A 116,163-nucleotide genomic window follows, 5' to 3' on the forward strand; every position below is an offset into this window, starting at 1 on the left:
GGAAATTACTAGAAGGCAAGTCCACAAAACAGGAAAAATGCATGCACACTGTCTCAACTCAGAAAGATGCAAGCCTCTGTGAAGGGATTTTGCAGAGAGAACACCCAGGACATTACACAAATCAAGGCACACTCTCTCAGCTTCAGATAACCCCCCCTCCCCCAATGAACCAACCTCTCGCCCTGTGGCTGTGGCTCTGGGTACTGCTCGCGCTCTACTTCTGCCTCCTCTTCCTTTCCCTGCTCTTCCGTTTATAGGGTGGAGGAGGAGGAGGACGGAGGAGGAGGAGGCGGAGCACAATGCAGGCCCGCTGTAGCCCCTGGAGCCCTCGAACAGGGCTCCGGCAGCCACAGCGGGCCTCCTCTAGGCCGCCGCCATTTTGTTCCTCAAAATGGCGCCCGGAGCGGAAAAAGAGGGGTGGCAGGGGTGACCAGGGGCTGACCGAAAGGCCGTTGCTGACCCCTGACCTAGATATTCTGAATCACTGAAGTTCAGTTCAATAAATTATTTTATTTTCCCCGTTTTAAAATTAATAATATAACCTACATAAAATAATATTGAAAAATATCTTTTACATAGTATTCCACATACAATATGTAATAAATCACATTAATTATCCATTCTTAATTACCTTATCTGAATCTTATTTATATTAAACCATTTAACATTAACTAAACTAATAATTTAAAAAACACATGAAATTATTACGGATATCTTCATTCTTATTACTTTCTTCTTTTCAACATATAATAATAACAACATATACTATCCATTAAAGTATAATACTATTATTAATTTATCATAAATGAACTTTTTTCCTGCAAGTGTTCCCCATCACCAGAGGCTAATATCTTCATAGTATTCTACCCTCCAAAACTTTAACTGCCTGTGAAGGTAAACCAACTTCTTTTACTAAAACATTTTGCACAAGTATTTTTGATATTGCTTCAAAATCATTCCTCTTCATTATTCCTTTTTTAACATTGATTTCATATGTGCCATATTTCTTTATACCAATCTTGTATTTGCGGATCTCCCTGAACTTTCCATTTATTTTTACTATAATTAGTCTTGCTGCTGTTAATAGATTTGCAATTAAGTCCTTCATAGCCTGGGTGCAGTTGATCTTATCATATATAGTCAATAATGCTATCTTTGGGCTTTTTTCTAACTCAATTTCTGTTATCTCTTCTATCTCTTTAAATACTTTTCTTTATAGTTCTACAACCTCACCACATATGAATATAAGTAACAATTTCTTGACAACACCTCCAACATATCCTGGATTATTTTTTATTTATATAGCTTAACCTTACTGGTGTTAAGTACCATCTCCAAATTAATTTATAATAATTCTCCTTTATCTGTAGAGATCATTTTTTTAAATGATGTTGATTCCAAAATTTCCCCCATTCTTGAATATTTATCATTTGTGCTAAGTCATCGTCCCATATTGTCCTAAGATATTCTTCTTTCTCATTATGTTTTGATAACAATTTATATACAGTGGTACCCCGGGATACGAATGCGCCGCCTTACGAAATTTCCGGGTTACGAAAAAAATCCATTCAAAAAAACTGTTCCGGCTTACGAACGTTTTTTCGGGTTACGAAAATTTTTTTGGTGCTTTTCGGCGCTATTTCACACGAAATCGCGGCTTTTCCCCATTAGCGCCTATGGGTTTTCGGCTTGCGAAGGCTTTTCGGGTTACGAAAGCGGCGGCGGAACGAATTAATTTCGTAACCCGAGGTACCACTGTATTTCACTTGTACAGTGGACCCATATCCGCTGGGGTTTGGTTCCAGGAACCGCCATGAATATCAAAATTTGTGTATGCTCAAGTCCCATTAAATACAGTGGCATAGCAAAATGGTGTCCCTTATATAAAATGGGAAAATCAAGGTTTGATATTGGAAATTTATCCTTTTTTTGAATATTTTCAAGCCATGGATGCTTGAATCCGTGTATAAAAAAATCAGTGGATAAGGAGGGCCAACTGTAATACTTTTCAAAATTTCACTTACCTCCATACTACCTGTTTGCCTAATTATTTGTTCAAATTTAGTATATTCTCTACATTCTATAATTTTCCTATTCCAGTTTTTTCCCATTGTTCCAAATGAATACAATTAAACCAAGTTATTTTTAAAGTTTGCAATTTCTCCTTCATTTTTCCTTCATCCTTCATTATTTTCATGAACTATTTTATCCTGTATATTTTTTGTTTCCTTATTTCTTTCCCTAGTTCTTCCTTTAAATTTACTGGAAACTTTTTCAACATTACTACTGGAGTTAATGGTGAGATAGCAGGCATTAATTTTTCTTTATGTTTTTTTTCCAAATCTCTCATACATTCTTTAGAAAGAGGTTTTCTATTTCTTTCATTTCTTTCATGGTAAAATCCATAACAATCTATTTTCCAATTTTTCTCTGTATTTATTGTATCCGTCTCTAACCAATCTAGTTTCCCCTTCTCTGTAATTCCATCTATATTATATCTCAACTGTTTTGCATTATAATACAATTTTAACTTTGGGGGACCAAGTCCTCTATCTTTTTGTGGTTTGTACTAGTATATTTTATTGATCCTCCCTTTTTTACTCCCATTACAAAAATTATTCACTAATACTTGCCGGATTTTTATTTTAGCTTCTGATATTTGTATTGGTATCATCCTGAATAAAAAAATTATCTTAGTTAAAATTTTCATTTTTACTAATGCAATTCTATCAAACCGCAATAATTTATTTTTTTACTTCTAGTTTCTTTTTAATTTCTATTCTTAATTTATTATAATTTTGTTCTTCCAATTTTTGTAAATTTTTTGATATTTATTCCTAAATATCTAATTGTATCTTTTAATTTAATATCTATCATTTTATCCTTTAGGAAATCCTGTTCTGTTTTGGTATAATTAAACAGCATTAACTCCAATTTATTCCCATTTATCTGTAAGCCTGACATTTCCCCAAATTCCTTTAAATGTCTTTTTACTCTATCCATTTTTAGTGGATTTTAATTGTCAATAGGATATCGTCAGTAAATGAACTTTTCTTATTTAATTTTCTAATCCCAATTCCTTCCCAATTTTGATCCTTCCTAATAACATATGCTAACATTTCAATGACCATTGCAAATAAGATTGGGAAGAACTAAAACAATAGATTTAGAAAGAATGCGAATGGAAAGTTTCTGCTATCATAATTTTCTATGACACTGAATCATTAATCTTTATTTTGCTCTGGGCACACTAAGGAGGTAGGGGGAGGAAACTAGTATTTCATTTTTACAAGCGTAGTATTGGCTTGACTTCTATGACTGAGTCCCCTGGAGCTGTTTTCCTGTGTCTTATAGAAAGCAATATATCTTTCTCCTGATCAAATACTCATTTCCAAAACAATATGCTTTTTTGGAAAATTTCTGAAAACATATCTGAGGCATAGGTGTTGTATGTATGTTTACAGGAACCAAGCCAATGTTCAAGAGTTCAAGACTAGCAGGAGCCAGGGATTCAGTTGAAAGCATAACCCAGGGGCAAAATGGGCGTATAAACCAAGACTTGAATCATCAGAGAATCAAGCCAAGCACCTAATCTTCTGTCACCATTATAGCACTTCAGGGCAGTGATAAGAACTAACAAAATCAGTAGATATCAGCTAAATTGGAAATGTTCCACTTTAAAGGGGCTTTAAACTTAATTTGTTTTAACTTAACTAAAAGAACAGACTTCAGTTAGATTTCAGCCTCAACTTAATTATGGAATTAAGCTATTATCAATTAGTTAAACAACAGGACAGTGAATTGGGGTTTTAAAAAACTGCTTATGCCTTTTGCTGTTTCTCCATGGTTGGGAAATTACACTTACTCAAGAATACTTCCAGTGGAAGATGCAAAAATGGTCACAGTTAAAGTTCTCATTTTCAGGAAGAATAAAGGTAAAGGTAGTCCCTTGACATGAATGTCTGATCGTAACCAACTGTAGGGGGTGGTGCTCATCTCCGTTTCTAAGCCAAAGAGCCAGTGTTGTCCAAGGAACAGCTGGAAATGAAAGACATAAGGAATGGCCAAATATATATATATATATATATATATATGTTAAGTAACAAACATCAAGATCTCAGGGTAATTTAAGGTAGCAGAAAATACTTAAGGAATACAATATATACAATCTTAAGTAGAGAAGTCGATAAGCATTTGAAACTGTCTTACTTTACAGGGAAACTCAAGGAAGTTATGTAAGATGAAAATAATTAAAAAGAAGGAATATAATTAAGTCAGCAATTAATATTTTGTTAAAATAACGAATGGTTTAGATTAGCTGAAGAAAGCAAAATTTGTGTAATATATGTAACTCACTTATTATACATAAAATATGTAATAAGGAATCTTTCAATCATAAAAAAGAACAGTTCCAGTAGAATGAGTTCATGCAAGAAACCAGAAAAATAATAAATAAGGCCTGAACATTCTAATCTGACACATTGGCGTGTTACAGAACGCCTGCTTGGGGCGACCTGTAACTGGCCCTTTCCCCATCAGATCGGGGCCTCAGCTGCCACAGCGGCAGCCTCTGAGGCCCTGGTCCGCCGCTTTCCAGACCTGCAAAATGCTGCTTGCCCGCGGCCTGGAAAGGGGTGTCCTTGGGGCTTCATGCCCCAAGGACACCCGACGGTGGCGGGGATGTGGAGAAAGGGGCCACTCGGTTCCTTTCTCATTTGCGTCGCTGGTGCAGCTATGTAGAGGCTGCGCCAGCGACGCAAATTGTAGAAGGAGCTCCGAAATGGAGCTCCTTCTGGGGCTGCGGAAAGGGCGCCCCAGGCGCCCTCGCACAGCCCCACTACTTCACTTCCTCACCGCCCCGTTTGGAGGTGGCATGGTCGTGACGTCATGGCAGCACCCATGTGTATAGGGCACCGCCATTTTCTACGCGCTCCATGCGTATTAGGTTTAGGGGCGTCAGGAAGTGATGCCCCTTCCTAACCCTAATACAAGCTCTGCACATACTTTGTGCGCATATATAACGCGCCATTCTCACCTAAATGATAGATTGATGTAATATGCCGGCCTTGATGGATTTGAAATATACTGACAGGCCTTATCTTAGCATAGACTATCTGCCTGAATTATACCTTCTTGCTATAGTCAGAACACTACAGTTTTCCTAAGCTGTAAGACTAACTCGAGGGAGAGATTCCCACCTCGAATTCCCACTGTAGAAAGCACTAACTGATCAAGGCCTGTTACAGACTGCCAAAATAAAGCTGCTTCGGGTCTCTTTGGAGGTATGCTGTTTAAATGATGCATGCATCCTGAGAATCCAGAAGCTGCACCAAAGCTGCACTCCAGTGCTTAGGAATGGAGTGTGGCTTTGGCGCGATCTCTAGACTCTTAGGACCCATGCATCATTTAAATCGCATACCTCCAAAGAGACCCGAAGCAGCTTTATTTTGGCAGTCTGTAACAGGCCCAAGACTCTCTCTGCCTTTCTCTCCAACTGTCCCTGGTCTCCGAGGCATTTTCTCTTAGAAGCTTCTGGAAGAAAACTCGCTCCTGCTCACTGATTGGTCAAGTGAGCCTTCCGTTATCTGTGATGCCATTACTTATTTGCATGTGCCTCCCTCCCAGCTTACTCTTATTACCTGGCAGAATTCTTCCAATGACTGGAGGCCCAGTCATTACACCATCCCACAGAGCAGATCCAGTAAGATGGACCAAAAGCCTCTGAGAGATCCAGGAAGATCAACAACCATCCTTTCTTTCTCCTTGAGTCAATCAGGATAGCTAGGGCTGTTTCAGTGTCCTACCCTAGCCTGAAACCAGACTGAAGTAGGTCCAAATAATCTATTTATTCCAAGAATGTCTAATGTTGTCTAGCCACCACATGCCCAAACATCTTACCAAAAAAGGGGATATTAGCAATAGGGTGGTAGTTCTCATATGTCTTGGAGTTCAGGGAAGTCCTCTTCAGGAGTGGATCCACCAGTGCCTCCTTCAAGGCAGCATACACCTCCTCCTACATAGTGAGGCATTTACTACCCCCCTGGTCAAACCTAGTCAATCCACTCCTAGGTGTGCAAGGGTCGTGCTTACATGTAGTTGGCTGAACTGCTTCATGCATATTGTCCTCATTGTCACATCTCAACAGCTGAAACTGATCCCATGGAAATTGACCAGACACCTCCCTAGGCTCTTTAATAATTGTGATGTCAAGTTCTGAGCAAATGTGAGCAACTTTCTCTTTGAAATAGCTAGCAAATTTTTAACAGCAGGTAGCCATGTTTTGCAAACCTGATCACTCTGGGCCCGTACCTAAAATGCTTCACCACTTGGAATAATCCTGCTATGTGGGAAGCTGAGGATGCAATCCTAGTCATGTAATATTTTGTACCCTACCTCACTGCAAAATAGGTTTTTGCTGATTTCTGATTGCATTCACTCTGAGATTTGCATCACCTGCAGAATTACCACACTCAGCCTGTTGGCACCCTGTTGTAAATGTCCCCCCCCCTTTTTTTTTTTTTTGAAAACTAAATGCAATTGTGGAAATTAGGAAGAGTTGTCTTAACTAAAGCTTCTTTTATGTCGTAGGTGGAGTAAAGATAAAAAAGCATATCCTGCAACATAAACCTTACAGTGTAAATAGCTACTTCGAAGGAGAAAGTTTTGCTATGATTCTGACATGGCAAGAAAGAATAAACTTCTCCTCCCTGCTTTCCACAATTCCAAGATCACTCAAGTTTCCACTGAGTTCCTATTTACAGAACATAAATGTGTGTGTTAGTGGCATTCTTGCAGTTAAAAGTCCCACCTTGTTTGCTCCTCAGGCTCCACAACTTGAAACAATTTCTGGTTCTGCACTTCCTCTCTGTTGGCCATACTTAGCATGGCAGACTTCTCTCCTCTCGCTTTTCCAGACTAATCTACTCCAAATTTAACTAATGAAGTTAAAGTCCAAAAGCAAAGTAATAGTTACTTTACTTGTGTAGCAAATAGCAGGTTCTATTTACTTCCAAAATTATACTTTATGGGTACTTAAAAAAAAATTGGAGAGGAATTTTTCAAGCCCTAAGCCACTCTGTAATAAATCCCAAGAATACTTCCCCTCCATGAAAGTAACAATCTAAAAGAAAAGCAATGAGCCGTGCAACAAGTACATAGCAAGTTACTTTTTAATCATTGTATCTAGTATCAGCAGTCGGGTACAGTGCTCCCTCGGGTTACGAAAATAATTCGTTCCGCGGCCGCTTTCGTAACCCGAAAAGCCTTCGTAAGCCGAAATGCCATAGGCGCTAATGGGGAAAAGCCGCGTTTCGTGCGAAAAAGCGCCAAAAAATTTTTTCGTAACCCGAAAAAACATTCGTAACCCGGAACAATTATTTCCTATGGGATTTTTTCGTATCCCGGAAATTTCGTAACCTGGGTATTTCGTATCCCGGGGTACCACTGTACTTAAACACTGTAACATGAAACAGGCACGAATTATTTTCGAAATGTAGCTTTCCAAGTTCTAGCCAGCTGAATCAGAACCAGGAAATGTTACTTTGAGGTTCTGAGAGTTGAAGTCTCCAAAATTAACATTCCTAAATTCTCTTACTGATACCTTGATATCTTATGATTTTATTTCAGCATTTCATTATGATATTTTCAGTCAGTATCGCAACATTCTTGCATAGACCATAAGGCAATCGTATTCAGTCTCTAGAGATGGTGGTAGGGGAATTATGGCTTTCAGGACGCACTGTACCAGCCCTTCCCCCCAGCACCTCCTTCTCCAACAACAAAAACTGGGTGTGATTAAATTAATTTATGGGTGAAATTAAATGAGTTGGTGACATAGCCATTTTATTGATGGATATTTTTTCAGTGTCCACAGGCTGCAGGGTCCCACTCCCCTGCTGTAAAGGGCTTATTCTTGGGCCAAAGTAGGACTTGTATACTGAGGTTTGACTCCAGGACCTCCCATAGATACCAAAATTCATGGATGCTAAGTTACATTATATATACTGGTGTAGTAAAATGGTGTGTCCCTTATATAAAATTGCAAAATCAAGCTTTGCTTCTGAGATTATTTTCTGGGGGTTGGGAGTATTTTCAAACTGAGGATGGTTGAATCCGTGGTACCAAATCTGCAGATACAGAGGGCTGACTGTACTTGTTAAAATCTCTAGATTTCAATTTGGTGGAGGAATATGTGAATGGGAAAAGGATTCTTCCAGATGTGCCCCAATATTCTGATTATAGAAAATCTGTTGAGGTCGAACATGTTACGGAATAGGTGCCCAGTCCTGTTTGACTGGTGTCACAAGGCTCCATCGGTCTGAAAAAAACCCAAGAGATATAGTAGATATTTTCGTAAAAGAAAATGTTTTTCTTTGAAAAGTTGATTAATACAATAATATGTTTGTATTTTTTCTAGCGTAATTCACTTGACATGTTCATTTTACTATGTTTACTGTATTTACTATGTAAAAGGTTTACATTTTACTATAGTACAACTAGCACCAAATTTTCAGTTACTGAGATGACTAGTGGTGACAGTAGAAGTGCTAGAAGAATACAGGTGCATTCTTATTACCTCTTTCCAATAGGAAGACAGTGATTACTGTTAGTAGTGAAGTGTGTACTTTGAAATAAGGGCTGTGTGTTGAAATCCATATTTTAAGATTTGGTTTGGGACTAGAGGTATTAGAAGTTAAAGGAGCTTCAGAAAGGCTGACAGGCCCTTGTCTTGCCCACTTCCTAATTCCCATGATCCTGCTGTCCCTAAGTCCTTCAGATGCCATCACATGCTGCCCCATTTCTCTTTGCTTGAGTGCATCATGTAGTGTATAAAACACATGTAGGAAGCATTCCTCTAGATACACATGGAGGTAAAAATGGGTAGAGCCAGACCCAGATAATAATAATAATAATAATAGGTTTTATTTTTCTGCCTGTGGCCAAGGACAGGATAATGGCTACCAGTTCCATCAACATAAATCCTCTTGAGGAACAAATGACTCTTCCCTCAATATTGATGGTGTAACAATATCCACCCCTGCCTTTAAGGGCAGAGGGCTAGTTTAAGGGGCATAGGGAAGGCCATTCATATGATACACTGAGCCCTGATTTCCAACCCTACATTGCCACTCCCTTCACCCCAGGATTTCCTGCAATTTCCTTGCTCTGCCTAAAGTATAGCAGGCCTTGTTTCAGAGAGTCATGCCACAAACAATTCTAAGGAAACAAAAATGAAGTAATTTTAAAATGTGATTCATAAAATGTGATAAGACTGCACAGCAGTGTACAAAATCACGTTGCTTCTTTAATCAGATCTGAAGGGTAGTGTTATCCTGACATCTTTTGGGTTTTCCCTATAGAAGGGGTTCTTAATCCCGTATTGCTGATTGAAAGGGAATGGAGTTACTTAATGTGTGAGAGAGACAGAGCAGATTGCCCGAGGTCATTGCTTGAACTCATCATGGAAAGGGTGAGATTGGAAAAGCATAATCATGCTGAGGGGGAAATCTCTGCTTAGTGAAACTATGAAATATTTTGCTTCAGTTTATTGTACAAAGTTATCAAGATGTAGCTGAGAAGTAGCCACAAGGAGGAGATGATGGTGATGGAGATGTAGCACAGAAGTAACCACAGGAGAGAATGGAGCTGCTTAGGTGTGTGTGTGTGCTTTGATAGTTTTGCATTTTCTAGAGATAAAGTTTTCTACCTCGCAAGAAGAAATCTCAAGCTGCAGCACTTTGTTGCAGAAATAAAAGAAAAACAGGTAAACAAAACTATTAGATCCTCTGGAGTGTATAGCGTTTTGATTTATTTAGTGATACTGCTTATATTTATCTTGTTGAAATTAGTGGAAATTAAAGTGTTTAATTTTGACTGAGTTGTGGCCCAGATCAACAGCAGGAGCAACAGTGAATATAAAAGCACCATTATTACAATTTCTCTGAAATTCATACATTTTTCTTTCTTTTTTTCTTCATAGCTAGGTATGAAGTTACTAATAGCCTACTCTCACAGAATATGACAAATTCTGTAGTGTTATCCTATACCACTCTGTATGTCAGTCTTTCTCAGCCTTGTGCCTAGATGATAATATTAAATTTTCCATTATGCCCAGACAGCATAGTCCATTAGTCTTGTGGATGATAGGCTACTTCCCATACCATGTTCATTGCTCCTCCTTTGCACAAGGACATTTCAGTTTTGCCTGTGCCATTTAAAAAGGATCCCTGATGTTGAGCAAAACATCTCGATCTATTTGTACATTGGAGGCCTTCAAGAAGGCATTAAAAACTTATCTCTTCCAGTTAGCATACCCTCCCGATTCTTTGTAGAAAGTATTGCCTGACCAGATTGGAAGACTACCCATAATTGATATCCCAATTATCCTAGTTATATTGTTTTAAAAATTGAATGTTTATGAATGTTTATAACTGTTTTAAAACTGTTTTTAATTATTGTATTTGATATGTATCATAGAGTTTTACCGTATGTACACTGCTTTGATCTGGAGGGAAAGTGGTATATAAATAAAAGCTTTATTATTTATTATTATCTGTGTGCACGAAAAGAAGCCCAGTTAAAGTTTAAAGGCTCCATCGAAAGTGGCTGTCAGAGAAAAACCACTCAGAATATTTTCACATTTGCTGCATCACTAAGAAGCAGCACACACAATTATTGGTTTAAAGCAGAGATGGATGACATGTGGCATTCCAGAGTTTGTTAGGCTTAAACTTCCACTGCTTTTGTGTATATATATGTGTGTGTGTGTATTCCAAGTTTCAACATTTTCTTTTCAGAAAGGTGTTGTGATGTAGCGTTCATCATTTTGTTGCAGGCTTTTACCTGTTTTGGTCCAGATGGAGTTCTGTGGCTGAGACAGAGCTAAAAGCCTTAATTTTGGCATTCACTTTTGACTGTAAAATTGCAAGGTAATTTTGTAATGTCATTTTACATAATGTGTTTATGTGTGTGTTTAAATGCCCTCATGTTGTAGCACATTTGATACAATCCACTGCAACAGAGTGCCTGGTGCCTCATAGAATTTTCTTGTTCTCAACATGTTGAATGGAAAAAATATTCACTGTATGAAATTCATCCATTTTACATACATCTTTATTGAATAAGTCTCCAGACCATTTCAAAGAATACAAGATAAAAGGGGAAAAAACATACATAGTTAAAACTTATATAAAAAGAAATCTCTATTTTTTTTTTAAAAAAAAACCATACAAAGTTAAAACTTACATAAAAAGATGTCTCTATAAAATTAAAAATATATGGCTCTGATTACACTGTTCTTGTAATTTGCACTACAATCTGTCTGTGGTCCTTTTCTTCTTCTTGCTTCCGTAGAATAGCAGCTTTCACTGCAGACAAGGCAATCCTAAGTGTAATAAAAGGCTCAACTCCTCGCAATAGCAGAGCCAGCTTGCTTTCATCATTCATCCAATAAAATCACCTTGTGAAATCACCTTGAGATGAGTTCATGCTCTATCGCTCAGTTTTGAAACATTTCAGGAAACCAAATAGCAAAGGATATGGCTTCTGAAGAATTTAGGTATTTGCACATCACTACAGTGATGTGGTAAACTCCCTGAATTAATGTTTCCCTCTTTTGTAGGTTTCTGAAGTATGGCTGCATGTTCTTCCCATGGAAGAGGAAGAGGAGAGCTTTGTAATCAGGGTTCATTTATATGGGGGGTGGGGATGTAAAGAAAAGCATAATACTCTCAAGGGTAGCCTTCTTTCCTACAGTTCAACATTTCCCTTCCCTTCCCATCCCCTACCCCCACACTTTATAGTCTAGAATGCTAGACTGAAAGCCAATAATTCACAAAACTGGAAGAGTAGCAGAAGAAGAGGGAACCAGCCTATTGAGATTGCTGACATTTTTTTTAAAAAAATCTACCGGGATTTTTGAGGAGGAGGAAAATTAAAAAGGAAAAAGACATCTCTTCATTCTCCAGCGCTACTCTCCTATTGTATAATTATAATGTGTTCGTGTACGAGGTGAGAGTAGCAGCCTCACCTAACCCATGTAGGAGCACAGGGACATACAGAGGCTTATATTAGTGCATTGCATATAGGAAAGAGTATTGTATATTGTAAGCTGACATTCCCTATCAGGTCATTTTTTTCCTAGTCTGGTATTATTTTCACATCTTGGCCCTTTCACTACAGCAACTGATGGTCATACTCCAGAAGGACAGTTAGGAAAGAGAAAACCTTTTCAAAGCAAAATACATATTATTTCTAAATGCAGGCATATTTGTTCTTTTGAATTTTTCAGCTGAATAATAAATTAGAGTTGAAAAAAGATTATGTAGCTTTATTCTTTTGTGAATAAATTTGTCGTTTTTACCAAAAAATACATATGACATAAGATATATAGCTTTATATGATAAATATAATAAATAATATTAATTTAGCATTGATTTATTGACTTGTTTGTTGCCAGTGATTGAAGATAATTTTTGGCTTCAGTTAAAAATTCTCCGATGTTCCCAGTAGTAGTATTCTCACATGTTGCATTACTGACGATGTACTGTAGAAGAATGAAACACCATTTGTAAACAAATTAATATGTAGAGTCTAAATCCTACAGACGATACCTGTGTACAGAATCGCTTCCATCAGCACAATCAGGAATAGAGGAAAATGCCCCCTTTGAGCTATAACTGCCATGGGGTTGGAAAATGCTCTAAATCTGGTTTTCTTGGGGGGGGGGGGGGGGGATCAGTTCAGAGACTCAAGCAAGCAAGATCTGTCTCTGAATTTGCAAGGCCTGAGCAGGGCTGTTGATAACAGGTTGATTAGACTCTCATTCATAGGGTCACCATAAATCAAAGTTGATATGACAGTTAACAGTGACAACAGTTCTAAGGGGACTGGATGAAAATTTCATTGTATTTAAGCTGTACACCAGTGTGAAGAAGGAGTTTATCAGAATAGTTTAATTTACTGATCCTGCTGTATTGCAGGAACATTTGGGACAAAGGCAGTTATAAGGCAGGCTGCAAATAACCATAGAGAAGACCTTTTATTGATATAACCTGCAGATTCTAAAGGAGAACAGGAGACAACAAGCTGGCATGGAGCAATACCCATACCAATAACTCGCATAAGAGTATTTATAGGCATTGGCATTTACATCCAAGATACTTTAGAATATGACAGTGTGCCAGTGGTTAGATACGGGCAAACAAGAATTAATGAAGATTGTCTGGCATACCTTGAGGTACCCACTCATGTACCGTGATCAGTCTTTTTTTTTTTCCTTTTTCTTTTTGGCTGGAGCATTTAAACCAGGGGTGGTCAACTTTGGCTGGCCCAGGGACTAATTTTCTGCCCCTGACATGCTCTAGAAACTGCACAGGATGCTAAAAATCCCAAAATAGAACAGCAACAAACAGAAGTGGCTGTTATTCAGACCATGATTTGTAGGTAGGGAAATGGGTTGGGGGGTGCAAACTATTAAAAAGCTGAATTGCCAATCTTTATAAGAATTGGAGTTATAGAAGGGGCATTCCTGCACAATGTTTTCTAAATTTTCAATTGCTGGCTGACAGCACAAACTCCACATCAGTCAATAATATGACAACCAAGTTTGTAAAAGCTCCAGATTCATGATCAGGTTGGTGGATTATGTTTTTTTTTAATCAAGCACAGGGGAAGAGGCTCGATGGAAAGTGGGCTGTTTTACTTCTGTAGTGAACGCAGCTAGAATAATGTTTAGGAGGCTTTTGTCTCTTCTGAGGAAGGATTTGGGCCTTTTCATGTATTCAACTGAACCTTAAAAGAAACTGTTCAGAAATATTTGCATTTTGAAGTATTTATAGCAGATATGAAATGTGTTCTATGAAATACTATGAAATATTACGTGGTCATAGTATTAGCTTTTTTAAGCATTCACTATTGTGATAATCTGTGATTCAAAACATTGTTTGTATACATTTAAATGTTTATTATTAAAAACTTACTTGGCAATCATCTTTCAGTTTTATTTGTTCAATCCTGTAGTAGATGGTGTTGATTTTCTCAGTGCAAGTGCTGTCTAATATATTTTTAGTATTATTCAGATCTTCAAATCCTTTCTGCAGACATGGCCATTTACAACGAGGCTGATAAATGTAAATGCTTTATTAATATTGAATCCAATTGTAGATGTGATTTCAATTCTCATATAATAATAACAGTTGTAAAGCACACAGATTGCAACCATCTTAATAGAAGATTTTTTTTAAAAAAGATGTGTAGCATTTTTAAAAAGAATTAGAAATTGGTTTGGACCTATCGCCAACACATTAAAAACATTTTTATTTTTACACTATTTGAAATTAATCATGTTAGTTTTATTGCACATTGCCCTGAAATCTTTAAATCAAAGGCAGGATATAAATATCTTAGGAAATGAAATAAAATAAATAAACCTTGGATTACATATTTATTTGTTTTGAAAACTTTTGTATTTAGGATTAAAACTACTCCATTGTTTTGAATGCTATATAATATATGAACTCATGCCTTTTCTGTGTAGGTCTGTACAATGTCAAGATGAACATAGCATACTTTGACCTTAGATTGTTTTTGTAATCTACACATTTTAAAGAGTAATCGTAGGCCAGATCGTTGAAAAAATAGAATTAAGTGCTGATTTGCATTTTAGGCATAGACGATCCCTAAATATATTTCTTTGGACATCCAGTATCCTAGGCATAGAAATTCTGTTGTGTACATTTTCAATTTATGGCAACCCTAAGGTGAATCTATCATGGTTTCTTTTTTTGGAAAGTGCAAAGGCAGGCCTGTTGCTGAAAACAAACAAATAAAATAAAATAATGACAACGGAGAATCTTGACAAATTCAAGCTAGACAATGAAGAAATAGAAGTGGTAAAAGAGTTCTCATACCTGGGATCAAACAATGATAGAAATGGGGACTGCAGCCAGGAAATTAGAAGAAAATTAAGAATGGGAAGAGTGGCTATGGAAGAACTAGAAAAGATTCTAAAATGCAAAGATATACAACTAAACACAAAAGTGACAATTGTACAAGCCATTGTAGCCCCTATTACCATGTATGGATGTGAGAGCTGGACAGTGAAGAAAGCAGATAGGAAGAAAATCAGTGCATTTGAAATGTGGTGCTAGAGAAGGGTGCTGAGAATCCCATGGACAGCCAAAAAGACAAATGAATGGGTCCTGGAACAGATCAAGCCAGAGATCTCCCTGGAAGCCGTGATGACAAAACTGTAGCTGTTGTACTTTGGGCACATCACGAGAAGAGAGAACTCACTGGAAAAAACAATGATGCTAGGAAAGGTGAAGAGAAGTAGAAAGAGAGCATGGCCCCATGCTAGATGGATGGGCTCTATTAAGGAGAACATGGGTATGAGTTTACAGGACCTAAGCAGAGCAGTGGAGGACAAGGAGTTTTGGAGATGTCTCATCCACAGGGTCGCCATGGGTTGAGATCAACTCGAGGGCAGTTAAGAATAAAGGTTTCAAAGGGCTGGAGCACACAGCCTGAAAGGAGTGACTGGAAGCTGCTCTGGCTGCGGTCAGGCTGGGACCACAGCAAATGTGGGCTGCAGCCACACTCCAAAGTGGCTGTCACCAGGAGCAGATTATATCCACTCCTTTTTTGGACTTTGACTTTTCTACACTTGGCACAGCCTCTGCCAAGAACCCAGGATTATGACAGTGGACTTTAGCTTGGAAAATGGAATAAGCAGCTTCTGACCACTTTGGGGGCATGGTGTTTACATAACGCATGCCCCCAAAGCAACCAGAAGCTGCTGATTTGGCCATGTGTTTTGGGCCATATAATAGAAAATAGGATATAGAAAAGTTGTGCATGCATGCAATTCTACAATTAATTTTAAATGAAATTGTTTTAAAAATACTTTTTTTTCTAGACCATGCCTACACATTACACTGCTTCTAGTATATTCATTTTTATGCATGCTCCACATTTTAGTACTGTTGAGATTTTTTGAGTGAGTTCTGCAGATACTGTGAACTGCTGAAACAAACAAACAAATTAGATTTAGAGCAAATCAAGCTAAGGTGACTAAACTGAGACTGTCATATTTTGGCTATATCATGAGAAGACATGTCTCACTAGAAAAGACAATGATGCTTGGTAAGGTAGAAGGCAGTAGAAAAAGAGGAAGATGGCATTTAGGTTGGACAGACTCCATCAAGAAAGCCATGGTGCTAATTCTACAAGACCAGAGCAGGGAAGTTGATGACAAGGTTACTTGGAGGTTCCTCATTCATAGGGTCGCTATAAGTCAAAGTCAGCTTGATGACAGTTTATAACAATGAGCTAAAAAAGCTATTAGGCCACATGTGCTTCCAAGTAATTTTATACCATCTTTGAGTTTATGCTACAATCCAGATAAATAATTGTTTATGATATTTTTCAGTTTTATGGCTTTTACCACATCTTGCCATTTCAATTTAGATTGGAGTCCACAGTTTGTTTTGTTGTTGCATAACAATTGCCTCGAAGACATGGCTAGAGAATTCACTTTCCAATACTTTGGTGCAATTTGCTTTCACAGAAAGTGCATGCAATCTTTTTTAATCATGTGCAAGGGAAATGGGTGGTTTAATCTATGTCCCTCTTATCTAATTATATTATGCCTTCCTGTAGAGGTCTAAATTCAATTTCTAGGTCAAATTAACCCACTGAATTAATTGCTGAGTGGCAAATCAACACTTGGGTAGATGCCATTGATTCAGTTTGCCTAGCTAATAGATTTAAACCATGATGTTATTGTTGATGTTTAAAAAGGCGATACAGGAATAAATTAATCTGAGGACTAAATCTTTTCCTATTGGTAAACTTTTTTTTCCCTTTAGCAAAGAGCACACATTCATTTAGGCATACATTTAAGTATTACATTATAAAGTGTTAAGGAGAAAATGGACATAAATATTTCAGTTCCCTATGCCTAAATGCATTTGGTGAATCCAGTGTAATGACAGTGGACTCAACAAGCATCTGAAGCAGATACTGGGGACACTGGGGGAAGGCTTCGGGGGAGAAGAAAAATAACTCAATCTGCAATGGTATTCATTCTGGTGGCTGAAGAGCACCACAACCCATCTCTCATCTGCCCCTAACCCCCCCCCCCAAGTGGCTGAAATATTTGCTTACCCATTTAGTAGGAAGACATCTCAAATTTTCCTGAAAATAAACAAAAATAAAATAAAATGAGTATGCAAAGTCAGTATGGCTATTTAAATGGTTTGTACTTATAAATAAATGTTAGAAGAAACTAGGTCACTTACGATTTCTCCATGAGTACATCTGTTGTTTTTACTCTAAAATGATAATATTGGAAGAATTCTGTAACAATGGCCAATTAATACAGTGAAAATAGTTTTCACAATAAAAACAAATTCTAAGTTTCTCTATATATGGTTTTATACTTACAAGGCCATATACTTTTCCTGAGAGTTCATTGGTACGGCATTGTCCTTTGACCTGTGCTAAGAAGAAACAGCAGAAGACAATGTAACCCAGCATTGTGGAGTTCAAGTGCTACTATGTTTGGTACTGACAAAATTGCTAGGCAGACCTCTTTAAATTGAGGATTTTACAAAATTCCCTTTGTCATGGAAGGTGGGGAAAAAGCTGGTCACCGTACTGAGTGCCCACTGCTTTCCTTTCTTCCAGGGTTGGAGTTTGTTTTAGTGCTAGAAAATACAGAGCTGCATCATCTCTTTTGTGGTTTTCCTTCAGATAAAATGCATAGATCTTTTACCAAAGTGATTAATTTAACCATTACTGAATAGAGTCACAACAGGAAACAATCAGTGTGTAATTTTCTATGAAGGCACAACTATTTTCATAGTCTTGATAGATTCTTCCAGTTGAAACTTTCCCTATATACTGAGAAACCCAAATATTTGTATAGTTGCATCCTGAATATATAGCCTTCTCCTTGATTCCAACATGTATACCAAACATGGGATTTTCTTTGGAACCGAAGTGGGAAAATGTGTGTGCGCTGATTGTTCCACTTGGCAGAACTGCACCTTTCAGGATTAATATCTCTGACAGTTGCAAGTGCTGTCTTGAAGAAGGTGGATAAGATTTTTAGTTCCTGTTATTTCTTGGATTTATACCAATGTGACTATCAAGTGAGATCAATTATCTGACTTGACAAGTTAAAGTTTTATCGAGACAGTCCACCTGCTTGAGGAATAAAGGAAGTTACTGTATATACTCATCTACTGGTCTAGAAATTTTAGTCAAAAAATTGACCCCAAAACCCTGAGTTGACTTAGCCATGGGTAAATACAAGTATTGTACTTTAACTCTTTTTTCTTTCTTAAATAAACCACCCTCTGATGAAAAGCAAGAGTGTAATCTGTCTTGGAATCATCAATCTGCTCTCTAGTCTCTCATCAATCCAGCCTTTAGTATGAGCACAGTTATCCCTGCTGGAATTTGTAAGTTCTTTGGTACTGTTTTATTTTGCTTCATATTTTACATAATTAGTTACATGCCCCTAAGTTTTACCCTCAATCATATTTTGATATGACCCTTACCCATGGGTCATATCAAAATCCATTATTTTGGGTCCAAAACCTGCCCTCAATTTATACATGAGGTCAATTTATAGTTGAGTATACACGGTCATTTAAAATGACCCAGTGTTAAGTCCAGAATAATTTAGTGGTTCTCTTTGCCATGTAAGGAGGGGGTCACCATGAATATTACAACACACAATTGGAATGAAAAGGCCACAATAACAATTGTGAAGTAGGGTTGGTCTACCAAAGCATGAGATCTGGATCTGTCATCAACCAATTCCCGATTGAGCAATGAACCTAAGAGTCAAAAGATAACGGCGCCAGCCTCCCCCACCACGTGGCCTTAAATAGACCAGCCCGCCAATCAGAGGCCAGGAGGGGTAGGAGCACCCGCTTCTCCCAGCCTCTCATTTAATGACAGGCCCACTTGCCTGTGATGCCTTCCAATGGGGAGGCACTTCCGGCCCCGATGCCCTTTGGGACTTGTAGTCCCAGCGCCAGGGGAGGAAGTGCCACCCTCCTTCTTCCTACTGACCAATCTGCATCTGACTGACCCAGTGCCAAGTCTCCTGGGCCTCTCCGGGCCTCACTTTCTCCCTACTTGTGGCTCTCCTGCCAACGTGGCTGGCCTGGTAAGTCAGGCAGCCTCTTTACTACAAACATGATTTACCTATCAACCTACTTGACTAGGCTATGCAGCACAGCTCTTTTCAATTACAAAGATGTTCCTTGCATGTACAGTTTTTAAAAATCCCAAAATTCTGAACCTATCTTGTTAGGCTTGCGCACATACTGAGTGGAAAATGTCTGAAAAATAACAAATTAATCAAAGTTGAGTTCCTTTCTCCATCAATGTGACATTATTTGTCATTTATCTCCTTTGAACACTGATTTTTCACAACCATTAGTTATAAGATTGCTAAAAGGAGAATCCTTCCTCCTGTTCATACTTCCCAAGCTGGGCACAACTGGAGATATACTTATCCAAAGATAGAGGACAGATAGATAAATTAAATCTTCAGTATTTAATAGAGAGAAAACTCCCCACTCAGCCATGAAACCCCCTGGGTGATCTTGGGCAAGTCACATGATCTCAGACTCAGAGGAAGGCAATGGCAAATCTCCTTTGAACAAATTTTGCCTAGAAAATCTTTTAGAATAGTAACCTGGGCAAGTGTTAGAGACATAATAAATCTGAGACTTATTATGTATGTATGGTGGCATTGTCCAGAAACAGCCAGAGATAGATCATGTACTCTACCATGTTGATGATTAAGAGTTAGAGATGGAAATAATATTTTAAAAATATTCAAAATAAATGGTAAAAAACTTGTTTCTTAAGTTTTGGGAAACCCCAGCAAGAGTAATGCTGGACTAATAAAAACCTACGCACTTCAGGGCTTATTCTATACAGACTGTGCAAGTGGTATATTCGTGCAGAAAACAGCAAACAGGAAAGAGCAAGCTGTTTTCTGTACAAGAACACATGTGCAAATTTTGCTCAGAATCAGCCCCACACTGAAAATTGGTCAGATTACTAATTGCTTCTTCAAGAAGAACATTAGTGAGCATTTACAGCCCTATTAAGAGTTTACTCCCAACCTGGCAGATGTGGAGCCAACCAAGTTGACAACAGGCCAATTCATGGTCTGCTGAATCCAAACTCCTCTCATGCACGGGTTGTGGCAAATGACTTCAGGACTGTTCATAGAATCTAACCCTGTTAACATACCAGGGCACCAAACTTTCATACAGATAAAACTGTTCTTTACATTTGTTACAGTCCCCAAGTCAAACAGCCTCACCAAATTCTTTCAAATATTTTCCAACTTACACCACTTGTAGTTGTTGTTGTTGTGTGCCTTCAAGTCATTTCTGACTTATGGCGACCTAAGGTAAAACTGTCATGGGGTTTTCTTGGTAAGTTTCTTCAGAAAGGGTTTGTCCCTGTCACTGGCTACAGTACTCTTAGAGCAGATTAATATTTTGTAATCTACTCTTCACAGAAGAAACAGGCCTGATATTTCTATAGTTTTCAAATGAGCTCACCTCTTCTACTCATTAACTTGCTTTGATTGTATGCATAATACTTCCATGCCTCTTCCCAGCTATTTTCTGATATTTTTTTATAATTTGATTATTCCTTTATTAAAATATTTATATCCTGCCCTATACCAACTTACAGATAACATTAAAACAAGTTAAATAGTTCAAAACAATGAAAATAATTGAAATAAGCCAAAAACATATTAAACATCATAAGGAGTTAAATTTTGTTAGTTAACTGCCTTTGAGTTCATTTTGAGTCATGATGACCCCATGGATAAGACATCTTCAAGAGGTCCTAACCTCCAATGCTCTGCTTAGTTCCTGTGTTTAGTTCCTCTTTCTTTTTTGGCTACTGAAAGTGTCTGTCTGCATTTTTCTTTTATTGTGCCCCTTTTTTCTTTTATTGTGTCCCTGGCTACTGTCCATAATTCTTGTAGTTCTTGGATGATCATCCTTGGTATGCAAATCTGTTCCTTATATTGTTAATAAATTCTGTTGAGATATTGTTTAGATCATATTTTGGTACAATGACTGGTTTTGTTCTCGTCTTTAGTTTTACTCTTATTTTTTATATAAGTAATTCATGATCTGTGCCTGGTCTTGTCTTGGCCACTAGGATGAAACTTCTCCATCTTTTACTTCGATTATATATTTGATTTTTGTGTTGGCCATCTGATGATGTCCATGTGTATAGCCTTTTTTCTGCTTATATAAAAAGAGTGTTTGCAATGAATAGCTTATTGGCTTCGCAACAATCTATCAGATACTTACCTGCTTCATTTATTTCGCCTAATCTAAATCTGCCTCCTTCTTTGCCTCCAACTTTAGTGTTTCAGTCGTCTATGATCAACTTGAGTTCATGTATTGGTGTGTTGTCAATTTCTTCCTGGCTAAATGAGTTAAATACAGATTTGAAAGTGTTTGTTTAAAACTATGTACAGTGCGCCTGCATCATACGCTGGTGCACTTTATGCAGCTTTCAGTATGTGCTGAAAGCTGCACGGGGAGAGAGCAGTGCGTCCCATAGGGACGAATGGGGTGCTCAAGCATACGCGTTACAGTCGGCCCTTCTTATACACGGATTTTTTATACATGGATTCAAGCATACATGGTTTGAAAACCACACCTTGATTTTCCATTTTTTATAATGGACATCATTTTGCTAGGTCATTATATTTAATGGGACTTGAGCATACACAGATTTTGTTATACATGGGGGATCTTGGAACCAAACCCCAGCATATAACAAGGGTCCACTGTATTTGTTTCATTCATTTAAATGGGGCTCGAGCATATGCGTTATTTGTTTTATGCGGGGGAGTCCGGAACGGATCCCCCATGTAAACAAAGGGTGCACTGTATAGCAGTATTTGGGATAAATTAATGAGGACAAACAGCATTGATGCTGTGCCTATATGAAATGAGTGTGGATACAAATTGGGTCTCCAAGGGGAGAGCATTCCAGAATTGTGGGTCAAAGCAAAAAAGGCCCTCCCATGTCCCAGCACAGTGTACTGCCCTCACTGTTGGGACACAGAGAAGTGCCCCTCTCTAGCAGACATCAATCATCAGGCAGGCACATATGGAGAGAGGCGCTTCTTCAAGTACCAAGTGGTCTAGCCATTTAGGACTTTAAATATCAGCAGTATATTTAAGTAATTTAAATGTAAACCAGAAATGTACTGGCAGACAACCAGTGCAAATCTGGCATTATATGATATATCTATGTGGTATTCCAGACAGAGGTCAAGCTGCTGCATTTTGCACAAGCTGCAGCTTCCAAGCCTTCTTCACTGGTCAGCCCCATGTAGTGTCCATTACTGTAGTCTGATCAGGAGGTTAACAGTGCATGGTCAACTGTGGCTAGGTTATCACTAGGAAAGGCTGTAGCTGGTGCACTGGTTGAAGCTAATGCCAAGTGTTCTGAGCCACTGTCCACATGGACCTCCAGTGACAGGGATGGATCAAAGAGTACCCCCTAAACCCACTGTGCCTTGGCAGTGATTTTAGAAAGAGCTGTCAGCAGGGAGCGTGTGTGTGTGTGTGTGTGTGTGAAAAAGTGATTCCCTTCCCTATCCGACGTTAAATCGGAGCCCTGGTGGCGCAGTGGTTAAATGCCTGTACTGCAGCCATTCACTCAAAACCACAAGGTTGCGAGTTCAAGACCAGCAAAAGGGCCCAAGCTCGACTCAGGCTTGCATCCTTCCGAGGTCGCTAAAATGAGTACCCAGACTGTTGGGGGCAAATTAGCTTACTTGTTAATTAGCTTACTTGCTGTTCACCGCTATGATCTTTGGAATAGCAGTATATAAATAAAACATATTATTATTATTATTATTATTAAATCCTTCTCTCTCCACCAAACTCCCATTTAAATTCACTTCCTTTCCAATCCTATGCTAAAACTTTCTCTCCCTACCAACCCCCTCCCCATTTAAATCCACTTCTTTCCCTTCCCCATCTGAAGTTAAAATCTTCTCCTGCATAAGATGGGATGTGGTGTTAGGTAGTGGGGAGTGGTCAGGAGAAAGAGGAAGGGAAGTGGTGTTTTCTCCTTCAAAACAAAAACAAACAACTTCATATATATATTGCTTCATACTGAACTAACAGTGTCTAAGTGGTTTATAACTGTAAGCTAAGTGCCCCCAAAAATCTGGGTACTTCAAGTCCTTTGTTATAGTCCCCTAAGTTTTACCCTCAACTTATTCATGGGTCATACCAAAATCAATGATTTTGGCCCTAAAACCTTCCCTCAACTTATATGTGAGGTTGACTTGTACACGAGTATATGTGAATAGCCATGGGGCTGAACAGGAATCCCACCCCTACCCCCCATGGTACTGTCTGAGACTGGCCCTCTAGATAGTTGTAGAACAGTGTCTTCTACTTCCATCTCACAGAGCCAGAAAAGAAAAGAAAAACCATGCTGATGGGGAAATATCTGCAGAGTGAAACTGAAATATCTTGCATGAGATTATTGTACATAGTTATCAAGATGTAACACAGAAGTAACCACAAGGAGGGCATCATGGTGCTGGAGATGTAGCACAGAAGTAACCACAAAAGGGAGAGAATGGAACTGCTTTGTGAATGTGTGTATGTGACTTGATAGTTCTGCATTTTCCAGAGATAAAGCTTTTTTTATTTGAGAAAAAAAACTTATAAGAATACTCAAGTCACAATACTTTGTTGCAAGAATAAAAGAAAGACATCTATGCAAAACTATTTGATCCTCAGATAGTCTAGATCAGTCTGGAAAAGAATGAGAAAGGCTTGTCTACAAAAGTCTATACTACCAACTTCTTTCTTTTTTTCTCCTGGTAAAAGGTGCTACAAAATCCCTTTACATACCCAGGAGTCAAAAATGCTTTTTAAAACAAGATTTCAAGTTATAAATTCTATCTTTTCTTCTTCTACAATGCCCTTAAATGCACCATGAGGTGTATGGAGTTTATTTTTGCCATGTTTGGAGGCTCCCCTGCCTCCCCCAGAGATCAGAAACAATTTTTGCAATTTTTAAAAATGTTTTTGCCCCAAAATGTCTCAAATTGCCCACTAAGAAGATACTGAAGGCATAATTGGGTGCATTTCTCCCACATTCTGTGTGGCCTGGGCTAATTTAGACCTACAAGAGGCCTTTCCTGAAATACAAATTGTTGCAAAAATGCTCCCATACCTACAAGAGGTGTTTGGGGGCAAAATTCTTTATTTTTTGATGGAAACAGGTGTGGTCCTCCAAAGTCACCTAGAAGGCTAATGAATTCCCCGAGCCTTCCACAGTGGCCACTCATGTGCTAATCCCTGGACACATAACTGCAGGTCCTTCCTCTGCTTCCCTGTGCTTCTGACAGTACATTGCTATAGATGGTTGTCTGACATCGTCTTGTTGTGTTCATTTAGGTTATATATCAGGGATGTTTGCACCTGTGAAGACACCCAGGACTTAACTCCTGGAAGCCAGGTGGAGAGCATCTGGATAAAAATTAAAAGGGTGGGAAATAGCAGGGGGTCTGCTACAGATCCCCAAGCCAGATGGAAGAATTGGATGATGCCTTTCTAGAACAGATGACCACACGCTCAGAAAGGAGCGATGTAGTAGTGATGGGTGACTTCAACTATCCTGATATTTGCTGGAATTCAAACTCAGCAAAATCCTCAAGATCTAGCAAATTCCTCACTTGCTTCGAAGACAATTTCATTGTCCAAAAGGTGGAAGAGGCAACAAGGGGGTCAGCTAATTTGGATCTGATCCTAACCAACAGGGACGACTTGGTTAATGGGGCGCAAGTGGTGGTGGGATCATTAGGTGGAAGTGACCATGTTCTCCTGTAGTTTGTTATTCAGTGGAAAGGAGAAGCCAGGCATAGTCAGACACACATTCTAGACTTTAAGAAAGCGGATTTCATTAAACTTAGGGAAATACTTGGGGTGATCCCATGGTCAGGAATACTAAAAGAGAAGGAAGTTCAGGATGGATTGAAGTTTCTCAAAAGGGAGATACTGAAGGCACAATTTCAAACAGTTCCAATAAGGAGGAAAAATGGGAGGTGTCTCAAGAAACCAGGATGGATGATTAAAGAACTTTCAACAGAGTTAAATTTTAAATGGGGCTTGTACAGGAAATGGAAAAGAGGAGAAATCACCAAAGAGGAATTCAAACAACTAGCAAGCACATGTAGGGATAAAGTCAGAAAAGCAAAAGTGCAGAATGAGCTCAGGCATGCTAGAGAGGTTAAGAACAATACATTTGAGATTTTGAGGTTATGTCCATAGCAAAGGGAAGAAGAGGGAAATGGTAGTGCCACTACACAGAGAAGATGGCAAAATGATAACAGGGGACAGAGAAAAGACAGAACTATTCAACACCTTCTTTGCCTCAATCTTCTCCCAAAAGGAAAAGGGTGCTCAACCTGAGGATAATGGAGCAGGGGACACAATAGGGGAAATGCAGCACAGAATAAGTAAGGAGATAGTATAGGAATACCTGGTTAATCTAAATGAATTTATGGAGTTTATCACATAGGGAAAATCCCATGAAAAAATGAGAGTTTAAATTGGAAAAACCCTGCAAAAGTGGGTTGATTTTGACACGACGTCATTGTTAAACTAATGTTAACCTGGAGAGAAAGTGGAGCGGCTTTTGTTTACTTTTCATTCGGGTTAACACAAGTTTAACAACGACATGTGTGAAAACCAACCCAGTTTTGCACCTATGTTTCTACATTTTAAATCCCATTTTTGTACGGGATTTCCCCTGTGTAATAAACTCCTAAGTCTGCAAGATCAGATGAACTACATCCAAGGGTATTAAAAGAACTGGTAAATGTAATCTCAGAGCCATTGACAATAATATTTGAGAACTGGAGAACAGGAGAAATCCCAACAGACTGGAGGAGGGCAAATGTTGTTGCTATGGAGGGAAGACGCCAAATAAAACCAAGACCCAGATATGGAGGAAAGGCCACAACTTTATTAAGCAAACAACAACAAAGGTAGGGTTTTCCCAAAGCATGAAGTCTGGATCTGGAACATCGATCAACTCTCTGGTTGGTAGATGAACCGAAATGCTTGGACACAGCCAAGCCTCGGGATGACCAAGGGGCAACGGAAACATCCTCTCTCAGACATGTAACCAGCCGATCACACGTTCTCAATTAAGCTTCTAGTCACCAGGAGGTGCTGTTACAATTGCCACACTTTGTGCCAGGGGTCGGCAACCCCCGGCCCACGGGCCGGATGCGGCCCGCGGAGGCCTTTCCACCCGCCCCTGCCTCCCCCAGCCACCGCCGATTGCAGCTTTTCCTGGCTCCCGGGGCCGCCATTTTGGAAAACAAAATGGCGGCAGCCTAGAGGGGAAGTCTCGCGCGACCGCAAGAAAGGTTGCGTGAGACTTCGCCGAGGCCCACTGCGGCCGCCGGAGCATGTCACGGGCCCTCCAGGAGGGGTCCGGCGGCGGCAGCGGGCCTCTGGAAGGCCTGATGCCTTCGCTGGGGCCCTCCAGGAGGGGTCCGGCGGCAGCAGTGGGCCTCTGGGAGGCCCGTTGCCTTCGCTGGGACCCTCCAAGAGGCCCGTTGCCGTCGCTGGGGCTCTCCAAGAGGGCTCCAGTGATGGCAAAAGGGCTGGCCAAGAGGAGGAGGCCTCCAGCGCTGGCGCCCCCAGCTGCCTTTTTTGGCGGCCTTTGACGGGGCCTGGGGCCCCATCAGGGGCTGGCAAATAGGGTGAGGCCTCCTGTGCTGGCCGCCCCCGCCAGCTCTTTCCCGGCCTCTGACAGGGCCTGGGGCACCGTCAGGGGCCGGCAAAGAGGAGGAGGTCTGGACCCCGGAAGGTGGAAGCTCCACCCCCCGGCTTCAGCCCCCCAGTTGTCTGAGGGAGAGCAACCCGGCCCCCGGCTCAAAAAGGTTGCCTACCCCTGCTTTGTGCTGTCAATGCTCCTGGGTCCCGAAGCATGCCCGATCCAGTGCTATGCAGTGCTGGAAACCATGCCCAGCAGATCTAGGACCTATGCTACCACCTAAAGTTGTGACAAAAACACCCTGACCCAAGGGAGGGAGGGTGGGAGAGCCAAGAAGAAATAGCACTGAACGGTAGCACCATGTGGCCATTTATAGGCCAGGAAATCAGCCGGCGTCAGGAGAGAGAGGGAAAATCCGCTTCCTTGGCCCGCACACCAATCGGCTGCCTTGGAAGACCAGGGCAGCCAATGGAGGAAGACTTCCACCGCCCAGTGCAGGCTGGGAACTGTAGTTCCCAGCAAGTGGCGGAAGTCCAGCTTCTTCCTCCTTGGCTGGCCAATGATGGGCCCACCCGCCCCCACAAGGCATGCTGAGGCGTGGTCGGGCCCGTGGAGGCAGAAGCCGTGGCGCCCTCACCCCAGCAGCAACAAGGCCATCCCAGTAAGTTGGGCGGCCTCACTTCTCATTTTCAAAAAGGGGAAAAAAAGAGGATCCTAACAATTATTGTCCAGTTAGTCTGGCATAAATGCCAGGAAAGATTCTAGATCAGATCATTAAACAGAGTGTCTGTGAACATTTAGAAGGCAACACTATAATCACAAAACGTCCACAAGGGTTTCAGAGAAACAAGACTAGCCAGACTAATCTGATCTTTTTATATATATATAAAATTACCAGCTTGGGGAATGCTATGGATATAGCATATCTTGATTTTAGTAAGGCCTTTGACAAAGTTTCCCATGACAGTCTTGCGAACAAGCTAGTAAAATGTGAACTAGACAATGCAACTGTTAAGTGGATTTGTAACTGGTTGACTGGCTGAACCTAAAGGGTGCTCAGCGATGGTTCCTCTTCATCCTGGAAAGAAGTGACCAGTGGGGTGCCACAAGGTTCTGTCCTGGGCCCAGTGCTATTCAACATCTCTATCAATGACTTGGATGGCAGAAGTAGAGGGCATGCTCATCAAATTTGCAGATGACACCAAATTAGGAGGAACAGCTAATAGCCCAGAGGGCAGGATGAAAATTAAAAATGACCTAAATAGAATAGAAAACTGGCCAAGTTAACAAAATGAATTTCAAAACAGAGAAATGTAAGACATTGCACTTAGGGTGGAAAAATGAAATGCATAGAAATAGCATGGGGGACACCTGGCTTAATAAGACTGCATGTAAAAGGGACCTAGCAGTCCTAGTATAAGACAAGTTTGTGTGATGCAGCAGCTAAAAAGGCCAATGCAATTCTAGGCTGCATCGATAGAAGTATAGTGTCTAGATAAGTGAAGTAGTAGTGCCACTCTATTCTGCTTCGGTCAACCCTCACCTGAAATACTGTGTCCAATTCTGGGCACTAAAATTCGAAAAGGATGTTGACAAGCTGCAGTGTGTCCAAAGGAGGACGACGAAAATGGTGAAGGGTCTGGAAACCATGCCCTACGAGGAGAGACTTACAGAGCTGTGTATGTTTAGCCTGGAGAAGAGAAGGTTAAGAAGTTATATGATAGTCCTCTTTAAATATTTGAAGGAGAGTCATATTGAAGAGGGAGCAAGCTTGTTTTCTGCATCTCCAGAGAACAGGACCTGGAACAATGGATGCAAGCTCCAGGAAAAAAGATTCCACCTAATCATTAGGAGAAACTTTCTGACAGTAAGGGCTGTTTGACAGTGGAACACATTCCCTTGGAGAGTGGTGGAGTCTCCTTCTTTTGAGGTCTTTAAAGGGAGGCTGGATGGCCATCTGTTGGGGAGTCTTTGATTGAGAGTTCCTGCATGGTAGGGCTTGGCTGGATGGCCCTTGTGGTCTCTTCCAACTCTATGATTCCTCCTCAGTAAATGTACAAAGAGTAACAGATTGACTGGGATTTTTAGATTGGTAGCCTTTTCCTAATACATGTCATCTCAAACCACAGATCTGACAAGTTGAAACACAGTACTTTTCATAAGCCATCCATGAGATTGTTATCATCTCTCTAAGAAATGATTTTTCTCTCTAGTGTTTGTATGATTTTGCATATGCCCACATAACCTACCCACATATTTCCCCCTTAGCCTTGAAAGTTCAGTAATGTTAAAAGGAATTGTAAGGTGGCTGTATGGCAATCACCCACTTTTAAAAAGATGAACTCAGTTAACCCACAAAATGGAAAGAACATCAAAATTATCAGGGGAAAATGTGTACTTGTTTTACAACAAGATCCATCAGACTGCAGGCAGAGTTTGCACAGGCATCACTTAGAAAGTATGATGCCTTTGGAATAGTAATAGACCAACATCTTGGAAAAACCCCTGAAAGCATTATTTTCATCAAACATTGGAGAGGGTTGCTTCCAATGGTGTCTGTCTCCTAATGGATCAGCATGAGTTCCTTTCAAGGAACTGTCTGAAGCAATGAAACCAACCATAGACTCATACAGCTGGAAGAAACCGCAAGCCATCCAGTCCAACTCCCTGCCATGCAGAAACACACCATCAAAGCACTTGATGTTCCACCATGGACTAATGAGACCAGACACACAGATTGAGTTGATAATGGGCCACTTTTATTGACCTAATTAAATATTTACAAATCCTGGAAGACCACAAAGGGGGGAGCAACCTGGTTGGGGATCAGCTGGGGCCAGGTGTCATTATCTGACAACCTCCCCAGCCTTCCCTCGGGCGAAAACACCTGCCCCCTGTAGAGGAGTCCATTTGATTGGACTAATCTCCAGGGCGGACCTCTGGTGGAAGGCAGACCCAGGCACCCCCACCCAAGCCGTGTACTAAAGTGGGGGTGCCTGGGTGGGCCAAAATCCCAAGTCTACCTCAAGGATTGAGTCCTTCCCCATCTCCGGGCCATGGTAACCCTAGAAAGGTGGTTCCAGAGCTCTACCTACACCACAAGGGGGTGCCACGGTGTACGCCAAACACTCACATTCTCCCCACTACCTGCCACAGAAAGGGACAGGTGTCTGCCTAGTCCCTTTCCCCCACCAGGCCGGCCAAGATGGCACCCAGACCCTTTTGGAAGTCCTCCAAGAATAAAACATTTCCTTCCTCTGAAAGGTGTACGCCTTCCGCCCTGTAGAGTTCTTTCTGGCGAAACAAGATTCCCCGATGTGTAATAAGGTAGCCCAATCCCTCGTCCATGGCCTTGTGCATTGCCCGGTTCACTTTTCTCTGTGCCAGGTCAATGGCGTGTGGATCACCTTCACCCCTCCGGCACTGGCGGGGCAGTATTGCGGACCACACTAGTGTTACGTTAGGCCAGACAGCTTGTATGACTAAAATCCTGCAGGGCCTGTATCGAGAGGGCCTTGCCTTTCATCAGGCCAAGGTCATTGCCCCCCAAGTGGATGACAAGCACATCAGGCGGTGGCCCTGTGCGTTCCTCGAACAGCAGAGGCAGCAGACCATTCCACTTCAGTTCCCTTCTACCAAGCCATTCCACTGTGGCCATTCCACTCAGGCCCAGTTGGGCCCTTATTCGGCTGTTTCTGGCTTGCCGCGCCGCCCAATACACCATGCTGTTCCCGCAGATCAGGACTCTCAATCTTCCTGCTCTGCACCTGAAACCTATATAAGACTGGTTAGTGATTTAGAGGCTTCCCTGACTCCTTGAGTGATTCTGATCCAGTTGTGAGGCGTGTGGACACCTGCTATTGTGCTACATAGTCGCCTTAAGAAGGCCCTCCCAGGGGCAACCACCTTGCATGCGAAATTTAAATGCCCAATGATTTCCTGGAATTCCTTGAGAGTGGCTTTTCTGCGAGTGATGAAGGAGGAGGCCCTGCAATTAAGTTCAACTAGTTTTGACAATGGGAGCTTGCAATGCTGATGTATGGTGTCTATCTCGATGCCCAGGAAGACTAAGGCAGTGGAGGGGCCCTCTGTTTTCTCGTGAGCTATCGGGACACCCAGCTCCTCAGATAGGGATAAGAATTCAGACATCAAGCAGACACAGTTCCCTGTTCCCAGTCCACCCACAAACAAAAAATCATCCAGGTAGTCGATGACTCCCTTGTGCGCAGCCCTAATCTTAAGGGCCCATTCGAGGAAGGTGCTAAACCTTTCAAAGGCTGCACAAGAAACCGAGCATCCCATGGGGAGAGCCCAGTCCATATAAAAATTGCCATCAAAGGAAAAGCCAAGCAGACAAAAGTCATCTGGGTGGACTGGGAGCAGGCGGAACGCAGACTTGATGTCACATTTGCCCAGTTCTGCTCCCATTTCCATCCTACAAACCAGCTGCACCGCTGAATCGAATGATATGTAGTGCACTGTACACAGTTCCTCTGGGATATAATCATTGACCAATTCGGCCCTTGGGTAGGATAGATGGTGAATTAGTCTATATTCTCCCGGTGTCTTCTTAGGGACAACACCAAGTGGGGATATCCTAATATTAGGGAGGGGGGAAGTAAACGGGCCTACAACTCTACCTTCCCTCACCTCCTTGGCAATCTTTTCCCTGACAACCGAGTCAAGGCCTATGACTGACCTAAGGTTTTTGGCAAAGTAGGAGTTGCGTGGTCCAGTATAAGGGATCCTAAAACCATACCTGAAACCCTCAATGAGATAGCACTGCGCTTCGCTGTCATAGTAGGGGCGGATGAGGGCCTCTAGACTTTCCAGTCTAATTGGACTGGGGCCCTTTTGGAGCCATGGTGGGGGTTGCTGCACCCCACCTAGCTCCCTGTTGCTCCTTGTGACCACCCTAGTTCTTTCCCTATAACCCCCACATAGATGAAAAAGCCCTGAAGCCAGTTCCTCCAGGTCCTTCCTGCCTTACGCTGCCTAACTGTCTCCTTCTCTTTATCATCGAGGCGTTCCCAGTCCTTTTTCTCAACTTCCCGATATAGGAGGGAGGAGATGTCCACAAATTCCCCTCTCAGGATTTTGTCCACTGTGGCCGGGGACAAGTGGTCCCCCAAGGGCATGGCCAGGTACCCAAATGGGATTGCACTGTAGTGAATCCCCCCATATGCACTAGCACCCTGCAGTGAAGTGCCATTGTGGGCACCATAACTCGATGGCAGTGAGTATGGGAAGGTCGGGCCTGGGGGGCCGGGCCTGGTGGGGCAGTAGTCATATGACTGAACATCCCCCTACCAACCCATTTGGCCCAGTTATTGATAGCTCCCACTGGCTGGTTGTCAGGGGAATCCCATACTTCCCATGGCCACCCCCTGGCACCCTCCATCCCAGGGTGGGCCCCTGACTGTGGCACCCCAGTGAGGAGAGACTCACCATGCCTGGTCTGTGGTGCTTCTCCCCCTGTTGTGTCTTCTTCTTGGCCCTCCAAGTCCTTGTCTGAATCCCCAACTATCAGTGTTGCTGGCAGCTGTGTTGAAGCCAAGTATCGTTTGAGACTGTCCAGACGAGCTGACACCTCATGCCCATGTGCTCCTTGATGTTGTTTCTTTGTGCCACTCCGCTTTGTCTTTTTTGTGTCCTGCCCAGCAATGGCGCATAGCGCCTCTAGCCTCTCAAGCCTTGCATGGACATCCCCTCCATCACTCTGGTCCCTGCCACTTCCTGTCTGGCTGGGAGGCTGAGTGCACACTCTTTTAGCAGGCGACTTCTTGGCTGGTTCTTTGCCTTTAGCTGTACCAGTCAGCTTTTTAGGTGGCATCTTAAATGAGGTGAAAGCAGCAATGAAGGGAGCAACACTGGTGTTGTGGAGCCTTTGTGCAGTTTAGCAGCCCAGTGCGAGGCCTGTCCTGGAGTAGGAAGGGTGGCTGGGTGTTCTGGGTCTCTGATGCTGTCTAAGAGGCCTGCAGTAGCTTACAGGCACCGGCGTTGGCTGGCTGTAGACCAAGGGGACTAACGCTGAGGAACCTAAAAGGCCTGTAGTAAGATAGGCTCTGCCGCAGCCTAAAAGGCCTGCACTGAAGTGCAGGCACTGGCGTGGGTGGCTATACACCAAGGGGGCCTAGTGCCGAAGGAGAGAAGCCCTGCTGGGGCCTAAAAGGCCTGCTCTGTGGCTTCCTCCCCAGGGATGGGTTTGGGGCCTGAGGGAGATAGTCTGAAGGACCCTAAGCAACCCAATCCCAGGAAAAGGTAAGGTACTTATCTCTCTCTTTGTCCAGGTAGTCCCAGGTAGCATGCTGCTTGAGCTACAGAGAGGGAGCATGGAGGTTCAGGGCTCTCCTTAAGTTGGTTATAGCCCCGCCCCCATACAGCATCACAGTGCGAAGCACCGCCCACAGGGAACCCTGGCCTCATTCCATTGGTCCATCAAATTGGGGTCCCTCCTTGCCATTGCTGTGCAGGGCTGGCGTTCGGGACCCTCTTCTGACACATAGCAATCTACCTTCTGTTTCAAAACATCCAAAGAAGGAGACTTCACTATTCTCTGAGGCAGTGTGTGCCACTGGAGAGCTCTTACTGTCAGGAAGTTCTTCCTAACATTTAGGTGGAACATCTTTTCTTGTAGCTTGAATCCACTGCTCCATGTCCTAGTCTCTGGAGCAGCAGAAAACTAGCTTGCTCCTTCTTCCATATGCCATCCTTTCAAATATTTAAACATGTCAATCATCTCACCTCTTAACCTTCTCTTCTTCAGGCTAAACATACCCAGGCCCCTAAGCTGCCTCTGCCCTCCTCTGGACATTCTCAAGCTTGTTAATATCCTTCTTAAATTGTAGTGCCCAGAGCTGGACACACTATTTCAGGTGAGGTCATAGAATCATAGAGTTGGAAGAGACCACAAGGGCCATCCAGTCCAACCCCCTGCCATGCAGGAAATCCAAATCAAAGCATCCCCAACAGATAGCTATCTAGCCTCTGCTTAAAGACCTCCAAGGAAGGAGACTCCACTACACTCCGGGGGAGTTTGTTCCACTGTCGAACAGCCCTTACTGTCAGGAAGTTCTTCCTAATGTTGAGGTGGAATCTCTTTTCCTGTAGCTTGCATCCATTGTTCCGGTTCCTGTTCTCTGGAGCAGCAGAAAACAAGCTTGCTCCCTCCTCAATGTGACATCCTTTCAAATATTTAAACAGGGCTATCATATCACCTCTTAACCTTCTCTTCTCCAGGCTAAACATCCCCAGCTCCCTGAGTCGTTCCTCATAGGGCATGGTTTCCAGACCTTTCACCATTTTAGTCGCCCTCCTCTGGACACGCTCCAGTTTCTCAATGTCCTTTTTGAATTGTGGTGCCCAGAACTGGACACAATATTCCAGGTGGGGCCTGATCAGAGCAGAATACAATGGCACTATTACTTCTCTTGATCTAGACACTATACTTTTATTGATGCAGCCTAGAATTGCATTGGCCTTTTTAGCTGCCGCATCACACTGTTGACTCATGTTCAACTTATGGTCTACTTGGACTCCTAGATCTCTTTCACATGTACTTTCATTCAGCAATATGTCTCCCATCCTATATCTGTGCAGGTCTGACCAAAGCAGAACGGAGCGTGGGACTTAGCTGAGAGACGTTCCAGCAGAGAAGGTCCGAGCATCCTGACTTCGGGGTGGCTCCGCCCACGAGGCTCCTGATAGGCAGGTAGAAAACAAAAGATACAATCAGGGCCTAGCCCCGCCCGTGTGGGCGGAGCCACCCCAGAGAGCCCCAGTCGGTTACCAGCTGAGGAGAAACTGGTCAAACTGTAAAGCGAAGAAGAAAGGGGTCGCCCATCTGCGCCAGTAGGCAAGTTAGGGTGGGGAGGATGCTCGGACCTCTCAGGTAAGTCCAACGCTCCGTTTCCCAGCAGAGAAGGAGCGAGCATCCTGACTTCGGGATGTACAAAAGCAGGCCCAAGAATTAGGGTGGGCCGACTGGCGCGGAAGGCGACTCAGGCACCACTTGCTGTAACACCCTGCGGCCGAAGGCCGCCTCGGCTAACTGGAACAGGTCCAGCTTGTAGTGCCTGGCGAAGGTGGAAGGGGACTTCCAGGTGGCCGCTCTGCAAATCTCGGCCAATGGGGCATTGGTGGCCAGCGCCACCGAAGTAGCCGCACTCCTGGTTGAGTGAGCTGTGATACCCCCTGGTGGTTGAAGGTTTAATGATTTGTAGCAGAGGACGGTGCACTCTCTAATCCACCTGGCCAGGGTCGAGACGGACACCTTTTTATTAGGCCTAAAGGATACAAACAGGGCCTCCGATTTTCTGAAGGCTGTCGTCCTCTTGAGATAGATCTTTATGGCCCTGCGGACGTCGAGAGTATGCCAGCTCTTCTCCAAGTCTCTGGAGGGTCGCGGGCAGAAGGAAGGCAGAAGCACAATGTCCTGGGACGTGTGGAAGACAGAGTTGACCTTAGGGACGAAGTTTGGGTCGGGTCTCAGGAGGACTGAGTCTGGCCTGATGATGCACAACTCTTTGCGGACTGAAAGGGCGCCTATCTCGGAGACTCGCCTTGCCGAGGTGAGCGCCGTCAGCATTAATGTCTTGAGGGTGAGGAACTTGAGGGGCACTTCCCTCAAAGGCTCAAAGCGGTGAACAGTCAAAGCCTTAAGGATCTTGTGGAGCTGCCAGGACGGGAACCGATGTCTGGTTGGGGGTGCCCTATTGGCGACCTCTTTGAGCAATCTGCGGATATGGGGATGCAGGGCTATCCTTGCCGCGTCCTCAGGGGAAGGATGGAGGTGATGGCTGCCACCTGCCGCCTTATGGTATTAGGCCGAAGCCCCTGGAGAAATCCGTCCTGGAGAAACTGAAGGACCGTAGGGACTGAGACGTTGATGAAATCCTTGTTCTTGCGTTTACACCATCTCTTAAATGCTCTGAAGGTGTATTCGTAAATCCTGAGAGTGGACTGATGCCTAGATGCCAGGATGGAATCTATCACCTCTGGAGAGTAGCCGTAGCCGCTCAGCATGTGGCGTTCAATTTCCAGGCGTGAAGCCGTAGCCAGGTTGGGTCTGGGTGGTGGACCTGTCCCTGGGCTAGGAGGTCTGACCTGGCTGGTAGAGGAAGACTCTGAGTTGCCATGCTGAGGATTTCGGAGAACCAAGGTCGCCGGGGCCAAGCTGGGGCCACTAGTAGGACTTGAGCTCGGGTCCTGCGAATTCTGGCCAGCAGTTTGGCGAGTAGAGGAGTAGGTGGGAACGCGTAGAGCAGACCTTCCGGCCAGGGACAGTTGAGAGCATCTACGTCTTCAGCCCCCTCCATCCGGAACCTGGAGAAGAACCTGGGTGTCTTGGCATTGGCTGGGGAGGCGAAAAGGTCCAGAACTGGCTTGCCGAACTTGTCTGATATGGTCTGAAAGATCTCTGGATGTAGGCTCCACTCTCCCTGGTCTGGTCCGTCCAGCTTAGCCAGTCGGCTTTGGAGTTTAGGGATCCTTGAAGGTGTTCGGCCTCCAGGGCCGTGAGGTTGGCCTCGGCCCAGCTCAGAAGGGACTGAGCTTCGAGCATCAGGGACCGGGACCTGGTTCCTCCCTGACGATTGACGTGAGCCTTCGCAGTGATGTTGTCCATTCTTATGAGGACGGGTCTGTGTTGAACCCTCTGGTGGAAGACGCGGAGGGCTAGGCGAATCGCTCGCAGTTCCAGCCAGTTGATGCTGTGGGACTGTTCTGATGGGCTCCAGCGGCCTTGGGCTAACTGCGTCCCGCAGACAGCCCCCCATCCGCGGAGACTGACGTCTGTAGTTATCTGGACCCTGGGGGGTTTCCAGATCTGGAGACTTTGGTGGATTGCTTTGGATGTCCACCAACGAAGGGACTGGCGCACTTCGCTGGAAAGGTGAATCCTCTTAGGTCTCTTGAGGGAGATGGCTCACTGGTGGGGCAGGAGAAGCCACTGCAATGGCCTGGCGTGGAATCTCGCCCACGGCAGACACGGGATGGCTGCAATCATGAGACCCTGAAGGTGAGCCAGGAGCTGGAGACTGGCTCGCGGGGCTGAGAGGGCCTCTGATATGGCCTCTTGAATGGAACGGATCCGGTCCGGAGGTAGCCGTACCGTGCCTGACTGAGTGTCTATGAGGGCTCCCAGATGGTGGATGTGTTGGTCTGGAACAAGGGTGCTCTTTTCCAAATTTATGAGGAATCCGTGCTCCTGCAGAGATGCGAGGATGTGGTTGGTGTCGAGAAGTCCCTGACTTCTGGAGGATGACCGAATCAACAGGTCGTCGAAGTAAGGGTAGACGTGGAGCCGGAGTCTCCTCCAATGGGCGACCAATGCTACCATGACCTTGGTGAAGACCCTGGGAGCTGAGGCCAGGCCAAAGGGAAGTGCACGGTATTGGAAATGTCGGTTGCCATATCTGAAGCGGAGGAAACGACGTGAAGAGGGGTGAATCAGAATGTGTAGATAAGCATCCTGTAAGTCCAGTGAGGAAAGAAAGTCTCCAGGCTGGAGGCTGTCCAGGATGGTCTTTAGAGTCTCCATCCTGAACTTCTTCTTGAAGATAAACCGGTTGACGCCCCTGAGGTTCAGGATGGCACTCCATGAACCGTTTTTCTTTGGCACAAGGAAGATAGTTGAGTAGCACCCCTGGCCTCTGTCCTCTGTGGGCACCGGCTCGATGGCGTGGACAGCCAGAAGGCGGTCGATGGCTTCCAGCAGGAGGCGGTGTTTGAGGGGGTCGGCCGATCTGGGAGACGGCAGGAAGATGTCACCGGGCTTGCGATGAAACTGTATCTTGTAGCCGTGACGGATAGTGTCGATGACCCACCTGTCTGAAGTGGAAGTCTCCCAGATGTGGCCGAACTCCCGAAGTCTGCCCCCTACTGGGGGGACCCCGTCATTGCGGGGCATTTTTGCGGGGCTGTTTGGGAACTCCACCGTCCTTAGCTGGAAAGGGGGATTTGCCCTGCTTGGAGAACTTGGAGTCTCCCCATCTGGCCTTGTTGGGCCGGGACTCCCTGGCTCGAAAGGATTGGGAGTTGGAAGGGTAGAAGGACTGAGAGGAACGAAAGGAAGAGCGGTATCTATACTGTTTCCTGTCATCCTTTTTCTTGACTGAGGGCAGAGACCTTTTCTTATCTTTACCCTCAACCAGCACTGGATCTAGAGATTCTCTGAAAAGCTTGGATCCCAAGAAGGGTGTGAAGGCCAGGTTCTGCTTGGATTTAGAGTCCACACTCCAGTTTTTAAGCCAGAACTGTCTGCGAACCGCTACAGCAGCGGCCTGGGCTCAGGCACACTGCTGAATGGTGTCCAGGGTGCCATCAGCCGCAAGGGCTGCGGCCTTGGCCAGCTTATTGATGGTTTGCCTGACCTTGGTGTCAGGATTGGGCAGGAGGTCTAGGAGTTGGTGGGACCACTGAAGGCTGGCTCGCATCACCATAGAGACTGTGGTGGCTGCCCTAATGGCTATGGGCATGGCTTCGTGGGCCTTTTTGAGCGGCCCTTCTGTCCTCTGGGTTACAGAGGGCATCCTCACCATCTCTACTGAACACGGCGGAGGAAACGAGCGCCGAAACAGGAGCGTCCACCAATAGGACTTTGAGCTTCTCCATAACTGCTGGCTGGAGAATGTAGTGTTTGCGAATCACGCTATGGTTAGACCTGGAAGCGGCAGGCCTGGCCCATTCGTCTCAGACAATCTGCATGATGTTGAGGGGACAAGGGATTTGTTGGACAGGCGAGGAGGAGACTGGAAAAAGCTCCTCGCTCACCGTGGGGAGGTCAGAGTCCGAAGGGGTGGGCTGACCTGGGGGCAAGGAAATGCCCAAGGTCTTGGTTGTTTTTCTAATGAGTGGAACATAATCCTCTGGCTTGAAAAGGCGGGAAGAAACCTGGGGTTCCCCCTTGTCCTCCCCCTCATCCTGGGACAACTCAAATTCCTCTGCCTCAGAGGCTGAGGAATCCCGGGAATGCTCAGAGACTTCCTCGTCTGAAGAGTGGGAAGAGCGGGGACGCTTGCGAGAAGAACCCCTGTCAAATCTTGGCCGCTTGGGAGGCGGCCGATATGAGTGTTCGGAGTCGGAGAAGGAGCTTTCATCCTCCTCCTCTCCTGAACTATGGGGTAACTCCTGGAGGCCTAGTTGGCTGGTTGAGGGCTCTGACGGCCTGTCGCCACCAGATAGCGCTGCAGCGCCTCTGCCGCGACCCTCTCGGCCTTTGAGGTGGCAGCGCTCCCTAGTGGGGCAGTTAACTTTCTTTGTCCCCTGGGAGGTGGTGGAGAGATCCCCCCCGCCCCCACCGGAGCGGCCACCTTCAGCCCTGGCGACTGCAGCTTGACTAGGGGGAAGGGCGTCCCCCAGCTGGCGGTGCCCCTAGCCCACTGCGTGGCCAAGATGGCGGCGCCCATGGGCGGCCGCATGGCCAAGATGGCCGACTTCCGGGTCATCCGGAAGTGGGCGGGTCGACCCGGGGGCAAGATGGCCGCCTCCATAGGTGACCGGCATGAAGCCTGGGCCGATCTGCCGGTCGACCCCAGTTCCCGGCATCCCCCACCCTCCAGGAAAAGGGGCCCCAGGCCACATCAGGAAAGCCCCCCCCCGCGAATAGCATGCCCCCCCCATGCTGGTGGCACGCATGCAGGGTCGCTGTCTCCCCGGGGGCCCCCGCGGAGGTGCGGTGCTTCCCTGGCGAGGAGGGAACTGAACCACCGCTGCATCTGCGGCGGTGGGGGGTCACTTACATCCTCCTCGCTGTCCTGCGGTGAGTCTGGTGAGGGCTCCCCATCCTCGGACCCTGGCCAGTTCATTTGGGAAGCCCTGGCTCTGTCAGCGGAAGGGAGGGAGGGCTCCTCCGGCCGCTTTGGGTGCGCTTCCGCCGCCGCTGTTGTGGGGGAAGCCGCACGGCAAGCAGCCGGCAAAGCCGGGGCTGGCCTGGGCTGGGCGGAAGCTAGCTCCCCTAAAGCCCGCTCATCTTCGCTGGTCATGGCTGGTCCGGCCATTGGGACAGGGAGGGGAGGGAAACAAAGAAGGGTTTTTTTTTCTTTTTTGGAAAAAGGGGAAAAGAGGCAGAGGGAGGAGAAAGAGAGAAGGGAAGAGCCAGGCAAGTCCAGGAGAGCTAAAATTCCAATGCTATGAAGCGAAGCAGAGATCCATCCTACCAGGAGCGAGGCAGGAAGAAGACTGGGGCTCTCTGGGGTGGCTCCGCCCACACAGGCGGGGCTAGGCCCCGATTGTCTCTTTTGTTTTCTACCTGCCTATCAGGAGCCTCGTGGGCGGAGCCACCCCAAAGTCAGGATGCTCGCCCCTTCTCTGCTGGGAAATGGAGTGGTACTATTACTTCCCTCAGTCTAGACACTATACATTCAGCACCTTGGACAGCTCCTTTATGGTTTGTGCTAAAACCCAGAGTACATCCACTTTCCCACTGACATGGAAGTCACTAGCTACCACAGATCATTGGAATGAATCCCCCTTTTCACTCTTGAGGTAGATTCTTAGTGGCACCAGGTGGTTGTTTGCATATGTGTCCCACTGTGCAGGTCCCTTCACTCTGAGGTCAGAACAAGGTGCTCAACATCGATTGCATGGCTGGGGATCTTGTTGTGACCTCAATGCGAGTGGTATGCTGCAATGGCCACCATGCCATGTGGCACAGCAGTACATTCATACAAACAGCCACCCAATGCCACAATGGAGGGCTGTATCTTCTGGGAAGCCACAGAACAAGTAGTATGGTTGTTGTTTTTTACTGTTTTAAGAGGGGTATATCCTGGGTTTGGTGCTGAATAAGCTGGATATTGCCAGGACCATTTGCATCAGACTTGAGGAGTGCACCCTGCATTGTCTGGACTCCCCTCTGAGCAGATGGGGGTGTCCATTTTATGCAGAAGGGCTCAAGCCAGATTCTCAATGAATTATCCTTTTGCTGGCTATTTTCTGAGAAAAGCCGAAATGGCTAGAAATTATATTTGGACACCTGTAATGTGGCCACGTGGATTGCTGATGTCAGTGCCTTTAAATAAATAAAGCATAATTGTTTATAGCAGCAATCTACTTGGCCACATTATAGGTCTCCAAATATAATCTTACATTTGGTTTCTTGTTCAGTGTAACAAGCCATTCTCCACATGCACACACGCACACACAAACCAAACACAGTAGACTAGGGAACAGCAACAGTCAGGGAAAAGCACATAGACACATTGGATTACACTTGCCATAGGAAAAATCAACAGTTGAGAATTCTTGTAGTTAAGCATTTGAAGCCTTGAAGACATTATTACAGTCCAACACACTGGATATCTAATTATATGAAACAAGGAATGAAAAGACAATGCATTAGAACCCAGTTAGCCTCTTATAAATGGTGTTGGAAAGTGGCATTGGTGGCTGATCCTAGACAAAGTGGGTTGCATTCTATAAAAGTTTTGATGAAAACTTTTTATCACTGCCAGGCAATATTTGCCTTTGTCTTCACAATGAAGTGCATTTGGATCAAAATTCAGTTGCTGCACAGTTGTTAACATTTCAGTCACTCATGTACAGGATCAGTAATTACTGTTCACAAAGTTCTCTGGCATGATGACATTATTTTCCACATCCAGCTTTGATTATGTGCTATTGATTTGGCTCAGGAAGTAGCAATGGTGAGGCGCAGATGATTCCTTAGGAAGAAAGAAAAAGCCATAAGAAACAACTGCATAAAGACAAAAAGGTTTTAGTACTGTGAATCTTTCTATATCTGTGGCACTTACTTTGTTTGTTTTTGCATCTTAGCACCAATGTCTGGTCAAGGGTTTTGCAGTACAGTCAGCCCTTCCTATACACAGATTTTTTAAATATACGGATTCAAGCATCCACGGTTTGAAAATATTTTTAAAAAGTATAAATTTCAAATATCAAACCTTGATTTTCCATTTTTTATAAGGGACACCATTTTGTTATGTCATTATATTTAATGGGATTTGAGCATCCATGGATTTTGTTATCCACGGGGGATCTTGGAACCAAACCCCAGCGTATAACAAGGGTTCACTGTATTATTATTTTTTTTAACAGCCTCAAGAATTTCAGGCTATTCCTGGGAAAAGCCAAAACTTTCATCTGGAACCATAGCCATTGATGTACAACAGTCCACATGATGGGTCAGTTACTCTGTATGCACAGAGCAGTTTTAGAACCTACATAGCTTTTTCAAAAGGTGATTGCATATACACAAATGTTTTATATCAAAATGTTGTCGCAAATGCATGAACGTTATCTTGTCTTTCAAAATTTTTGTCTCTAGCCATTAAAATGAGAGAGAACAGATTCTCAAAAAGGGGTCTGACTAATGGCAATATACCCTAAAATTATAATTGTATAATCAATAATTATTCCAGTGTTGTATCCCAATCTGATAATTTAATTTTATGCAAACTACTTGTATCTTTTATACAACCTTTCTATTTTATATGGGTTTAAGTTATAGTATGTCTCACAGGGTTCACTGACAAATAAATATTGACTGATCGATCGATATACACAATTGACACAGTCATGTAGGTCTTTATATTGAAGAAAATTGTGCAGAGTTGTCCACAACACATAATTTAAAGAATACATTTTGTCATTTATCAATGAGCACTGAAGTGTGATAAACTGATCATAAGTGGAGCAAATGAGTACCACCACTTTCAATGGAAATTAATAATAAAGTTAATTTATAGTCTAATGGACAAGCCTGCCCTGTCGGGAACAATCAAATGTAGATATACAACACTTACAGGTGAATCATGTTTATGTGAGATAATTTAATGGATTTACCTTCAAGTAAGGGCATACAAGACTGCATCTTTGGTTGGTTCCACATTGATTTCAGTGAGCATAGGAGCACTTAAGCCTGTGCTGAGCAGGGCTACTATGCTGGAAAATGTACTGCTGGTTTCAGTGGGCAGATAAATGCACTTGGGATCACTGTATATCTTGGTGTTATGATAATTAATTAGATTTATAGACAGACCCTGTTTGCATGAGCCAGAATACTCCATGGGCAGCCGGGAGTATTCTGACTCTGGAGCTCCTGCGATGTCCTCCCATCACCTGGCACTCCCAATGCAATGCCTGGACAGCTCTTTGCATGCACCTCTCACAGTGACACCTGGTGTGGCCACCACCACTGGCAAGTAACTTGCTCTGAAATCAGAACAAGGCACCTAGCGTCAGTCACATGGCTGAGTACCTCATTCTCACCTCAGAGTAAATGACATTATACACAGTTGCCTGTCATTGCAATGGAGGGCTCCAAATCTTCCAGGAAATTCTTTAGCAAAAGGTGAGTTATTTTAATTTGTTAAAAGGGTGGTAGTGGTGGTGGTGGGGGAGTATATCTGGGTTTGATGCTGAATGGGCCAGATATTGTCCAGAGAGTTTGTACCAGAATTGGAGTTTGGGCTGTGCATCTTCCAGATTCCCCACTGAGAGGAAGGGGAGAGGACATTTTATTTGGCCCGTGCAGACAGGGCTAGAAACATGGAATCACTAAACATAGTTATAAAACTGACCTGGAATTCAAGGGTTTGCCTCTGCTTGCTCTCTGAGGGCTCTAAGTGAAAGTTCATATCCAAGAAACATAGCAGCACTCATTGGGAATCCACGTATTGCGTTAACTGTAAATCCCCTAAAAAAGACCTGGTCAGAACAATAAAGGAAAGGTTACCCTGAAACAGCCTGTCAAGTATTTCCACACAGACAGCAGGAAATAATGAATCAGATTCAGACACTGGGAGACCCGCAGGTTTTTCACATCTCTTTTCTGTAAGGAACTTAAGTGAACTCAGTAAAATAATTCCCCAAAAGATACTGCAAGTTGTAAAAGATAATAAAATACGTCATAAAATTGCATCATTTCTATTGTGAGCTCCTGAGAGATATGGTCACTGAAGAAAATAGCTGTAAAGCTGCTCAGAGAACATGAGAGGGAGCAAGATAAAAAGACAAATACAGAAGGAAATGTAAAAATAATAGCTCCATACTTCATTCTATAGGATTTATTGTTATGGCTCATATGATAAAATCCTATATATTAATTTTTGTTCATAAAATAGCATTTTGGTATACAGAAAAAAATGTAAATAATATAATCACAAATGCCTTGTGGCATATACAGTATAGATTAAAATAGTCTGAGGGATCAGGACTGGATAAAGGTCAGCTGGTACCCTTTTCTAGGCATAAAAAAATATTGCTGGGTGTTGTGGTACAGGCTGAGTCTCCCTTGTCCAAAGTTCTTGAAACCAGAACTATTTTGCAATTTGGGGTTTTTTCTGCTTTTGGAATATTTGCATATACCTAATGAGATATCTTGAAGTCTAAATGTAAAATTCATTTATGTTTCACATACACTTTATACACTTAGCCTGAAGATAATTTTATACATAGTCTTTTTAATATTTTTGTGCATGAAGCAAAGTCTGTGTATACTGAACTGTCATAAAGCAAAGGTGTCACTATCTCAGCCATCCATGTGGACGATTTTAGAGTATTTTGGATTTCTGGATAAAGGATAATCAACTTGCACTTGTAGCTGTAGTTCTCAGGTTTGTAACCAGATGTTTATGTTGTCCCAGATGATTTGTTGGCAATTCCTGAAGCCAGCAGGAACATTTTACTCCCACCAAGAATGTGGGTGTATTAAAAAAAATCTGGATATCTTGGTTGATACAGGGCTTCTTGGCCACTCCTCTTTCTTGCAGCTGTGGCAGAGGTTGTGACTGGCAGCAGGAACAGTATAGGCAGCAAACAGCAGTTTAATGAATAGACTTCATCATTTCACTGCTCTTACAAACTGCAGGAGGAGAAGAGGCAATCATCGCTTCTTCTCTCTCCCCTTCCATGCTGGTTTCATAACCAGGGAAATGGCCCCATGGAGCTTGCTGGATTGCTCTGGCTGTGGGTGAGTGAGGAAGAAACAACAACTTGGAACATCTGGCAATAAACAAGGAGCTCTGTTGCAAGAGATTTCACTTCTCTATGTCAGTCTAGAAGAGCCCCAGTGAGGTTTTTACAGTTACTGGAGGCAGATGGCATCCTGCTCCCTCATAATATCCTGTCCTGTCCTGTCCTGTCCTGTATATATGAAAGAAGGGCATTTTTGTGATTCAGTGTTGTTGTTATTATTATAATATGCATTTATATTCCTCCTTTCTCTCAGCATGGTGTAGTGGTTTGAGCATTAGACTACAACTCTAGAGACCAGGGCTCAAATCCACACTTGGCCACAGAAACCCACTAGGTCACCTAGGGTAAGTCACACTCTCTTAGGCCCAAAACACACTGCAGAAATAATCCAATTTGAATCTGCTTTAACTTCCCTGGCTCAATGCTAGGGAATTCTGTGAACTGAAGTTTTGTGAGATATTTATCCTTCTCTGTCAGAGTGTTCTGGTGCCACAATAAACTACAATTCCCAGGATTCTTTAGCACTGAGCCAGAGCAGTTAAAACAAACTCAAACTGGATTATTTCTGCAGTGTGTTTTATCTCAGTCACATTCTCTCAGGTATGCCACCCCTAAACAAAACTTGCCAAGAAAACCCCATGATAGGTTTGCCTTAGGATCGTCAAAAGTCGGAAACAACTTGAAGGTGCACAGCAACAACAATTTTTGGTGTGTGTCATCCAGGAACCCATGCAGCAACGAAGTCACCATACATGTAGTACTTTGCTTTTACCTTATGTACACATAAAGTTAATGTTGAACAGAACTTTTTTTTCCTCTCCAGTGAGATGGGTTTTAAATAGTTTTAATGGATACAGGGAGGTGTTCCATTAAATGTTATACAGCTATGTTATTTTAGACAAACAGCCTATCAACTGGGATTTGTCTTGTGGGCAAATGGCAGTTTTCCATTGAGACCTGGAATGAAATGCATTGGCACAGCTGTGAGTGGCTATAGGCAATGAGAAATTGGCATGATAAGACTGATGCAATTGAGATAAAAGATAGGATGATCATTTATATAGGTGTGAAAGCATACCAAAATTGTCTTGAAGTTATGGTTGCTGTAAATCAACTCTTTGAATGTGCAACACAAAGTTAATATATAATAAATCCAGCACAGGAACTCAGTAGGCATGTTTAAGGAACAAACTTGGGAACAAGATAAACATGTTTCTCCCACATTTCTGATTTTGAAGCTAGATTTAAAACTGGTATTTCCATTGGGAACTAAGGGAAATCCCTTATAAATGAAATTTCTATAGAATTCTATAGTGTGTGTGTGTGTTGTTCTTGTTGTTTACAAGTAGAAGTCAGTACTTCAAGATTTAGCTGGGGCAAGGAGAAATGGATGAGTCAAATTCAGCTGAAAAACATGTAAAACAGAACAGCTGCAGTGAGGCTACCTATCTGTAGCCTGTAAGTTCCATTTAAGTATCCTGGATCATAGCTAATTATAGAATTATGCTATCTAGACCGACTAATCCTTATTTAAATCCATACTGTATTGGTGTAAAATCTGTTCAATATATGTAATTATTCTATTTAAAGTATAGATCTACACGTGTAACTGCACAAGTTACAGTTGGCAAAGGACCAGTCATATCATTCTATTGCTTAAGGAAAACCAATAGAGTAGCATCTTTAAGACTAAAACATTTGTGGACTACATCCCACTTCATCATATTCTTGAACTGATATGCAGAATTTCAGGAGTGCATATATGTGTGTATATAAAGTGGGTCCTTGTTGTCCTCTGGAGTTTGGTTCCAGGACCCCCCTTGGATAACAAAATCAGTGGATGCTCAAGTCTCATTAAATATAACAGCATTGCAAAATGGTGTCCCTTATACAGTGGGCCCTCCTTATCTGTGGATGGCAAGCCCGTGGGGGGAACAGAGGAGGAGGAAGAGGAGTAAGGCGCAGTGCAGCACAGCACAAGGCAGGAGTGGGAAGGCGAGGTGGGAGAAGAGGAGAAGGAGGAAGAGGTTATGGTGTGGCACAGTGCAAGGTGGGAGGAAGAAGAGGAGGAAGGCAAGGCACAAGGCTGGAAGAGGAGGAAGAGGAGGAGGAAGGGGCAGTGTGAGACTAGAGGAGGAGGAAGAGGAAGGCAAGGTGAGGCAGGAAGAAGAGGAGGAGGAGGAAGGCACAGAGCAAGCAGGAGGAGGATGAAGCATTGCAGAGAGATGGAGGAGAAAGAGGCAGTGGGGGGAAGAGGAGGAGGAGGAAGCAGCTCCTCCAAAGTGCCATTGTCTTCAGTGGTGGGGTGGCCATGTGACCGTGTTACCATTGAAGTCAATGGGATTTGAGCATCCGTGGATTTTGGCATCCATAGGGGGATCCGGTATGGATCCCACATATACTGAGGGCCCACTGTATAAAAAGGAAAATCAAGGCTTGCTATTTGGAATTTATAATTATTTTCAATATTTTCAATCTATAGATGCTTGAATCTGTGGATAAAAAATCCATGAATAAAAAGGGCCTACTGTAATTATACACATACATACATAACATATAGTACATATGTTGTAGTAGGTGTTAGACTGTGAGTACAGAGGGAAATTAGTTTGTCATGTGAAATTGTATTGAGAAAGTATTATTTTGGTAGTGCTTACTTTTAGACCCTCATTGTGATAGCTTTGGGAGATACAGTCAACGACTCCTCTGTATTTGCTTAAATAAACCCCATCTGCTTGAAGACGACTCTTCACAACATCCATAGGAGTAGCAGTTCCCCAAGATATTGCCCCTAGGAAATAAGAGGAAAATAGTTTGGGTGGATGGGTGCGTATATGGATGGGTGGGTAGATAGAAGGATGGAAAAATAATTTTCTGTATTCACATATTAAAGAGAATGAGAGAAGGCTTAAGGAATTGGCTATTAAAGTGCAATAGAAAATTAACAATAAATGAAGGCAGTGTTTTACTATCTATTTCAATGGTGTTTAGTTGCTGACTACTCAGACTGTTTGGGAAGCAACACATATCTTGTCAGCTGCTTGGATTTTCCAGTATAGCCTACAGCACTTTATAAAATTCAAGTCATGAATGCCAAGTTGAAGTAATTAATCACAAATCCCCTTCTGAGATGGCTCCAGTTTGCCATTTGAGGCCACCTCATCTGCTTGGCATAAACTTGTTGGGAACCAAAGATTTTTACTGCAAGTGAGTAAATACTGCAATAGGCTTCAGTGGTGTAATAGACTCTCCTTTGAAGAATGCTTTCCCTATGTTCTCCTCTGCAGTTTTTCTCTGCATGGGACATATTTTGAAAAATTAAATGCTTAATAGTGGGTGGATTTTGGTCAGCAAACTGAAATACAGGCATACGTCAGTTTATACTGTCTAATAGAGAAGCTCCTTTTTACAAAGTATTTTCATGCACTCTCAGACCCTCCATTTCCTGTTTGTCCCCTTTTACCTGAAAGTTTTTCAGCAGAGAAATAAAGAACTTTACTGCACTGGCCCTGGAACGGGCCTGTAGCATTCCAAAATGGAACGTTCTGAGGACGTTCAGCGGTGGGGAATGGATTTTACTGCACAGCGAGAATGCCGCCGCCGCTGTCAGACTTGCCCATCCTGTTCTGGATGTGTTCCTCAGAGGGAGATTTCCGGGAATACTACAGCCCCGTTCCAGGGCCAGTGCAGTAAATTTCACAGACTTTTGGTGTTGGGCTGCCGCAGACAATACAATAAAGCATAAGCTGGGGATGAATGAAATTCTAGCCAATCCCACTGTATCTAATAAATAAAAATAGAGGAGCCTGAATAAGAACTAAAATGATAGTAAAACGATATCTGAAGCCTAATAATAATGTCTTTATAAAAAGACATCTCATCAGAGTCATGTTGAGAGAAAAACGTGGCTACGCCTGCTGGCCTATCAGAAACAGCTATATTTCCCCCATCAATGTTCTTGGAAGAATGCTACATTGAGATGCATTAAGGTCCCTCTGCAGAAGTACTGTAGGATGAAATGACTTGGAAAGCTTCCACTGATCACCAGGAATGTACCACCATTTTCTTGCCACAAATGCCAAAGAAGGATGTATGTCCAATTCCTGAAAACATGGCAAGAATTTATCCATCCTTTCATGAAAAAATGTAGAAATTCTTTCCCCATCTAAGCAGCTGGAGAAGATTCAGTATGACCAGCTAGTAAATGAAACATACAATACAGTAGTTCTGTATGTGAGGTGGCTTTAAAGCTTAGGAACCCATTTCCACTCATTCCGACTGGCACCAGTCAAATAGACACATTCAAAAATAAGGTGCTGAATGACTTGTATGTGTGCTAAATGGATGTATAGCCAAGACCTCCCTATCGCTAAAGAAATAATAAACCTCTAGAACATGTTCTCAATTAAATAATTGTAGCCCTCTTTATGGAAAGGCCACTGGTTTGTCTGTTATGAATTAAGAACATCTCAAATTAGGTCTCAAGGTACCACCTCAAATTTCAGGGGACTGCTTTGCTTCTCTGCATCTCCAGGTAGCAAGACAAATCTCATGGTGTGTGGCACTAGAAAAGGAGAAAGTTTAGTATTTGTATGTGTGGTGGTTCTAAAGGCTAGGCATGTGTTTCTACCCATTTTGAGCTGGTGCCAAGGTTCTCTGACTCAGCGTGAAAGTGCACTTGCATCAGGACACCAAAAAACAAACAACCCCCAAAACAAAACAGAAGCTGTGGGGCTGAGAGAAGATAGTATGTGCATATACTTGGGCACAGTAGAGCAAGACAAGAAGCATTCACAATTCGTGAGACCCATTCTTGACATCATCAGCATCAGGCCTGGAAAAACTCTATCTGACATGTGCTGTAGGCAAGACCGCATGGAATATGAGCATTTTTAGAAGGTGGTAGAAACTACTTCAACAAATGGGTGCATTTTGCTGCCTGCCCAGTGACTGCAAAATGCTTCCTGACCCTTCCTCAGGTTTGCCATACTAACTCCCCCCCCCCCTTTTGAGCTTTTACTCATATTCTGGGCCCCACCCATTTGTCCTGATTCCCATCATGACCATTTCCATAATCAGATGACCTAGAAACCCTTTTGGTCTGTCACAAATCTATGATATTACCTCTGGTCCCAGAGTATGTAGCTGACACACTCCCTGGACCCAGACTTTGGCCTTAGAATCTCAGGGAATGGATCCTGCTGACCTGACAACTGTAATTTCAAATTCATTGAACAATAGCATTAATAGTTGATTAAATATATGCCCATTCAAGAAAAATAAAAGCTAACATTTAAGGTGTTGGATCTTAGAAAAAGTTGTTAAGGTGTTGTTGTTGTACAGTAATAGAATCTCATCAAATAGGATTGCCAGATCTCAGGGCCTGCTCCCTCTTTTGCATTCTGCAAGCAAAGGGAAGGGATGTCAGAAACAGAGAACTGCCTTGAAAAGTGCGCAGATTCGCATTTTCCTCATTTGTTGTATGTGGTGTTATTGATTAGGGTGGCATAATCTCAACAACTGTGGTTTATACTCAATGCATCATGTCTATCAAGGGCTTCTCCTTGTATCAATCCTGTAACATATCCAAAGCCTGTCTTCTGTGATGTCACAAGTCTTTTATGTCAGGTTTGGTCCCTGGGGTAGTCCTGACATGGCAACATTACATCAGTATGGTTTGTGTGTTACAGTTAAATCTATGGTATTTCTCATTGGTCCTTGTATTTACATGGCAGTGGCTCACAGGAATACATTTGGTGCAGTGATGTGAAATTCTAGAGGTTCCATTCATATTAACCAGTAACTACTTTGTTTTCAAGGAACCCAGTGCTAACATTCCAATGATAACATTGCCTTGATTAAACTTTCTGTCTTAACTGGACTTTTGCCCTTCATTAACAGTAAATCAACAGTGAGAAAGATTCCAGGCCTTATGTTATGAGAAAAGAAAGCCGCAATGGAGTGGGAGTGCTTTCTCCGTGCCTCCTCTCATGCAGTCATAGTAGTCCATTCTCCTTTCCAAGGGAAATGGTTATAAATGGGTGCTTTCTGCCAAACCTTTTTTCCAGCCTGACAAAAGGCTTGCTTTTGTGGTTGTGTCTCTTGGGAAGACAACAGAAGTACTATGACAGCATGTGGAGAGCCATGGAGAAAGCTACTACTCTCACACTCTGTTTTGGCTTTCTTTTCTCATACAATAAGACTACAAGAGAAAATACCTTTCTTTTATGAACCTAGATATCACCTCTCAGCTGAAATGATAAGAGTAATTTACAGTAAAAGATACACAACTATTCAAATACATAAATGCATATATAGTGTATAAATAATGTATTTATATATTTGTATGTAGGTGACACATGGTTTGACAGCACTACCCAAAGAATTTTAGGGAATCTCTAGTGTACACAAACAACAAAAATAAAATTTACATTACTTTTCTGTAATATAAAGGCATCAGTGAGAATGACAGCACTCAATGAGCTACCAATATGAAGCTAGAGTCTACGGCGGGATACAAACCGCCGCTTTGCGGAGCTCCCCCGCTGGTGCCATTTGCTCTGCGCAGGAGCTGCAGCAGCCAAACCGCGCGGCTCCCGTGCGGAGCAAAAAAGAAGCTCCATTTCGGAGCTTCTTTCCGCGGCGCATTGATGATGTCGCGAAGCGCCAAGGGCGCATTCGTGACGTCATTAGGGCTGCGCGACGTTCGGACGCTCAGCGTCCGATACGTCAATATGGCACCGGCCATGTAGAAGGGCCGGCGCCATATTGTACGGACACAGTCCGTACTAGACTCAGGGGCGTCTAGAAGAGACACCCCTTTTTTAAAATGGGACGTCCTCCGGATGTCCCAACTGCCGGTATGTAACCGGCCTACGGTAGATAGAAATAGTCCAGACTAAATAACAATCTGGGACTGGTGTACCAGCTGTCCTTACTTGTACTATCCATGGTGAGTGGTGGATTCACCATTGAAGATCTACTACTGTAATTAATTAATTAATTAATTAATTAATTAAATTTATAGCCTGCCTTTCTCCTGATAAGGACCCAAGGCAGCTTACAACTTAACTTAGAAACAGGTATATGATAATACAGAAATTAAAAATCAATAAACTACCTTATTAAAACATTAAAATAATATAAAACAATTTAAAAACCTGAAAGTTCACCACACACGCCCCATTAAAGATCCATCTGCATAGTCATTAAATTTGATTTAGCTGCCAAATGCCTGGTCAGATAAAAACAACATTACCTGCCAGCAGGATAGCAGGGGAAGGAGTAGCCTTGGAGCACTCCACAGCCTTGGAATAGCCACCAAGAAAGCTCTCGCTCCTGTCCTCACCAACCATACCTAGTGGGACCAAGGCCCTTATCACATGACGGTATTTGCAACTCCAATCCGTAGCCATTCTGGGCCCAACCATGCAAATTCATGTTATAACATGATAGAATATCACATGCTATTGCTTTTTATAGGGAGTTGTTCTGAGGCCGATCTTAAGTCAATCCAAGTTCACTCCCAATGTAGGTGAATTTGGTGAACTATTGAAATCACAAATCTTTCTCCAAGGTCAATTTGAATTCAATTCGAATTGATCTTGGTGTGGAATGCAACTTTGCTTCAGTCCTGGTACACACACACCCCCCCAACCTCCAAGGTGCCACATTTCCCATGATGCGGCGCTGCAATTTTGCTCCATTTGCTTCCGGTACTCCTTCAAGAGTTTCAGGGAGGAATGAAGGGACTGACACGGAGGACACATTCGGATGATTCAGCGGTGAATAGAGGGATGGACACAGAGGACACATTAAGATGTTATAGGGGGAAATAGATGGACTGACATGGAAAACACGTTCGGATGTTCCATGTGGGAATAGAGGGACTGACACGGAGGACACGTTCGGATGCTTCGGGGGGGGACAGAGGGACTGACACAGAGAACACATGTTCGGATGCTTCAGGGAGGAATAGAGGGACTGACATGGAGGACACATTTGGATGCTTCAGGGAGGAATAGAGGGACTGACACGGAGAACACATTCGGATGCTTCAGGGGGGAAATAGAGGGACTGACATGGAGGACACATTCGGATGCTTCCGGGGGGGAATAGAGGGACTGACATCGGATGCTTCAGGGAGGAATAGAGGGACTGACATGGAGGACATATTTGGATTTCCAGGGGGGAATAGAGGGACTGACACGGAGGACATATTTGGACGTGGCTGTATGTATACTCGCGACCACACATGGCAGGAGTTGCGGGCATTGCTAAATTGCTGAAATAGAGTAAATAGAATAAAAAATAGAATAAAATAGAAGGGAAGAAGAAATGTGAAGCTATCATTTACGTGAAACTGGAACCAGGAAGTGGCCCCCCTTTTCACCCCGGAAGTGCAAAGGTTCATGATGTGTTCAGAGCCCCACTGAGCATGAGCAAGGGTGCCAGTTCGAATCGTTGAATCCGCATGGTATGTGCTAGTCACTAGTGTGATAATTTATTTTGTACTCACTCGGCTTTGCCTCACGAATGACCACAATTTCTCTCTTCACGTGTGATAATTAATCACGTGAATTGCCTTGGATTTGAATTGACTCTGCTTCCTCTTCCCTTCGGAATGGCTTTGGATTGGAGTTCCAATTTCATGTGTGATAAGGTCCCAAGAGAAAGCCCTCTTCTGGGGATCTTAAAATTCAGGCAGGCTCCCATAAGAAGAAAGGGGCTCTTGTGTTGTCATTGTTTGCTGTTGCTGTTGTATTTACCACAGCTGCTCCAAGGTCCTGTCCCTTCAGACGTTTGGCGCTGGGAGAGCTCTTGTTCAAACTGGATTTGCTGCAAGAAGAGCAGCAGTAAAATCAAAAATGGATTTGCCATTCTTGCCCTGATGGATTTACCAGCTGTCCCTGATACTACCCAGTAGCTGGCAGGCCCTTAAGATGTCATGCTAAGCATTTATTTGACTGCTAGGGAGCCAATCCAATTATGAATGAAATTTATCAAGAACTTAGCTTTCTTGGGTAGAAAGCCAGACAGTTCTGCCATTGTTTACATGCAAAGGATGGCTGTTGCTCTAATCCCAGTTCACAGGATTAGACTGAAACTAAAGTATTTATTAAAGAAATATATAAAACTAAAAGACTGTTTGAAACTAATGGGATTTTCTATGTTGTAAATAAATTTACTTCATATTCCTTTTCAAAAATATTTATGTTTGCTACAAATACAGATATAACGGAATGCACTTCAACAGGTCATTGTAAAACTTGTGTGGTTTGGCAACAGTGTGTATGTGACATGATCACCACCTACTGGTAAATCTAATCACCCTATTTAGGCATAAAATAAAAATATAAAGACCATGTCTTTGCACTGAAATCCACTGAAAGCCTTGAAAATCTTTTTATTCTGTGATGCCATTTTACATGGAAATACAGAAAGTAGATATTTACAAATAAGACTTTAAAAGAAAGAAAGAAAGAAAGTAAGAAAGAAGAGCAATTCCAAAAATTGAAATATGAATAGTAGAATCATAGAATCATAGAGCTGGAAGAGACCGCAAGGGCCATCCAGCCCAACCCCCTGCCATGCAGGAAATCTAAATCAAAGCATCCCCAACAGATGACCATCCAGCCTCTGTTTAAAGACCTCCAAGGAGGGAGACTCCACTACACTCCGAGGGAGTGTGTTCCACTTTCGGACAGCCCTTACTGTCAGGAAGTTCTTCCTAATGTTGAGGTGGAATCTCTTCTCCTGTAGCTTGCATCCATTGCTCTGGATCCTAGTCTCTGGAGCAGCAGAAAACAAGCTTGCTCCCTCCTCAGTATGACATCCCTTCAAGTATTTAAACAAGGCTATCATATCACCTCTTAACTGTCTCTTCTCCAGGCTAAACATCCCCAGCTTCCTAAGTCTCTCCTCATAGGGCATGGTTTACAGACCCTTCACCATTTTGGTCACCCTCCTTTTATTATTATTAACCTTTATTTATGAAGCGCTGTAAATTTACACAGCGCTGTACATACAATCTTTTAGTTAGACGATTCCCTGACCTCGGGCTTACAATCTAAAAAGACAAGACACAGAAGGAGAAGGGGGGTGGTGGAGGGAAAGGGTAAGAGGTCCAGCAGTTCCTCTCTACCTTGAAGGCCTGGACCAAGGGAGATGGACTGGAGGGAGGGCGAGGCTTCATAATGGATGGTTAAACATTTTCCAGGGAAAATACATACTCTCAAGTAGGATAATGCATATACAGTACATAGCAATACAGGAAATGGTTCAATAAACAGGCACCACAAGAACATCAAATAGTAAGCGACAATTATGCAATGCCTGGGAAGGCTTCTCTGAACAGGATGGTTTTCAACTCCGTTTTGAAGCTGGTTAAAGAAGTGATGGCTCTTGCTTGTGGGGGAAGAAGGTTCCAGGAGTGAGGGGCAGCGAGTGAAAAGGGGCGAATCCGGGAAGGGGCAGAGGAAATCCTGGGCTGAGACAACAGACCTTGACTACCAGAACGGAGGGCCCGAGTGGAAAGGTGAGGAGAAAGAAGGTCTGATAAGTAGGGAGGGGCCAGTCCATGGAGGGCTTTAAACGTGGACACACTCCAGTTTCTCCAGTTTCTCAACAACCTTTTTAAATTGTGGTGCCCAGCACTGGACACAATATTCCAGGTGGGGCCGGACCAAAGCAGAATAGAGTGGCATATTACTTCCCTTGATCTAGACACTATACTTCTATTGACGCAGCCTAAAATTGCATTGGCCTTGATAGCTGCCGCATCACACTGTTGGCTCATGTTCAATTTGTGGTCTACTTGGACTCCCAGATCCCTTTCACACGTGATCTCATTCAGCCAAGTGGAGCATAATACTGGTTTGCAGACAGCATGGACATCCAAAAGACAACTTGATAGGTCTTGCAGCAAATCAAGCCTGAACTGTCTCTAGAAGCCCAAAAGGCTGTTGTGGTTTGTATTTGTCATGGGATGACATGACTGATTGTAAGAGATTATTATGTTGGGAAAAGTTGAAAGCAATAAGGAAAGAGGAAGACTTCATTACAGCTGGGATGACTCTATCAAGGAATCCATAGCCCTTAATTTGCAAGACCTGACTTGCAAGGACTGTTGATGACCAAGACTTTTATTCATCTTCTATTTCAAAGGTGCCATAAGTCAAAGCTGTTTTGATAGTAAATAACAACAATCAGTAATATTTACTACAGACACTAGTGCTTCAGGAAGATGTGGTAGGTGGCATGGTGTGCGTTTTTAAAATAATCTGATTTATTTCATAATTTGAATTATGGAAATCAACACCATCTTGCCAATTTAAGCTTAAGAGACTGCTCAGCAAAATACAGAATATTTTAAATTTCTTTGCAAATTAAAAACATGATAAAAATAGGAACTACCACCAATCCATGCATATTAAAACAGTCTTTGAAAAGTTAAAAGTTAAACCCTAAAGCCATTAAGATGTTTTGGGCTGTAACTCCCATAAACAAATTGTTGGTCATGATGGCTGCAGCTGATGAGAATTGGAGTAATAGCTCTCTATTTCCAAATATCCATACAATGAGACTAGCTAAAGAGGACAATACAATCACTAATGTATATTACAACCACCTATGTACTATTTATATTTGGAAAGTGTGGGGACAATCCCTAGCTTTTCCCAGAAAAAAGCAAAACTGGTTTTGTATTTGTATTTTTTTAGGGATAGTTAAGCTACATTGAGCAATTGCATGATGCTACTGTGTGAAACTTTCCAGTTGCTTCAAAGTGCTTCCTCATTGAAGAAGCCTTGTTCACACATACTACTAGAAATTGGAAGTAGAAGAGGGGTGAAAGCCTAATGTGTGGAGTAAATTAAAGCCAGGTCAAAACAGTCATTGTATTCTGTCTTCAGTATTGTCAAAACTGATCTCTGCTTTTCAAATTGTGCCTATTTTTGTCTCAAGCACCTATCACTAGGAACTCTTGAAGGACAGGCTTTAAGGCTGGAGGCAACAGCAGCTCATGAGCTACCCAGCTAGCAATACTGTATATACGGATGTATAAGTCTAGAAATTTTAGTAAAAAACATTGACCCCAAAAACCTGAATCGACTTATCAATGGAAAGACTGTACTTCAGCTTCTATAAAAATGGGAACCATCCCCTGGTGAAAGGTAAATGTGTGATCAGTCCTGGAAGCACTATTCATCCAGCCTTTAGGGTGAGCATTAGCAGTTATATCTGCTGAAATTTTGAAAGTTCTTTGGCATTGTTTTCCTTTGCTTCATCCTTTAGATCATTTGGTACATGCCTCTAAGTTGTACCCTTGACTTATCTATGGGTTATATTGAAATCCATAATTTTGGTCTCAAAACCTATCTTTGACTTATACATGACATGAGGTCTACTTATAGTCAAGTATATACAGTAGTTAAAGAAAGCCCTCTGGCCTTGGTAGTAAAGAGCAGAAAGTATGCAAATCCCTGAACTTGTCTGACCAAACCTGGCCTGACTTGACTGAAAGTTAGACACAATTTTCCTGTGCTTTCTCTATGTTCTGCCTACAACACTGTGGGGGAACTAAGAATAGTGAATTGTGCTTCAAGAAGTTGTTTATGAACTTCTTAGTTCCGATCTAACCATACCACATTCCTGACATAAGCAGGGTGATTTCCCCCCATTTTATTTATTTTTATTTCCCTTCCTTTCTTCTTGTACAGGATCCAAAGTTTGGCTGGCCATACGTACAGTACCATTGGGACAATACCATTTTTTCCATATTTCCAGACCGCCCCGTAGTTTTAGTACTCCTCTTCTTAAGGAGCCTTGCCAAAAAAATCTGATAAGAGTCACCATAACTCAGAATCAGCTTGAAGACTCAAACAACAACAATAAACTGTAGCTCTCCTTTCCTCCCCTCCACACTCTTTAAATTTAAAGTCAAGGTGGATGCCATTGCTGTCACTGCTTTAAATTTAAATATAGGAGTAGCATGTGAAAAGAGAAAAGAGCCCACCTTATTTTTAAAATGTTAAAGATCAGATAAATAGATTTAAAAGTGCTCTTTTTGTAAGCACAATTCCTACACCTCCAAAGTAAATATCAATCATCAATAATCTTAAATGCAACTCACAGAACAAAATAGGTTCTCTGTATAAAACTACAATATGAACTACTAGTTCAACTAGGTTAATTACAGAATAGTGAGTTTTATGGGAACAGTATGGGTGAATTAGCTCAAATTGTGTGGTGTAGTGGTTTGAGCATTGGACTGTGACTCCAAAGAGCAGGGTTCGAATCCCCATTTGGCCATGGAACTTCACTGGGTAACCTTGGGCAAGTCACTTTCTCTCAGCCTCAGACGATGGCAATGGCAAACCCGCTCTGCAGAAACTTGCCAAGAAAACCTCATGATAGATTTGCCTTAAACTCACCATAAGTCAGAAATTACTTGACGGCACACAACAACAACAACAACATAAAAATAATTGAAAGAGAATTGATCATACCTGCAATGCCCCCAGCCATCCATACAGAAAAGGGACTAGGAGAAAGACATCCCTCTGGAGTGATCCATCCACAAAGAAATGTGTAAGGGATGAAGTAGAGGCAATATCCAGGAACATCACGGAGAATCATTGCAGATGAACCTCGATATAGTCCTGTTAAACCCTCCTGTCGGAGGATTGCACCAACACAGTGAACTGGACCTCTGTAGGCAGTCTGTACTGAAAATCCAGTTGTCCTGTGCTTCAAGTCTAGGTTGGCTGCAGAACCAAATTAAAACAGTCTTAAAATCAGATTCCAAGAAACCCTCAAAATTTTACATTCTATTTATGATTGCTTACCGTTCCTCTCTCATATGTATCACCTAATTCTGACTGATTAAGAGCTCCATGTAAACGCTTCTGAGTGTGCAATTATTTTTTTATTTATTTTTATTTATTTAGGTATTTATACCCTGCCCTTCAGCCCTAATGACTCTCAGGGCGGCTTACAATTATTATTTTTAATCAGACAGTTCTCTGCCCTCAGGCTTACAATCTAAAAGACATGAAACAAAAGGAGAAGGGAATGGTGGAGGGAAAGGGGGTTAGGTCCAGTGGTTCTTCTCTCCCTCTGAGGCCTGGACCAAGGCAGATGGATTGGAGGGAGGGCTCTTCCTTCTTCCAGGCTAGCCCTGATGGAGCTGGACCTGCCTGGTGAACTCCATCTCAGGCCGGCAGATGGCAGTTATGGAGGGTGGAGACTCCTTCCTTCAGGCTAGTCCTGATAAAGCTGGACCTGCCTGGTGAACTCCCTCTTTTGTTGTTGTGGTGTAACTTCATGTTGTTTCTGACTTATGGTGACCATAAGGCAAACCTACCATGGGGTTTTCTTAGCAAGATTTGTTCAGAGAAAGTTTGCCATTGCCTTCCCCTGAAGCTGAGTGTGTATGACTTGCCCAAGTTCACCCAGTGGATTTCATGGCCAAGCTGGAAATCAAATCCTTGTCTTCAGAGTAATAGTCCAGCACTCAAAACACTATGTCACCATGGCTCTACCTGCTGTACCCACCTTAGTATGGACGAGACCTTCTCAACAGTCTCACATGACCCTACAGGAAGAGCCGGGAAAGACGCCTGTGCTGGCATGTCCAGGGCAGACCTAGAAGCCTCTGGTGTGGACCCAGCAGTCATTAGAGTTGAGGGAAAGGGGACTGGCCTGCCTTGTGGTGGTTTTGGGAAAATCTTTCAACCTAAAAGATTTCACTAGGACAGGTGCTGAAGGCTTCATTTTGGTTTTTTGTTCAATTGACTACAATTTATAAGGTTTTTGTATATCCATGCTGAAAAGCAAAGCAAAAACTATAGCTCTGGTAAAGTTATTCCTGGTCAAAACCTGGTGTATGCTTGGGAAACTGTGGAAGGGTAGACGGAAACAATAACACCCCCCCCCCCGAATACCTTGGGGGCAGTGGCCACTGTCCATTTGCTCCTGCATGAAAGAAAGAAAGAAAATACTTTTTTTTTGCTCCCAAATGCCCTCTAGTCTAGGGGGGGACAAGGGGGCCATTTTCAAGAGGTGCATTTTTGGCTTTCCTGATTAATTTTAGGCCTAGGAAAGGCCTTTTTGAAACAATAGGGAGTCACTTCCCATTCATTTCCTTTTTTGAAAAAGGTCTATTTTGGGCCTAAATTGGCCCAAGGTGGGCCCAAAATATTGTGGAAATGTCTCCTTGCCTCTAAACAGCATTTTGGGCCAAATAAATAAAATAACAAAATAAAAAAGTTGTCCCTGGGTGCACATGAAATCCATTGGCCACACTTTGCCCATCCAGAGCATTTGAAAAACTACTCCCTGCAGCTGCTGCTTGTTGTCTATGGAGAGCTTAGAGAGAAAATGTAGTAGTTTTTAACAGAGCTGGCTTCATCCATACTAAGGTGGGGCACAGCAGGTAGACTCAGTGTGGCATAGTGATTTAAGTGTTGGACTATGATTCTGGAGACCAGGGTTCAATTTGTCTTCATCCACTGAATCTGAGACTAGACCCAAAGCTTTGGGAGCAACCTGATTCATTTCAGCTGCTTTGGGGAAGCTCTGCTTTTCTCAAGAAATCCTAATCATTGCAAAGCAGCCCACTTTGATCTTGTCAAATATGGATCTACACACCCTTAATAATATGGCCGCCAGTTTGTGTGTCATATGTGTGTGACTGACTGATTGATTTAATTCTCTGCTGTTGAGTCACTTGAAAGTAAAAAGGTGAAGTATTTTCCCAGTTACATATGATAGACAAGCTCTCATAATATTTTTTCTGTTTCCTCCCATAAGACGTGAGAGTCAGGTTTCTGATCAGGTGTTTAATCTGAAAAGAATTTGCATGCTCACATGGCAAAGTGTTTAGAATAATATTTTCTATCTATTTTTGTCTGTCCATGACTAATTAGATTCCAAATAGGTAACACAATTCATTCTGATTGTGGGACTATACCATTCAATAAAATGCTTTGCAGGTGTTCTAGTTTGTTTTGTGGAGCTGTCTTGGCATTATGTTCTATCATATAGCCTGTTCTCTTACTCATACTCCAGTAATCCTATAAACTGCAGTTTTGCAAAAAAGAAAAAAAAAGCTACTCCTTGCTTTTCAGACTGTGAACAAGCATGTAATAATTTTGTTCAATTTTGGTTTTGCTTTCCCTTCACTATGCAAACAGAACAGACTTCAAAGAACAACTTTTGAAATATCATGTGAAATTTTTTACTATTTCTGTCTTTGCCTCACATCACTGTGTAGAATTCAGTCCTATCCTTGCTTTTTATCCTTACTTTTTATAGACTGTCATTTGTTTATACTCTCCAATCTGCCTGTACATGAACCTGTGTTGTGTTTTAAATTGGAATTTTGTAATTGTGCTGGCCAAATGGCCGTAATAAAGTTATTTAGTACTTCAAATGTAACCTGGGACTTCATTAAGTAAATCATCTTGGCTTAATAAGTAATGAATGAGTTTACCCACACCCCACCCCATCCTGCCAATCATTCAGCCCCTACTTTTCTCTTCACATGACCCTTATCTGAATAGATGGGATTGTAATCCCCTGGAGTCATACTTTGTTGCATAATTCACACAAAACTAGACCTACAAGGTAGGCATTTTATGACACTGTCACCTGATAACCTGTAAATAATGTTCCTGCGTTTCAGCTAGCTGTCATGTTCTCTCTCTGTGTGTTACAAATCCAAATGGACAAGAATTGTCACCACAAATCTGCTGCATGTTGCCATGAAGGTACTATTTTGTCCTAGATAATAAATAATATGTTAGGACAAAAATGCCTTATGCTTTGAAGTTTTTGTGTGTGTGTGTGTGTGTGTGTGTGTGTGTGTGTGTAAAAACATGATTCAAAAAAGCTAGCATGAATAAATGGAAGAGAAACAAGCCTGCTCCTGACCAAAGAAAATGGAAAACTACTGTAAACTGAACTGGCACATAATAATTATGATAAGCAATATCCAGAAGTGTATTGTTTATAAGATAGTGAAGTGTCCTGTTTATGAAAACAAAAATATGCAGCCAGTTGTTTTGTAGTTGGATGAGATGAAATTAGGCTGCACAACTTATGCCAACTATTCGTAGATCAAGGATGGGGAGCAATGGTGGGATCAGGCTATGCCTGGTCAGGACCCTACATAGGTTCCTCAGAAAGTGGCTTCCTGAGGACAGTCTGCTTTTCTTGCATTCAGATTGGTTTCTTCACATGAAGAATCATTTGGTGGTAGTTATCAGGTTAGCTCTCATGTATTTGGGGCTCCCGGCAGCAGAGTATTGGGGGGAGGATTCATTCAGGATAGCCAGAAATCCCTGGTGACAGGGGTCAGTGGTCTCCCCTGTCATCCCTGTGTTTTGGCACCAGGCCAGGCTGGGGCTTGTCGATCAACAGTCAGGTTTATTCGCACCTGGATCCAGATCCATGCTTTTAGTCAACCCTGTCTTCAGCTGTAAATGATAAAGTTGTGGCCTTTTTTATTCCACATTGTTGTCCTCTGTTGTCTTTCTTGCCTTGTGACATCAGCTTTGTATCAGCAATTATTTAGATCCAAATTTCACTCTGGTATCAAGCCTGGTTATGGCTTTGGGTGCCTTGGAAAATGACCTGCGCTGGGAACTTGATTCGGGAGTGTGTCTCTGTTGGTTTTGCTGGACCTCTTGGAAGCTTTTAGTGCCACCAACTACAATATCCTTCTGGGTGACTACTCTGGGATGGAACTCTGAGGGAATATTTTACTTCTTGGAGTGGAACTCCCAAAATATCATACTGGGGGACTCCTATTTGATCCCTTGGCTATTGGCCTGTGGACCCTTAGGGCTCAGTTCTGTTCTCCATGCTATTAAACATATACATAAATCCACTGGGAGAGGTTGTTTGGGATTTTGGGGTTCAGTGCCATCAGTGTGTGGATGATACCCAACTCTATTACTCCTTTCTATCACAATCCAAGGAGGCTTTTTCAATCCTAAACTGGTGCATGTTATCAGTAATGGACTAGATGGAGTAATGGAGTGCAAACAAATTAAAATTCAATACAAACAAAACAGAGGTGCCCCTGGTGAGTTGAAAGAGAGATCAAGGAATAGGGATTCACCCTGTGCTGGATTGGATTACACTTGCCTAAAGACACATGTCTACAGCTTGGATGTGCTCCTGAATTCAACTCCAAACTTGGAACCTTAGATTTCAATGGTGGCCAGAAGTGCATTTGCACAGTTAAGGTTAGTGTACCAGCTGTTTTATTTTCTTGAGATATCAGATCTGGCCACAGTGGCACATGGCTTGGTTACATCCTGTTTGGATCATTGTGACATGCTCCACATGGGGCTGCCTCTCAACAGCATTTGGAAACTTCAGCTGGTCCAAAGTGCTGCAGCCAGATTGCTAAATGAGGCTAGCTACAGAGAGTGCACAATTCCCTTGCTGCAACAACTCCACTGGCTGCTGGTTCATTTTCAGGAACAATTCAAAGTGCTGTTTTTGATCCTACAGCTCAGGTACAAGTTATTTGAAGGACCATATTTTTCTTTACAAACCTTCCTGTGTTTTGTAATTTGCTGGGCCAGGGGGAGGCCCATCTCTCTTTCCCACCATCTTCACAGGTACATCTGGTGGCAACACAGGAGAAGGCCTTCTCAGTGACTGCCCCAGGCTCTGAAACTCTATTCCCAGAGAATTAGACTGGTACCCTTTCTTTCTGCAAAGAGGTGATGAAGACCTCTCTGTTTCAATAGGCCTTTCAGAACTATTTCTTTAGACAGGACTGGTCTTGTACAGTGTGCTGGATTTTCTAGTCATTATTTTTTATTGTGCTGTTATTTTTTATGGTTTATGTTTTTAAATTGTTTTTTATATAGTTTAAATACTTTTTAGCTGTTAAATTTTGTGATTTTTTTGTTTTTCATTCTGTTGTAAGCCACCTTCAGTCCCAAACTAGGAAAAAAGGCAGGATATAAATATAGCAGGAGCAACAGAAGCAGTTAGGATTTCCTGGGAGAGACTTCACTGGAGACTAAATCTATGGCTGTGCAACTCAACAGTAAGCATGTTTCCAACCTGTGCAGATTTTGCTGTGTTCTGAATAGGGTGGTTGGAGAAGGGCTGTTTCACTCCACATTACTCTTTAGCAGCTGTTCTACAGCCCTACAGTGCCTTCTTGGTATGTTGGGGGCATGTAGCATGTAACCGCCACGTCCCCAAGATGCCCAAAAGTTCACACATGTGTGGGCAGCCAGGCAGTTGGAAACTGGCTTCTGGGCAGCTTCAGAGCATGTAGCATCAAAACGCCTTGCTCAGAAGCTGCCTGGATAGTGGTGCAAAGGAGTGGTCTGTTTCACCCTGATCTTTGCCGCTCCTTTTTTTCCCCGACTTCAAGGTGGATTGGGGCAGTGGCATATGTTTACCACAGCCAAAATCGGTCTTTGTGCCTTTCTGTTTCTCCCCTGTGTTTGTCTGCTTTTATAAATTAGCTCAACATTTTTTAATGCTTGGAAACATGACTGTGTTGTAGCATGATACAAATAACCATGTGGAATCCAGTGAGCATCAAAGATAGAAAATGACCTCAATGGACATTCTTGTAAGGGGAGTGCAAAAGCAAGTGGGAAGCTATAAAGGCTGTCCCCACTGAAAAGAACTGTGATTTTGTGTGATTTTTTTTCTTTGAAAAATCATATTCCTACCCATAAAATGACAATTATTCATGAGCTCCATCATTTTTGTTTGTGAAAATATTGGAAAGCTGCTCAAACATAAATACTGCATTCATTCTAGACCCTCTCAAGTCCATCTGTGATGATATGAAAATTTATGTCTCTGGAAAGTCTCGAAGCTATGGAACCTCAAAACGTGAAAGTATTTTCTAAGTATCACATAATTATGAATATTGGCAGTGCCATATAAATCTATCAAAATCAGTAGTTGCCATAGATTTTTAAGTTCAGCACTTTACCATAATTAAGTATTCAAAGAGAGCTATCCTCCACACCATATTTCTACCAAGATGAAACTAATTTTTCTTCCGATTATAATTGACAGCAAGGTTAACTACAGTACTTAGAGTTTAACTTTAACTATATATAGATGTTAAGTGTTCAAAGAAAGAAGAGTGAATACCAAGACTTTCAAGGATACAAGGAAGCACAGTAATTGACACACAAGCTATTTTCAGCAAAACAAACTAGCACACACAAAAAACAAACAAACCTAACCCAAAACAAGGCACTACAGTAAGAATTCTGTTAGTGGAAAATTTCATTGTACTTGTTGGCAAATACCGGATACGTACTTTAGCTGTTAATAGGCCAACAAAAATTTATAGATGGGTGCCTCTACAGTCTACATTGTGGAAATAGTGCAGTTTGACACCATTTTAACAGCCATGGCTTCATCCTATGGAATCCTGAGATTTGTAGTTTTGTGAGGAACCAGCACTCTTTGGCAGATAAGACTAAAGAACTTGTAAAACAACAAATTCCAGGATTGCATAGTATGGAGCACTTAAACTGGTGGCAAACTGCATCATTTCTACAATGTAAATGCACCTGATATCTACCATCTGTGTTGGTTGATCACACTTTTATATAATTGTCTTCAGAAACAAGAAACATTCAAAGGCAGAAAAAAGTACAAATCAAAAGCATAGACGTGAATTGTACCTATGAAGGCTTATGCTGAAATAAACTGGTTAGTCTTAAAGGTGCCACAAGACTATTTTTCTTCCTCTTCTTACACTGAAATGGATGGACAGTTACCTTTTTAAAAAGAATTGTAGAATCTTACCTGCAAGAAATGTTTGCGTCTGCATCTGTAGTCTTATCTTTACCAGGTCAACTGGACCACCAATTCCTACTGAAAAAGCTCCTGCTGCCATGCTTGCTAAAGCCAAGTCTATGAGCGCTGGTGGATGATTAGGATTTGCATAACGATGTTGATTAATGAGCCTTTGGGTATTGCTGAAGACACCAAATACCACTGAATTGTAGACAGCAATGCTAACTAGTGGGAAAGACATTCCCTTGAAGAATCCAGCAACCTGTGGATGAAATAGAATAGAATATTAATTAAAATCTATTAGGTTATCTCTTTTTTAAAAAAGTACCAGAATCACACCATAACAAGGACAAAACAACTGTGACTATTTTTTCTCCATACTTTTACCTTATCTTTTCAGATAAATTTATTTTCAATACAATACAATACATTTTGAGAGCCAGTGTGGCTTAATGGTTTGTGTGTTGGACTGTGACTCTGGAGATTAGGGTTCAATTCCCCACTCAGCCATGGAAACTCACTTGGTGACTTTGGATGAATCACACACTTTCAGCCCTAGAAAATCCCACAATAGTGTTGCCAAAAGTCAGAAACAATTTAAAGGCACACAATAACAACATCACATTTCTTTCACATATTTGTTAAAACACATTTTCTGTTGGCTTTTGAATGTTAGCTGGATGGGGAAATGTTTTATCTCCATAAAGTTCTAGTAATTTTTAAATTATCAAAATAGAAGAAAAGCAATGATTGGGACTGAGGGTACACAGATTATTTAAAACCAGGGAATTGATTCAACTAAAAAAAAAAACTCTATTGGTGAAAGTTAAATAGTTCTTGCAGGTGCACCTTATTAGGAAAAGGATGCACTTCAGAAAATGATATCATAATGAGATTTTAAAAGTTTGTATGTTTAATATAAATGATTGCCCTATAATGATCTTTTGTTTTTGAACAAGAGAGCTGCAAGTTTAAATCAAGGGAGATGATTTTTAAGAAAGGCAAATATCTTAACTGGTTTGCTTATATACAACATAATGACAGATTTAATCAATACAAGAGAAATGCAGCCATAGAGGTTAGAGAAAATGAGTTTTATTTAGAGCTGCATAAAGATGGTGAGTTTTTTTTTTTTAAAAAAAGTGTATAAATGGCTTCTGAAATTAGAGACAGAAGATGAGTCTGTCAAATGCAGGGTAAAATTCAATTAAATTTCAAAAAGAATAAACCAAAAAAAAAAAAGTGAATTGTAGCATTATACACAAGTAGCATTTTGCTATGGAAACCCACAGGGGTGATCTTGGGCAATTCACACTCTCTCAGCCTCAGAAGATTGCAATGGTAAACCTGTTCTGAAGATACCTGTCAAGAAAACCCAATAATAAGTTCTCCTCAGGATCACCATAGGTCAGAGATCCTGCCCCCAGAGGGCACAAATCCCACCCAGGAAGTTCCATTTCTCTCTCCCCAGAAGTCCAGCCCTTGGCACTAGTAACACCTAGTTAGGGCACTCGGTCCCAAAATGGTTTGCCATCACTGGTTTAATGTGTTCCTTGGATTTAGGAAAGCCAGGATCGAATGCACAGGACAAAAGAAGTGTCTTTTGGCTGCTCTGGAAGCATGACATTCAGAAGATGCTCGCCCTCAAAGTGGCTGAAAGCCACTCTGGCGCTGTGATCCGGTCCTTTGGACCAGATCAAAAAGGAGTAGAAACAATCTGCTCCTGGTGGCTCCATCTTGGGACTGTGGCAGTGGCCCACTTTGGAATCAGGCCATGAAGTCACCATGGTTCCTGCACAATCACGGCCAGAGCATCTGGAGGCCACTTATATGGGGCCATCTACTTCGCCTCCCAGTTTTACCTTTTTTGTAGAATTTCTGCTAGGTTAGTGAATGACCAGAATACCATGAAGAGATAAATCTTGATTAGGAAAGTAAATATTTTTGTATTTCATTCACCCATTTCATTTTGAGAAATTTCACAAGTATTCCTCCTAGAGGAATAAATAAAAAGTCTTGCTAAAAGTCTGAAAAGGCTAAAATAAAAGAAAAGGGTTGTTGTTCATTTAATTTGTATCAAGAGTGTTAAGACATCCTTTCTCATCAAGTTTGATAACCCTGAAAATTTGCAACATATACTTTTATTCTGGAAGAAAAATATAAGCACCCATAAAGGAAACAGGCAGAATGAAGTATTGGCTGGTTAGATTAGTATATGGCTTTGTAGATGATTCAAATAAGATTGTTCTTTTAATCAGAAGTATATTTTCCAGAATGCAATAAATATGTTGTACTGATGCACAAACCTTTTCCAAAATCATCTCATCTGATGCTGTATTGTGGTGTATACAACTTGGATATCACTGTTTTGAAGTATAGATCAGTATGTAGAGATATCTTGTAGCACCTTTGAGACTAACTAAAGAAAGAAGTTGGCAGCCTGAGCTTTTGTAGACTTAAGTCTACTTCCTCAGATGAATTTGGAACTAATTGGTTTAAGCCCTGAGGAAGTAGACTTACGTCTACGAAAGCTCATGCTGCCAACTTCTTTCTTTAGTTAGTGTCAAAGGTGCTACAAGATCTGTCTACATACTGATTCTACAGACTAACATGGCTATATCTTTGAAATATAAATGTTCACTCCCTGACCTTACAGAAATTTTATTAGTTCAAAGAAAGTCCATATCCAAATTAAAACTGCTTAATGGTTATGGCAAAGCTAAGCAAGCTAGTTAAACAGTTTAGATCTTTCTTTTTCGTCTTTCTTTGACATGCTTCAGTCAGAAAAAGCTACTTACCGATTCATTTTTGTATACAGTGAGTACACAGTTAAAAGTGGTGCCATAGCCTTGACCAGCTTGTAAACGAGTCTGGAGAAAAACATATTTATGAAATGTAATTGAAATTGTATGTTTCCAATTGAACAAGAGCTCATCTCATGTTTCACAAACAAAGCACACTTTTATTTTACTATAATTCTTGCTTTGTTCTTTAAAAAAAAAGTTTACAAGGCAACTGGGCAAAGGAATATTGTGCATTCTTTTCTGTTTGCATTGCCAGAGTCAGATTTGAACCACACTGTGATCTCTAAACCAGCACCATCGACATGTTTTGCACGTAGAAAATAGGAGAATTATGTAGGATGATGGGTTAGACCAGTAGCTGCTAATCTCTTTGGAATGATTTGTTATTGATAGCCCCCAAAATTTACTAGCCACTTTTCTTCACAATCCTATGGCCTAAATTCAAAAGTGGTCCTAACAAGATTATTAAATCTCACTGAGACCAATGGATGTACAGTGCTGTTTTTAGGATTTATACATAGTCTTTAAATGAATTTTAACTTTCTAAATGGTTAAATTGCTTTTAACATAACCTTTTCATTTTTTTTACTTTTATTAATGGCTGTGTATATTCTTTAATTTGTATTATTTTAAAATATGTTAGCCACCCTGAGTCCCATTATTGGGAGAAAGATCGGGTATAAATGAAATAAATAATAAAATAAATAGCATTCTTGGAAGGCCCATCATGGTACTATCTCTCTGTGGTGATGAGATTATGTGCTCCTGTGGGGCAAGAGGCTACTGGCAGAATCTTCCATGTTAGACAGGCTTTTGCTCAGGAGCCAGACTAAATATGCCAAAGAACTACAGGGTGGCAGCAGTAGTGCTCAGAGGTGAAAGGAAAATCCGAAGCTGAACAACACATTGGATGTAAGAAGCATGAATCAGAAGCTAGACATAGTAAAACAAGAAATGGAACATGTAGACATTGTAATACTTGGGATAAGCAAGTTAAAGTGGACAGGAATTGAGTCAGATAATTACACTGTGTTTTACTCAGGAAATGAAAACCTAAGAAGAAAGGGGATGGCATTAATTGTGAGGAGACAAGTAGCAAGAGCAGTCAAAAGTTATAATGCAAACTCTGAACAAATAATAATACTCCAACTACAGAGTCGGAAGAAGAAGAAATTGAAAGATTCTGTGCTGGAGTCTGGGAGAAAATTGACCACACACCAAAACAGAACGTGTTGTTAATCATAGGCGACTGGAATGAAAGAGTAGAAACCAATCAAAGATTGTTGGAAAATTTAGCCTAGGATCAAGAAGTGAAGCAGGAGAACAACTGATTGAATTTGGTGAGGCCAACAGTTTGTTCATCGCAAACAAATTCTTCAAGCAACCAAAGAGGCAACTGTATACATGGACATCAGCTGATGCCCCATACAGAAATCAGATAGACTACATAATTGGAAGCAGAAGATGGAGATGCTCTAGTCTCTCTGTAAAAACAAGAGTGGGAGCAGATTGTGGTACAGACTATGGTGCTTTCTGCACCGCCATTTGGGACGTCCGGAGGACGTCCCATTTTAAAAAAAGGGGCGTCTCTTTTAGACGCCCCTGGGCCTAGTACGGACTTCGTCCGTACAAGATGGCGCCGCCCTTCTACATGGCCGGCGCCATCTTTGCGTATCGGACGCTGAGCGTCCGTACGCGTCGCATCGCTTGTGACGTAGCGAGTGCGCCCCTGGCGCCTCGCTACGTCGCAAACGCGACGGAAAAATGCGGGTTACAAACGGCCCTCAAGGGGCCGTTTTCCCGCCGCCGCCATTCGCTGCGTAGGGAAGCCCCAGCTGCCAGACCGCGAGGCTTCCCCGCGCAGCAAAAAAGGAGTGTCGAAATGCCGCTCCTTTTTGGAACACGGAAGTGGCGTCGCGAGGGGTGGAGTGCGTCCTCGCGATGTCACTTCCGCCGCGACACGTCTGGATGCACAGCGTCCAATACGTCAACATGGCGGCACCCATGTGGATGGGCACCGCAAAAAAGTACGCTCTCCGCGCGTACTGGGAGGAAGGGCTGTCAGGAAGGTAAGAACCTTCCTAACCCTAGTATGCGGCGAGCGCGTACTTTATGGCGGTTTGTAACCCGCCAAAGAAGCTCCATTTTGGAGCTTCTTTTTCAGTCCGCAGGGGAGCCGCGCCGTGTGGAGGCTCCGGCTTCCCCATGGACTAGCCGGCGGTGGCGGCAGACCGCCGCAAAGCGGCGGTCTGTACCCCGCCTATGAATTACTAATATCAAAAATTAGAGTAAAGCTAAAGAAATAACTAAACCAACGCTTGTGCCAAAATATAACCTGAAGAACACCCCTGTAGAATTTAAGGCTGTGATTTGCACTCTTAAGCCTAAGTGAGCAGGAGCGAGAAGAATTCGAGAATGCAAAGAGACACTAAAGCCAAAAAGGAAGGGAAGCCTCAATGGATGACAGGCAAACTCTTCAAACAGTTAAAGATAGATGCGAAGCAGAAGTAAAAGGGAACAGAAATAGGTTGGGCACCCTGAATGTAATTGATTTAAAGCAAGAGTGGAGATAGTCTATGACCAGAAGAAGGAAGGGAAAGTTTAGGGGGCTATGAGGGTCAGCAATGAACATTCTGCTGGAGTGTTGCCCACAGCAGGTCCTCCTCTGTGTCCACCTTTGACTCCAGCTTTCATATAACCACTCAGAACCTGTACAAACTGGCCTTAAAGGCCGCCCTGGGAGCAGAGTTGGAATGCACACCCGACTCCACCCCCGGGCAACGTGATGCCACTTGTGCTCCACATGGTGCGTGGCGTCATGACACTCCTCTGACACTGCATCCACATGATGCAGTGCTGAAGGAGCACCATCAAGCTTCCGCGGCTATCATGCTTTTTACGCCCTTCAAAGGCCAAATCGGGAAAGTAGCATGCGGTTGCCACAGCCCTGATCCAGCAAAAATGGAGGTGGCTGTAGGCCAGTCCTCAGGAAATAACTTTGTGAGTTGTTGTATGTTAGGATAAGGTATCCTGTAGTTTTTCAGGATGAATCATACAGATTCTAAGTATAGCAAATTGACAGAAGGTCTAGAAGGAATTTAAATGCAACTACTATCTTGAGACATATGCCAGAAAGAAAAAGAGTGGAGATGACACCTGTTTCACTGTTCAGTTCTAAAGGTTATTATCTGCTTCATCTGCTATCAGGTTTGTTATTTTAAGATGCATTGAAAGTTACAGTGCAGGGGTGGAATAAGTATCTATGCCAAGTGTTATGTGAAAGCCTATAGTTAAACATCCACAGATGTAAACCATAAGAGCCATCTAGTTTAGCTGCATTAAAATCAAGAGCATGCTTACAACACCTTTCAAATTCCTCTTGTTCACTGACTATCATATTACTTTTTCACTCACTGAAACCAACACTGGCAAATCTCTTACTGGGCTCAAAGTTTACAAAATGTCTGAAGTACACAATTTGAGCATGGTCTACATGCTTTACTTGTTGTACTGGAACAGGATTCACTGACAATATACTCAGCTATTCAGAGCTGTTCTCCATTCTTATTATTGCTCAGGATGCGCCTTTACTAAGTTCATCAGTAAATACTGAATAACTGTATGACTACACTTGTTAATTCACTATTTAAGACCTTTCCCACTTCCCCCTACTGATTTGGACATGTAACAAAGCTGCCTGGTTGCTATTCCCCAGCTGCCTCCAAATCCAAGGGCATAGAAAGTGCCAGCTTGACAGTTGTCTTTTAAGTACTGAAAGATGTGTCGCTAGTTTCTTGGCAGTGCTCAGGGAAATGTAGAAAACGTAGCAAAAATGTTCCCAGAAGATCTATTGTTGGCTTATAGCACGCATCACCAGCAGGGACAGTAAAACCATCCATTTGCCAGAACTAGGAGGCACATATTCCTTCAGTAGTTCCAGAGAAATTCACGGACAGCACAGCAAATTGTAAATACACAAATGCGATTAGCACGCTGGCACAGTTAGTACAGGAAGAAGGTGCATTCAAGCAAAAACTGTATTTCGGTGCTTTTTAACTTTAAGATCACTAAGCATCCACAGCCACATTCCAGTTCATGGGAACGCAGCAAGTGCAGTACTGGATCACTCTCCTGCCATATCCTGCCTCCGACAAGAGGCAACTTCTTAAGCACTATAGAAGCTACAGTGTGAAAAATAGAGGCCTCTTTCACAGAGCACAAATACTAGTTTGATACCTCTTTGATCATATGCTTCAATGAATCTTGGGATTTGTAGTCTAGTGAGGTACTAGAAGTCTCAGGCGGAGAATTCCAAATACAAAGCTATAGAACCCAGGACTCCACAAGATGGAATCCTGACAGTCTAAGTGGCATCAAAGTGCTATATCTTGTATAGGGAGAAAGGGCCCTTAGATTATTAGGTTCTTTGTTACATCTCAGGCATGATTCTCACTTTGACATTATGGGACTTTTTCTAAATCTGTAGCTAGATTCACTCCTTCCTTATGGATTGGAAACAGTTCAACCTATACTTAGATCACACTGGAAGCAATGGGAAACGCTGGTTCTCATAATTAAATTAATGTTACTAATTTTAATGGGACTAAAGGTGCCATTCCATCCCCCATGCTGTTTAACATTTACATGAAGCCGCTGGGAGAGATCATCTGGAGACATGGGGCGCGGTGTTATCAGCATGCTGATGACACCCAAATTTATTTCTCTGTGTCTCTGACGGTTGCAGTGACTAAGAGTGGCATCTCTCCTTTGGATGCCTGCCTTGGGTCGGTAATGGACTGGATGAGGGAAAACAAACTCAAGTTGATTCCAGAGAAAACGGAGGTACTGTACTTGAAATAGGTACCCCAAGTGCAGGGACGGAATTTTGTCAACCAGCCCTGGACGGGATCACACTTCCCTTAAAGGACAAAGTTCGCAATTTGGGAGTACTCCTGGACCCATCTTTACAGTTATCATTCCATGTGGATATGATGGCCAGGAGTGCATGGTACCAACTTCAGTTGATACGCCAACTGCATCCCTACCTGGACCAAAAGGACCTTGAAGCAGTGGTACACACACAAGTAATCTCTCGTTTAGATTTCTGTAATGTGCTCTACATGGGGCTACCTATGTACCAAGTTCAAAGCTTCAAATGGTGCAAAATGTGGCAGCCAGATTGGTCACTGGGACATCTAGATTAGACCACATAACATCAGTATTAAAATCTCTTCACTGGCTATTGATTAGCTTCCTGGCGCAGTACAAAGTGTTGGTTGTTACCTGTAAAGTCCTATATGGCTTGGGCCCGAGTTACTTGAGGGAACACCTCTCCCTACACAATCCACCCCGCACTCTCAGAACAACTGGGAAGAACTGATTAAAATATGTAAACACCAGGTTAACAACAACTTCCCACTGGGCATTTACTGCCATAGCTCCTAAATTATGGAATGGCTTGCCAGAGGAGATCCATCTCATTACCACCTTAGATGCCTTTAAGAAGGCACTTAAGATGCATCTCTTCCGGCAAGCCTATCCACCCAATCTGCTATAAGAGAGTTGGAAATACCCCATCTCTGTTTGTAAAGATATGTATTTTAAATGATTTAGTCTATGTGTTGTATGGATAGCGGTTTTACTGTTTTATTGAGTGTATTTTATATGAAATTGTAGTTTTTATCTTGTAATGTTGTTTCTGTTGTTGTAATCCCGCCTCAATCTGCAGGGAGAGGTGGTAAATATAAATAAAATTATTATTATTATCATTAACCTAGCAAAGCTGATGGAGGGCAGTGTAGTATTCTGGTCCCAAAGCTGCCCTGAATTCTTCCCATTACCTGGCCAGTCCAGAGTGACACCAGGCAGCAGTCTACACACATCCTGCTGTGCGATCTGGCATGACCATCACTTATGCAGCCCTCCCTTTGAGGTAAAAAACGAGGCTCCCAGAATTGATCACATGTCTTGTTGTGACTTCAGATGGAGTGACTAGTACCAGCAGGAATTTGACCCTGCAGGTCATGATGAGAGGTGGGTGGGCAATCATAGAATTATAGAATCATAGAGTTAGAGGAAACCACAAGGGCCATCCAGTCTAACCCCTTGCCATGCAGAAACTCACAATCATAGCACCCCCAACAGATGGCCATCCAGCCTCTGTTTAAAACCTCCAAAGAAGAAGACTCCACAACTCTCCAAGGGAGTGTGCTCCACTGTCAAACAACTCTTACTGTCAGGAAGTTTGTCCTAATGCTGAGGTGGAATCTCTTTTCCTGTAGCTTGCATCCATTGTTCTGGGTCCTAGTCTCTGAAGCAGCAGAAAACAAGCTTGCTCCACCCTCAGTATGACACCCCTTCAAATACCTAAACATGGCTGTCATATCACCTCTTAACTGTCTCTTCTCCAGGCTAAATATGCACAGCTCCCTAAGTCTCTCTTCATAAGGTATGGTTTCCAGACCCTTCACCATTTTAGTCGCTCCTATTTGGACATAAGATTTAAATGGCCAGTGCAGACATGTCCTAACATACATTTTATCTGACTCAAGACAACATATACATAAATTTCTCAAGTGGTCTCCATCTAGATCTGCTTGATTTCATCAAGGTTGTTACCTCATGAACTGGAATGTCACTGTGGATGCTTAGTGTATCAGATGTAGTCTCAAGCTTACAATGATGGCAAGCTTAGGAAAGCTTAAAGAGATATGGATCTGATCAGTGCTGATATGGAATATCACCTGAAAACCTTATCATAAGTAATATAAGTAATATAAAGTTATAATAAATTATAACAATAAGTTATAAATGATAACAAGTAAGAAGTAGTATACTATTTTCTCTTTACACCACTAGTATACTATAATGGTAGTATACTAGATACTATACTAATTGTTCTTTAGACCCAGTGTGGTGTAGTGGTTTGTGTGTTGAACTATGACTTTGAAGTACAGAGTTCAGATCACCCTTGGGCATGGAAACCCCCTGCAAGTCATACTCTCTCAGCCTCAGAGGAAGAGTAATGGTGCAAACCCCCTCTGAACAAATTTTGCCATGAAAACCCCATGATAGGTTTGCCTTAGGGTCTCTATAAGTTGGAAATTACTTGAAGGCACACAACAGCAGTTGTTCTTTACACCAGATACTAATACTAATTTCTGTTTACAGCAGGTCTCTCTTTTGTCATTTATTATTTTAGAAAACACCTATTGCATGTAGAATTTTTTTAAAAAGTAAATGACAAAGTAGGTACTCACCGTAGGTAGCAAAATAGATTGGACTATGCAAAGTCAAATGACGTCACACAATTGCTGTTTTCACAACCATTGGGAAGTATCAGAGGATGGACTACAATAGCTACAAAAACGTTTCCTACAATGTATTTTTAAACACAGATTAATTTCTTGAATAACTGTGCATTATATTACTCTTGGTTCCACCAGACATGAATGTAAAATGCCTGTATATCTCACTACAAAAAGCCTAATGACCTGCTGTAGAAGCTAATTGTGTCATTTATATTTGTATGTATTAAACCAAAAACCTTATATATAACACCAGTTATTTACCTTTACTGTATCCAGAGGATGTCCCACAATTACAGCTGCAGCTCCTGAAGATTTAAGTAAATTAATTACATTAAAGAAAGCAAATGAAATACTTTGTTCTCGAGTCCCTGGAACTGTGCCATCTCAGCTGACTACAACTCTCACTGGCAGTACTGGGAAAATAGAGGAAAGCCCCCTGCCTTTACATTCTGGGGACTGTAGGATAAAGGAAGAGTTCATAATCAATTCACACTGAGCTCTTGTGAATATTTTTTGAGTGATCTTACAAAAATAATAAATAATGGGCCTGTACAGACAGGCCAAAATAAAGCTGTTTCGGGCCTCTTTGGAGGTATGCTGTTTACATGATACATGCATCGTAAGAGGCCAGAAGCTGCATGGCTTTGGCGTGGCATCCGGCGTCTTAGGATGCATGCATCATTTAAATAGAATTCCTCCAAAGTGACCCAAAGCAGCTTTATTTTGGCTTGCCTGTATGGGCCCAATGTTAGTTAAGTGGTTACTGAGAGATATGTATCTTGCACCTATGTTGTTTTCAAATATGTACAAACTTAGTCTTAGCATTTCTTTCTTCCAAAAGAATCAATAATACCAAGCTCCTGTGTATGTTTTATCTCAGATTTCTTCTCAAACACAATATCCTCATGTGAAATTAACCACGAATGGTGACAAAAGTAGAGTCCATTCATGCCCACTAATTTCCATATTAAATCACTTTTGCCATTCCTGTAAAGACTCATACTGTGAGATTTGGGGATACAAGTAATCAGAAGGTTGTCAGTTGTCAGTCCTTCTTAGCAATAATTTAGAGTGAAGGAATCTTTCTATTTTGTTTTTCTTAATTTTTCTAATCTTAAATTTATGAACAAGTGTAAAAAAAAGGTCTTTTAAAAATGTTGGCTCCTTTTTCATGTTTCTCCTCCTTCCTGTATAGCTTGGAAGAAAAGTAAATTGATTCAGTGTGATTCAGTTAGCAACACTGACTGAATTCCATTGGAGTGCTGGAAAAGATATGAAGGCACACAACAACAAGAAGACTCAATCAAGGAAGCCACAACCATGAGTATGTAGGACTGGAGCAGAGTTGTTGATGACAGGGTGCCACACAACAACAGCCACAACAACATGGTAAGATTAAAATTTGAAGCATGGCCTTCCCTTATTTCTTACACAAAGGCAAAATAGTTAGGACTTGTAAATACACGTTACAAAAACTATATAGAATTTAACAGCATTTCATGGAAGAGAAGGCTATATTAAAATAGAGTTCCATGGAAACATCCATCACTATAATGTATTTCAATAATAATAATAATAATAATAATAATAATAATAATAATAATAATAATAATAATAATAATAATGACATCTCAACCTTCTCCCAAGACTGGGACACTCGGGGCAGCTTATAACATTAAAAAACAGTACAATTAAAAACATACAAAAATAGTACATTAAAACAGAATTAAATTACTGAATTAATTAAAACAATTTACATGTTAAAATATCAAATAGTTTAAAAAGATAAAATATTTAAAACATATTAAAACAATATAACACTCCAGCCCATTTTTAAAAAGCTTTCTGTTTTGAATGCCTGTCTGAAGAGGAAGTTCTTTGCCTCTTGGCAGAAGGCCATCAAGGAAGAGGCCATTCTGGCCTCCCTGGGCAGGGAGTTCCACAGTCTAGGGCAGGGGTAGGCAACCTACAGCCCGCAGGCCAGATGCGGCCCGGCAAGGCCTTGGGACCGGCCCCAGCCCGATCCTGCCGCCGATTGCCGCCGGAGCCTTTGGCCTCTCATGTGAGGGCGTGGGGCCTTTAGCCTATCAGGAGGAGGTGGGCAAGGGGGGGCAAGCGGTGGGCAAGGGGGGAAATTGTCTGTAGAAGCCTCAGAAACATGCATTTATATTAACATTTTTTTAAAAATCAGCAATTTTTTTTGCATGTCCTCCATTTTTATAAAAAGTATCCTCCATTTGAAAATTGTGTCCTACATTTGTCCTGGTTTATTTATTTATTTATTTATTAAATTATTTAATTATTCATTTTTTGGCTTTGGCCCCCCCCCCTTGTCTTATGGACAACCACCCCGCCCCCGGCTCAAAAAGTTTGCCTACCCCCGGTCTAGGGGCAGCCATAGAAAAGGCCTTTTCTTGTGTTGCCACCAACCATGCTTGTAATGGTGATGGGACAGAGAGAAGGGCCTTGCCTGAGGATCTCAGAGCCCGGGCAGTTCATATAGGAGATACAGGGGCTGTACAGACTGGCACTTTGTACGTGCACTAGGGTTCAATTAGGTTCAGTTAGGGCTGAACGCTCAAAGTGCTTGTTGTGCCACCCGGCCACCATTATGGCATGCACCCTTCCGAACAGTGCATGCCATTATGTCCATGCAGCACAGCACCCAAACGACGCTATACACAAGGGGTGTCATCATGGTGCATGAGCATGCCTATGGTGCCCCTGCTGGGATGCAAAAAGAACCCACACAGAAGCGGGTTCTTTTTGCTCCCTCCAGAGGCTGTGGTGTGTGGTTGCCGTGCCCCACATTCTGCCAAATACCCTGAACTTGAGCCATATGGGGCTTTATAAGTCATCACCAGCACTTTGAATTGTGCTTGGGGAAAAACTGGCAGCCAGTGGAGCTGTTTCAACAGGGGCATTGCGTGATCTTTATAACCTGCCTCCATTAGCAGCCTGGCTGCAGCTCTTTGGACCAGCTGAAGTTTCCGAATACTCTTCAAAAGCAGTCCCACATAGAGCATGTTACAGTAGTCAAAACAGGATATAACCAAGGCATGTACCACTGAGGCCAAGTCCAGCGTCTCAAGGAACGGGCGTCTTCTGACTGACCCAGAGCACCTCTGTCTTGTCTGGATTAAGTTTCAACTTGTTTGCCCTCATCCAATTCATTACTGATGACAGATAGTGGTTTATGATTGGGGTGGAAAAGAGTAATAGAGTTGAGTGTCATCAGCATATTGATGGCACCACACCCCAAAACTCCATATGACCTCCCCCATTGGCATCATGTGTATGTTAAATAGCTTAGGGGACAACACAGAACCCTGAGGGACCCCATAGGCCAATGGCCAGGGGGTCAAGCAGGAGCCCCCTAGCACCACCTTCTGAGCTCACCCCCATGCAGCTCTTTGATATTATTTCTTTTTATTAAAAAAAGTCCTTGAATTTGTTGTAATAGTCACAATTTCATCTTATCTCTTACAACAACTATTTCAAAGGTGAACCATTTATATTCTGATCATTCTGAATTAGATCTGGTACCAAATTAGTTTTTTCACCACAGAGGTAGAAAAATGTATAAATATGGTATGAGTGATTCCTATGTGGAATTAGGACATGGCCCTGCTTTACAAATTGTCTGCAGATTGTCTACTTGAGCCTTCAGTGGCCATTTATAAGAAAGCCTAAATATAGGCCTCAATAGCCAGCCTCATAGACCAAAACATCATCTCATAACACATGAGAGGCATACTTAGTAAGCTTTTTCATAAAATGCATGAAAATTTCTGAAAAATGTGCTGAAACAGCTTGTAAACACTGAGCCCAGCCATCACTGTATAATGTTTTATGATTCTTATATTATCCACTTTGATATGCCATATATATGCAAGCATTCACTATTTACTCGTGAAGTTTTGCTAACCAATTATAGCAAACTAGATTTGGGGAACTGGTAGGAGCTCTGCAAAAAGTATTGCATAGATAGAAAAGTGTTTCATGGGCAGAAATCTTTTATTTGTGTAAGAATTCCTTCCATTCTTGGAAGGGCAGATTTTGTATACAAAGGGATCTTGATCCAGTGTTATGGAGTCATTAGAGTGTTAAACTGGTACTTGGAAAATCCAGGTTCTAGTCACCACTGAGACATAAAAGTATGCTTTGGATGACCTTTAACTAAACTCCCTCCCTCCCTCCCTCCCTCCCTCCCTCCCTCCCTCTGTATGTCTCAGACTGTGCTATTTTACAGGGTTATTATGAGGATAACATAGGGAGGAGGATTACCCTGTTTACTGCCTTGACCGCACTGGAGAAATGGTGGGGAAGAAATAACTAGTGGATAAGGAAATAAGTAATAAACTCCTGCTGAAAGCAGAGAAACTATTTTTCACTGATTCCTTCTTTTCTCTATAAACCACCCAGTATCACCTCCAGAGGATTCCTCAGATTTCCAGTGCTGATTTTCAGAGGGTGTGTAAAGCAGCAAGTAGGATAGAGGCAAATGTTTCTCCCCACTTTCTATTTGTAGGAAGTGAGAGCACCCTTTTCTATGACTGAAACTGACAAGATGAACTGTTTGAACATACACAAGGGTCAGGAAGTAAAATCAATGGAAAGCACTGGCAGTGGTCCATAGTTCATAAAAGGAGTGTCTGGATACTGCATTTTGACTGGCCAGTGTAATGTAATGTCCCAGCTGTCTAAACATCTGTGGCTGTCTCCACAATGAAAATGACTTAGGACTTTCTTTAAAACAAAAACTGAATCACAATATGAAAATATAGGGTAAATTGTAGAATAATCTGAGCAATCTTCATTCAGAGTTAACATGTTTCCCCTCCTGAACCAACTGTTCCTTGGGGTACAATAACTTTGACATCCATAGGGCTGAATATTCATAGCAGGCAGATCTAATTTTATACAGTTGCAATTAATTTTGCAGCTGAATACACTTGCAATTTATACAGATGCTTAATTTTGAAGAAACTTTCTCCCTATTACACACCCAACATTGACACATGGTTGTAAAATATATAGGATGTTTTGTGTGGCATTAGTTAAGATCATTCAACTACTATTCAGCTCAATATGTATCCTTTTTATAATACTCCTCTGATTTCTCTGCAGACTATCCCACAAGGGTCACTTACCTCCTACCCATCCAGCTACAAAATCATCCAACTGAAGGCTGCCCATATTATTGGTATTGTTATTTCAAAGCAGTTCTTTATTCTTGGGCAGTTATTGCAGATCACATTCAGCTCTTTCAGCACCAAGCAAGAAACAGATGAGAATCTGAATGTCTCTTTCACTCTGTTTTTTTCCACATCCCACAGTGTCCCAGAGTGGCAGCAGAGAAATAGTTTGTTTCTTTGACAACTTTCAAAAGCCTCAAACCTGAAACAGCTCTTACACCCTCTCTCTCTCTGTCTCAAAAGTGCCTTCAAAACTCATCATGACATCATGCTCACAGAGCTTAAAGAAACAGTGCAACAAGGACCCAAGTGTACTGACATACTCCTGGTTTGTTACTAATTAATACAAATAGCTAATTTATTCTGTTTAGATAACTGCCTCTATCTCGCGCTTCCTCTCTCTCTGGAGAAAGGGAGATAGGTCTAGATTATTACAGTGTTGTGTGTCTATGTGTGTTTTGTCTGCAACTAAAAAGTAAAAAAATGGATATATAGAAATATTTGTCCAGACAGAATGGAAACATCCTATATATGGGGTGGGGTTGGGGGGAGATAAAAAAAGATTTATGGAGCAGTGGTCTCAGTTCTTCAGAAGATTTATTCTTTGGATGAAGATTACTAAACAATGAGAAAATGTGAGAGTCCTTGATTTTAAAAGACCTTGGCAGGGTATTGCTTATGTATGCTCAAGAAACTGATTGTCTGGATCAACCCATAGAAAAGAGAGGAGCAACAAATTGGATCCAAATTAAGATAACTGAATTTCATTTCCACTGAAATCTATGTTATTGGCATGGTACAGATGTGCCAAATACGCCCTGCTGGCGGCATACTAGGTCCCTAACCCTAGTACAGTGCAGTGCCCTAACAATGGTGGCACCTCATGTATACGGGCACCATCATTGTTACGTATAGCGTCTGCACGTCGCACAGCACTTGTGACGTCAATGGAGCATTCAGGTGTCACAAAGGTGGCGCAAAAAGAACCCGCTTTTTGCGGGTTCTTTTTTCTCCACAGGGAAGCTGCACGGTTTGGTGGCTGCGGCTTCCCTGTGGAGGGAAAAGGTGTTGGCAAGCCTCCCTCCCATAGTCACAGCTAGCTTTTAACAATAATTGTTATTATGTGCCTTCTAGTTGTTTCCAACTTATGGCAACCCTCCCACTGAAATCTATGTTATTGTCACAGTTATTTTTTAACAATCATTGTTTGTTGTTATGTGTCTTCTAGTTGTTTCCAACTTATGGCAACCCTAAGGCGAACCTGTTACAGAGTTTTCTAGGCAAGGCATTCTTAAAGAGGCTTTGCCATTATCATCTCCTGAGGCTGAGAGCATGTGATTTGCCCAAGGTCACCCAGTAGTTTCATGGGTAAATGGGAAATCAAACCCTGGTCGCCAAAAGCATAGTCCAACACTAAAACCACTATGTCCACACTGATATACAAGTCTTAACTGTACAAAAACCAACTACACCATGTTGGCTTTCTCACATTGATTTTAATGGGAAAGTTCAATTTGGCTTAGTGTGGACTAAACTCATTAACGGGGCGGGTTATAGACCGCCCATTTGGGGGGGTCTGGACCCGCCCCTTTTCCCAGAGTATCGGGGCTTTCAGCGGCTACACCGGCAGCCGCTGAGGCCCCGATCCGCCGCTTCAGGCTGCGGGGAAGCGGCAAAACGCCGCTTCTCCACAGCCTGAAAAGGGTGTCCTTGGGGCTTCAAGCCCAAGGACACCCGCGGCAGCAGGGAGGGAGAGGAAAGGGGCCGCTTGGCCCCTTTCTCCCTTGCTTCGCTGGGTGCAGCCGTCTGGAGGCTGTGCCCAGCGAAGCAAAGTGGCGCCACGGACCGGAGGAGCTCCGAACGGAGCTCCTTCCTGGTCCGCGGAAAGGGCGCCCTAGGCGCCTGCCGCGGATTGAGGACGTCATGTCTGCGCCGCCCCGTCTAGAGGCGGCGCAGACGTGACGTCCTCACGGCAGCAGCCATGTGAAGGGCCGCCGCCGTTTAGTGCGTGACGGGCACGCACTAGGGTTAGGGCGGCGCAGAAGCACACCCTTTTATAACCCTAGTGCGTGCTCGTCATGGCACTAAAATGCCGGTATGTAACCGGCCTTTAATGCATTGGATAAGCATTGTATTCACATAAATTCCTTAATGTTCAGTTATAATAAGTCTCAGTTTAATTGTAAAGCAATAAAGAAGTGTCTTGTTGTTTTTATACAGATTGAATAGATAGTTATATAAATAATGTCAGATTTTGATTATTCAAGTTGGTAATTATGTACAGTGTGCCTCGGGTTACGAAATTAATTCGTTCCGCGGCCTGCTTTGTAACCCGAAAAAGCCTTCGTAAGCCGAATTGCCATAGCGCTAATGGGGAAAAGCCGCGTTTCGTGCGAAAAGCCGAAAAAAGCACCAAAATTTCTTCGTATCCCGAAAAAACATTCGTAACCGGAACAATGATTTCCTATGGGATTTTTTCGTATCCCGAAAATTTCGTAACCTGGGTATTTCGTCCCGAGGTACCACTGTACATAACTATTCATTTTGTGCCTCTCCCTTTTAACAGTGGAGTTAAATACAAATGTTTTCAGTACAAACCCTTTTGCATAACTTGTCTTTCTTCTGACATTGTTTTTCTTTCTCCTTTTTGTTGCAACAGCTTAATACGTGCATTTCCAGAAGAGTGTTAATTGTGGGGAAGTCAATTGCATGAGATCTAGGGGGCATTCTTTGCTCCAGCATCCCTCTGGGCTGTACTGATCATCCCAAATGACATGTGTTTCCATTTTCACTTTTCAGTTGAAAAAGAAACATTTTCTGACTTCTGTTTTGGTTGTGGGCTTAGAGGTTGTGGTGAGAGGAGCCCAAACATAATTATTTTCAGTGGTTTTATATTGGTTTGGTCATTTGTAGTTGATTTTCACCTTCAACATTAATTTTTTTGGAGGGACCTGGGGGTTTTGGTGCTGTCTTTGGGCTCTTTGAGGCCAAAAATGGCTATGCTTAGCCCAACCCTTGCTTTAAGTAACTGACAACACTAGAACAACTTCGCCCAATGTGTTTGCAGTCTAATCAGGTGGGACCCTTGGTAAGCAAGGGTAAAGCTTGATCGGTGTGTACAGACTTTTAAAACTTTTATTTTTTTATTTAGTTCTTCCTGACAACCCATAATCTTGCCTTCAGGGAGCGAGGGTTTTAAAAAATATTTTAAAACATCAGTTTGAAGAATCATTTATTATATATACATATAATATCTGTGCTGTTATTTGTTTAATGTTTTTTATGTTGTAATTTTCAAAATTCTAAAAAGTGAGCGAGGGTTTTTGTTTGTTTCCTTTTGCTTTTCTAATTACTGGCTAGTAATTGCAAGAGGCTGGAAAGCAATAAATACATAAAATAATGATAATCTAAAAGTTTGATTAGAAAAAAAACTTTTAATCCTCAAACATATATACAAAAGCAGAGTCATAAATTAAGTTTTTTTACACAATATAAATACTTTTTCATTTTTATTTTTGTGGTGGTTTGGCCATGGGCAGAAGCTGGACTGTCTAGCAACGAGTAACTCAAGATTATGACAGGTAATAGTTAGATTTAGCATTTTCATTCCGAGGAGTGAGAAAGATAGCCATCTGACAACCTTTCCTTGTTGTTTAAATTCCTAAATTTATTTCATAGTCTTTCAAGAATGTGGCATTACAAGAATTAACACTGAGTATAATGTTTGTGTAAGAAAATCTTGGGTGGTGTATGTGTACATTCTGAATGTGAGAGGTTTTGAGAGGTTACAATCTGATTTTCTCCTGACTCTCAGCCAGCAGAAGTGTATCTGAGTTTACATCTCTAGCCACACCAATTTAAATTTGCTGGCTCTTCATTCTTGTAAAACATGGAGTAGAATTACATACACTAAGCAAAACAGTAACTGAAGTACCGTGTGGATCTAAAATTTAAACTCAGGGGTTTTGGTTTTTGATGACCATGGCAGCTTTGAGCAAAGATGACATGCAGGAAATATTTGAGAGGAGGAAAAGTGCCAAGGGATATGTCAGTAATGGATTCTTTTATCATCAATAGATAAACAATTTCTCCAGTGTCTTCTCACGCTGGCCTAGGATAGCAGACGAGAACAAGATAATGAATGTATCCAACTTTTTTGGACCTCCTCTTCAGCAAGCTCAAACAGAAATATTGCAGGTCTCAAATATTTTAAAGTAAAATCCTAAACACATATGGCGAATAATCTTACTGAATTATAAAATTCTCTTGCTTCTGGGTAAATTAATCTTCCTATCGTTAACCTAATTTTTGTGTTGTCTGAAATTTTGATTTTACTTTTTAAACTGCATTTGATTTCATCAGATATCTCCTCTTCTGTAGAAACAAGAAAATTAAAAACAAAACCCTGCTTTGGGCTGAGAGAAAGGAAACATTTACAGCCCTTTGTATCAGTCTGTAATTTGAATTTAAAGCCAACCTCCAGGAGAGAAATTGTGCCTCTTAACACTAGAGATCTGTAGTGTGTTGTTTAGCATTTGGAATTTTTCTTTAAAAAATAAGCTTTGACGACATGCTGACCACCACCAGTAATTGAGCAGTCGCAACTACTCTTTGCACACGTGGGCCTTAGTGTGTTTACTCCTTTAAAGTGGCATCATAATTATGTCATAATTATGGGTTCTGGGAAATTTGTTTGCATTTTAAAAACATTACCTAGAAGCTTCAGATCTGCTATGTGTTGTTGACCTGAGCAGCCAGTAAGTTAAATACAATAAAGAAAAAAAACTGTTCAGCATGCTGCCATCTGCTGTCTGCAACAGCCAGTTCTCTCCTGGTTTCTTTCACCTTGAAATGAACACCAACCCAGTGATTCGAGAGATAGATAGTTCTTAGTGCTACCAGTTGAAAGTTACTGTACAGCTGTAGTCTGACTTTTAGTGTCTCTGTTTTTTAAAATAAATAAAAAAGAGAGGAGAGACTATGGGAAATGCAGCAAAATCACAATGAAAGGGCAGTAAGGGCCAGATCCTGCATCCTGGAGATGGTGTGTAAAGTTCCTTCAAGCAAAACTTAACTTTGTCTGTTCTCTCCTCACACACAGAAACATGTTCTTCTCCTGCCTGAACCCACACCAGCCATTTAGAGTCTAGGGAAGAGTGTGACCAAACACATGTCCAGCTATGTTGGATAGCCTAGGGTTGGCAATGCATGGGGGCTAGGACCAGTTTTCAACCCTTGAAGTCCTTGGTGTATCACCTCCAACTGTGCTAACATGGAGTTTATCACACGGAATGTATCCTGTGCAGAAACTTTATTTAAAGTGGAAAAAAACCCTGCAAAAGTGTGGTTTTTTTGCACGATGCTCAGGGTTAACCAGACAGAAATTAGATACAACCTGCAAAAGTGGGTAGTTTTTCCAGGCCACATTTGCATTAATGAGAAATAATGCGCCATTAATCTGAATGTGAAGTTGACAAACCCATTCCTTCTTACTTTCGGGATTTCCTGAAAGTAAAAAAAGGAGTGCATTTTGTTGACTTTAGCTTCGGATATAATGTTGCCTTATTTCTCTTGACGCCAATGCGTCTGAAAAAACCACCTGCAAAAGCGGGTGTTTGTGGATTTAAAAATCATTTTTCTGACTGAGATTTAACCAATTTGCCTCCAATTTGCCTCTGTCTGATAAAGTCCATGCTTTTTTCCCCTTGCATCCATTTCACTTGAAAACGGTGACTGGAAATTATGTTGTATCACGTCCAGATGCCAATTTGAAAAAGGAATTGAGGGGAAAGAAAGTCTTCTGGCCTTAAAGGGAGTGAAAGGACAGGCCCAACGCCATCAGGCCTGAAGAGGAAGAGCCCTCCCCTCCCTCTTCCAACTGTCATCTCAAGCTGATCCAGGTAAGACAGATGGTACTTGCTATAGGAACCCCGAATCCAGGAATGGAGTTGTGTCAGCCCGATCTGGATGGGGTCACATTTCCCTGAAGGATTCGTCTGCAGTTTGGGGGTGCTCCTTGACTCGTCGCTCCAACTGACAGCTCAGGTGGATGCGACAGTAGGAGTGCCTGTTATCAGCTTCGTCTGATACGCCACTGCGCCCCTTCCTGGAGCCGAGGGACCTGAAAACCGTAGTACATGCACTGGTAACCTCTCGACTGGACTTCTGCAATGTGCTCTACATGGGGCTACCCATGTGCCAAGTTCGGAAACTTCAGTTGGTACAAAATATGGCAGCAGATTGATTAGGGGAATTTCTAGGAATGACCATATAAACACCGGTCTTGATTTACAGGCTTTATAAATAAAGGTTAATAGTAATAATAATAATAATAAGTCCCTGCACTGGCTGCTATTAGTTTTCGGGCAAAGTACAAGGTGTTGGTGATCACCCTTCAAAGCCCTACATGGCTTGGGCCCAGAGTACATGAAGGAACGCCTTCTTCCCTATTGTCCGTCCCGCATGCTAAGGTCCTCTGGAACAAATCTACTACAGCCAAAAAAATCTAGGTAACATCAGTTTACCCAGAGGGCCTTTTCTATTACTGCTCCAAAACTTGGATGACCTGCCGGAGGAGATCTGTCATATTTCCACTCTGACAGCTTTTAAGAAAGCACTCAAGACGGATCTCTTCCGGCAGGCCTTTCCAACTTAGTTACCCTCCGCAGAATAGAGATATTTGTCCCCTCATCTGTCTATTCTTCCCCGCCTATCTTTCTGCCTCCTTTTTTTTGTTTAATGTCTTTAATGTTTTTAGTTTTAACATTACTGCTTAATTCTGTTTTAGTACTGGGAATGGGGGGGGGGGTAGGTAAGGGATTGATTTTTTTAAAAAAAACTCCATTGTAACTGGATGTTATTTTACTGTGTTAACCCGCCCGGATTCTTCGTGATTGGGCGGGCTAGAAATAAATCTTTATTATTATTATTATTATCAACTTCTGGCCTGGGAGGGAGTGAAAAGATAGGCCCGATGCCATCAGGCCTGTAGAGGAAGAACCATCCCCTCCCTCCTTCCAACTGTCATCTTCTGACACCTTAGAGGGACGAAAAGGACAAGCCTGACGCCATCGGGCCTAAAGAGGAAGAGCCCTCCCCTCCCTCCTTCCAACTGTCATCTTCTGGCCTGGAGGGAGCGAAAGGACAGGCCCGACGCCATCGGGCCTAAAGAGGAAGAGCTCTCCCCTCCCTTCTTCCAACTGTCATCTTTGGCCTGGGAGTGAGCGAAAGGACACGGCCCGACGCCATCGGGCCTTAAGAGGAAGGGCCCTCCCCCCTCTTCCGTCATCTTCTGGCCTGAGAGGGAGCGAAAGGACAAGCCCAATGCCATCGGGCCTGAAGAGGAAGGGCCCTCCCCTCCCTCCTTCCCAACTGTCATCTTCTGGCCTGGGAGGAAGCAAAAGGACAGGACCAACGCCATCGGCCTGAAGAGGGGAAGGGCCCTCCCCTCCCCTCCTTCCAACTGTCATCTTCTGGCCTGGGAGGGAGCAAAAAGGACAGGCCCAATGCCATCAGGCCTGTAGAGGAAGAGCCCTCCCCTCCCTCCTTCCAACTGTCATCTTCTGACCTTAGAGGGATGAAAGGACACGCTGACGCCATCGGGCCTAAAGAGGAAGGCCCTCCCCCCCTCCTTCCAACTGTATCTTCTTGCCTGGGAGGAGTGAAAGGACAGGCCCGATGCCATCGAGCCCTAAGAGGAAGAGCCCTCCCCTCCCTCCTTCCAACTGTCATCTTCTGGCCTGGGAGGAAGCGAGAAGGACGCCCAACGCCATCGGCCTGAAGAGGAAGAGCCCTCCCCTCCCTCCTTCCAACTGTCATCTTCTGGCCTGGGAGGGAGCGAAAGGACAGGCCAACGCCATCGGGCTGATGAGGAAGGGCCCTCCCCTCCTCCTTCCGTCATCTTCTGGCCTGGGAGGGGAGCGAAAGGACAAGCCCAATGCCATCGGGCCTGAAGAGGAGGGCCCTCCCCTCCCTCCTTCCAATTGTCATCTTCTGGCCTGGGAGGGAGCAAAAAGGACAGGACCAACGCCATCGGGCCTGAAGAGGAAGAGCCCTCCCCTCCCTCCTTCCAACTGTCATTTCTGGCCTGGGAGGGGAGCGAAGGACAAGCCCAACGCCATCGGGCCTGAAAGAGGAAGGGCCCTCCCCTCCCTCCTTCCAACTGGATCTTCTGGCCTGGGAGGAAGTGAAAGGTCAGGCCCAATGCCATCGGGCCTGGCCTCGATTAAGAAAAAGAGCCCTCCCTCCAGTCCATCTGCTTGATCCAGACCTCAGAGGGAGAGAAGAATGCTGGACCTGATTCCCCCAACCCCCGCCACCATTCCCTTCTCCTTTTGTGTGTGTCTTTTTAGATGTAATCCTGAGGGCTGGGAACCGTCTATTGTAAACCGCCCGTTCCCAGTTATTGGGCGGCATATTCACTAAATTTATTATTATTATTATTATTATTATTATTATTATTATTTGAGAGGGGCATTCTGCATGGTGTAATGCTTTGAGTGTTGGACTATGAATCTGGAGACCAGGGTTTGAATGCTCACTCAGCCATGGAAACCCACCTTGGGCAAGTCACCCTATCTCACCCTTAGTGGGAGGTGAAGGCAAACCCCTCTGAACAAGTCTTGCACAGACAAACCCATGACTTTCAGCTGCCAGAGCTTTGAAATAACTTGAAGGCATGTTCCAGCAACAACAATTATGAAGGGCTTGAATATTTTTTTAAAATGGTTACACACATTTGGGAGACCTTTGGATGCAATTTTTGGGTCAACTTCACCCCAAAACTTCACTGAACATCTTTTAATTTGAAGGGCTCTGTGGGAATCATGGGGGCACCTTCAGGGTTATAGATTGGGGTCCACACAGGCAAGATAAAAATAGCTTTGGGTTTTCTTCCCCTTTCCCCAGTTTAGAGATAAAAGGGCCCTTGTGGGGTGAGCGACAAATTAATGAGGAAAATTTAACGTGGGGGGGAAAATTAAGTACTGTAACATCAAATCATAGAGTTGGAAGAGACCACAAGGGCCATCCAGTCCAACCCCTGCTGTGCAGGAACTCACAATCAAAGCACCCCCAACAGATGGCCACCCAAGTGCTGATTAAAAACCTTCAAAGAAGGAGACCACAACTCTCCAGGGGAGTGTTTTCCACTATCAAACAGCTCTTACTGTCAGGAAGTTCGTCCTAATGTTCAGGTGGAATCTCTTTTTTGGTAGCATGTATCCATTATTCTGGGTCCTATTCTCTGGAGCAGCAGAAAATAAACATGCTCCATCCTCAATATGATGACCTTTCAAATACTTAAACAGGTCTATCATATAACCTCTTAACTGCCTCTTCTCCAGGATAAACAGATCCCTAAGTCTCCCCTGCACCCTAAGTTTCTCCTCATAGGGCATGGTTTCCAGACCTTTCACCATTTTGGTGGCCCCCCCTCTGGACATGTTCCAGCTTGTCAACATCTCTCTTTTTTTAAATTAAATTTTATTAGTTTAAAAAGAAAAATACAGTGTATTAATGGACATATATACATCTTTCTATATTACAGTTATATGTTCATTTTATATAAATCGACTATTCCAAATAAATATATTTAGCATTTATGATGACAATATTAACCTTCTAATAGGAAAAAAAACTATAAAGGGTGATAATCATTTTCTTTCTTCTCTTTCTATATAATTCTACACAACTTCTTTTTAACCTAGTTGTGTCCAGAACTAGACACAGTATTCCAGGTGAGGCCTGACTAAAGCAGAATAGAGTGGCATCATTACCTCCCATGATCTAGACACTGTACTTCTATTGATGCAGCCTAGAATTGCATTGGCCTTTTTAGCTGCTGCATCACACTGTTGACTCATGTTAAACTTGTGGTCTACTAGGACTCCTAGATCCCTTTCACATGTAGTCTTGTTAAGACAGGTGTCCCCCATCCTATAGCTATGCATTTCATTTTTTTCTGCCTAAGTGCAGTACCTTTCATTTCTCCCTGTTGAAGTTAATTTTGTTAACTTTGGCCCAGCTTTCTAGTCTATTACGGTCATTTTGAGTTTTGATCCTCTCTTCTGGGGTATTAACTGCTCCTCCTAATTTGGTGTCATCTGCAAATTTGGTAAGCATGCCCTCTATTCTTTCATCCAAGTTGTTGATAATGATGTTGATAAAAGTGCTGGGCCCAGGACAGAATCCTGTGGCACCCCATTGGTCACTTCTCTCCAAGATGAAGACAAGTCATGGCTGAGCGCCCTTCTGTACCCTCTCTCAGTGCTTCTGCTACCATCAAAATCAGAAGCCCTGCAGTTGTAACAAAGGGTTTTTGTGTGTGTACGCGCATGTGTTTTTCCATGACATGTCTGTTTCCACCCCGAGATGTTGCTTTTTCTGCTGATGACAGATGAGACCCTCAGGAATGTTAAACAAGATAATTTCATCTACATGTCAGTTCATGCATGAATCTGGCTATTACTTCAGTACTGCCTCGTTAAATTTTCTGAAGCAACGGAAAGGTATCACTACAACCATATACATGCTATAAACCCCTCTCCATGTTTACAATAACAATATATAAATTTACAGAACAAATATCTACTGCATATAAGATAGTGAGATAAAAGTTCCCTTCCTTGAATCCTCTCGCCCATAAGTGAACCAAGTAACTTACAGAAGGTTTTCACAATCCAATTACATTCATATAAAGTTCCCATTTGTATCAGGAATAGGAAGAATAGAGTATGCAGACAGTACTAAAATTATTGGGCTGTTTTTTCTGACATCAGCTTTAGCCACTGTATACTAAGCAATAAGCCCACTGTCAGTCTCTGAGGAAAGAGAATGAGAACTTATTCTGGGCATGTCTACACTGGCCAAATGAACCAGTCCCCCCACCCCACTCTCACAGCATTCTGTATTCATGACACAGGACCAAAGCCTTGATTTGAGGATGACTGCCTTCATCTTGTGAGGCCAATTCTGCACCGAATCTGGACCATTCCTCCCTTAAACCAGATTTTAAAAGACTTGCTTTTTGCTGGAGATTTCTGAAGAAAATCCAGAGCACTCCAGAGCAATGTGGGGCAGCTGTTTACACATGTGTCCCACTGTTCCACCTGCTTCCTGTGAGGTCACAGTGAGATGCCCAGTGATATGATCAAGGCTGGGCACCTTGTTTTTGGTGGCTGTTCCTGGTGGCATGGGACATGTACATAGAAAGTCAACCACCATTCTTCAAACTCTGGAGGGTGAAGGTAACAGAATTCAGAGCAGTTCTGGCTAATGTAGACCTGCCCTCAGATTCATGAGAGAAACTCATGATGGTGGTTTTCTTCCAAACCAGGTATGAGGAACATATGGCCTTTCAGATGCAACTCCCATCATTATACTGATACATTACATTATACTGGCTAGGGCTGTTGGAAGTTGCAATCCAGCAATAACCGATGGCTACAAATTCCCCACTCATGGGGCTCATTTGCACCACACAGTTACAGTGCTATGATTCCATTTTAATTACCATGGCAACATTCAGTGTAATTCTCAGATTTCCAGTTTAGCAAGGGATGTTTAAAATTCTCAACCAGAATATTCCTCCATTGCCTTGGACCAAACAACAAACTTCAGGATGCCACATAATATTACCATGGCAATTAAAGTAGGACGTAGTGCCACATTTGTGTGGTGTAGAAGGACTCCTGCTCTAAACTGGCTTCGCTGAGCAGTGATGAATAGCATGTATTCTCAAAGAAGGTGTATACCCGCGGTAGTATGGACTATAAGAGTCTAAAAATGCTGGAGCATTAGGAATCGGGGCACCTGTAGTCTTACAGTTTCACTCTTGCTTTGAATGCAATGCAATTTTTAAATTGTGAATTTTAAATGATGGGTTTTAAATATGGATTGTTTTAACATGTGTAAATCTTGACTTTTTAAACTGATGTGATGTATGTGTTAAACTGATGCATTTTAAATTATGTTATTTATTAATTGTTCATTGTTATTGTCCCCTGCCTCGATCCATGGGAAGGAGCAGGTAAGAAATAAATGTTGTTGCTGTTGTTGTTGTTTACTTTCAGTGAAGCAGGTGTTCTAGAAAATATTCAGGTCAGTCACCTACTGAGCATACCGAACAAGGTGCGGACAGAGGACGAGGCAAGGAAAGCTACCTGGATGCTATCAGGAACTCCAGGGCATTTTCCCCCAAGACATATACACTTTACTTATATCCACACAAACAATATTAAAAAACATAAAGCTAACTAATGCAGCAAACATTAAAATGACTTCTTCCGAGGTTGTAGTCATCTTGTTTGTACTATTCTTGACTTTCTCTTATAAGAATGACCTATGAAGGTTCTATTCATATATATATATTACAATCGTATAGTAAACATAATCTTTTATTATATATTAATCTCTTATTTAAATTGTAATTTGATTATTCTTTTGCACTGAATTCTTCCTATAACAAAAAAGTTTGCTATACATCTGTAAGTCTATTACTCACTTAGTATCTTCCTTAATTTTTATTTTATTTTATTTTATTTTATTGCTTATATTTCACAGTTCTCAATGTTTTTCAAGCTTGACCATCTTTTTATGCATTTTTTTTACAGGTTTCCATTCTTTATCTACTTCTTCTAATGGTCTTTCCTGTATCAGGGCATTTAAAATGCCCATATCCATTGCTTCCTTTAGTTTCAAGAGCAACAGTTAAAACACATAATCTAATCTATATACTCACTTCACATACAAATAGAAAATAATTTTTGTCCCAAGTGAATCCAGAGCCATTTTTTTCATACTAAGAAACACAGAGATGAAAAAAGAGAAACAGAATTAACATATTCTCATCTCAGACAAAGCAGCACACAATACTGTAATATTACAGGACATCAAAGGAAATGATGATTTCCAAATTCTTTGCAAAATGTGTATTTTAGCTTTTATGTCTAAGATGTTAAGTTTTACTCTAACCCCAAATATTCTGTGTAGGAAGATAAAAATGTATAGTTCTTTAAACAAAATCATGGCTACTGGAGCAGGCTTTACTTGATTTGCTTTAGAGAACAGCAGAGTAACTTCATCATTATATGCACATACAGAGTGAAATTTTTCCAAAACGAGTGCTGTGCTTACAGACAAGGAATCCATATATGGGGCCAGCTGTAATGTTGTTGCCTAAAATGCTCAAAAGAGCAAGGGTGGGCAACAGTACTGTTTGGTAGCAATTTTCACCCCAGGATGCCCCTATAGGCTGTGGTGGCACAACCAGGCACACTGGATGTCATATCATTTCCAAGCACCATTTCAGGGTGGGTTTCAGAACTTGGGGGGGGGGGGGGGGTAACTACTGCATTTGCAGGTAATTTTTCAGATGGAAAACTTCCTGCACTTTTTTAAAAATGGAAGCGGTTGGGAAGCTTTGGAATTGTGAGATGGGAGGAGGCTTGGAGACTCTAAAAGTGGTACTTGAGAACTTTATGTGGCCATAGATTCAGTGACATTAGGGTTGGTGTCACCCAATGTAGTAACTCATGATGTCACCTCCATGGACATTCTGGGATGGTGATGGAGATGAGAAGGAGGATCTCAGTCTGTGGAACCCAGTATCCTGCCACCAATGCCCTCCTCCAGCTGAGATAGCAAAGATGGAGCACCCCCTGAATGTTTTCTTAAATGTGCCTTGTCCTCCTTTATGGTTATGACATCTGGTCACTCTGCTCATTCTATTCTTTTAGGGGGCTGTTTGTAGTCAGCCCCTTAGATGTGCACTAACTGCCTGAACAGAGTGGTAAGAAACACTGACATTGGGGAGGAGTGGGGGCATGGTGACCACATGACTCTACTTCACTCTGATGTTAGTGTCACACCGGAGCAAACAGTGGGTGACATCACATCATTTTTTGGCACAGTGTTGAGATGTGCTGAGCCGAAGAAATTCCAAAAATCCACTGCAGTGGCAGCAAAGGCAGCTTTTTGCCATTCTAAAAAGGAGCGGCATTTTGCTGCTTCTTTTTAGAGTGGCAAACTGCTGGATTGGGGCCATGGGGTGTGGTTGCTGCAGCCCCAATCTGGCATTGAAAGGGGTAGTGGGATATCACTCTATCAGGGTGGCCTTTCATCCCCTAAGTCTCTTCAAAAGGCTTTTTTAAAAAAATCAACACTAGGGCATGTTGCTGAGGTGGCCAAATGATCTGAAGGGCCAATTTTGCCCTCTATTTTTTTAAAAAAAGATTCCATAGTACAAAAGTGGCATTTCATTGCTGCACTTTAATTCTATAACAACCCGGGGGGGGGGGGGGGGGGGGGGGAGAAGGAGAAGAAGAGAAGAATTTTTGTTTCATTTGATTTCAGAATTTAAAAGAAACACACTTGAGAGTAGGGATAACTGTTTGGAAGTGCCAGAAAAGAGTCTGGGACAACAGAAATGATGTTTGGATATTTAGTTACTTACAAATACTACAACCTTCAGCAACCTTCTGATACAGTTGATTCATCTGGGTAAATCCTCTGTCCATATCACTCATGAATTGCTTGCTGTGATTGAGACTAATAAATGTTGGATTCTTCCTCTGAATTTGACAGAGCTAAATATAGTTTTGCCCATGTGTGTTGTACCAAGCATTTTTCCACCCTTCTTATTCCGTTTTTTTTTTTTTTTAACTTTCTGTGAACAGAATTGTTCTAGTGCCAACATTTGGCCCAATGGCAGTATGATCACTCATGAGTTTCAAAGGAGAAGCAGATGTCTTTTAAAAAAAAACACACAAATATTTTTGTTTACTGACAGATAATATTTAAAGCAATAGTTGGAATGGGGGGGAGTGGTACAGAGAAATTGCAAATAAATTAGAAGATAGATTTCCAAACCGTACTAGGGCAGGGCTAATTGGAACTGATAAATTTTAGTCAGTAGAGGAAATTTAGGGATAGGTAGAGGCCATTTATGTTGGGGGGGGCAAACACCTAAATTATTTTTCACTTTTTCTAATTTATTTTAGTAAATAATTTTTTCTAATTTCTAAATTATTTTTCACTTTTTCACTTTTTCATACATGACCCCAATTCTACCCTCCATGTTCTGTTTCAGCCCCATTAATTCCCTTACTTCTCACAAGAAGAACTACACATATTCCTTTCTTTCCTAGAGCTGTGCTTTTAAATATTGGGGGGGAGGGGGGAGATACAAGCTTTAATAGTAAATAACTGCAGGCCAGGAAGTTTTGAAAGTTTTTTAAAAATTGAAATTACATTTATTTCTATCAATTGTCATTTTCCTTCCTGAGAAAAGATGAAACTAAAAGATTCTCTGTCCTAGGTCCATCTCACTCTTTGTTATCTACACCAGTGATGCTCAAAGTGGTGGTCTCTGGACTGGTGTCAGGTCATAAGCCATTGGCTGCCAGTTCTGAAGGGAGTTTTCAGGAAATAAAGAAACAGTAGTAGCTACTGGGCACAAATATGGTACCGTATTGGTATAGTGGGAGAAAATATTGTTCTTTCCCACTCCACATGAGATAGTCTGTGAAGCATGGTAGAACCTTTCCCGGATTTCAGATTGGTGTTAATTGCAGGTTATCTGGAGATTCTGCAACTGAACTTGGGATCTTATGCATGCTCTACTGCTGAGCCTTTCCCCCAGTACTCCTAATATCCATATATTGCTCTTCAAATAAATTTTCCTTCATTTTTTCACTTGCTAGAAGTGGTATACTTGACATACTGATGGGAAAAGGAGCGGGGTAGCCAAAAAATGCTCCAATTGGAACCTATTTGGGACAATATGTGATAAATGGAACATTTGCCTTGGACCTTTTTTCTGCATACTAATCTAAAGTTAATTTTTGTGAAAATTCAGTGCCTAAATGCAGATCTTTTCTGCTTAAATGGTCTTCTTGTTCAGCCACTGTTTCCAAATTTTCCCTTTAACTCTAAAGATTTTCAGACTAGCGCTTAATGTGGGGTAAGCGCTGATAAATTGCAGCTAAAACATTGAGGAAGCATGTGTGTGTGAAAGCCTGGCACATTTCCTAAACATCAGGGAATCATCAGCTCCCCTCCAGCATCCCTAAATCATTCAGGGAGAGGCAATTTCTTCCGAATGGAAACTTTGTATTCAGAGGAAATTGCCTCTTCCCGAATGATTCAGGGACACTGGAGGGGAGCTGATGATTCCTTGATGTTGAGAAAGCATGGCAGGCGTTCACACACGCATGCTTCCTCAACATTTTAACTGCGATTTACCAGTGCTTACTCTACGGTAAGCGCTGGTCTGAAAATCTTTTATAGTGGTCATGTAACCACAACCTGCATTACTCTTATCCCTACAGAAACAGACTGTTACCACCAATAATTACACACTTTCTCTGTTGCCACAGTGACAATGTTATCTGAAGCTACACAAACACAACACACACATTATTTTGTTATTATTTTGGGTGGCACATAACCCCAACAGACGATATTTGTTCTTGGGCTATTGTTGTACCAAATCAACACTGTGTGTGTGTTTCTGTAAAATTTTAAAGAGAAAAATCTGTTGCTGTGTGCATCAGAACCAAAGGGTAATTTTCCACAGCAAAGTGGAACATGTGCATGGAGAATTATTACAGCTGGAGAGCATTTATTACAAATTAAGTGAAAAAACAATGGTATAATCTACCCAATGCTAAGAACTTTTAAGAGTACAAAAACAACTTGCTTATATTTTTTTTACAGTATCATTTTCATTGAGGTCCATGTTCTTGTTGTTGTTCTTGTTGTTGCTGCTGCTGTTTCATTTATTCACCCCCCTTTCTCCAATAAGAGGGACTCAAGGCAGCTTAGAAAAATTGAAGCTAATACAGGTTAAACACATAGAAAAATATAAGTAAAAACATACAACATTTGTACTGAAATACATACCGGAGTTTCACTGTGGATTGTTTTTTATCTCATGCTTGTTTCTTTTGCTGAACAATCAGAGATATTGAGATTCTGTTAACATGATCTGGCTATGGTGATACACAACTGTAAAAATAGAGATTTTGTTACAGAAAATCAGAAATATAATTATTCCTTATAAACACATGCACATTGAGGAATCCTCATATGGCCTCCAACTTCTGCCCAGGGTGTTCCATAAAACTGCACCTAATTAAATTGTGACATTTGTGACCATGCAATGTAGTGATGGCTGCCAGCATCACAGTCTGGGGGTGCTCGTAGTCTGGGGGTGCTCCTTGATCCGTCGCTACAGTTGACAAATCAAGTGAATGAGACAGTCAAGAGCCTCTGTTATCAGCTTCAGCTGATATGCCAGCTGCACCCTTTCCTAGAACCGGGAGACCTGGAAACTGCACTGGTAATCTCACAACTCGATTTTTGCAATGTGCTCTACAATGGGGCTACCCTTGTGCCCAGTCCAGAAACTTCAACTGGTACAGATTATGGCAGCCAGATTGGTTTCTGGAACATCTAGGAGTGACCATATAACACCAATATTGAAGGCACTCCACTGGCTGCCTCTTAGTTTCTGGGCACAGTACAAGGTGTTGGTTATCACCTTTAAAGCCCTACATGGCTTGGGCCCAACTTATTTAAGGAATCGCCTACTTCCATACAATATGCCCCGTGCTCTCAGATCCTCTTGGAGGAATTTATTGCATCCTTTAAAGACCAGGTTAGTTTCTACCTCCCACAGGACTTTTCCTGCAACCTCTCCCACCTGTGGAACAGCCTGCTGGATGAGATCTGTCAAATCACCAATTTAGATGCTTTTAAGAAGGCAGTCAAGATGGACCTCTTCCAGCAGGCCTTTCTGGAATAAAGTCCTCAGCTATATAATGACCACGTAATGACCACTCCCATACACTATGGGTATCTATGCATTATGTTATGACTCTGCACACGATTATTTGATTTTATATTTTAATGTTTTATGTAATTTTAATCTCAAATTGTTTATTTTTAAGGGGGGATATTGTGTATATGATATTATTGTATGATTTTACATGTTGTTAGCTGCTTTGATTGTTTTTACAAAAAGTGAGATATAAATAAAAGTTTTATTTACTATTTATTAACATGGTGCATTGGTTTGAACATTGAGCTACTGCACCAGAGATCAGAGTTTGAATATCCATTGGCCATGGAAACCCACTAGGTGACCTTGGGGAAGTCATGCTTTCTCAGCCAAGACAGGCAAAGGCAAACTCCCTCCGAATAAATGTAGCTGAGAACACCCTGTGACAGGTTTGCCATAAGTTGGAAACAACTAGAAGGCACACAACAACAACAACAACACATTCTTACTTCCTCAACAAGATTCCAGCCATACTCATTATTATCATCATTATTAGCTTCCAAAGCTTGATGGAAAAGAAAAGTATATCTAATATTATCACTTCCCTTCATTTTGATTAACTGAAAACCATGATGCCTTTTTAAAAAATTAAGATTATGTTTTAATAGTGTTTATGTAAATTTGCAAATGTAATACATCAAAGGCAAGTTTAAAGAATAATACTAAGGTGTACTATCACTCTTTTGCAACTCTGCTTATGATTTTCCTGAACACCAGTACTTCTTTCTGCCTAGTCCTAAGTCATTCCTCATACATCCTTTAGGCAGCAGTATGTGATTAAATTTGATATTATTTTAAATACAATCTATTTGTCTGCTTTTCTGAACTGATAATGTGGTTGTGGAAGAGATTATTTGAAACATATAACCTTCTGACATTTCACAGATGAATACTGGGACTTGTGTGGCTGAGAAGGCCAGGCAACAAGAGAGCAAAAATTATGAATGAGGAAGAACAACCCTATTGCCATTTTAAACAGAGAAACCCAGAAAATAAAAAATGAAAACGAAGAAATACAACACTTTCTGCCTGTGTGTCCATGTGTACAGCATTATTAGCAATGAATGTAATACTCCATTTGCAACAAATGTAGTAAGATGAAGACAAAGGAAGAAAGGCAGAAGGCATTTTTTAAAAAGCTGAGAAAGTAGGAAGGCAGAGGATTATTCAGGAAGACCATGCCAAACCAGGACAGTTAGAGGGTACTGAGATTGAATTTAATTGAACTGGTACAGTATTCATAAATTTCAGTTATCAAAGAAATAAAACAGCTCTAACCTCCATGGCAACAGCAGGGACGTAGCCAGGATTTTAGGAAGGGGGGGGGGGTCCAGACTAAGTGCCACCATTATAATGGGGCTTGGGAGCAGTGGTGCAGCAGCACGCACCATTCATTTTTTTAATGGAAGTGGGGGTCTGGACCCCCAGAACCCCCCCCCCCTTGGCTATGTCCCTGGCAACAGCACTGGTGCAATTGCATAAGAGAGAGCTTTCACTGAATGGCTGTTACACAAGCAGCTGCCAGATTCCCCAGATTCCTGCTCATCCTCTTCCTCCCAGTCTGGTTACCACCAGTTCACACTGGTTCATCTCTGCTGTCCAACCAAGCACAAGGAGAAAGTATGGAACCAACAACCTACGTGTATCATGGTACAGTCTGTGCTGCTGATAGTGGTGTCCAAAATTTCTTGGCCTTTTTAGAGTGCTATTAACATTGAACCTCACCATTTTGGATAGGAGCCTAACCACATCTGAAGGATCATGTGCTCCCTTAAGTTGTGCCATAAAGCCCTCACATTGTAGCCAATCAGCAATTCCAAAAGAGCAGTAGTGTGGGTGAGGATGAGAATATTATTCCCTCCAAAAATAAAAATAAGAAATTAGCCACATTAAGTGAGACTCTTCAGCATGTATCATATGATAGCTGCCTTTTGACACCTAGCCAAAATGTTCAGAATTGTTTAGAAGGGAGATAAAGAGCCTGTGGCCCTCCAGAGGTTGTTGGACTCTATCAACCACAACAAGCAAGGGTAACATTCAGAGATTGTGAAAAGTGGAGTCGGGCAACATTGTCAAGTCGGGCGCCCCAAAGCCAATGGGGTAGTGACAAGTTCAATCACAAATGGAACTGAGGTCAGAAAATCCAGGTTCCATTGAGTTAATGTGATTCTGGAAGAGACCTTGATCATAATCTCATGTCACAAACAGTATACAAGGCCTCCCTGTACTTGTTGTGTGCCTTCAATTTGTTTCTGACTCATGGAAACCCCAAAGGTGAACCCATCATGGAGTTTTCCTGCCAATATTTTTTTGTTTGGGGGGGGGTGCCTTTGCTTTCTTCTGAGGCTGACAGGTTTTGACTTGTCGAAGGTCACCCACTGGATTTTCATGGCTGAGCATGGATTTGAATCCTGGTCTCCAGAGCCTCAGTCCAGTGCTCAGACTACTACACCACACTGCCTCTCTCCTCAAGGAAGGCCACAATTGTCTTTTTAAAACTGGAATACCTGCTGGCCATGCCCATTCCATGTGGGCTGATTCTAATTATCTTTTTGTGGCTGGAGGGCAGGGTATAAATATTTTAAATAAATAAGTATGAATAAATTCCTAGTTGCATTAAGATTTTTTTTCCACAGCAGAACCAACTTGTTTATTACTTCCTACTGGCCGTATTTCCCACTTTCTTGATAGTGGCTCAGAAAATATCCCACAGGGGCATGGGTCATAGAACAGTTCTAAACTTGACAATCAGGAGAGAGAACACAACTCAGGAAGGTTGTTCTCTTCATCATCTCCCCAGAGAGTATATTGTATTTTCAATGGCACCAAGTTCCTCCCAATGCATATAGCAAGTGCATAAAGGGATATTTGCATAGGACTACTATAGGTTAAGAGAGGTCTTTTTGTTTTTAATTCCTCTACATCAGTTTACATTTTAAAAAGCTTCCATGTTAGATGCAAATGTGGAATTTAACTTCACATGTAGCTTCACCTTCAGTTCAAGTTGCAATCAGGTCATTCAAATTGCTTCTCTAGATTTTGCCAGGAGAGGGCACTGTGAATTTCAGTCTGCAACTGGAATGGTTTTTTTAATTGCTTCTGCCTCCTGTTGAATGGTTTGGTCTTTTGAGAAGTCTGATATCAATGTTTCATTGTACATTTCAGAGGCGCATTGTTTTGAGACAGGAAACAATGTATGTAATGTATCTGCATGCACAGAAAGTTTTTTTTTGATGTTAACTGCCACCAAGCTGACTTTGAGTAATGGTAACCCCATGACCTCCAAGTCATCCTGTCATCAACCGGTGTGCTCAGGTTTTGCAGACTCAGGGCTGTGGCTTCCTTTATTGAGAGCATTATTGCATTACAAAAGAAAGATGAGAAGCAGCAAGATAGAAGTGACTTTCTACATACCTTCCCACATGATGTCATAGTACTTTCGCTCTACTGCCGAGGGAGATGATCGTAAACACATGCCTTTTGAACTGCTGGAAAAAAATCCATATGGCAAAAGCCACACTTTTATGACTGACTCCCATTGGAGGAAGAGTGAAAGTACTATGGCATCGTGTGGGAAAGTAAGCAGAAAGCCATTTCTACCTCACTGAGTCTCATCTCGTCTCATCTTTCTTTTGTAATGCAATAAGGCACCCAGTCTCTCCATCTGGAATGTGGTCTTCTTCTTTTTCTCCTGCCTTCTACTGTTTTTCTAGTGAGTTATGTCATCTTGTGAAATGGCCAAAGTACAACAGTCCCAGTTTAGTCATCTTAGCTTCCAGGGAGAGTTCAAGATTAATTTGTTCTAATTAATTAATTCCTTTGTCTTTTTTTTTTAAAATCAGACCACAGTATCTGTAGAACTATTTTTCAGCACCACATTTTAAATGAGTTGATTTGTTCCTAACAATCTTTACTGTCCAGCTTTCACAACCATACATAGTAATGGGAAATGTAATGGCGTGGACAACCCTACCTTTAGTATTCAATGATATATCTTTACATTTCAGGATCTTCTTTAGTCCCCTCATTTCTGCCCTTCCAGCTCCAATCCTCTTCTGATTTCTGATTAATAGAACTTAATTTGGCTATGAAACAATATTTTTGAAGCATAAATTATTTTGTCCCAATCATGCCATAGCTGACATATCTTGTCCCTATTTGATATTCCACCACTTTCCTGGATGTGAACTTGGGTTTTCCATATCCCATGTGAGGTCTATCTAATCAGATAGGCTCTGATCATTCCAGTCCTCCAAAGACAGAAAGATGCAATGCAGCATGGACAGAAATTCAGTAAATTTCAGCAACAACAGTTGTAACTGGTTTAAGCAGATACTGAAGAAACCTTATTCTTGTAGGCAATAAACTCTTGGAGAATTAATATTCCCAATAGATTGTGGTGATTTTTGGAAAATCAAGAATAGCTTTTGCAATGTGTTTTAAGAACATAGGTAACTGCTTTATGTTGAATCAGACCATCTCACTCAAAGGCCAATGCTATTTTAGGCTGCATCAATAGAAGTATAGTGTCTAGATCAAGAGAAGTAATAGTGCCACTGTATTCTGCTCTGGTCAGGCCCCACCTAGAATATTGTGTCCAGTTCTGGGCACCACAATTCAGAAAGGACATTGAGAAACTGGAGCGTGTCCAAAGGAGGGCGACAAAAATGGTGAAGGGTCTGGAAACCATGCCCTATGAGGAACGACTTAGGGAGCTGGGGATGTTTAGCCTGGAGAAAAGAAGGTTAAGAGGCGATATGATAGCCCTGTTTAAATATTTGAAAGGATGTCATGTTGAAGAGGGAGCAAGCTTGTGTTCTGCTGCTCCAGAAAACAGGACCCGGAACAATGGATGCAAGCTACAGGAAAAGAGATTCCACTTGAACATTAGGAGGAACTTCCTGACAGTAAGGGCTTTTCGACAGTGGAATGCACTTCCTCGGAAGATGATAGAGTCTCCTTCCTTGGAGGTCTTTAAACAGAGGCTGGATGGCCATCTGTCAGGGATGCTTTGATTTGGATTTCCTGCATGGCAGGGGGTTGGACTGGATGGCCCTAGTGGTCTCTTCCAACTCTACGATTCTATGATTCTATGATTCTATGAAAGTTGACTGCATTTATTATCAGTGGCTGTCCATAATTTCTGAGCAGGATCTATTTCAATTCTACCTGAAAATGCAAGGGATTGAAATATACTTTTGTATGTAAAGCCAGCGCTCTATCATAGGACTGCACCTTTTATCCTACCAAGGACTATTAATAGTGCCTTATCTCATTTTGGTGTAGACATTTAGAAACTGGCTTGTGAAGACAATTATACTTTCTGATGTTCCATGTAAACCCTGCAGTCCTTTCTTCTGTGATGTAATTGGAACCAATAGCACAAATATCAGTGGCACTATATATTTAACCTGAGTGAGCATTAGTGTTGATTGTCCCAGTAGAATAATAGAGTTTGATATCTGTAACCGAATATGACATGACAATAGTTATAGATGTCTATAACCTTTGATATATCTTGGATTTTCAACAGTTTCCAGATCATCCATCAGTGTGAGAATGTTTGTGTTTGAAAGATTTGAACTGTATGAATCACTTCAGAAGAGAAAAAAATCTTGGGCCAAGATCCTGCATCAGAGGTTGCAATGAATAACTTTATGATGATGGAGCTATGTACTGACAAAGTAAACAACTGTGCTAGGGAATTATGACAATGCACAAAAAAACTCCATGATAGGTTCGCCTTAGGGTCTCCATACATCATAAATGACTTAAAGGCACAGAACACACATACACATAATGGGATACTACACAAGATATCCTGTTGCACAATGGGGACTCCCATTACACAATGGAACACATTGTGCTTTGGGACACATTGGGCATTTGAATATGTGCATTGGGATGCATTGTGAATGGGGACGTTACACATCAGGACACATTGCATAGTGGTCATTCTGCTGGCTTTGGTCATGCAATGTTCCCAAGGACATAGCTACATCTTTAGTCCGCTCTGAAGAATACAAAGGTTTTTTTGAAGGGCAAAATTTCTTGGTGAATGCAGAAGGAGCTGCTGGGGTTGTTGGACTGTGGGATTCCACAGAGTACTGTGTTGTTCCCATGATGTTTAACATTTGCATGACACTGCTGGGAAAGGACCTCTGGAATTTTGGGGTGTGGTATCACCAGTATGCAGACGACACCCAACTCTATCCATCCATCCCATCTGATTCTAAGGAAGCTGTCTTAGTACTGAATCATTCTCTTGATGTCAGTAATGAGCTGTATGAGGGTGAACAAATTAAAACTCAACCAGACAGGACAAAGGTGCTCCTAGTTGAAGGGCAGATCAGGGAATAGGGAGTCTGCCTGTGCTGGATGGGGTTACACCCCTCTCCCTGAAATCTCAGGCTCACAGCTTGGGTGTTCTCCTGGACTTAATTCTGAGCCTGGATGCCCAGGTTTTAGCAGTCATCAGGAGTGCATTTGCACAGCTAAAACTAGTATGCCACCTGTGCCCATTCCTTGAAATGTCAGATTTTGCTGTGGTGACACATGCTTTGATTATATCCATTTTAGACTACAGTAATGCACTCTATATGGAGCTGCTTTTGGAAATTGTTCAGAAACGGCAACAGGTCCCGAATGCTGCAGCCAGAATGCTGACTGGGGCCAGTTATAGAGACCACATGACACCTTGTAAAAATAGTTTCACTGACTACCAGTTTGTTTCTGGGCACAATTCAAAGTTCTGGTCATGACTGATAAAGCCTTTAGGCCCAGACCATAAGAAAGACCATATCTCCTCATATGAAGATTTTGTTAGCCACCTTGGGTCCAAATTGAGAGAAAGACAGCATACAGGACACTGTAGGGATGTATATGGGGTCAATTCACAGAGGGAGTACTTTTTCTTTTTCATAAGGCTGAATACATCACAACTTCCCCCTACAAAATCTTGTTCCATCATCTGCTCAGACCTATCCTGTCAATCACAGTCAATCCTACAGTCAGATAAATTTCCTGATCCTTAGGAAATGAACTTAACCTACACTGGCTGGAAATAATTCAGTTTTTCTGGAGAGAGTTGAACGCTTGAGATGTTGTTCCCCATGCTACACGATGAATTCTTTTGAATTGCTTTTGACTGTAATATGTTTCTGAAGCACAATAAGCACGTGCAAACTATTATTGATAAAAGAAGGACCCAAAAACGGGGAAAGCAGTACTGTACATACAGACAGACACATCAAGTGAGCCATCATAGTGTTCTCCCTCCTGCAATAGAATGAACAAGCTGGAGGTAAATTATTTAAATCACTTTAAAACTTCTCTCTTTCTCTGCCAGCTGGTTCTGGGAGATAAATAAAATAACTATAACCCACAATTAAGGGGATTTAATAATTTGTTAAAAGAAAAGTTTGACACTATTTCTCTAGTTGTAAACTCTACAAACTAATATTAAAGCCATTGAAGAGAGTGATTTGGTTTACAATTGATATGCTGTGCTGTATCTACATTGGATAGGATCCAGTCAGCTTGTTCAGCTGATGGAATTGCTTTTGTCACAATAACTGGAAGAGTGATCATCCCTCCCCCCACATACCCCTAAAACCCCTAAAACCTGCTCTACTTCCAAAGAAGTATTTTGTGCAACATGGGAAGCTTTTTTTTTTTTTTTTTGGTAGCATCTGAATCAAGAAACCCTTCTCAGTTTCAATGAGGGCTGAATTCCTTCACATGAATGTAGTTTTGATGATAGAGCCAAGACTTTTGGAGATGCATCTTCTTTTATGCCAACTGATGTATTATGCATACGTGACATTAGTTAATGGAGTTGCCAGCTAAAGGGTGTTTCTTATTTTGTGCAATGCCACTTACACTTTATAAATCTACAATAAAACTCTTTTCTTCTATATATTTGGCTCCATGCCACTAACAGATATCCCTAAGGTCTTTGCTACCCCTTACCTGGATGCTCCACAGGTGTACTGGGAGCAAGATTATGTTTCCCAACATTCATGAAAGTCTCAAATGGAATTGTCCAGTAGGCCACTTTTATTTATATTATTCAGTTCATTTATTTATATGCTGCCTTTTTCATGGATTAGGACCCAAGGCAGCTCACAAAAGAATAAATGAAAAACAATTCAGTTTCAAAACATTATTAAAATCATCACATTAAAATAGCATCTTAAAAAGCAAGATAAAATAATTAAAAAGCATACACAAGAAACCTCAGCAGAAGTTTATTAAGATCAGATTTGTGTTTATTTAAAATTGTGCATTAGAACAAGGGTTGTAGGTGCTTGAGCTGTATCATTTTATGGAGTTAAATCTCATTCTCTCTCCCTCCCTCTCTCTCTCTCTCTCTGTCTAAGTAATAGTATTATGCAAAGCCAGCATGTTGTAGTAGTATGAGTGTTGGACTGTGTCTCTGGAGACAAGGGATTAAATCCCACTTGGCAATGGAAACGCAATGGGTGATCTTGGGCAAGTCACTCTCAGCTTCACAGGAAGGAAAAACAAACTTCCTCTGAATTAAACTTGCCAAGAAAATCCCATGATAGGGTCACCTTAGGATCACCATAAGTCAACAATGACTTGAAGGCACACAACAACAACAACAAAAATAACAACGTTATGAAGCCATAAAGACAGTTTAGAGTAGGAATTTGAGATGAGACTCCCATATAGCATGAGTGCATTTGCAATTATTTTTAAAAAAAAGTGGGGTGGGGGAGAAGCAGCTAATGGGGATAACTCCAGACCCTGGCAACAGGAACTTTAAAAAAGAACATATTGCAGATACATTTAAATTTTGTGATTGCAAATTTCACCATTTCCTATTCTGGTGTAATAAAGGCCCAATACAGACCACCAGAAAGCGCCACGCTGTGTGCGGAGTCAGGACGCAGCATCCTCACTTTGGATGCCCACCCCCAGGGTGTCAATTTGGCACGCACTGGTCCCCATGGCATGCACCTTCATGGTGCACCTCAGGCGCTGCATCCACATGATGCAGCACCGAAGGGGCATCATAAAGCCATGCTGCCACGGCTATGGCATCCCTTGGAAGGTGCAAAAAGGAGCTGCTTTTTGTGGCTCCTTTTTACGCTCTCCAGAGGCCAGATCAGGACTTTAGCATGAGGTTGCCACAGCCCTGATCTCGCCAGTAAAGGTGCAGCTGCAGACTGCCCCTTTGGGATGATCTGTATAGCCCCAAATTCAGGATAAAGACCAGAGCAGTTAATTTAAAGAATAATTCATTGTATTCATTCTCTACTTTGGCACTCTACTGTATTATGTGTACTGGATAAGTAGGAATTTTGAATTGAGAAACCCTTTGCAGAATACTCTCCTGGCTAGCAGAGCATAATTCTAAAATCTGGAGAACCTTGATAGGTTCACCTTTTTAGACCATCACTTTTAACATGTAGAGATAATGAGGTTGGATAAGGGAGTGGGAGGAGAAAGAAAGAGATTGCAAACTCATCCCGGCTTCCCTCTTCATGTGTAGAGATAACACACGAGAACACCCAAATATGATTAATCTGTTAATTCCTTAACCTGGTAACTTTATCTCTTTTTGAATGACACTGTTGCAGTTCACACAATCAAGAGAGTCTAGGGTCAGGGTCCCATCAAGATAGAACACCTCAGTTTAAACAATATTTTTGGTTTATTGACACACAATGCCCACTCAGAAAATAAGAAGATAAACTCAGGATGTAAATTAATAGCCAGAAATATATCATAAAGTCATTATAACATAGTTTTTGTGGGTTTTTTGGGCTATGTGGCCATGTTCGAGAAGGGTTTCTTTCGCCAGCAGAAACTCTTCTCGAACATGGCCACATAGCCCAACAAACCTACAAAAAACTATGGATGCCAGCCATGAAAGTCTTCAACTTCATGCCATTATAACACTTTGGTACCACTTTAGCTGTCATGACTCCATCCTATAAAATCTTGGGATCTGTAATTTGGTAACATATTTTGAAGTCTCTATTATGGACCTCTACCCTACTCTTCAGAACTATATACCTCTATAACTCTCCCACAGGTAATACTAAGTATCTTTTCACCAAACATCAAACCACAGGATTCCACAGGCAGTTAAAATAATTTTGAAGAGCCATGTTTTTGGCTGTTTTAAACTATTCTATCTTTATACTATTCCAAAATTAGGTTTCCCAGGTTAGGGCACTCCCAGCCCTGCAATTTCAGGATCAAAACCAAAGATCTACAGACAGCTGCAGGTCCTGGTGATGGTACAAGTGGCTACTACAGATGGTGCCATTAATCACAATACAGTCCTGGTACATACCACCAAAAACCGACAGTCTGCAGGCATCTATTTTACCTCCAGAGGGATGCCGCAGCCACCAAACAGCGCGGTGTCCGTCCACGGTAAAAAGAACCTGGTTCTTCCGGGTTCTTTTTGTGCCTCCCGGGTTATTTAGCGAGTGCACCAGTGGTGCACTTGTGATGTAAGCGACGTGATGTAAGATGGTGGCCCCCGTATGGACGGGAGGCCGCCATTAGGCCTCCTTCCACATGTCATAGGGTTCCGGACCGTGCAGCAACTGCATGGTCCGGAACCCTGCTATTGCCACCGCCACGCCACATTTGGGTCGTCTGTCTCAGCCCATCGTAAGCATCAACCACAACTGTGCATGTACACATGCATATACATACACAAACTTTTCAAAGCAGTGCTCTTGCCATGAGATTCCTCCCTCTCTCACTGATGATATCCTAAGTCCCTGTCCACTGCAGTGAATCATTGATCCTTTACTATCCATCAGAGCTGCTACAAGGAAAGAAAAGAGAAGATAAAACAATGAAGGAGGAGGCATGGAGAGATGCTGAATTTGATGAAATGTGAAACCTAGTCCTAGTAGTGACTTCTTTTGTATTGGTCAGAAGAGCAACCAGGTGTGTTTTTTTTTAAAATAAATGTTTATTGGTTGTTAAAAACATACATACAGACATACAAAATAAAACAAATATCAGTCAAAAAAGAAAGAGGGAAAGCAAATATGGGCAATAAATCTAGCATCTATAAAACAAATATGAATCTTATCTACAACTGTTAAACAACTCATCTGGAATCTTTGTTTCTTTGTTTCTTTGTTTTTCCAACTTTCTCACTTTCATACTAGTCATTTCTAATTCATATCTTATCCATTCCAGTATCTCTTCATTTCTATTTCTACATTCTCTCCTCAACCGTTCCTTACTTTGCTTTACATAACCCTTCCTATCTTTTTCTTTCTTATTCTTCCGTTCCCTATTCTTTATTCTTTCCTACTCCTTTATTTCCCTCTACCCTCTTGCTCTTCAATCCTTCCTCTCCACCTTTCCCTTTCTTCTTCCCACACACTCTAACCTTCTATCACATTCTTTTTCTTTCTTATATCATCCACACTAAGTTCCTTCCTATCAACCACTGATTGTTTCCTTTTTATATTTTCAGACTTTTCTTACCCTTTGTTTCTTGTAACTCCATCTATTTCTTTCACTATCTCAAATATTATCTCATAACTTGTAAATCTTGTCTGTATCTTTCTCATCTTCTTAAACTATCATTAGATTTAGTAATAATGCTATTACTAAATCCATCTTTTTTTGACGGTCTTTCAATCAAGGTTCATAGTGTCATCGAGTAAGTTATTAAATCAGTTGTGAACTAACCAATAGCAAAGAAATAAGGACATTTGTTTCATTATATCCCCCATATCTTTTTCAAATACTCTGTTACTTTCAGCCAATCATTATTAACCTTATCTATCATTTCTTCTCTTAATATTAATGTCAACTTGTCCATTTCTATAGTTTCGTATAATTTTATTAGCCAATCTTCTTTCTTTGGTACCTCTCCAGATTTCCATTTGTGAGCCAAGGTTATCCTTGCCATTGTGATCGGTAGAAAAGGGTTTCCTGTACTCTTTCTCTATCTCATCATTCATCATATTTAATAGGTACAGTTCAGGCTGTCTCTGTATTGTGATACCTAACATCTCGCACAGTGTTTTATTTACCATATCCCAATATTTCCCCACCCTTTTACATGACCACCAGCAATGATAAAAGGACCCTGGTTCTTTTCCACACTTCCAACACAATTGTTTTTGTTTTTGTAAATTTTAGAAATTTTCTCTGGGGTCAAGTACCAGGTGTTTTTCATTCTTGCATTAGTTTTTAGCATTTACATCAATCCGAGAAATGAGCATGTATGTGGCCATGTAGATTATTCACCTTTAAAGAACTCAAAATCTTTCTGTTTTGTGAAGACATTTTGAGTCAGCATCTCCCCAAAAGGGTCCCTTCCCTCCAGATACATTTAATGCAAGAGGACAAACAAGGAGACTTCTGTAAGGCTGGTAATATGCTAACAGGACACAGTGAAAAGGCAGAACTACACAATACCTGTTTTTCTTCTATTTTCTCCCCAAAAGAGAACTGTGCACTTCCATGCAGCAGCAGAGACCTTGGCAAGGGATTTGCATTGCAAATCAGGATTGATAAGGGAATTAATCAGGAATCACCTAGCTAACCTTAATTAGTTCAGCTCTGCAGGGCCAGACAAACTGTAACCCAAAGTCCTGAAGGAATTGCTGGTGTACTCTATGAACCACTTGCCATCATTTTTAAAGAAACCCTGGAGAACAGGTGCGATGTCAAAGGACTGGAAAAGGGTAAACATTGTCTTTCTCTTTTAAAAAAAAGGGGGGGGGGGGGGGGAAAGAAGATTCAGGAAACTACAAACTCATCAGCCTAACATCAGTACCAGGAAAAAAAATATCACAACACATTATGCAGGAGTCTGCAAGAATTTTGATGGCAGTGCAGTGATCAATAGAAGCCAGCATGGGTTTGTCAAGACCAAATTCTGCCAAACAAGCTTAGTAGATGGTGAGAATATCATGACTGTTATTTATCTGGATTTTGGTAAAGCATTTGATGAGGTCCCCCATAATATTAGAAGATAGAAACAGAATTCAAAAGGACTTGGATATACTAATTAATTAATAAACAAAATTCAATAGAGACAAATGCAAAATTCTACATCTAGGCCACAAAAACCACACTGGTATAGGATGGGGGATACTTAGGATACTTTGTAAAGGTTTCCCTCTTGATGTGATTGTCTAGTCATCTCCGTTACTAAGCCGAGGGAGCCAGCATTGTCGAAGATGACTCCGTGATCACGTGGCCGGCATGACTAAACACTGAGGACCCTATTACCTTCTGACCAAAGTGGTATCTATTTATCTATTTGCATTTTTGTATGCTTTCAAACTTTTCTAAAAAGCCACATTTTAGCTGGACATCAAAAAGATCCCAGCATTGGTGGCAGTTGGGTCTCCAAGGGGAGGGCATTCTACAGCTGAGAATGCCCTCTCCCATGTCCTCTCACACTGGATTGCTCCCATTGGTGGGACATAGAGGAGGGCTCCTCCAGCAGATCTCAGTTCTCAGGTAGGCATTTATGGAGAAACATGCTCTTTCATGAAGCTAATGACATATTAAAAGCAACTAAAACTGATTAATACTAGGATAATACTCTAGAATCCAAAAGTAAAAGAGGAGAATGAAGAGAGTCAAATATGAACCATCTAGCATTGGTCATATTCACTCTTTTCTGTTCATATGAATAAAAAGGTATAGTGCGGTCTTATTGAATCCTGTTGTCTTGTGCATATCTGCAACATTAATTAGAAGTCTGAAATAACATTAGTGCTATGCACACATTTCTGGGAACTTTAATTCATACATTAATAGGAGCAATTATCATTTTATTGTATTTTTTTTTATCCTAGAGGGAATTATTGGTACTCGGGCCAGGTTTCCTAAAGAGATGTGTTTGGAGAATGGTTGAGAGGTGGAAATTACTCTTCCCAAAATGAAACACAGCATTTTCATTACTATTCCCTTGAACATATCCAAAGAAATTGGGCAAATATGATTTAAGAGACAGAGGCCTGTTCCGCATGGGCGTAAAGTACGTCCCCAGGATGTACTGGGGTTAGGAAAGGGCGTCCTTTACGCACACCCCTAACCCTAGTACGTCCTGGGGATGTACAAAATTGCGGCACCTGTTCTATATGGGCGCCGCCATCTTGACGTCACAGACGCGTAGCGTCCTCACGTACCGCAAGAGAAGTGATGTCGTGAGTGCGCCATTGGACACTGGCGGTGCCACTTCCGGTGCACAAAAAGAAGCCACTTTTTGCGGCTTCTTTTTGTTTCATCCGGGAACTGCGCGGTTTGACCGCTGCAGTTCCCAGATGCAGAAACCGGCAGCGGCAGACCGCCATTTTCAGGCAGTCTGTAATGTGCCAGAGTTAGTTATAAACCACCAGCACCACCAGCACCACCCCCATTCTGATATGTATGCAACACTTAAATGAGAATTCTGAATGCTTTTGTGCATAAAGTAAGAAAATGCACTGGCTGAATCCATTTTTGTACTGAAAATATAAAGCAATACCAGGTCAAGGTGCTGTGCTTAAAACCATCACAATTGCAAGGAAATCTCTAAATGGGAGCAGAGCCCCTTCCTAATACTGAATCATTTTCAATTTTCTGCAAAATGGAAGTGAGAAAACTCAATAAACCTCTTTTGTTGAACATCAAGTTCTGTTGCTCTGTGATAAGTGTGGCATGCCAAAAAGCTTAGTTTCTAATGAGAGTTCAAAGCTAAATTGTTAAGTCAGATCCATGGGGAGGGGCAAGAGCTTAGAACATACTGGCTGTATGGTTCAATGTATTCACTTACTCAACCAAAGTGCCTTAAAACAGATCCTGTTAGTTGTTAACACTGTCTTCTGATACTGTTGACTTTGTATTTTTGTTTTTCAAAGTCTGGACTTGAATAAAGCTCACTTAAACAATGGAGAAAGTACCAGTATGTGCTAGAATATAGTCATTAAAACTCTATACAGTTATGTAGCTAAATCGTACCCTTGGAGGGGATCGATGGAAGCTGGATGTGACCCTGCCCTGCAGCCATTCTGTATTTAATGATAAAGTCTGGAGGGAAATGTTGCTATATTTGAGTGAAATTTGCTACAGAAATCCCACGTGATATTAAAAAAAAAAAAACCCTCTGGGAGCTTTTCAATAACATTTGGGCAAATGTGTTTACATTTTATTCAATATGCTCTTGTAAAAACAAACAAAATTCTGCTTGCATTGGCAAGTACTAAATTTTGATAAATTGGTCACTTGAAACATGATTCCACTGCAGTAGATACTTCCTATTATTTCTTGTGGACATACCAAAGAGTGATGTGTTGCATCACACTCCTTAAAATAGCTTAACACTTGTAGAGACATAACTGGCCATGTTTGGAGTAACTCATGTGATCAAATAGGGGGTTGCTGGATGATTGGAAAAATCAACAAATGAGAAATACGTGCTGTATATCACTAGTGATTCAAACAACATCAGCTTCCAGAAACCTGTCCAGTCCTGTCAGTAATGCTTACCTCTAACAATTTTGCATAGGCTTGTAGCTTATAACATCTTCTGTTCTCTATAGAAGGCAGAAGATCTTCACTGGGTATCTTCAACTTAAAGAAATTGTCATGAGCAAGTACGTCTAAGCAGGGAACAAAAGCAGATCTGCCACATATACACACACATTAAACTCTTCTAAAAATTAGATTTTTATCCCTCTTTTCTTTCTCAAGGAAAATTCTATAGGCAGATTAAATGGTTGTCATCCTTTTTTGTCTATTTTCACAACCCAGTGGTGTAGGAGAAGTTGGAGGAAAAGGGATGCTCACATGTTATCTTCAGTACGTACGTAATCTGTTTATCCACACACAGATCTAACATATGTTTTATACACATCATATTTAGCCTGCATAAAATCTATATGCACCAGAGTGGGAATCATGTAGTCTTTTAGATGTTTTTGCAATGCAGCTTCCAGCATTTCTCAACATTATGAGGTTAGAGGTGCTGGGGATTTGCAATTCCTATCCCTGGCTTAAATCTATGTAGACATAATTGGCAATGATTCACTACATATTTACACACATGTTCTGTTTGGGGTCCCCAGACCTCTCATGCCTCTCTTCCTGCCTCAGGACAAGAAGGAAGAATCTCCATGTTAGAACAGTGTCTTGGCTAGTATGTGTTTGTGTGTATATATTTTCCTCATATGTTAGATATTTTTTATTTCGTATGGACATGATCTGATAGCCCTACATTTATGTTCCAGTTACTGTCTGTCCCCTGCTTCTTCCATTTAATGTCAGCATCACTGCTGTCACTTGCCTCACAATGAAAAGACTGGTGAAGATGGAAAGGGAGGCAGTGGAAGGAGGGCGGGTGGGGAGACAATATAGGAGAAGAAAACCTTTCAGAAGCAGAGATGTAACATTTCTGGAAAATTCAAAAACATGAGAAGGAATCTGGGGTTTTTTCTGGTTTGGAAAAAAATGATGTTTAGAAAAAAAATCAACATTCATATCCTCCATTTACAGACTGAAGATCATTTTGTTATTTTAGAAACACATTTAGAATGTGTTTCTAAAATAACAAAATCCATCATATATTTGTTATATACAGCTATATACAGTAAACATAGAATCATAGAATCATTGAGTTGGAAGACAGCACAAGGGCCATCCAGTCCAACCTCCTGCCATGCAGGAACTCTCAGTCAAAGCATCTCTGACACATGGCCATCCAGCCTCTTTTTAAAGAGCTCCAAGGAGTGTGTTCCACTGTTGAACAGCCCTTACTGTCAGGAAGTTCTTCCTGATGTTGAGGTGGAATTTCTTTTCCAGCAGTTTGCATTCATTGCTCCATGTCCTGTTCTCTGGCGCAGCAGAAAACAAGCTTGCTCCCTCATCAATAAGACATCCCTTTAAATACTTAAACAGGGTTATCATGTCACCTCTTAACCTTCTCTTCTCCAGGCTAAACATTCCCAGCTCCCTGAGTCGTTCCTCATAGGACATGGTTTCCAGACCCTTCACCATTTTAGTTGCCCTTCTTTGGACACGCTCCAGTTTCTCAATGTCCTTTTTGAATTGTGGTGTTCAGAACTGGACACAATATTCCAGGTGGGGCCTGACCAAAGCAGAATAGAGTGGCACTATTACTTCCCTTGATCTAGACACTATACTTCTATTGATGCAGCCTAAAATCACATTGGCCTTTTTAGCTGCCACATCGCACTGTTATATCCTGCACAACATTTATCCTGCACAACATTATTGTTGTTTCTCAGCCACAGTCTTTCTTCCCTAATATGGAAACAAACAAAAAAAATCTGATATAACTTTGCATATAACATTGTTAGGCAAAAAATTATCAGGCTTAATATATTGAACATTTTATGGATTGATGGCTAGATGATAGATAGATAGATAGATAGATAGATAGATAGATAGATAGATAGATAGAT

At 41.9% G+C, this 116,163-nt stretch overlaps 1 protein-coding gene and 1 long non-coding RNA gene across 3 annotated transcripts; both read right to left on the bottom strand.

The window, feature by feature from the left end:
* Window positions 1-11,393: 11,393 nt before the first annotated feature.
* Window positions 11,394-17,323, bottom strand: LOC121923099. Its single transcript, XR_006102308.1, has 3 exons — window positions 17,167-17,323; window positions 13,980-14,120; window positions 11,394-12,544 (listed from the first exon to the last, which is right to left on the bottom strand). It is a non-coding gene; the product is annotated as an uncharacterized LOC121923099 (long non-coding RNA).
* A 22,869-nt stretch (window positions 17,324-40,192) lies between these two features.
* Window positions 40,193-81,176, bottom strand: SLC25A48 (solute carrier family 25 member 48). 2 transcript variants are annotated; one of them, XM_042453220.1, is made up of 8 exons: window positions 80,842-81,174; window positions 75,950-75,993; window positions 68,373-68,444; window positions 65,584-65,836; window positions 58,278-58,535; window positions 47,427-47,560; window positions 43,374-43,500; window positions 40,196-41,495 (listed from the first exon to the last, which is right to left on the bottom strand). In XM_042453220.1, the coding sequence occupies exons 1-7, from the start codon at window positions 80,885-80,887 to the stop codon at window positions 43,381-43,383; spliced, it is 927 nt and encodes a 308-aa protein (XP_042309154.1). In that variant the 5' UTR covers window positions 80,888-81,174; the 3' UTR covers window positions 40,196-41,495; window positions 43,374-43,380. The 2 variants fall into 2 exon arrangements, with proteins under 2 accessions (XP_042309155.1, XP_042309154.1); XM_042453221.1 differs by lacking the exon at window positions 43,374-43,500 and having other exon boundaries at window positions 40,193-41,495; window positions 80,842-81,176.
* Between the last annotated feature and the right edge of the window lie 34,987 nt (window positions 81,177-116,163).

The sequence above is a fragment of the Sceloporus undulatus genome, chromosome 2, assembly GCF_019175285.1.
Source record: "Sceloporus undulatus isolate JIND9_A2432 ecotype Alabama chromosome 2, SceUnd_v1.1, whole genome shotgun sequence".
NCBI lineage: Eukaryota > Metazoa > Chordata > Lepidosauria > Squamata > Phrynosomatidae > Sceloporus > Sceloporus undulatus.

Coding starts and splice junctions, on each gene's coding strand:
- SLC25A48 (XM_042453220.1), bottom strand. CDS start 80,887: ATGGGCAGCCTTCAGTTGGATGATTTTGTAGCTGGATGGGTAGGAG. Junction 68,445..75,949: donor ATCCTCTGGATACAGTAAAG/GTAAATAACTGG, acceptor GTTTTTCTCCAG/ACTCGTTTACAAGCTGGTCA. Junction 43,501..47,426: donor ATCACAATGAGGGTCTAAAA/GTAAGCACTACC, acceptor TGTTCTGACCAG/GTCTTTTTTAGGGGATTTAC.